The sequence below is a fragment of the Larimichthys crocea genome, chromosome IX (genome assembly GCF_000972845.2).
Source record: "Larimichthys crocea isolate SSNF chromosome IX, L_crocea_2.0, whole genome shotgun sequence".
Classification (NCBI taxonomy): domain Eukaryota; kingdom Metazoa; phylum Chordata; class Actinopteri; family Sciaenidae; genus Larimichthys; species Larimichthys crocea.
Window position 1 is genome coordinate 2,655,339 of NC_040019.1, and position 142,898 is coordinate 2,798,236.

General features: G+C 43.2%; 7 protein-coding genes across 19 annotated transcripts in view; 4 read left to right on the plus strand and 3 right to left on the minus strand.

Annotated features, from left to right (window-relative positions):
* The window catches only part of st8sia5 (ST8 alpha-N-acetyl-neuraminide alpha-2,8-sialyltransferase 5), a 15,886-nt gene extending 15,086 nt beyond the window's left edge, over positions 1-800 (plus strand). For all 4 annotated transcript variants that reach the window (XM_010737841.3, XM_010737842.3, XM_010737844.3 and 1 more), the window contains one exon: positions 1-800. This exon is cut by the window's left edge and continues 1,224 nt beyond it. The gene's annotated coding sequence lies outside the window, so the exon portion shown is untranslated.
* Positions 801-4,520: 3,720 nt separating this feature from the next.
* loxhd1a (lipoxygenase homology PLAT domains 1a) lies at positions 4,521-35,783 on the plus strand. Its single transcript, XM_019278366.2, has 41 exons — positions 4,521-5,432; positions 9,316-9,430; positions 11,150-11,230; positions 12,490-12,674; positions 14,409-14,507; positions 14,827-14,975; positions 15,059-15,182; positions 16,402-16,652; positions 16,731-16,866; positions 16,966-17,126; positions 17,228-17,314; positions 17,897-18,032; positions 18,140-18,294; positions 18,403-18,563; positions 19,796-19,872; positions 19,985-20,181; positions 20,256-20,448; positions 20,533-20,693; positions 20,770-21,103; positions 21,200-21,351; positions 22,145-22,278; positions 22,557-22,702; positions 22,788-22,892; positions 22,974-23,102; positions 23,192-23,356; positions 23,431-23,612; positions 23,721-23,837; positions 24,438-24,600; positions 24,827-24,981; positions 25,076-25,285; positions 26,056-26,179; positions 26,312-26,520; positions 26,643-26,828; positions 28,256-28,383; positions 28,484-28,601; positions 30,710-30,887; positions 33,069-33,254; positions 33,639-33,809; positions 34,346-34,472; positions 34,770-34,925; positions 35,008-35,783. The coding sequence occupies exons 1-41, from the start codon at positions 4,709-4,711 to the stop codon at positions 35,486-35,488; spliced, it is 7,248 nt and encodes a 2,415-aa protein (XP_019133911.2). The 5' UTR covers positions 4,521-4,708; the 3' UTR covers positions 35,489-35,783.
* A 2,616-nt stretch (positions 35,784-38,399) lies between these two features.
* On the minus strand, positions 38,400-51,675 carry ark2ca (arkadia (RNF111) C-terminal like ring finger ubiquitin ligase 2Ca). Of its 2 annotated transcripts, none has more exons than XM_019278434.2 (8): positions 51,111-51,675; positions 43,921-44,221; positions 43,704-43,832; positions 43,436-43,565; positions 42,861-42,965; positions 42,489-42,581; positions 42,279-42,379; positions 38,400-41,326 (listed from the first exon to the last, which is right to left on the minus strand). In XM_019278434.2, exons 1-8 carry the CDS (start codon positions 51,169-51,171, stop codon positions 41,209-41,211), a joined length of 1,038 nt encoding a protein of 345 aa, XP_019133979.1. In that variant the 5' UTR covers positions 51,172-51,675; the 3' UTR covers positions 38,400-41,208. The 2 variants fall into 2 exon arrangements, with proteins under 2 accessions (XP_019133979.1, XP_010736142.1); XM_010737840.3 differs by having other exon boundaries at positions 42,489-42,584; positions 51,111-51,670.
* A 3,575-nt stretch (positions 51,676-55,250) lies between these two features.
* Positions 55,251-65,481, minus strand: ark2n (arkadia (rnf111) N-terminal like PKA signaling regulator 2n). 4 transcript variants are annotated; one of them, XM_010737837.3, is made up of 5 exons: positions 65,199-65,473; positions 63,648-64,556; positions 58,717-58,887; positions 58,118-58,232; positions 55,251-58,021 (listed from the first exon to the last, which is right to left on the minus strand). In XM_010737837.3, exons 2-5 carry the CDS (start codon positions 64,489-64,491, stop codon positions 57,832-57,834), a joined length of 1,320 nt encoding a protein of 439 aa, XP_010736139.2. In that variant the 5' UTR covers positions 64,492-64,556; positions 65,199-65,473; the 3' UTR covers positions 55,251-57,831. The 4 variants fall into 4 exon arrangements, with proteins under 4 accessions (XP_010736139.2, XP_010736138.2, XP_010736141.2 ...); XM_010737836.3 differs by having other exon boundaries at positions 63,648-64,559; XM_010737839.3 differs by lacking the exon at positions 58,717-58,887 and having other exon boundaries at positions 63,648-64,559; positions 65,199-65,468.
* Positions 65,482-67,329: 1,848 nt separating this feature from the next.
* dnlz (DNL-type zinc finger) lies at positions 67,330-69,022 on the plus strand. The gene is made up of 2 exons (XM_027282225.1): positions 67,330-67,502; positions 68,882-69,022. The coding sequence occupies exons 1-2, from the start codon at positions 67,330-67,332 to the stop codon at positions 68,991-68,993; spliced, it is 285 nt and encodes a 94-aa protein (XP_027138026.1). The 3' UTR covers positions 68,994-69,022.
* uck1 (uridine-cytidine kinase 1) lies at positions 68,882-72,752 on the plus strand. 2 transcript variants are annotated; one of them, XM_027281988.1, is made up of 7 exons: positions 68,882-69,001; positions 69,781-69,940; positions 71,213-71,309; positions 71,401-71,543; positions 71,629-71,723; positions 71,794-71,842; positions 71,921-72,752. In XM_027281988.1, the coding sequence occupies exons 2-7, from the start codon at positions 69,802-69,804 to the stop codon at positions 72,106-72,108; spliced, it is 711 nt and encodes a 236-aa protein (XP_027137789.1). In that variant the 5' UTR covers positions 68,882-69,001; positions 69,781-69,801; the 3' UTR covers positions 72,109-72,752. The 2 variants fall into 2 exon arrangements, with proteins under 2 accessions (XP_027137789.1, XP_019133907.1); XM_019278362.2 differs by lacking the exon at positions 68,882-69,001 and adding an exon at positions 69,240-69,443.
* Positions 72,753-73,426: 674 nt separating this feature from the next.
* rapgef1b (Rap guanine nucleotide exchange factor (GEF) 1b) lies at positions 73,427-113,907 on the minus strand. 5 transcript variants are annotated; one of them, XM_019278405.2, is made up of 26 exons: positions 113,532-113,907; positions 92,705-92,850; positions 91,935-92,113; positions 90,221-90,377; positions 90,039-90,130; positions 89,799-89,954; positions 88,488-88,602; positions 88,181-88,367; positions 86,832-87,356; positions 85,798-86,000; positions 83,215-83,376; positions 81,289-81,435; positions 80,723-80,815; positions 79,769-79,854; positions 79,127-79,232; positions 78,364-78,439; positions 78,030-78,114; positions 76,937-77,029; positions 76,656-76,841; positions 76,475-76,559; positions 76,302-76,396; positions 76,140-76,218; positions 75,960-76,061; positions 75,775-75,872; positions 75,001-75,129; positions 73,427-74,747 (listed from the first exon to the last, which is right to left on the minus strand). In XM_019278405.2, the coding sequence occupies exons 1-26, from the start codon at positions 113,557-113,559 to the stop codon at positions 74,597-74,599; spliced, it is 3,561 nt and encodes a 1,186-aa protein (XP_019133950.2). In that variant the 5' UTR covers positions 113,560-113,907; the 3' UTR covers positions 73,427-74,596. The 5 variants fall into 5 exon arrangements, with proteins under 5 accessions (XP_019133950.2, XP_027137785.1, XP_027137788.1 ...); XM_027281984.1 differs by lacking the exon at positions 113,532-113,907 and adding an exon at positions 109,109-109,285; XM_027281987.1 differs by lacking the exons at positions 81,289-81,435; positions 83,215-83,376; positions 113,532-113,907 and adding an exon at positions 109,109-109,263 and having other exon boundaries at positions 88,181-88,364.
* Positions 113,908-142,898: the final 28,991 nt, after the last annotated feature.

The following is a 142,898-nucleotide window of genomic DNA, read 5'->3' on the forward strand; positions in this document are numbered from 1 at the left end:
TAAATATTTTACACCACCTCAGCCAAAATTAGACTTTCAAGGCCAGTCCAATTTGTAAAGCGACAAACATACTGTAGCTCTGTTGAGCGACCCAGTCATCCATGTCTTAAGCCATGCTGCCTTATGAGATATCAAACCCCCCCCTTGAATAGGATATGCAATGCACCCCATGTGTTTTGCTTATCGACAAATACATCGACATTAACTAAATCTTAGTTTGTCTCTTGAATCAAAGGATGTTTTAAGACTCTCTGAGGTGTAAGAAATCCACGTGCAGTTACTCCCTGTAAACTCTTCATTCATAATCATGTAATGCTCTGCATGACTTTGCTCTATAACTTGGCTTTGTGTGTGCCTGCTTCAATGATCACTGAAATATGTTTACACTTCTAAGCCTCTACGGACGTTCACAGTGCTCTTCTGGAGACCTATACATACACGAACCTTTTCACAGAATGTGAATTGTATAATAGTCGATTCAGTCCTCGTTGATTAAAGATGCACGGATGAAGATGGTTGCTGCCCTTTTTTGTAAAGTGCTACAACACTTTTTATCACTACTGTATTATTTCACCTTCCCCCTTTGAACTGTGAACATTCGGTTTGCATTCATGCACCGGAAAGCTACGTGAGCTGTTTTTTTGTTTTTGTTGTTGTCATAGACCGCGAAAGGTTTTAAGAGACTGTAAATGAACATTTTGCCACTCCTCTGCTTGGAAGGACATCATCGCTATATAAGATTTTAAACATGCTCTTTTATTTCACCGTCTCTTGTGCACGAGAGATGTGAGTTCAACAAATGTTAACACCAAAAATCTTCTCTAAATTGTTGTACAGATACAACTGACTCTGAGAATGGAAAATAAAGGGAACCGGTCTGTGTAGTACTGAGTGGAGGTAATATCTATAACACAGTGCTTCTTAACTGACCCTGGATCATTCTTTATACTGGTATTGTGTTTGTAAATAAACTTGTTTGGATTTTCTCACTTTATGGATTCATTATTCTTGTGTAGTATTAGTGTGAGTCGGGCGAGGACATTGCAGTACTTGAGTGTACCCATTAATATATTACAATAATAATAATAACTTGCAGCTTGCAGCAGAGTTTACAAAGCGCTTTACAGAGCAGCTGACCCAAGAGACGGTCACACAGGTTAGGTCAAAAGTTAAAAAATGTCAAACATAGCAGTCTCATTGTGTGCTTTACATACTGACCACGGCATGCCGTGCTTGTTGACGGCCACAGACTCACACGCGATGCTAATTTAACTGTCCCATCCCAGACCAGTTAACCTGCGGTTTGTCTCCTGCAATTAGCCCGTTAAGCAAAGCTTCTGTCAACACCTTAATTATTAAAGCAGCAGCCGGTGTCGGTGTCCTCTCACTGACTGACTCAGCGAACGATGGCTGGGAGCATTGCAGATCATATCTGACTTGTGCTGTAACCGTTGAGGTCATCAAATTCCACCTCGAGGAGCACGAGGATGATGAGTTAACACCAGTGAAGGAGTTTAACTTTTATGATGATAGTTATTTTAACTGTTCTCAACCAGGCATGCTCATACCTCACGGGGGTGGAGGAGATGCTGATAGATTGTGGAGTAGCCTGAGTACTTTTGAAAAATCATTTGTTTTTATTGTGATTTGATTAGAAATATATAGAAATATATCCAAGTTGAGTCAGCGCAAAAGTTTAAAACGTGATTGAAACATGAGAGGTTGCACTAAATCTTCATTTTTGTTCCTTGGCAAGAAATGAGACAAGCAAAAGCAAATTTATTAATTTATTTCATTTAAATCTGTAATTTTATTGGGATTTTACTTTTTTTCCCCACCTCATTCAAGTTAAATACCTGTCAGATAACATAATAATAAATCTATAGAATAACAGAATATGTTTTTGTAATATTATTACCTGTAATACTGTAATTTTACCACTTTTAGTCAATTATTTACTATGTGAATCTAGCTTTAATAAAAGTTACCATCTCTAAAAAAACCCCATCAGTTATTATGATAAAAACTGTATTTTTACACGTTAACAATGCTTTATAGATCTCTTCATAATTATGCAAGATGTGTGTCAATTAGCAAACAGATCTAGAACTTTTACTTATTTTACTGTTAATTGTTACCAACTGCATCTAATTTTAGAAATGTATTTACAGCATTAAACTTCAACTTAAATATCTTTTTGAAAAAAAGGAACAAATGTTTCTTTCTTTAAAAAAAGACATTTTCTTTTATTATTAACAGTTACAGTTTTATCATAAAAATTCACAGTCTATTGTAATTTTACTGATATTTTCATGTGTTTAAAAAACAGTAAAAATCTGTAAAAATAAATATTTCCATTACATAATTTCTTTACAGTGAAGAAATGGATATAACTAATGGATAAACGGCTGAAATTTCAACTGCATCCTCTTTTTTTTTTTACAGCCTGTTCCTGTTGTATAAGATTACATTTTACAACATGAATACTATAAATGTAATAAGTTTAGAATACTGTGTCCGGGTTTTTTACGGTCACGGGAATGACTCCTGAGTGAGTGCACTGGGTCAAATGAGGTTTGACTCTCTGCTGTCATCCGTGCGTTGGGTAATCTGATGTTGAAAGATCAATATGACCAAAGTCTACCCTTCCCCCTGATGCCGACATTATCAGGTGTCAGGTGGCAGTAATAAGGCTAATGGGATGATTTGGCTCGTGGTCAAGTGCAGATGTGGATGCCAGCAAGCAAAAATTTGCATATAGTAATTTGTGCTAAGTTGAAACAGCCTTGATGAAGTCAAGTTGTTCAGACTTTTTAATGTTGCTATACAGGTGAAAATAGGACTATAATAGTCATTTTTTAAAACATAATTTGCTCATTTCAGTGAGCAGTCTTTAAGCATTTTTATGTGTTACTAAACTAAAGTGTTCTTCAGATGAATCGTGTCTATATAAAAGCATAATTGTGCAGACGAGTAAGGCCAGTACAACTCTCAATCTCACACTTGAAACAGTTATCAAATACTTAAAATCATCAGAGTGCAAATTTATTTAAATACACTTAGTTTTCCAGACAGTATTGCATTATCATTAGCTTTTTAAGTGAAGTTATAAGGCACCTTTTTCTTTAAGAGATCCCTGATTACGTGACATATTTACTGGATATTTCATATATTACTAACAGTGCAGAACAACTGATAAACTGTACAATAACTGCAGGATATTTGTGTAATTGTGAATTCATTTTTAATATTGCATCAGCAATGAGTCTTCCTAGGCTTCATTTTTTGAAAAATGAATTGCTTCCTTCTCATTGTTTATTGAGCTTTTTGGCTGATTCAACACTTTCTAATGCAGAATGAGGATATGAATGAGGGTGAAAGCTCTGTGAATACAGCTTGTTGAGTTTTTTTAATAGTTTATGTCTTAAATAATAATATAAACTTTAAAAAGAACAGTCTTCTTCACAGCAAGAATGTAATATTGAGATGTCAGCCTACTGTACTACACCTACACCGTCACATATACAATCACTGCGGCACAGGTTTTTCCACTCATTTGAGTCGGGGTGTCCACGAGTGAAACTGAGGCTATCCAGGTGGATTCATGGACTAAACTCTGATACTCTATCTGTTGTGTTCTGGGTTTGTTTAATTTCACGTACCCAGCTTCTAAATCTGTGTCAGGTTCACAAATTTAGGCAAAATAGAGAGACGAAGATTTGCTTTATGTCCAATGAAGTTTGAGAGGGAGAAGAGAAGGCATCCAAGAGACATGGAGTGAGGGAGCGCCGGCATCGATAAAGCCGCTCAATCGACGAGATAAAAACCTATTTCCTGATTGTTACACAGCGGTTATGTTTAGCATAAATAGACACAGCCCCTTTCACCTCCCCACACCATCAGAGAACCTGATCCTGGTCAGGTCAGGACCTCCAGGTTGGGAACCTAGTGATGTAAGGTTTCCCCTAGTTTCCCCCCCCCCCTAGTCTTTATGTTAAGCTAAACTGGCTGTAGCTTCATATTAACCATACATATCTTCATCTATAAATAAAATGTCTGAAAACAGTTAGGAAACAAATAAATCATTGCTGCGTGGATATTTATGCATCCATAGTAAATCTTACAGTCAATTATTCTCCAATTTTTCCCCCACTCAGGACTTGCAAATGTGATTTAAACACATTGTTATATCAGAATAAACAAAGAGGAGTTGTGAGAGGGAGTTTGTGTGTTTGTGTTTGTGTGTGTGTGTGTGTGTGTGTGTGTGTTTATCTGTCTGTCTGTCTGTGTGTGTGTGACAACAGGTAAAAGCGAGACGCCCCCGGCCCGTAAAGCGATCCTAACACCATGAATAATGGAGAGTGCCGTGGCAGAGAGGATAAGTTCTCTGTGCAAGGCTCCTTTTTCACAGGGCTTTCTCCCATGGGTCACGTGAGTGCTGAGGTGACAGTAATTTTTCATGAGTGGTGTGTGTTGGTTGTATGGCCATATATTGCCCAGGTGAGTTAGGAGATGTCCAAGCAGCCATTGCTCCCTTTTGCGTGTCCTGAGTTTGAGTATACCTGCAATCGCACGCACCCAGGCCGGCCCTGAACGTCCCGATCCCTGAACCTCCCTGCAGCCAAGGGTCAAATGAGTTGTCTTACACGATTAGAAACTCAAGGCAGCACTTACGAAACTAAAAGCCAGGGAAGTGGATGAATAAAAGATGCCATCGAAACAGAGAAAATCCACAGCTGCAGAAGAAACCGAAGAGGTCGATGACGAAGTGGAGGAAAGGGAGCCAAAGTTAAAAGAGAGGAGCAATGGAGTGACCCGTGGGGACACCACAAAAGGAGAGAAGAGTCGGAAGAAAGACGAGAGCGCTGAGAGCTCCGAGAACCAGGAGGCCCCAGAGAAAGAGAAGAAGACAAAAGAGAGGGAAAAGGTAAAAGAGAAAAAGAAGAAAAAGAAACCGGATTATGATGCCGAAACTGATGCAGTGATTGAAAATGAAGCAGAGGAGGGCGAGCAGAACAATAATGAACCCAAGACCAATTCCAAGAAGGAGAAATCAGAGAAGCTCAAAGAGGAAGTGACTGACGGAGCGAAGGAGGAGAAGAAGAAAAAGAAGAAGAAATCCTCCACAGAGAGTCCAGAGGGAGAGGAGGGGATGGGATCCAAGGATAAGTCAAAAGATGGCAAGAAGAAGAAGAAGTCTCACAATGACGATGATGAGGAGCCCCTGACCGAGGAAGAGGAGGAGGACTCAAAGAAAAAGAAAAAGAAGAAGGGGAAGAAGGGATCGGCGGACAGCGATGAAGATAAGAAGAAAAAGGGGAAAAAATCCAAAAATAAACAGATCGACTACGCAGTGATCTACCAGAAAGAGCTGCTGGAATACAACACGGACGTATCTGATGGATATGAGGATGAGTACTACAAAAAAAAAGGTAAGCGCAGACAGAGAAGCCTCACCTGTTGTATTTTAGTCTTATCTATTGGAGTGGCCCAACCGGTCAAGTCTTGAATACAGGTTTTCATCCCGTTCCCTTCAGCTCTGAGCAGGAGCACCCCCGGGGGAATCCCTCTGTGATTGTTCTTGGGTGAAAGCTCAGTTATGTTCCACATGAATGGAGCCAAACAGAAGCTCTGGGGCAGACAGGTGCTGGGTGCCGTCCCAGTCTCAGGGACTGGGAGAACCACCAGGGCCAGCGGCAGGGCCCCGAGCCAGAAGTGTCTTTTGTGGTTAGGCGGATGAGTTCGACTGTCGTCCAATAAAAGACAGAAATTTGGTTGTATGAGTTGGATAAATGGATACTGGCGTCACTCGTAGCTTTCCGACGAGCCATTTTGAAGCTGAAAATGTTTGGCCACCGCCATTTTGGCAGTCCTGCCTCTTCCCAGCTAATCTAAAAATCAGCAGACGTAGATCATTGGCAGACCTGAGGCAGACCGAATGACAGCTGGGTTCTCAAGCAAGCCACCTGTAATGGCATCTGTCAATGAAAGCAGCCATGCTGTTAGTTATGTGCAACTTTAAGTGAGTGCTATGAAAATTAGTACAGTTGTCATGAGACCAAAACAGTTTTTGTACCAGCATGTAAACATATTTCCGGTGTGAAGTTGGAGATTGACTCGTTCTGTAGCCAGCCTCAAGTGGACGTTTGAGGAGCTGCAGTTTTTGGCACTTGTGCATTGGTTTTATTTCACAGCCATGAAGGCTGACGCTTTTTTTTGCAACCGAAAACCTTGGCTAAAAGCTACTAAACAAACCTTTGAGTTCATTATTTTGTTCCACTACTGTCCCCAAGGTCAAGAACGAATCTCCGTTCACAAACCGTGCCCATTAACAAGTTTGTGTCTCCAAGAAATGATGCTACTTGAATTACATTCTCCGACGTATATGGAAAAAGTCACAAAATGTTCACTGTTAAACCGATTTTATTTAATCAAATTTGATCTATTTTTCTGATAAAATCCACTCATAGCAACTAAGACATGATATTAGGTTTTTTTTAATGGTTGTGTTTTGTTACAGTTACAGTTATGGGAGAGATCATTGTCTAATATTAAAAAAGTCAAGACTGGTTGACCAAAAACCACAATCTTTCCTTTGTCTTAATCAAAGTGCTTTTGTTGTCTGCAACCCAACCACAAACTGGACTCAGAAACAAATGAATATATACAGTATAAATGCAATTTGTAGGAGACAGGGTTGCCCTTGAGGAACACGTGAAAACATCTCAAAGTGCTGAAAATGTGACATAAACTGACTGATTACCTTTAGCTCCTGATCTCACTGAGTTCATTATTCAGTATCATTAACAGTGATACACGTCTGTGTGCATGTCTTTTTACCTTTACCTCGCTCTCTCTGACACTCCGAGGAGTTTATCATGGCTCAGTTTTACCAGGTCATTGTCTATCTGATTTTATCAGGCGTCTCTCTTTCTCTGCAATCCGGTTTTAATAGCTCTGCTCACTGTTAATTACGTATCCATGTCCCTCCCGGATCGACTTTGGTTTAAATTGCTCTTTACCAGGTCTCTGCCTCTTCTTTCCTCCTCCCCCTGGTTGTCTGCCTTCTGCCTCTGCTTCCTCTGCCCGTCACATTCATTGACTTCCTCTGCTCTCTGTTTCTTTATGCATTCATTGATGGCATTTAAAAGTATATATACACAGTATATTTACCCCTTCAGTTCACCCTAATTTTTTTATAATATTCATCTACAGAGAACCGAGCCTACCAGTCCAGATCTCCTCAGACTGGACACCACTTTATCCTCCAGTCCGGAGTACTGTACCCTCCAGTTGATGTTACATAACCGCAGGAGAGAGGAGTATACAGTAATACAGCAGGACTATAGAGTTACCACTGCATAGGCCAAGCTATTGAGTCACAGGCAACAGCCAATCGCCGACTAATCCCCTGCTGAAGATTTAATGTTGTTACTGTAACTCAAACTTAAACAGGTTTGCAGGTGTGACTTTTAAAGACCACTCCAACAACAACAACAAAAAAAACAGAGCAGATACAGATTCCTGTTTTGATGAGCCATTATCATCTTATGATTCACACCTGTGACTCACACACGTTGAATAGATGTTTAGAAGTAAAGAATAGCCTCAAACAAAGGGTTATATCACTGGCACCGAGGTCGTACCATCGATCGTATAAATATGGATGTCCATGACGTCACCAACAGGTTTCTAAAGAGCTGTAGTGAAGTGTGTGAGTGTGTGGTGGCTCTGGCCGCCACCTCCAGGCTAATCTAAGAATGAGCAAAGACGTTGAGTGTGGGTATATGCTTAGGTGGGCTGAATGAAGCCTGGTTGCCCAAACAATGGCACCTGCCTGTCAATCAAAGTGGCCACGCTCTTAATTCTGCATAACTTTAAGCCTTAATATAATCCGAACAGGTGAGTTGTATAAAAATTTACCCTCAGTACAGTTGGCATGAACGGGGAAATTAGCTACACAGACCAAAACTGTTTTTTGTACCAGGCTGTAAACGTGTTTATTTCATTTTAATATGGAGACTTATGTCCTGTAGCCAACCTCAAGTGGACGTTTGAGGAAACTGCAGCTTTTTGACACTTCTGTGTTGTACTGCAGACTACATGAGCAAAATACTAACTCTAATACTAGATGTTAAGCAAGTGACAAACTGAACGTTGAACCTGAAAAGTCCAGTAGTCTCATAGTTCATCCTGAAATGGACATGAATGTCTGTACCAAATTTCATGGCAGTCAATCCAATAAGTGCTAAGACATGTCACTGAATGTCATGGTGGCACAAGAGGAAAAAGTCAGGGAGTCACCAAAGTCAGTAATCCTCTGTGCACCATCAATGATTTTACCAAATGTTACCCCCATATTCGGACACAGATTGGAAATGACATGTGGAAATAAGACATTTATTGACTGGTTGCATTACACAGGTGTGTATTTTCGGCGAGGGCGGAGACACACGGCACGCGTGGCCGGTCGGCCTTGTGGTCTGCTCGTTATCCACCTGCACACACAAGCGTGGCGATTATTGAAAACAAACGGTAAAAGCGTTGTGCTAATTGAGCAAGTGTTTATGGTTTGTTATTATTTATGTAAATATGCAAAAACACCTATTAATGGTTTGACCTAATTAGTCATGTGATTAGGAAACGATGTATAAAAGGGAGTCAGAATTGTTTGTTGGTGAGTTGCAGAGTATTGGAAAGAGATTGGAGGGTGTTTGATTGGATTGGAAATATTATTTTTGTATGTGAAGAGTCATTTTCAGTTGACCCCAAATTTCACAGCACTCCATCCAATAGTCAGGTATTTCAGTTTGGACTAACAGACCAATAGGAATCCCTATAGTCATGCATGGCCCAAAAATGTAAACAGACAGTGATCTGATGTGCACTCTTCTCTCTCCCCCTCCCCCACACAAACACCTTAAATGACACAAACTGAGGCAGATTTCAGAGTCTGCTGACTCCTCGTCCCGTTTACCTTCCCATCAGCTCGGCGGCTTTGTCAAACAAAGGGACACATTTGTGAAATGTGAGAGAGGCTTGGCTCGGCGTATCACACCAGACATGGATTCTCTGCAGATTCGCCGCATTGAATTCCCTGGCAACCGTGCATGGAAGGAAACATAATGCCGCCTCATGTTTATAGATTATTGGACACTGTCTGAGGATGTGACTTTGTGTTTGTCCTTTTGCTCAAGTTTTTGCTCTTTAAATTATTAAGACCTCATGCTCTCAATATTTCAGCATTGTGATGTTAATTAAACCCCCGAGCAACGCTGCACACATCTTTCCTCTTCTGTCTCCTCTCTCTTTCAGTGTATGAAGTGGTCACTATCACCGGTGAAGTAAAGGGAGCCGGCACAGATGCTAATGTGTTTGTTACCCTTTTTGGAGAGTTGGGCGTCACGCCTAAGGTTCACCTGGCGAGCAAGTGAGTTTAAAAGAGTTTATGTTGATGTAATTGAATCAAATTTGATAAATATGTCGTCTATTAATCTCTAAATTAAGTCTCACTCTGCTCTCATTTGTTTGCACTTACTATATCAGGTTTAATGTTTAATTGCACCTTTGAATCAGCTTCAGTCAGTTTCACACTTTTTCATTGTCAGCTGTTAACTTTTAATCTGTTCTATTCCTCTCTGACCCTTCAGCACAGAAAAGAGGTATTTTCTAATCAGTCTCCTAAAGGATGGCTATGAATCTGTCCTTGTGTTGGGTTGTATTGTGCCTATAACACTGTATGAGAGATCCTTCCTGCTCAACATGAACCTGAAATCAATTTGCAAACTATTCCAACTTTAATCAGAGACGCAGCAGACACGTTCATCACAAAGGTTTAGTTGTGGCGCAGGAATCTCTCTCCTATACAGTCGTATAAAGTTTCGGACACAGAATATCTGGAGTAAGGAGGAACTATGTGACATGGCCGGTCTTCTTTTCCATTCAGAGGCAAATGAAAGAAGACCACGATGTCATTTCTGCGGATGATCAAATGACTCTCAGGGGATCTTATCAGCAGCAGGCTTCCTTTATCTCTGCACACATTGATTGACAGATAGGATTACCTGTGCAGTGTATAGGATATACCAACTTATTGTAAGCCACACGAGACCATGTTACCCACACCTTGTGGTGGTCTCATTCATCCAACCTCAGACGGCATCAACATGCTATGTATTCAGTATCTCCATGCTGTGTGGCTGTAGTGATGCCCAGCTGATGAAATACTATACATGGCCGTTGATGAGTCGCTTTTGTTGTATATAATAAACATAATGCATAGTAAGGAGTTTCACCTTACTCCAATATATAAGTAGGTCCTTCCTGTATTATGTAATGATCAATTAAATCTTGAAAGCATGATACAGGCAAGGAAGAGCTGCCATGTGTCCAAGAATATTTGCCCGGTCGAGGCAGATTGAAAAAAATGTGCAACTTTTTGGAAATTCACTGTGATTGTAACAAATTTAAATTGCATGAATTCCAAAGTGTGCATTGGGTTTGCTTTGTCACGTAATCAATGTCTCCCCCGTCATTCTCTTACAGGTGTTTTTTTTTTTTTTTGTTACACCGAGACAGGGAACAAACAAGCGCCTGTATTCATCTGTGCTGGAGCGCATTTCGTCCTTGGCAGTTGTTTTACAGCATATGACACCGTGCACCTTAATTATGGGAGCCTTGGCATTGTCCGTGGGTTGAATATTGTAGGGAGAGAGGAGAACAGATGGAGATGTGGGTCAGAGACAAAGGCGGGCATTCTCTGTTAATGAAAAAGAGGGTGTCTGATTCGCTGTGGTTGGCATGAGGGGCTCCTCTGAGCTCACAGGCCCGGTTTGTCGTCTCTGTGAGGGGTAGAAGTGCGCGAAGAGGAGGAGGAGGAGGAAGAAGCGTTGAAGTGGCCAAACCTCAGGAGGTCTAAGATTATATCACTGCCACAAGACCACCAGGGTACCATAAGCCGGATCAGTCAAGAGATGCAATTTACTGTTCCAGAGTTCACTTCAGTTGTCTGTCTGCGTTTCTTCAACCCCCATGTAATCTCCCTCTATCTGACAGAGCATCTTTTCTCTCTCATACACACACACAAACACACACACAAACACGCTCAATTGATCTTTTCTGACATTTGCCATGTTTCCTCAATTTGCAGAAGCCGAACTGCATTTGAGAAGAATAAAACCGATGTTTTCCGCATCAAAACGTACAACGTGGGGCCTCTGAAGAAGATCAGGTACCGTGCCAACAAATCTAATGCGACAGCGCTGACTGTGTAATATCTTGCATATGAATTTATATGATATAATGCCTCTTTTGGCGTTTGCACGGCTGCAGCTACAGATCACTGACAACATCACAGTTCATAGTTAAGCATACCTCTCGCAGGATAACAGCGGCTTACAGAGGAGATCGCACAGGAACATTTCTCACTTATTTAAGCCCCATCTGTTGTTGGAGTTAGAGTCTTACTCCAGAGGAGGATGAGTTACATCACAGAGACAGGCGATGAACAGTAAATGGAGGCAGCAGGATACATTTAAAAGTCAGCGAGTTGCTGCAACTATTCTGCAGTAATCCTAAAACAAAATAAGTTTATAGGAACCTGTAGCACTTTATATGCTGATCCGTCCACATTTGACATAAACTGAGCGATTGAGCACCACAGGTGTCTGGGTTATTGTGTGAGAGCAGGCGAGCAGCTGTTGTGCTACAGTTTTGGAGCAAAGGTGACTGTTTTTACAGCTGTTTTGAGATTTCATCGGCGTGTCGCCTGATCAGCTTAGTTTTTCTTCAAATTCAAACCAGAACTGATGCATAGATTGTTCAGATTCTGGAGATGAAATGCGTATAATTATAGTTTGCACTGCATTTCTTCAGGTAGTCCTGGATCACAAGATGGTTTAAATCCTGCAGGGGACCCCTGAATGTCAGTCTCCATCTCTTTCTCCCGATTAAGGCATTAAATTCCCCCTAAAGGGATGCCAGTAGCTCACCTGGTAGACTGTTCACCCCATGTACCAGGGCTAAGTCCTTACTGCAGCAGCCCAGGTTTATTTCCAACCTGCGGCCCTTTGCTGCATGCCTCTCCTCTTTCCTGTCTATCTACGGCTGTAGGTGCAAAAGCCCCAAAATATAACCTGATTGTGTATTGAAAGAGACAATATTTACTGTCTACTGATGTCCTGGTGGCCTATAAACAGGTTTGAATCTAGCCTGGGAGCCTTTGTTTCCCCTCGACTGTCGGTAGTGACTCTTTAAAAGTTGTTCAATCCACACACGTCTGAAGAGTTTACTTGGACGCAGCTTACAGCTATATTTCATTGTGTTATTCTATCACATCCTCTCTGAACCGTCTGAATCTTTCCATTGTTTTTTGGTATTTTTCCACTGCAGAACACACAGTGACATAGGTGCATGAGATGTGGCAAGCTGACTTGTAATTACCTGCAGGGTGAATTCATCTCACACACTATGACGGGTTTGACTCCGCAGGATCGAGCACGACAACACAGGCATGAACCCCGGGTGGTACTTGGACCGGGTTGTGGTGACCGACATGTACCGTCCCCATCTGCGCTACTATTTCGCCTGCAACAACTGGCTGAGTCGGGAGGTGGGTGACAAGCTGTTTGTCCGGGACCTGCTGGCCAGCAAGAACCCCTTGGATGTCCCAAAATGTAAGTCACTCGAGGACAAAGCACAGAACGCAAAACAGACACAAAGGTTCATAAGGTTGAAAGGAAAATAACAATCGACAGCTCAAAACTATTCAGACAGCCCAAGAGCATTTATGTCCACGTTGAATAAGTTGAGCCAAGCAGCAAGCTATATTTTTTAAGAAACTTGACAGTGTTAGTACCATATGTCTGGAGAGTTGTACACAAAATGAATATTCATAGTTCCCACAGCATTAGCTCCAGTAGTCCTCGGCTGTTTCATAATTCAGCCTGTGAAAACAAGACACACACTTTAGGAGAAACTCTAGTAGTCTAAAGGTTAAAGGTGCTGACTTTGGACCACGAGATCCCTGTTTAAATCCTGCAGCAGACCCTTGTTCCTGACCTTCCTGTCATTTATCTACAGTTGACTTGGTTGTAAAGACCGCTCACGACTAATCAGACAGTTCAAGAGCTCTAATAGATAGATAGAGTTGCGGGAGTATCCGACTGAATATGCTCTCCTGCTTGAAGGGGATGTTAACTATTGTCAGCCTGAGTTAGTTTATGGAGCATCCTTTTCTCAACAACCAGCTCCAGGGCCTCCAGAGCAGTCCCCAGCACAGAGCCACCCTTCTTGATCAGTTTAAGTTTTTTAATGTCGCTGGCTTTGATGCTGCCGCCCCAAGAGATATCTGCAATTGCATTTGCACTTACCAACCGGTGGAACATGTGCAACATCCTTATGCTAGTGTTACAGATAGGGATGGGAATTGATAAGATTTTTACGATTCTGTTTCCATTATCGATTCTGCTTAACGATTCGATTCTTTATCGATTCTCATTTGGGAAAAAAAAGGTCAAAACAGTTTGATCAGCATCAGCTTTGTTTAGAACCGAGTGGGTGCCATTGTTTACTACTGATTGCACTGCACGTGCAAAACATTGCGACCGCAAATGTGAAGCTACATAAAACATTTATAGCTAGAAATGTAGGAAAATTCGAGGCGGTCGCAGTGATAACACTGTTGAAGCTGTCAGATATATAGTTTTGGCGTGACACGCAAATATGCAGCAGAAACTCCCATCCTCAGCCTCATATACTCCCATAAAGCGCCTGAAAGAGCACTGACCTCAGCTGACTTGGCAGACAGTCCAAGAGCCTGAATATTTATGTCACTGATCACTAAAGTTAGATAGGTGCAGTTTTGTTAATTGCTAATTTAAAAATGTATGTCCGCACAGAATAAGTTTAATGGCTATAATTCTTTGGACGCTTGACAGTGTTGCTGCCATGTGCCTGGCTGGCTGTACACAAAGGTGTCTGATCGCCTACAGATCTTCCTACTGTGACAGCTTGTAACTGAATTCCATCAGAGTGTAATCCTCAGGTGAAGCAGCCCAGGTGTCATCTATTGCAATGTGATCTAACATCTTAATACCTGCAGTCAATCAAGCAGAGAAGAGCGGAGCTGCAAGGGAGTGGTCAGAGCAACACACACACACACACACACACACACACACACACACACACACACACACACACATACACACACACACACACAGTGTTATGAATATTTAACTTGGAAACCATCTCAATGTGGATTAACGAGGAACCTCCACATAATTCTGATTCATCTAATTCATCTGAGCAGAAATTTAGTCATAATTAATCGACATTTACTACACTGTTAATCGTTCTGCCGTATTGTTTATTGATTCTGTATTCTTGATTTTTTTGTTTTTGTTTTGCAGATAATAAATACATTGTGACCGTTTACACCCCCGACGTAAAGGGATGTGGGACTGATGCTGACGTCTTCCTGAACATCTTTGGAGAATACGGTGACTCGGGTAGGGCCGCAACTAGTTCTATTTTTCATTACTGATTTTTCTCTATCACTTGTCTATGAATTGATTAACCACTTATTCTACAATATCTCAGATAATATTGAAAAATCTTTATTTTGTCAGAGAAAGAGAGAAGTGGTCAGTCCTCACATTTGTGAAGCTTCTGTTGATCAAATAATGAATTGTCAACTAATAATTTCAATGCTAGATATTGATGACTCTTATTTACAAGCAACAGCCATATGACAAACACTCCTGTATATTTATTGCTACTGTAGCGACTGCAGCTATGTCCTCACTGTGATTTCAATTCTTATGAAAGCGGAGAGACGACTGGATAGTGACAAAGACAACTTCGAACGTAACTCAGCAGACAAGTTCACGGTAGATGCTCCAAACCTGGGAAGTCTGAAAAAAATCACCATCGGCCACAACAACAAAGGCTCATCAGCTGGATGGCTTCTAGACAAGGCATGTATGAGCTACACGTGCATGTATAATATCTACAGATGTGCACACATGTAACATAAAAAACACTCACTGTGTCTCTCCAGGTTACAATCGAAGACATAGGAAATAAAGAAATGTATGAGTTTCCAGTTAATCGCTGGTTGTCCATGGATGAGTCTGATGGGAAAATACAGAGAGATGTGTTGGTTGGATCGGTGCAGCCAATGGGTGAGAACAAAACAAACCACCATGTTGTGATATTTTAATATATGTGAGGAAATATAATGTAAAATTAGTCTGCACATATTGTACAAATAGTGTTGGTTACAGGTCTAAGATATCTTTACAAAATTCAACATTTAGGAGGGCACGTCATGTCACTAACTTTGTATTCATAGCTAGGCAGGCAGCCTAACATTAGCACTGATTTCCAGTAGACCTTTGGCTCATGTTATGCTGTGTTTGTTACATTATACAACCCTTTTTTTTTCCAAAAATGATGTGCAAAATACTGAAACCTCATATAAATAAGAACCACCACTTTGGATGGACATGATCTCCAGGGGCTCAGACGGCACTCAAGTTGAAACTCCACCATGCAAAGAGGAAACAGTATTTAAGCCAGGATCAGAAATGCTGCCTCCTCCCAAGCTCATTTAAGATGGACTGAGGCAAAGTAGAAAACCGTCCTGCGGTCTGACGAGTCACATTTTAAAATTCTGTTTGGAAATCATGGACAGGAGAGGGAACATCAGTGCACAGTCCAAAAGCTAACTCCTGCGATGGTATGGGGGTGCATTAGTGCACATGGCACATTTGTAAAGGCACTATTAATACTGAATGATATTTCTATTTGGAGCTGCCAAGTAGACAACATCTTTTCCTGAGACGGCCTTGCTTTTTTCAGCAGGATGATGTCTAACCGCATTCTGAACATAATCCAACAGCATGGCTGCGTAGTAAACGACCTGTCTACAGACCTACAGACTTGTTATCGATTGAAAATGTTTGGTGCATTACATAAGGTAAAATACGACAAAGGAGACCTCAAACTGCTGAGCAGCCGAAATCCTACATCAAGCAGGAATAAGAAAACATTCCACTTTCAAGAGCGTTGTTAAGAGAAGAGGTGATGCAGCAGAGTGATAGACATGACCCGACCCAAGTTTCTTTTTATACTTTGCACAGTGCACCAACAAACAGGGTGGTGCAAAGACAGGAGTCTAACTACCGTTAGCTGTCTCTGCTTTGTGGTACCAGTTGTGGTGATGATAAATAACAAGGAGTAATGTACAGAGTTCTCAAATCACAGCTAACAGTGTCGAACCCCAGCTCGTGTTCTGCCTCTGTGGCCACTGGAAGTTGTATGTTGTACAGTGCAAATACAAACAGCCAATTTGGACAGGCAATAATCACTGTCTCATTCATTCCTTCTTCATCTACTTAGGAGTCATATACCATATACGAGTGATGACTGGAGATATCAGGGGTGCAGGCACCGACTCTAAGATCCACCTGGTCATGCACGGCTCCAAGGGTATAAAGAACAGTGGCAAACTCTTCCTGGAGGGTGGTCTTTTCGAGCGCGCTCTCATCGACATTTTCAGCGTGGAGATCTTTGAACTGATCGGCCCGATCAGCAGGGTCACCATCGGGCACGACAACGCTGCCGTTGGCGCCGGATGGTACTGTGAGAAGGTACTACACTTTGTGTTTGTAGTAGCAGAGTGATTCTCAAAGTGTCATTCACCCACCGAGCACTTATTTCCCATCTAGGTGGTGATATACTGTCCGTTCACGGGCCTTGAGCAGACATTTCCGTGCGGTAGGTGGCTGGATGAGGATGAAGGGGATGGACTGATTGAGAGGGAGATGTGCGAGATGGTGTCTCTCAGGCAGATGAGGACGAAGAGTGGGTGACTTTGTTCAACTCTGGACAATGAAAGAAAAGCAAATGACATTTTAAAAACTAGACTACTTTATCATCAAATCTACTCTTCTTCCACTCTAGAGTACCCATGGTCCCTGTGGATTTGGACATCAGATGTGAAGGGAGCGGGGACAGATGCTCAGGTATTTGTGCAGGTCTACGGAGAGAAGGCCGTGTCCGATGAGTTCAAATTGGAAAACAAGTCTGATAGTTTTGAACAGGCCCAGCTTGATAAATTCCTGGTAAGCCTCTACCATTTGCTAAACTGAGCACATGACACTTTCCATCGAGGTTCTCACACTGATCCATGCTGTTATTTTGCATTTTTTTGGGATCACTGTAGATTGAAATGCCAGACATAGGACGGGTGCGGAAACTACGCATCTGGCATGAGAAGAGAAATCCATTTTCTGGCTGGCATTTGGGGAGGGTGAGATCCATTGCTCTGTCCAGTGGTGTAAACTTGAATTTAATATTTTGCACCTCTTGAATAATAAATGCCAAGCATGAGGTGGTAGGTGCATGGAGTTTATGGACTTTCTTCATGTGTACCTTTGATTTTGTGCAGCAGTGCAAAATGCAAAAGGCCCAGTGGAGAAGAATATAGATCAGTGGATGTCCACCAGTGATGTCACTGGTCTCATAGCTCTGAAACAGCTGTGCCAATCACAAGTTCGGCTCAGCAAGCGGAAAACAGAACCTCAGGAAATGTCTGGAGCATCCTGAACACACATCACCACAAAGCTGCACCAAATCTTGCACCTGATGAAGAGAGTCTATGTATAAATGAGGCTACAATCCAAAAAAACAAGCATTTTATTATCATCTTTCAGAAAAACCCTGGCATTTCCTTTGGTGCATGCTAAACAAAGTAATAACCCAGTCTATCTGACTGTGAAATGTGTGTTAATGTCACTGCTGCAGTCTTCGTTTTTCTGAATGTTAGATCATGAACCGGAGATGTAGATGAAGACGTGCATGTCATGACACATTAGACATGAACTTTCTGCAGGTCACTTTGCTTAAGACCCTGACCATGGAGAAATATTCTTTCCAATGTGGCCGCTGGCTGGACGTCAATGAAGATGACAACGAGATCATCAGAGAGCTTCCGGCTACCGGAGCACTCATCGATGAGCCGCTTCCCCGTAAGAAACACACTGAAGACATGCAAACTTGCAAACTCAGTTGTTCCTAAATACATCCATGTTTGCACGTAAAGCAGCTTTACAGAATATGTGTTCCCTTTTTTTAGTGATAAAGTATCTTGCCACCATCTGCACCGGGGAGGTCAGCGGCAGTGGCACCGACGCCACCGTCTTCCTCAATATAATCGGTGACCTGGGTGACACAGGGAACCGTGACATGATTATCAGCAGAAACAATGTCAACAAATTTGAAAGTGGCAACGTGAGTTCATCTTTAACGCTCAATAAACGCTGAAAATCAATAATAAATGTTGTTTGGGAAATGCACCGCGATCACCTTTAACCAGTTTTGTCTTTCGTCGTCCTTCAGCACGATGAGTTTATCATCGAGGCTGTGACCGTCGGCAAGGTACAAAGAGTGCGCGTCGGCCATGATGGCCGCGGTGGAGGCTGCGGTTGGTACCTTGACAAGGTGATGGTCAGGGAGGAGGGCCAGCCGGAGAGTATGGCCATCGTGTTCCCCTGTGACAGGCAAGGCAATAACACTGAACACGATCAAGATCGATTCCATATCAATCTTTTCATCCAAATCTTTGCAAGAAGGCATGTCCTAAAATGTCAGATTATTTAGTTAAAGGATAAAAAGTTTGTTTGTTTTATGCTGTAATAGTTACATATCATTTTCTTCTTAATTCTTTAGCCTATAATCCACCAAAACACCAACCGGCTGGACAAAATTGTCCAAGCAGCCGTAAAAGCCTTCTAAATTGGCCACGCTTAAATTCACTAGTTCTCCGGTGGCATGTGTTTAAGTAGTTAGGCAAGCTGATAGATAAGTTTCCACTACAAATAGGCACTAAATGAACACAGGCCAGCCAACTCTCTCCTCCAGTAATTGGAGATGGAGACAAACCGCAAGGCTGAGGTGCAAAGTTACGCCTGGAAAGAGGCTCTGCCTGTCCGTCTGCCTTTGGTTCAGTGCAGAATAATGTTGTTTTACTGTTTTTCATTGCCTGTACTGGTTGTGATCTGACTTATTATTATTATATTCTTTTTTTCAGATTAATTGCAATAATTTTGAGGCTAACGATGATCTAATTTCTGAAATATTATCTACAGAGACTCATAATTTCCTCATTTATACACTGTATGAATCAATATGAATTTAATGTATTCATTAAATCATTAATTGAAGATATACTGCACTATATAAAGATATGAAAACTGAGGATTGTGTGTAAAATATAGTGGTACTATACCAGCATGGTTGATAGCATTTTCACAGACTGCAGTGCTATGAGATTATGAGTGGTGAGGTCTGATGGCGGATGGTAAAAAAAGTCTTGAGTCTGGTGGTGCGTGCAGCCATGTAATGTCTGCCAGAAGGTAACAAGAAGAACAGTGTGTGAGCTGGTGGCTGGGATGACGCCGTGTGCCTTCACAGGCACCGCTGTTGAAAGATGTCCGAGTTTGTTGCCAGTGATCCTTCAGATGTTTAGTGATTTCAAATGGGAACTCATATATTTTATAAAAACATGGCAAACGTACAGTAATTATTACAAATTCATAGCTCCAGTTAATGTATTTTAATGTTTGGGTCTTACTTTTTCTCCCCTATTCCTCGTGTGACCCAAAGATTTTCCATGTTTTGACTTTTTTGTCGAACATAGTTTCTTGAATTTGAAATCTTATTTCCACATGTGTACATTTTCAGGTTTTTAGGGAGGGTTGATCTCTTTCAGCCTGTATGTGTTTTTCTTCAGGTGGTTGGATCGTAACGAGGACGATGGACAGATTTCCCGCGAGTTGGTTCCAGATGGAGACGGCCTGCGTCTCTATAGTGAGTGCCTAAAGAACATTTGAAACTAAGCAAACACACACACACACAAAAGAAAAGATGATACATCTTTTAATGGTTGTATAAATTACATTTATGTACTGTCCATCCTCAGATGTCAGCTACCATATCGCAATAGTGACGGGCAACATTAATGGAGCCAGCTCAGACTCCAGGGTGTTTGTCAAGCTGTATGGGGAGAAGTGTGATACTACCAAGACGACACTGGCAGTGTCCGAGAATGACCTCAGGGACTACTTTGAGACTGGACGCACAGACATCTTCATCTTAGACACCTTTGACGTTGGAAAGGCAAGCTCTTCAGACACGTGTCACAGATAATTTATCTTTTAGACTTTATCTTCTTATTTCCTTTGTGCTTACAGATCAACCGCCTCCTGATCGGTCACCATAACGAGGGCCTGCGGGCTAGATGGTTTCTGGACAGTGTGCGGATCTCTGTACCGGTTCATGGGCTAGAGTACATGTTCCCAAGCCACCGCTGGCTCAGCCAATACGACTCTGATGGGAGGGTGGAGGCTGAGATCTATCCCAGTGAGATCTTGGAAATCGAAAAATGTAAATAGCAATAACATTTTAAAAAAGTAGTGTAGAGTCATTTTAAAAACGGTAACAGTGATTGGGATGCCTCTTCTCTAACAGTGATCAACTATGAAGTAGCAGTGGTGACAGGGAACGTTCTGACAGGTGGCACCGATGCAAATGTCTTCTGTCAGATGTACGGAGATGAAGGGAAAACTGAAGTCCTCCAACTTGTGACTCGTTCCGACAACTATGAACGTGGCACCACTGAGATCATCAGGGTCTGTATGAAGCCTTATGTAAGAGATTTAACTCCCTGGCCACCTTTTGACCTCTTGTTTTATACCTGCAACCCAGATCGAGGCTCATGACGTTGGTAAGATCTACAAGATACGTATCTTCCACGACGGGAGGGGTGTCGGAAGCGGCTGGTTCCTGGAGACGGTGAGCATCAAGCGGCTGAAGATGACTTTGGTGAAAACTGAGGTGAAGAAGGAGGAGAAGGAGACCAAGAAAGACAAGAAGAAGGACAAGAAAAAGAAGAAGAAAGAAGAGGAGGTGGAGATAATTGAAGAGCTGAAGGAACTGGTGGTGACATATACTTTTCCTTGTAACCGCTGGCTGGCCAGGGATGAGGGGGATGGAGAGATTGTGGTGGAGCTGCTGACTGAGGGGGAGGAAGAGCTGGAGAGTAAGCAGAGCATGAACGCAACACGTGTGTTTTAATTATGACATTTTAAATGAAACTTCCTGTCTCATGCACTTCCTCTCTGTGTTCTCCTCTCAGTGAACACCTATGAGGTCCATGTGTTCACCGGGACTATGTTCGGGGCGGGGACTGATGCCAACGTTTACGTCAACATCTATGGAGAGATCGGAGACACGGGGGAGCGACGGCTCAGGAAGTCGAACAACCTGAACAAATTTGAGAAAGGCAAAGTAAGCTCATGTCTACTTGTGCTCATTTTTTATGTGATCATCTCAACATTTCTGTTTTAAAAGAATAGTCATGACTTTTTGGGGAAATGCGCTTACACACTTTTTTCACAGAGGGTTTGATGAGAAGCTTCATATCACTTTCATGTACAGTTGTCATGAACGAGGAAATTAGAGACCAAAACAGTTTTTTGTACCAGGCTGTAAACATGTTTATTTCTGCTGTGAAGTTGGACATTTGAACATGGGGACTTATGGAGCCAGCCTCAATTAGACGTTTGAGGAACTGCAGTTTTTGGCAATCCTGCATTGACTTCACTTTCCAGTCATGGGGATTATGCTTAGTCCTACTTTTGATACAGTTTTGATTGGTGACGTGGAACCCCGATATTTAATATTTATTTATTCATGGAGCTCTCTAGTAGTTGTACACCTTTGGCATTGAGTAAACTACGGTCAAATGAAACTATGAAACACATTACAGCATCTTCTCATCAAAAGCCTGCACGAGAAGTGGAATTAGGTTCCAGGTCTCTACAGAGGCGTCTTTCTTCCACTGTTCATAATGTATTGCGGATGTATTTGTTCGACCTGCTGTGTTGTACATGGTCACGATTGTTATCTCTGATACCGTTTCCTCGATAAGCCTCTTTTGTTGGACTAATGTTTGATCTAAAGAGATTTGCGGGTTAAATACAGACCAAATAAATAGGTAATGAGGTTCTCATGGACTGCTAACCCTAGACCTGTGACATTTCTTGACCCTTTGTCGCTGGCTTGTTCACGTGTGACACAGGAGGACGTTTTCACCATCTCGGCGGTCGACCTGGGGACCTTGAAGAAACTGAGGATCCGACATGACAACAGCCAGGCCGGCGCCGGCTGGTTTTTAGACAGAGTGGAAATTATAGACAACAAAGATGACACCACGTAAGAGCAGAGCACAGTAACTGCACTGTGTACACAAATGATTTGAATAAATTGACTTATTTATATAGACACCAAGTCAATACAACAGGATTCACACAACATCATCATCCTGCGTAGGAGACAGCACTCTCAGCACATAAAATGTTTGTAGAGCTCCACTGTGTGGTGTGAAATGGTACTCTTGTCTGTGGAGATTTAGAAAGAAGCTAAACAAACATGCTCACATATCAGTACGCTGCATAAAATATAAGATATAAGATATATACATTATGTTTTAGGTACTTTTTCCCTTGTAAACGTTGGCTGGCTGTCGATGAGGATGATAGACAGCTTGCCAGGGAGCTGGTTCCTGTGGACGAGGCCTTCATGAGGAAAGAGGACGATGACGAAGACTCTGAAACCACACTTGGACTGGAACAAAAATGTTAGAGCACAACACAACACTGCCAAATAATCAAAGTGACCTCTGATTGATAATAATAATGTTTAATTTATTCTGTTTATTGCAGCCATGTCAACAACATACAACGTTAGGATAAGAACCGGTGACAAAGAGTATGCAGGAACTGATGCTAATGTCTTTATGACGCTGTTCGGCACCAAGGATGACACAGGTAACACTTCAAACCTCACTTATATCTGCGTGCATGTGTACTTAAATCATTAAACGACTCTGTGATGTTGCATATCTGCAGGGAAAATTAGCCTGAAGGGTTCGAAGACTCATAAGAATAAGTTTGAGCAGGGTATGATCGATGAGTTCACGGTGGAAGCTGTGGACATTGGACCACTGAGGAAAGTGCGCATCGGTCACGACAACCATGGTACAGTAGGACATGCCTCCTGCAGAGTGAATGATGCAAAATGAGTCACAACACATGTGTGATCACGACAATTTGTGTCAATGTTTCAGGTGGAGCATCAGGCTGGTTCGTTGACTGGGTGGAGATTGATGCTCCGTCTCTTGGACAGAAGCTGCGCTTCCCCTGCGGTCGCTGGTTGGATAAAGGAGAGGATGACGGAGCCATCGTCCGAGACCTTTTCGCTAATCCTCTTCAGACGGAGCTGTACACACCATGTAAATCATACTGCATGACAGTCAACGCCGCACTTATTTGTCATGTGTTCCTCATGATTTCTTTTGTTTTTCAGTTGTTCCCTATGAGATTAAAATCTTCACGAGCGACCTGTTTGGAGCTGGCACAGATGCAGATGTCTTCATCACCCTGTACGGGCGAGATGCAGTGTGCACCCAGCAGAAGTTTCTGTGTTTCAACAAGAGGGAGAGGAGGATGTACTTTGAGAGAGGAGCTGAAGACATGTTTATCGTGGAGGTACAATAACACATTTTTGACTCATAATAAGCAGAATAAATACATTGTTGTGTATTGCAGCAGTGTATTTCTGCGTACATTGTTAATTTAGCGATGCTTTCTGTGCAGCTAGAAGATGTGGGTGATGTAATGGAGAAGATCCGTATCGGCCATGACAACCGTGGGGTCAACCCAGGCTGGCACCTGGACAGAGTGGAGATCAGACGCCTGCTCGGGAAGGGAAAGGTACTGCCTGCAGGGGTGGAGGAGAATTACTCAGATAATTGACTCAAGTGGCAATACTGCAAAATAAAAACACTCAGTAAAAGTACTTGCAATTCCTCCCCAAGTAAGCGTGTAGTAGCATTTTATGATTGTAGTAGATCAAGGTGGAATTAACTAACTTTATATACTGCTGGGTGCTTTAATCTATAACAATACATCACATTTTACAAGATATATATTTTGTATGCAGAAATCTTAATCTGTTAAGTAACTAGAAAATACAGTACACAGTAGAATCATCTCTGCGTTGTAGTGGAGTAAAAGTACAAGTACCTCAAAATTGTACTGGACAGGTGATTTGTTAAACCAGCACTACTTTTACCTTAATGTGAAATAATCATCTCAAATATCTGATGTAGAGTACTTTCAGTGTATTTGTCTTTACTCCTTGTAACACATGACGCACTATTTTTGGTCAGTAGGTGGAGATGTTCTCTTCACAGATAGATGAGGGCAATCCAGCATTGTCACACACTGAGCCCAGACTCAGACAAGACACTGTGTTCAATGATTTTCCTCTAAGGCGCACCTCCCTCCCTCTCATTCTCTTTTTCTCCGTAGGGTTCAGAGACTACCATCTTCCCATGTGAGCGCTGGCTCGCCAAGTCGGAGGATGATGGAGAAACAGTGAGAGAGCTGGTACCCTCTGACATTATCACTGAGAAACTTTCACGAGACGGAAACCTGAAAGTGACTGAAATCGAAGTGGAAGATGCCCTGGAGAGTATGTTAGACACACAGACAAACAACACATTTATACTCACAGACATGCAGGATTTGTCTTCCCTCACCTTTCTGCAAATTAGTTTAGAAACCAGAGTCCCCGAGTCTCTGTTATAACAGAGGCATCAAACAGCGATGGAAAATTGCTTTCTTTTCACTCTGTGTACTGCAATTTGCGTCAAACCGATTCCCTGTGTGCTTGTCTGTGATCATCCTCCCTTCTACAGCTCACACATACCAAGTGTCAGTGATGACAGGCGACGTGTACGGAGCTGGCACCGACGCCAACGTCTTCCTCACAATTTACGGGGACCAGGGGGACACTGGAGAGAGGAAACTGAGCAAGTCTGAGACGAACAGCAACAAATTTGAACGGGGATCTGTAAGATCTGTATTTTTCACTTTGGCAAACCGAATCATACAAAAAAAAAAAAGTACAAACTACATAACCAATGGTGACATTTTATTTCCCCCAGGTGGATAAATTCACTTTAGAGGCGGTTGACCTCGGAATAGTTTTCAAGATTAAAATTCGCCATGATAACAGTATGATAAGTCCTGACTGGTACTTGGACCAGGTGGAGGTGTATGACGAGGATACGGAGGAGGTCTTTCTCTTCTTATGTGAACGTTGGCTGTCCAGGAAGAAGGAGGACCAGCGCATTGAGAGAGTCTTCTATGTCAAGGTAGAATGAAAGACATCTGTCCATCTTAAAACACAGTAGAATAAAGGAGAATAAAATATAAAATGCAACCACTTAAAGGTCAGTTCACTCTTATGGTCTTAGATTTTCTGTTTGCATCCCAAAAACAATGAAGGAGAATATAAAAATTATATTTAAACATGTCACAGCCACACTAGCAGCTCTATGACGATGCACTAAAGCCGATAATGTTTATCATGTTACTTCAGTGTTCTAACATTTGTTAATTACAGCTAGTATTAGCTGTGGCTGAAAGAAAAGTCATTAGTTTTGCAGGTCACAAACCAATGTGTTGAATAAATGAAAACATTTTGATGTGCCGGTGGCACAAGATGAGAAAATCAGAGGAGTCATTAAAATTTATCCTCCGGGCACCGTGAGTATATCTGTGCTAAATCTGCATCCGCTGTTCAATGAAAAACATCAGTCCAAAAATCTTTTTTTTTCAGGAGGATTTTAGAAACTAGCCTAGAAAATAAACCTTAAACACTGTAATGAGACAAACCAGAAATTAAAATCTTAAAAATACATGCTGTCTGCATGTATATGTAGTCAGTGTTTACACCAGAAAAAGAAGGGGACCATGGATTGATCTCTGGGGAACACCGACCATGCTTCAGACCTTGAGGCTCAGACATTCAGTGAACAGTTTAAGCTCGTATATCCAACATAGATATTGCATGTTTTCTTTAGATCTTAGCGTGTATCTGTGATGGTGTTTGTCTACATGTGTGTGTGTTGCGTTCTTTCAGGGTTATGAAGGAGTTCGAGAGGGCCTAAACAGTAAAAAGAACTCGGCCCTGACGGTGAAGAGCGTCGACAGTAACATGAACAAGAAGAGCAAAAAGAAGGAGGAAGAAGAAACCGAGCTGCCGAGTAAGAAAAGTCAAGAATCTCTATGATTCATCCTCTGCTCTGTGAATGTTTGTCATTAATATTCTAACACATGCGTCTTTACATAATCTGGTGCTCTCATGAATGAATAAGTGTTGTGCTCTTCCTGTGCAGTCATACCATACCATATCACCATCTGCACCGGACTGGAGCGCGATGCTAGCACTACCAGCAGGGCTTATGTGATCATAATCGGGGCCGATCAAACCCAGACAGAGAGGTTGTGGCTGGACCTGCCGGACGAGACGCAGGGCTTTATGGCCGGCTCTCTTGAGAACTTTCAGTCCTACGGTGTAGACGTGGGGGAGATCAAAAAGGTCGAGGTGAGGGAGGGGAGAGGGAAGCTTTTTACAGTTTCACTGAGGATCGTGCACTCTCACACATGAACGCACAGAAAAATACACCCACGTTGCTTGAAGTGATTGTTTCTCTCCCACCCCTGCAGCTCGGCCATGATGGGGCCACTCCTGAGAGCTGCTGGCTGGTTGATGAGCTGGCTGTTGCTGTGCCAACCAAAGGGGTCAAATATACTTTCGCTTGCAAGTGCTGGCTGGCCAAAGATCGAGGAGATGGTTTGACGTCTATATTTTTAAACATACTGGATGCAGAGGCCATTTCTATTACCCAGAAGGTACGTAAACATGAACAGATCCACACAAAGCACAGTCATATGGCTGAGAACATACATCACAATTACCAATGAAATTACCACAGCAGCCAATTTCTACTGTTAAAAAAAATGTATCCAATGATACCAGAGCTCATATAAATCATGATTAAACATTAATTTTCCAATTATTACCATAAAATCTGGTAATTATCCTGATTTAAATGGGATTTGAGTTCATTAAAAGAACTTCCAACCTCTTAAAAAACATTCAGGTGTTTCAGGAAAACAGCACAAGCACCTCTAAATCCTCATCTGCTGTCAGAGAAAACATTAAATTTAAAAGATCATGACACTAGAATCTTATTTAAATGTGTTGCCACTAGAATTAAAACCATAATTCACAAGATTATTGAGATAGATGGATTTATTAAAGCTAAATTTATTGATGAAGGTATTAAAGATCTGTGATTTTTATTACAATGAACATTTCCTCATGCTTATCTTTGAGGCTGAAGTTTCTTGACACCATTAGACAGGACTATGTTTATAAATTCATACAATAATATATCAAGTAAGATAAAGCGTTAAGTAATATTATTATCAGAGGGAGTCAGACAGTGTCCCATGCCATCATGATCTATTTATGTTAGCAATAGAAATATAAAAAATGTAACCAGTAGGAGAGTTACTACATTACAATCACACTGATTTACAATTTTGGCAATGGTCCCTCCATAATCAATTTAATTTTATTTATATAGCGCCAAATTATAACAGAAGTTTTCACCTGACACTTTAAATATAGAGCAGCTCTAGACTGTATATCTATCTTTATAATATTATTTGCGGAGGCTCAAAAGTCAGAAACTTTGAGCAGAACATGTTGGGCAGCACTGAGATCTAACGAGACAAGTGCAAAGACGAGTCTGTACGAGACGAGCCCGATGCAATTAGAAGACCGTTTGTAACTTTCACTAGTGCTGTCTCTGCACTCAAAGTCCTGACTGATCCTCAGATAAACCGTTCTCACGGAAAAAGTCACGTAACATTCTCAAGTATCTTAGAGAGAAAGGAAAGGTTGGATATCAGCCTGTTATTGGCTAAAACCTCTGGATCAAGAGTGAGATTTTTAAGTAGAGGTTTGATTACAGCTTCTTTAAAGGACTGTGGTACATATCCTCATAATAATAAAGCCAGATTAATCATGAAGTGCTAACTAAAGCTTCTTTGAGCAGCCTAAAACACTTTCCAAAGACCATTTGTGATATATTTATGGCTGTTTACAGCAAACTTTCTTTAAAAATATGACTGTAGGATTATTGTTCATTACCTGCAAGATAAACTTGCATGTCTTGTGATGTTTTAGAGGTAATACTGCTTGTGCAAGATGCAGGTGCAGAACGTGAAGAAAGCATGTTGAGTAAAAACGTCAAACATTTTCACGTCAGGTTATCTACGAGGTGACCGTAGTGACAGGCGACGTGCAGAACGCGGGAACGGACACCCTGATCTACATGACTGTGTTTGGAGTCAACGGCAGCACAGAGGAGATGCTGCTGCAGAAGGATGAGGACAGGTAGCCAAACGTGAACACAGGACGCGACAATAAAAATAAACAGGCTGTTTTATTATGCTTCAGATGATAAATTCTGTGTCGTTTGTTTGGTGGATAACAGGTTTGAGCGCGGTCAGGAGGACACTTTCAACATGGAGATTGATGACATTGCCCCACTGAGGAAAATGAGGCTTCGTATTGATGGCTCGGGCAGTCGTCCTGACTGGTTTCTGGATCAGGTCAGCTCACCTTTAAAGGGGGACTCCACGGATCTTACACATAAAAGTGTGCTTAGAGTTTATGGGGAGTACTACAGCTTATATAAAAAAGTTATGGCCCCAAATGAAAAAGAAAATCTGGAGGTGTGGAGTTAGAAAGACAACCCGACCTCTGTATCCTGCTCCTCATCTCTGCCTTGCTACTACCATAAGACACTGAGTTGTTTGCTTGCATTGTAGGTATGCAGGGACAAGGAAGATATGTTATAGCTCCGGTTCTGCTGTATCCATACTGTTTTTTAACCATCCATCACGAGTCAAACAGTTTTATATGCAATGCTAGATCTGCAGAGGAGAACCAAGACAGATAGACGCATGTTTACATGCAGGAACATTTAAAAAGATTACAACAAGAGGAAAGCTTCGAACATGGTTTAATTCTCCAGAATGAGCTGATCGTGCACGATTACTTCTTCTTGTCTTGTCCAGAGCTAATTGGTTATCAAAAAGAAACTGCACATCTAATCCATGAAACATAGAACCAGAAGCATAAAAAAAGGCAGAAACAAAATCAATAGTGCAAATCAGTCACAGGTTTATGTTTTTTTTTTCTTTTTTTACCCTGACGCTGTATGATGTAGGTCACAGGATCATCAATCTATTGTATCACACAGACAAATAAACACACACATCTATCCCTGCCTGCAGGAGAACGGTCAATGATTCACCCACCCACAAAGACACAGACGCAGCACGGCCCCAGAGTTCCTGGAGTGAGCATATTGACCCATTTTGTTCCCCGTGCTGTTGTTTATGGCATCGCGGACACACACATTTGCACAAACACACATTAATGAGCGCTGTGCGTTTCTGTATTCAGCAGAGAGAGGCGGCATTTCATTTAAAATTTCCTCTGTGTGCGCACTGGTGTGTGTGTGTGTGTGTGTGTGTCCAAAATATCAAACATTTTTTAATGCATAATCCAGAAATATAATCGACTGCATTAATATACATAGTTTCCCAAAATGGTTCAGTACTTTTTCTTTTTGACTGACCCCTGCGAGGACGGCATCACTGCTCACCTCCAAAATTCAGTCTGATGTCTCAGGCCAATTGCTTTGATGAAATAGAACACATTTCCTATGCAAATGTCTTCTCTGGTAAAGGCACCATGCCTGCAGAGTAGCAGAGCAGTCAGGAACAATACCAAGCCCTGTCCGTCCGTGCCTGGGACTCAGCGGCTGCGAACATCTCCTTGATTTGACCCTGCACAGAGCCTTGTGTGTTCAGCATCACAAGCAGATGTGCTGCCTTTATGGATTGCTGGGTCTGTGTATAGAAATGGGCACAACAGTGTGCCGGGCGAACTGCCAGCATAGTAATCTGACCAAATAAATATGCAGAGTGGAGTGTGGCTGACTGAGCTGAGTCTTTGCCTAGTAATGAAATGTTTCCCAGTACTACTGATCAGACATCTTGAAGAAGCAGAGTACACAGCACACTAAAGTCCATAACATAATTCATAATATTATTCATATATTCATCTTGCTTTTGTGCACGCTAACCTGTGGTTCAAACTTAAATATCTCAACAACTGTTTGCTGGATTGACATGGAACCATACATTCGTGGTCCCCAGAGGTGGAATCATACTGACTTTGGTGATCCACTGACTTCCTTTTAGTGACATCTGTGGATACAGACATTCAATCCCTCATCAGGATGATTTGTAATACCTTTGTTGATCTCTCAAGGGTCTTTAACTCTAGCATCATCAGGTTAAATATCTGCAAAACTAATATTTTCATCTGTCCCAGGCGTACTTTAGTGCATGTGAACATTTGCAAATTGCCACTAAAACAGATAAACGTATTAGTTTTCAAGGTGTTTGATGAAAATGTTCACATGATAACACACTAAACACACTTGCACTGGCTAGATTTTGTTGACATAACTTAAATATCTCATAAAAACTTTATGTGCCATACTTTTTTTATTACACTCTAATTCTCAGGTGATTTTTTGTGCTTTGACTGTGACACTGGATCGTAAAAATCAATGTCAGGATTCTGAATGACATTTAAAATAGGTGTGGTATTATATTTGAACAACAAACTCTGTGCCATCCAGGTTATCTTGCGTAACCTGGCCACAGAGGAGGTGTCTGTGTTCACCTACGAGGACTGGCTGTCCAAGACACTTGGACCCAAGGGAAGCATGATCTGCGAGATGGCTGCTATGGTAGACGAGGAGTTGATGGTGGAGCCCACCACCTATATCATCCAGGTCAAGACCGGTGACCATGCAGGTAAGTGATAATGCAGCTACAAGTTGTATATGTCAGTGCTTACACCAGAAAAAGAAGGGGGCCGAGGATTGATCTCTGGGGAACACCTAATGTGTTTCCATTTGGATCAGACCTTGAGGCACAGGAATTCAACAGATGAGGGCATTTCAGATCCATGTTGTAGTCATACCAACATGATCCATCCATCCTTTCATCTCGGGGTCAGCATCAGGTCCAGGGACAGAGCTCAGACATCCTCTTTTATCAGTAACATCCTCCAGCTCTTCCTGGGGGATCCCAAAGAACTCAAAGGTCAAGATGAGAGACTTCATCTGTCAAGTGTGACCCGTGTTCACCTTGCCATCACCTCACTGTTGCCTGCACCGGAGGGTAACATGTTCAAATAGCAAAGTTCAAAGTAGATGATGTCAGATCAGTGAACTCCTCACTCTGTGGCGCCGAATTAATACTACAACCTTGCACCTCTCGAAGGATTCATAATAGATTTATATCTGTAATCTTTCACATCACTATCCAAAGCTCAAGGCTGAGTTAGACGGATATGATATAAATGATGTTTCCTCATCCTCATTCGATGTGTCCTTGTTCAGAGATTTGTGTTTTTCCAGGAGGAGTGAAGAAAATTCATGTTCTGAGTCTTTTTAATTTGGCAATATATTTCTTATAATGTTAAATTAAACGATTCTCTAAGGCTACTATTACTATTAAGATGATACAAGTCCTTTTAGATAATTTACGAACAATGTAGAATAATAATCAGGAGGTGCACTCTGGTTATACATCCTACCTCTTAAGGCAAGATTGATCAGTGACAATGCTTTCCATAGACCTGAACTACACGCTCACGACACATAACTATGAGTTACACCAGAGGGACAGAAACAGCGATCAAGATCTGAACTATTAAAGGAGCAGTGTGTAGGATTTAGTGGCATCTAGTGGTGTAGTTGCTAATTGTAACCCCTTCGTGCCACGTGAAACTGTGGAAACATGGCATCTGTATGATGGCACTGACATTATTTCCAATGTGATTATTGTTACTTTTAAAATGCATTACGATGCACAGATTTATTTTCTGAACCCCCTCTGGCCAGTCTCATGACGTCAATGTTTTTTTTTTAAAATATCCTGGTTTGACTCCGACATTAAAATGAAAGAAATCCACTTCTCCTGTCCTCTTTTTTTTCTTCATGCAGTATTTTCTGTAGCTCAGTAGTGTTGCTGATCAATACGATAGCATGGTGAGAAGTCTGAGCCGACTTCAAAGGACCGTTCTCTGCCCTTGGCAGTTACTGGAAACTAAGATGTAGCCCTGCACCACCACTGAGGCTCTGGGAGGAATAATGAGCCTGGCTGATAGAGACACACACACACACACATGCAGACAACATTGCATATGCATTGCGGTGCATAAGGAAATTGTCCCCTTTGGGATTATTGTGGGGGTGATTTGGATGTATGTGTGAAGAGGCACTGAGTGTCACGTATGTACGTGTGCATATAGCATATAGGTATGTGAGAAGAAAAGAATCACTTAACAGCAGATGCAATTCTTAAAGCAGCTTCAGAAATATTGAAATTTCCAATTTTATTTATTGCTCATTAGAACTACAGAGGTGTTAATTAAAATATTGGATTTCCAGCATTGTGCACAGACGTGTAAACTAGGACAAAAATTCTGCAGTGGACTGAGTGAGGTTTGTGCTCACCATGAACTAATACACATTGTGTCTAACCCACTGTAATGAAATAATAAAGGATAGCGGGATTATAGATGAGCTGTCTGGGTCGGAGAACGTGTCTCATTTTATTCTAAGCATGGCGGGGTCGGTTGTTGTTGCCGATCAAGTTTCCTCGGGGCTTTGCGATCTCAGTATTTATTACAACAAATAATTCAACAAATGCCTGCAAAAGATGAGATGCACCGCAGTTTAAGAGCTCTGCAACAAAGTGGAAGCGCTTTTAAATTTTTAATCACAAAACTCTTCACAGATGTCAGCTGTAGTTAATATTTGTATGAGCTTCGTTCTGTTGAGTCAGAACAAGTTTACCAGATACGATTTGTCATTGAAATGATAGTTTGAATCAAACTACACCAATTTAATTATAACTGATTTCTTTGGTGGACATTGTACTAACTTAGAGCTACGTTACAGGGGTGACTCTCTCCTGTCTCCTCAGGGGCAGGCACTGATGCCAACGTGTGGATCATCATATTCGGAGAGAACGGCGACTCTGGGACGCTGGCGTTGAAAGAGTCCACCAAGTCCAACAAGTTTGAGCGCAAGCAGATGGACACGTTCCGGTTCACGGACATCCTCAGCCTGGGAGATCTCTCCAAAGTACGGGTCTGGCACGACAACACAGGTCAGACATGCAGATACGCGGTCACTCTGCATGATTAAATCTGCACCTTCTGTCTTGTTAACTTGCAAAAATTATGTTTAGTTCACACAACGTGAGAGAAATCTGGCCACTGATCCGTTAGTCAGACATCACAGGAGATGTCTGAGTCATCACTTGTCTGATTTTGTTGAAACCTGGACAGCTGACGTCTTAATGGAGCTGCTGTCCAACACTAACAACCACTACATCACTGTCTGACTTTGAGGAAATCTGAAGAGCTGATGCAGTTTTTTTTTTTATTCATTCACCGTCCTGAAAGATTGCTACATCACTCTCAGGTTTATCATTCTTGACAGCATTTTTACTCACTGTCTTGTTTGTTTCCTGATCCTGCATTGCACCCAGGTCCTGCTCCAGGATGGCATTTGGAGTATATTGATGTGAAGGATGAGCTCTTGGACAAACCATTTCGTTTCCCATGTGATCGCTGGCTTGCCAAGAACGCTGATGACGGACAAATAATGATTGAACTGCCATGTTCTAACAACGCCTTCTTAGACCTCGACGAGAAGACGAGTAAGGCCTGAACATAAAACGCGTTGAGGTTTCAGTCCTGTTGGTTTAGCTACGGCTGTGGTTACTGTGGCAACAGCGAGTGTAGGTGCATTGTTTTGAAAGAGAAGTCTGAATGAATGATCCTGGTCACTGCTAACGTTGGTGTTTCCTGTTGTTTCTTCACAGTAAAAGCCACCCTGTTTTTTTTGTCATGCTTTTAATGTGAAGCAGCAACAGTCAGATGGTCTGTTTGCATTAGCTGTGACTTACTTCACGGGGTAAAGGCTGACATCATTGCTGGATTACGTACCGCAACGTCTCCAGAATGGCGGACCCCGCCACTCACAATATAAACTACCACGTGGAGAGATAGTTACTGAAAATTAGACAATAAATTTCATCAAAATTGGGATTGATTTCATGAAAATCTTCAAGATTAAAGCTTTGAATGATCTAATATATGTTCCTGCTAAAGCACCTTTACGTTGATTGTACATTCTGAGGACAGCTGAGACGGTTTACTTACTTAGTGTCCGTGTTTTCTCTCTCTTTTAAAGAGTACGAAATTTGTATCACAACTGGAGAAGCTGAAACCAAAGAAAATGCCTGGATTGTACTTGAGGGGAGGAAGGGTCGATCAAAGGAATTTGTAATGGAGAACTCAAAGAAGAAGAGGTTCTTGCGGTAGGTACTTGCTGCCAGATTAACTCAACGAGCTGCATCTTGTTTGCATGAAAAAGCTTAAAGGAAATGTGCTCTCTCTCTCTCTTATTCTCCCTTTACACTTATTATGATAATCCTACCAGCACCAAGCACTTGAGACCAGACTAGCAATGCAGTCCACTATCATGACATTACACCATCCTGTAGAAAATTCATTCTGACACAGAACAAATTAGCAGTGGCATGAATTTAAAGTATGTGGGCCAATTGAAGATAATAGCCACTCACTCCATCTGGCTTATTTCTCTCGCTTTTTAGGGGAAATGTGGACAGGTTCGAGTTTTCGTCCAAGAACCTCGGTGATATCGCTGGTATCTGCCTGGGCCACACACCCAAGGATGGAAAGAAAGTAAAGGGGGAGGTTTTATGGCATGTGGAGGAGGTCGTCATCACTGAAAAGGAACTGGAAAACAAGTAAGATATTGGTTACTGCTCAGTGGATCTACACCCATCCACACTCCATGGTAACAAATTATATTGTTCCCTCCACCTGCAGGTACATCTTCATTTGCAACGCCCACATCCCTCTCTCTCCAAAGAGGGACGATTACTTGACCTTCGAGTGCACAAAGACCATCGAGAGCTTTGTCAGTAAAGCTCGAAGCCTGGTGCCCATCAAGTACGAGATCATCGTCATCACGGGCGATCAGAAAGGAGCGGGTACAGATGCCAATGTCTTCATCACTGTCTACGGCACCAATGGAGAGTCAGGCCGTCGGCAGCTGCGGCAGAGTTTTCGTAACCTCTTCGAGCGCGACCAGACGGACCGTTTTATGCTGGAAATGCTGGACATGGGAGAGCTGCACAAAATCCGGATGGAGCACGACAACTCCGGTCTGAGCCCCGGCTGGCTGCTGGATCGCGTGGAAGTCACTAACACATCCAATGGTGTCACCACCGTCTTCATCTGTGGGAAGTGGCTGGACAAGAACAAGGCTGACGGGCAGATCGCCAGGGTCATCTACACGAAATATTAGAAAAAGTATTATTTATAAAAACAGCAGCGTAATGACCAAAGAGATTCTGCTCTGGCAAGTTTTATATCTCAGGAACTGAGACAGATTTTTACATTCATAGTTGTTTTTTTATGATATTATAGTTCAATATTTAATACTACCTGAGAATATGGCCTGCAATGAAATACTGTGACAATATGTTCTTAGGTCAGAAGACTGAATGTGCCATTCTTTATAAATTTCATATGTCAGTGATGGTATGCTCAGTTGCTTTGTTATAACGGAGGTTTTGTAAAAGATTAAACTCTTTTGTGATACTGGATTTACAGCCATCAACCTGTCTGACTTACAAAGAACAGCTCTACAAAGTGTCTGAGCATCATTTAACTCATTGTTCTCTTTATTTCACAGCAGTTTACAGTAACAAACGCTCCGATGAACCCGTTCTACACTACCTGCTCAATGCCAAACAGCAAACACACACAATAAGCAACTAGCTGGTGACAAAAGTGGAGCACCTAGCAGCTAAAAAGACAAATGTTACCGCTCAAAAACAGTTAAATACAGAGTCAGGTGGCAAGAAAAACAACTCGGAATTAATGAAATGGTGCTCTGTGTCTGTTGGGTGTGGAAAAAGGCAACTCTATGTGTTTAGCCTTTTAGATTATATGTACTATAAAGTCTATAACACAACAGTTAGTTCCGGCCAAGTGATTTGAGTGAGTCGGTCATCATCACTGGGACTTTTAACTTCATGTATCACTCCGCTTCACAGCTCTGCCGTTCATACATTTTATTTTAGTTATTTTCATTTGTTGTCTCGAGATCCTGAGTTATTTATGTAATTATTCCGAAATAACAAAATGTTGCTATCCCGAGATAATGGGATCATTTTCATGAGGTAACTCGAGAGACAATATAAACAAATGAAAGTAACTTGTAATCACGAGAACACTGAGGAGATACAGTGTATGAAAGCATGACCGCTTAGGGCGTCTATAGTTATCTATCTTAAATTTAGAATAGACAGCAAAGACAATTTAAGGATTTTTCCACAAAAACCATTCAACTGGTCGTCAGAAGAAGATGAAGGGGAGGAAAGAAGCCTGGATACTTCAGCACAAACCTCCAGGTGAGCCCATACTGTATGAGGCAAACAATGCAGGCTTTGAACTGCTTTCAAACTTGGTGAAATCTAAAAAATATTGACGTCCACTGGGCTTTGGTAACATGATCTAAGCGAGGAAGCTACTGTGTGTTGCAGTCTCAGTCCAATTGGGGAACTGTTTGAGTTGGTGGAGCCAAAAAAAAAAATCATAAAGATAAATCAAAAGTCAAGATTCTGAAGGTTCAAGTTGAGTTTGTAAATCTGTGAAAGGTCTCAGGTCATCTTTCTTTGAGAAGAATTAAGTCTGGGGCAACTGGATTCGGTTGTAGTAGTTTTAACGCCCCGGATTTAACTCTTCTCAATGAATTAATACATAATGTATCTTCAATGGTATCAATGTTTCCACCTGATGTAAACATAAAACATAAAGAAAGCTGAATTTTCTTTTATTTTACCCAATAACAGCTTCTTTAAGAGTCAGATTGTAACAACATTTTATCATCTGATATCATTTTAAATTGGAATTTAAGACATGAAAACACCTGCTTGTCCATTTTACTCAATTTATTACAAAAAGAGCACATACAAAAGGATAATATACAAGCCATGAAATAAAATTAAAATTAAAAAAACAGAACAGTTTGGGTTTAGCAATGCAACTTTTGAAATCATTATCATTATTATTATTAGTAATAATAAATAAAAGTACAAAATTCCACCACATGTGAATCTAACATTTACCCATAATATTCTCATCCATTTCTTCATCAACACACTCATCACCATTAATGCGCTATTGCTTTAATATTAATGATAAATAGTTCTATTTTCAGATAAAATATCCTATATTGAAAAACATTGCGCAGTCACAGCTAAACAGCAGATTTTCATACAAGGATGGCGGCAGCCCTTTCACTGGCACTTTTTGGGATATTTTCTCTTCAGCTTTGTTTTTCAGTTTCAAACGGCAACAAAATTCATACGTTTTTTTTTCTTTTTCTGTTATATTCTTTGTATATATATCACCATATACTATTAAACCATCGAGACTATATTGAAACCTGAGAAAACATGCATTTTTAGAAAAGGTTGTGCTTTAAAATCCTTGCCTTCCTTTTTAGACTGTGAAAGGAAACAGGAGGATAGAGTCTGAGAGGAGAGATGGACGGTGAAATCAAACAAAGAAAGCAGGAGATAGACGGTGGAGAGAACGGAGAAATGAAAATCAGGAAGAGTTTGTGTGAGTGTTTGCAAAGCCCACAGTGAAACATGCCTCTTTATAGAACTATTTCCACGACGTGCAATGCTCCAGCACGACAAGCCGACAGCTATTTTTGGACCGTTTGACATGAATTTTTTCGAGGATAAATGGCTTTTGTCGACACCCGTCAAATGTTGTCTCAGCTCCTTCGTGACTCATTCTTTTAATTAATTATTATGCAACCAATAAGGCATGGTGGCTTCATGGACTTGATTGTTATTAATGGTTTCAGTTAGTATGGAAATATCTCCTAACACTTAAAGCGAGGCACTTGTTATGCTTAAAATCTACAAACTATATTCTGGAAAAAACAACTGAAGAGAAACACCGGAGAGAAAGAGAGAAGATGAAAATTAAAAGATAGACACAAAGAGTTAAAGAGAAGGAAACATGCTTCACAGATGATCATTATTAAGACCCATAGTGCATTGTGAGAAGCAGAGCATACAAAATAAAAAGCCAGAGTTCTTACTGATAATATTAAATCTAAAACTAACTTTTTTTGCCAGTGAGAGGGTTCCCATATTTAAACAAGTGAGTGCAAAAAAAAAATAAAAATAAAACACAAACTAAAACCAAATTCACTTCATTGCAGTTTGTCCACTACATCACAGCATGGGGGATCAGAGAAATTGCATTGAATGGAATGTAACCAAGATCCACAGCACCACATGAGAGAGAAAGAGACTGAGAAAGAGAAAGAGAGAGACAGACAGAAAAAGACAGAGACAGACAGAGAGAAAGTAAGACAGAAAAAGACAGAGAGACAGACGGAGAGAAAGTAAGACAGAAAAAGACAGAGACAGACAGAGAGACAGACGGAGAGCGGGCTCAGTAGCTCAGCCTTGGACAGTAAACATCGCACAGCCAGCTTGTGGAGATCAAACAGCAGGGCTCGTATTTTTTTTTGTTTTTTTTTTGTTTAACTTTAGTGTTCCAAAAAAAATACAACTGCATGCAAAGCATTCCCATTTAAAACAATGCAAAAATGAGGTAATAGTTTTTTTTTCATAGCATTTTTGTGTTATTTCTAAATAAATAAATTATGATTCAGTCACCCACCCCAAAAAAAAAACAACAAAAACAAAAAAAAACTATATAAAATTAAATACATACCCACAATATCTACAGTTAGTAATAAATTATGATTGTTAAATACTTAAGGCATCTCAACTGACAACACCCTGTGTAAACTATGAAAACTTCATCACAGATGACTCCACTACAGGAGGAGGCAGTGTCAACACTGGCAGTGCACATAAGACGAGAGAGCGAGAGAGAGAGAGAGAAGTAATCCTTGTTAATTGATCCTCGGCCCCACTGAAAGACTAAAGAGTCTCCGGGCTTATCCTTTATTATCACAGTGCATAGGACAGTGACGGTCCTAAAGGCATCCTCTGTAACCCGGTGGAAACTGAAAGTTGACACAAACTGGTCATGTAGCGAGTGAGGAGGAGGAGGAGGAGGAGGAGGGTCGACTGGTTTTAACAGCCCGGACGTCTCTTCCTGCTGTGGTGCCATCTCACGTCTGTGTGCACTGCGAGAGGGAGGCTGCCTCCGTGGCATCACGTTCTACATGTTTCTAGCAATACAGCATAGCAACCAGCATAGCAACCACGAGGGGAGGTCTGTCACATGAATACACAAGATCAATACGCAAGCTCCTCTCTTCTTCTCTGCCGAAAACACTGCATGAATCTATACCTAAATATAAACCGACGCAAATGCAATACCGAGGAAAAAAACCTTTTTTTGTTGCTATAACTATTGTCACATGTGCTTGTTCTTTAGGCAATAAGGTAAACATCAAAAAGAGGATCCCGTCGTTGCCGCCAAAAAGGAGGACAGGGATGAACACACGCTACACGTCAGGGGGAGCAGCCGCTGACACCGTGCTCTTTTTTTTTGTTGTTTGTTTGTTAGTGTTGAGAAGATAGTCACAGCTCAGATTAACTACGTCATGCAAAGCCATCCCTGTACCTCTTTAAAATTGAAGAAACGCTACCGAAGCTAACAGCCCAAGTCAACGATGAAACATGCATTTTTAAATTTTTTTTTCCAGTACACGCTGTTCTGCCACTGGCCCACCGGCGCCAGATGTAGATACAGGTACAAGGGCAGCTAAATCTTCCTCCCACTTCTCACGCTCTGCGGCTAGTTTCCTTTTTTTTTCATCATCCCTTTTTGTTTTTGTTGTTTTTGTTTTGGCTTCGTGTTGGATTCGCACTCCAATGGCCATGCTATTAACCTACAGCGAGTTAACATCTACGCGTGGCCCTTGAAAAAACCCTTGAAACACGCTCACATTTGCACTTTCTGAACAGATTTGTTAGACACATTCTTTAAGTCACACACAGCAGGGCAGAGCACGCACACACACACACACACGCACACACACTCCCAAACACACACACACATACATACATGTGAGCCTGCACGTCAGGCTCAAGCTACACCGTGACAAAATGCATTTTGGTATAAACACTTTCTACCTATTTTGAAAAATTTAAACACACGACGACTCGATCGCTGGGCTCGGTTTTCCGCTGCGGCGAAAGAGACCTACTCACGTAACACCATCTCACATGACACCAACCCAAAGGTAAATGTACAACTGTATTGCAAAATGTCAAAGCTGCATGATAGGATTAAAACACTCTAGCTAGCTGGCGCCTGATCCCCCCTCTGCAAAAAGAAGGCGACGGCACACCAGATATCACTTGGTTGGTTACTGCTACTCTACTACGACCACAAATGATCTTTAGGTAAACATGGCATCAGAGCATTTAGTTTCTGTTAAGTTTTTCTTGTGTGGCAGAATATTCACTTTGATTGAAGTGTGTTTGAAAAGAGAGAAATATATATATATATATATATATATGTATTTATATATATAGAAAGAGAGAGAGAAAAAGAGAGAAAGTAGCCAGCTCAGTGTGGGGTTATGTGTTTTCCACTTTCAGGACATTAAGTCATGGCTTTGAGGACATGCTACACAGCCCGGGGCTACCTACAGTACAACACCACAACAGCAACAACACCCCACTTACGACCAGCAAGCTACAAGTAAACCCTGTGTACATGAGTATGTGTTTGTGTCTGCGTGTCTTTTGCCTCCAGAGGGATGTGCTTCTATATAAAGAGAGTCCCTTGCAGCCTCTCGTGCAGTTAGTTATCCTGGCTTGGCTCAGTAAAGCGTGAGTCAGAAGGGTGGTGATGTCACATGAAGTCTGGAGACATTTGGCAAAGCACCCAACAGTGGGGAGGGATGGGGAGAGAGTGCCGGCAAGCCGGGGGTGGAAGAAAGCAGGAACCACACGAGGGTGATTGACAGGGAGGGCGGAGGAGTGAGGAGGGGGGGTTAAAATCTCATCAGCTGTCAGGGTTCAGCTGTGTTTCGATGTCAACCCGACAGATTGGACACTTCCTGCTGGTGGCCAGCCATTGGTCCACGCAGCCCTGGTGGAAGAGGTGCATGCAGGGCAATCTCCTGGAGGACAGAGAGACAAAGAGAGACACCGGGTCAGCGTTTGATTCACACAGTTATGTGCACACGGAGAACTCCTGAAACCAGCGGGGATTTAATTTTGTTCAGTCAGGCATGCGGAGACGACTTCTGTTGAGTCATCAGTCCCGCATGTCTCTCAGACAGCTGAGACTTCATACGCTGTAAGCCGACCCTCTCACCCCGGGGAACAGTTCTTCACCCCTGAATTTATCACCCCCCTCCCCGACTTAAATGCATGCGCATGTGAACACGTGCGAGTCATTGCTTAAGAGGTCCAACATTTGGTGTTCTGGCAGAGAGCTGAAAGAGAAGATGGACACCGCTCGCAGCTGTCTGTTCAATAGGAAGCCACAGCCACCCAGCTGGGTAGCCTAGCTTAGCACAGAGACTGCAAACAGGTGGAAACAGCTAGCCTGGCTCGTGTCAGACAGTAAGAAAATCGGCCTACTGATTGTCTTATCTATTGCTGTGTCAGCTGTTTGAGGATGAATCACACAGATTAAAGCTGGACGTGGTCTGATGTGGAGCGACACTATGTCTAATGCGAGCAAGAAGGAGAATTCGGCTATTAGTTAATGGTTTGTGATATGTTTAGTGTTTGCTGACAAATTAAGTTAACAATGGATGGTTCGCTGGGTTAGCTTAGCTTAGCACAAACACTGGAAACAGAGGGAAACAGCTAGCCTCATCCAAAACATTGCAAAATCAACCTATCAGCTTACACAATGATTTCCCCTGAACTGAATGAAACATGTCCAATCATTTGTAATTTAAACCTCCAAAGCTCTGTGGTTACCTCACAGACATTACAGTGGTGTTAATCTTCTCATTCCTCCTCCCAAACTGGTCGAACTTTTGTTTTAATCTCCTTTAAAAGGTGATGTTTTCTTAAAAAAAGAAGTAAGATTTCTAGGGGCTACGGATCATTTCTGACCTGACGTCCTCTCCGTCCTCCAGCATGGACAAACAGATGGTGCACTTCTCGTCCACATCTGTTTCCTCCTCCTCCCCAATCTTCAGCTGCAGGGGCTTTCTCTGTTTAGCAGATCAGATTACAGAGAGACAAAAGATAGGGTCAAAAAAAAAAAGCTCAATGTGAATAGATTCAATACTCTGTGTGTGTGTGTGTGTGATTACGCCCTACCTTCTTGTATTTGTGTGGAAAGGTAAATCTCTCTATGGTTGTCTGAACAGCTCCTCTGCTGACACTCCCCAACCGGTCTTCCAGCTGTAACAGCTCCTGGCGAAAAATTAGGCATACAATTGAGGATACTGCACAGTAGAATAAAAAAATAAATAATAAAAACAGTAATAGAACAGATACTAAATGGACCTTGAGGTTAGATTATGTTTCCGAGGCCATGAATGAACGTTAAAGCTCAAATTTTAAGCCCTTATGGCGTGAGATTGAGCAGTGTATATAAAGTTCTAATACGCTAAATAAAAATGCAGACAAGGCGACCCGGTGACACCAAGTTTAACACGTCTCACCGGGCTGTGTTTGAAATGTATTTACCTCGTAACTTTCTCGCACAGCTGTGGCGTGCCGTGAAGGATTCAGACTTTGCAGTGCCAACAGGTGCAGCTGGGGGTAGGGGTAGTTTCTGATTTCATGCACAACCTAGCGAAAGAGAAGTCCTCATTATATTACAAAAATGCCTAATGCTAAAGTTTTTCTCGATTTTTAGAAACAAAAAAAAGTGTGAATATTGTTTCCAGTTGCAAAAACATACTGCAAAAATGAAAACACAGTGTCCCTGTGCGGTCTCCAACCAGCTGTCAGTGGTTGTACTTGTATTGTAGGTAATGTAGATGCCAAGTTTTTGTCCATAGAATAAAAAATCTCTCTGATTCTGCTACATCGATTTTCACCATTTTTCTCAATGGAGTGCAATATTCGATCTGTAGTACTCATTTGATGTTTTGATCATTGCATTTGCAGCTTTACAACGCAACAAATCAATGGAGGAAAATTCAGAGGCCTTGTTCTTCTGTGCTGTCTTTTGTTTTGCAATAATAATAATAATAATAATACAAAAAGACAGGACAGATTAGGACCACTGTCAGGAACACTTATTATGATCGACATACCACTTGTGCAGAAGATGTGTTCCTGGGGAAGTGGTGCATTCGAGGGGAGGCCAGGTAATGCTGATAGTGCTGCGGAAGCTGCTGGAGCTGATACTGGTGATGAGGGAGGCCGGCGTCGACACTGAGATCCCTGCAGGCAGACAGACAGGCGACTAAATCAACATCATCACACATGCTAGGCCAATGTGACAGACAGACAGATGGGCGCGGAGATGGAGATCGTTTCTCGACTCCACGGGACTGGCGTTTATCTCAAATCCTGACTCACCAGTCGGTGCCTTCGGCCAGGTACCGCTGCTGCTGCTGTGTCATTGGCTGGGGAACATGGAGTGGAGGGGAGTACTCATAGCCTGAACGCAGTCGGTGAGGGTTCAGGGGAATACGCTCCTGGGTTCTTCTGCAAATAAGATAAAGATAAGGTGTTTGACTCTGTTTGCGGATTGTGTGTGTGTCTGTCTGTATTCGCAGGCAGGCAGTGGTTCTACCTGGAGTGCGGGAGAATCCTGCGGTGCTGCGCTTCAAGAAGCTGCTGCTGGATGAGGTATTGCTGGTGTAAGGCCTGAGGTAGGAATGGAGGCCCCGGCACATCCTGGAACTGTGGGGGGGCAGGCAGGGCAGTGAGGGGCGGATGGTGTGCTGGGGGCAGGTGGGTGGCCAGGCCGGTCTGAGGCGGCTGGCTGGCGTGTCCTAGAGGGAACTCTGCTGAGATGGGCGCCTGGGGAGCGCCCAGGTGAAAGTGTCGGCAGGAGGTAGCATGGCTGTGTTGATGCCTGGTGAAGTGTGCTCCTATGGGGGTGGGGGGGGGGGGGGATCAGAACGGAGCCACATAAGTAATTACTTTCATTCAAACAGACACCACAGAGAGACAAAACCAGTGAAGTGACACAAAGACAAGCACACAAAAAACATTTAACCAATCACACAGAGAGAACATAAAAATAACAGAGACCCGACGCAGGAAGAGACAAGACAGACAAAACAGCAGATGGAGGACATGGGACATTTAGACCCTTTGTTGAACACCATCTCATCCCACACACAGATTGCACCCAATGGCCTTCCTCTCCACTTGCCATAGTATAGCCAGCAGGATGGATCTTCACTAACAGCCTGGTGCGTTTCCAAGACGATCTACAGCACAGAGGGTTGTCTGTGGTCCACTGATGTCCACTGATAGTCAATTCTAATAGATTCAGTCTCTAGATCATGTCTTCTGTTCGACTGTAGACTCCCGATTAAAACCGAAATATCATTCGCCTCCGTTTCTACCTCCCCCCCTTAATAGCAGAGGTGGAGAAGACTTGAGATTGTGTGGGAGTCCCACTGAATCACCTCGGGATCAAGTTGCACACAAAACAATCAATACAAATTACTCTGAGCTCAGGGAAAAGAGGGCTGGAAGGAGGGTGAGGTGGGGACAAACAGTTACTACCTCAGCTTCCCATTAAAGCTTTCTAGCTTTCTGGAACGGGGCGCAGACAGCAGAGTCTGGAGGATGGACTGTGCACTGTGTGTAATGAGTATTGTGCCTTTAAAATGGTCCCATCTTCTTGTTGTACCAGCTGTTTCAACACCAACATTAAGTGACAATGTATGTCTCATATGAGGTGGGGGGGAGAGAGGCCCGTGGTATATTTGGCAATTGCTGACTAATCTAATTAACAGTGGATAGTTCACTGAGTCGAGGTCTAATTCACAAGTTTTCAAGTCTTAGCAGCCCTTACACACATGTGCATCTATATATGTATGTCATTTATTTAAAGGAGTATTGACATTTTGAAAACATGCTTTCTCTTTCTGAGAGTTGATATGATTGATACCACTCCTCTATCTGTCCATTATATGGCTGCAGCCAGTTAGCTTAGCTCGCATCATAGAAACCATGAAAATATGTCAAATTAGCCGTAATAAAAGGAATAAAGCTCATTTATTAACATTAAACATGGTGTCGTATTGTAAAAAACAACGTTTTATGGCATCATGTGATGCATTTCTTTGTTTTTGTGTTGATTAAAACTTATAGATTTAATGTTAATGTTAATTTGTGAGCTTTAGAGACACATTTTGTTACTTTTGGACAGCAATGATATACTGATAATCTATTATCTGTTCAACAAATATAAAGCTGCATCCAGCTTTTGCATGGCTGTGTCCAAACATAACAAAAAGACTGTTGCTTCAGCATTAATGCTCAATAATTAACATGTTTATCTTGTATTTTAATTCATATAAAAATACTATTTGGCCTGACACAGAAATCTACCGCAAAGCCAAATGTTCATTAGTGAGCTTTAGGGCTTTAGCTGCTAGATGTCGCCTTATATTTAATGAACAGATATGACATTAGAAAGCAAATAAAACACATTTCCTCAAACTGTTCCTTTAATTGTAGCTAATTTGACATATTTCCATGGTCGTTGCACGTAGCCTCGGGACATTGGGAGCCAGTGAACCTTGCGAGCCGGCAGCAAACTGAAAAACAACATTTGGCTGAGGAAGTAGAGCAGAAATGTCAGCGTGGTGGTTTGGATTGGTTAAAGGTGGTTCGTCACTTTTGTGTAACGCCTGTGACCCGGTAAGACCGAACTCCATGCGAAGGCTTCTTGTAAATATCAAACGATTTGTCCGTGGGCTCCTTCGCGGCATGAACCGCTGACATTAATATTTGACATATTGCAGTGCTGCCAGCAGTAACAGCCCTGATGTTATTATTGTTATATCTTCTGCTTCGACATTGACTTAGAGACATAAAATGCCTGATTGGTGCAGAACAGACCCCCACCCATCCACACCCACATACAAATCCACCTCTCCTCACCCCCCTCTCCCGGAGCTGCTGCACAGGCAGCCCCTCCCCCACGGTGTGGCTGCGGCATGGTGTCCCTGTGTGAGTGACAGCCCGGTAAGCCCTGCCCAGCCGCGACTGCAGCAAGCGAGTCTGACATCGAACCTGTCTCACCCATCCTCCCCCCCTCCTCCTGCTACCATCACTGCAGCTTTACAATCACACCTCCTCTCTCTAACGTAATCCTGTCTGCCTGCCTAGTGCGGTGGTCTTCCATCATGTGACATTGTGAAGCCGTTTGTGTGTGTGCGCGCACCAAAAACCATTCAACACACCAGCTGATATCGCTGATTAGCACTCTCACAATCACAGCGAGGGACTAATGAGTGAAATCAGCCTCTGTGTGGTAAATTCTGGGGCTGAAAAGCCGCATACAAATGACTGTACATGGCACATGACTGCACACCCCCTCGCTGACCTTGATGCGATACATCGGTCAAATCGGGACAGGATGGGGTGCTGGGTGGAATACAAAACATCTGATATTAAATGTGGTCTGTACCAGTGCACCTACTGTGTGAGAGAACATATGCATTACAGCTGCCGGGGTTATTTAAAAGTCTGTTGCTGTAGTCGGTGGAGAGAAAGTTGCCCGGCGCACACGCTGTGCGTCTCAGACACACCTTGTGTCTGCACATAAATAACTCTCCAACTATTTCAGACATTGTGAACAGATGTAAGGCTGGAATGTAACAGCAACGCACCTTTAAATCTCATTAAATTGTTGAATTTCTATTCAAAAATAATAAATACCCGAAGCAGAGTTGTGACCACTTTAAGCCACTTATTTTTGTGCTCATGCACGAGGCGTTAATGTTTAAATGTGAGAGCGACTCTTAACCCAAGATGACACGAGATCTGATACAGTCAGAACTCTTGTAAGACGACATCAAGCACAATATCGCTATTATTTATTAACTCTAAGCCCTGTGCGAACTTGTAATGTGAGCTGAATCGGGTTTAGTTATGCTGCTGTCACAAGCTACAAAGGCACGACTGGGAATTAAGGAGTTTATCTGTATAAATACGTCAAGGTCTGTTCTGCTAATTAACAAGAAAAAAAGAAATGAAAGAGGCTGATAGTTTGCATTGAACAGAGACATTGATATAACACTTCACAGATAAAAGTAACTGCCATGTGGTGATTGAACCGAATTGATTTCTCATTATGCTACACAATTTGGAGACTCTTAAAGGAAATAGTACGGCATTCAGAGTTAGATGAGAGGGTTGATACCGCTGGTTAGCGTAGCTTAGCACAAACAGTGGAAACAAGGGGAAACAGCTAGCCTGGCTTTGTCCACAGCACCTCTAAAGCTCACTAATACACACTTCACTTGTCCTTCGTGGAATCCATTTAAAGGTTTTAGTGTTAAATTGACACACGGCCGACGAATATAACCCTACAAATTACGCAAACAAGATCTAAAATACTAATTAGAGCGCTTCAGAGGTGCCAGTAGGCTTTGTTATTGTTGGACAGATCGAGGCTAGCCAGTCTTTAAACACGAGTCGTATCGACTCATCGCATGCTCCACCAGTAACGATGTGGATTGTCTTTTTGTGTTTACATACTAAGAAGTTAACCCCTACTAAGAGTTATCGTATGCACCACCACTTGTTCTCAAACTGTGCTTCGAGTACCACTCATGGTACGCAAGCTGCCTTGAGTGGTACTACTTTTACTACTACTCTAGAAATATTTAATACCATCAATACTGAATGAAAATACTTGATAACTGTTTATGCAGGTAGCACGCATAGATCCGCGGGCTAAAATGTGACGGGGAGACAGTAAGCAGAGGTCAAACCAACGGTTCCAACTCTGCAAACGTGGCTCCAACGTGGGAACTAAAAGTGCAGATCAGGTAGAAGTCGCTCCATTCAGGATTCAAATCATTTTACGTCTGTTATACTGGCTGTACTTGAAGAGCCAAATATTATCTAAGGGCGGTACATGGTGTAAAAAGTTTGAGAAGCATTGGTAAAACACCACGAGACGATTCATTTGACATACCATTCAGTTTCATATCTCTGGCTTTGTTAGGACAAGCTGCAAATCAAGTGCTTTATGGCAGTATTGGACTTTTATATGATTTTTGCATGAATGTATTGAGATAACTTGATTTGGTTTAATTTGCTGGATTAACACCCCCCAAAAAAACAACGTGGAGGTTTTATCCACAGAGAAATGTCACCACACCGTATATATAGATATTAAAAAACACAAAATGACATATCGCCCAAGGTTGTTCCATCACCAATGAACACCAATGAGTGGATGTGTTTTTGTTCTATAAACAACAGTGTGTATGGATTAGGAGGGAATGACAGTGTGTCACATTAAATATCAATGCCGGTGTGTTTCCTGAATAAACATGCTTTTTCTTTTTCTCTTTGAATGATTATTAAAATTTAGTTGCCCCTACTCCAAAGTAAGCAGAGCATCAACTTGAAGAAACTCTGTCAAAGACAGCTGAGAAATGAGAGCACATAAAGAGTGAGGAGGAGGAGGAGGAGGAGGGGGGGGAGACCGTCTCAGAGACAGCACAGTGTGGAGGGAGGAGGGGAGGAAACACATGGAAATCAGCAAAAAGCACACTGAAGGTTAGAAAGAAAACTACAGTCTTTATTGGAAAATATTAGTATGTGTGGCACTGTGTGATAATAGTAATAATAAGAGTAATATCTCCTACATAACCATAATAATACCATGCAAATAAAGACCAAAGGCAAGGCCCGACCATGCTCTCTGTAGGGTTAACAGAACAGAAGCAGCATCCAATGAGTAGATGTGTATGCTTACAGCACATTTCAGTATAGCAGGGACATCTCTACACAAAGTTTACATTGGAATCTGCTGTTCAATGTGGAAAAACAAAAAGTATAAAATGACCATGCATTAGGATCTAATACAAGAACATAAGGTAGAAAAAACCACAACCAAAGAATAAAAAGACATTTTCATTCTAAAAAGGAGATCTACAGCAGTGCAGGATATACACATCCCTGTAAAATGGATAGCATTCTGGAGGAAAGACTTGAGAAAGAGGGGGGCATGATTATTATTTGTTCAAATGGCAAGATGAGTTAAGACCTGCCAATTTATGAGCTAACAAAAGGCTTCCTTCACACGTGGATAGGATTATGACCGGCCACTTTGGACACGCCGCTATAAAAAGGAGGTGCAGTGGACCATAACATCATTTTTTTTAGTGCTCGAGCCAATTGAGTGAATGAATCGGTCAAAGTGATTTAGAGAAGGTGATCATACAAGATGACAAAAGCTGGTACAATGCACCTTTTTAAAAAAAATAAAAATAAATCAAAGAGTTCGATCAAGCCTGGCCGTGATCGAATCAAATCGGATTGGATCAGATCGGGAGGAGGGGAGGATCAAAATGTATCCACTTTACAGAAATTTACAGCAGAATGTAGTCTATCCACACTGAATGGGAGAATCACAATGACAAGTCTGTAGTAAAAAAATCTAAATGCTACAATGGGTTATTCACTGAAGAGCAACATGACAGGTTTTTTTTTTTTTTTAAATAAAGACAAACTGTTTTTTTCTACAAGAAAAAAAAAAGGTGTTATTTCTTTAGTCTGTTACACAGAAGGATACGGTATGAGTGGGAACTCGGTTTGTTTAATGCCAATGTCGTCTTCAGATGGAAAGAGGAAATGAGGAAGAAGGGGTTCACAATACAGCTAGATGCAGAGAACAGGCAGAGGCTACGGCAGACAGCAGCAGATGATCGTTAGCTACACAATGGAGGGGGACAAAGGTCTGAGAAATGCGGAATGTAGAGCCAGCCTCGATACTATGGAACAGGAAAAAAGAACACAAATAAAAGCACAATGAAATCATTGGTGCTACTGCATGTAGTTTGTTTGCTTTAACAATGCACGTCAAAGTATTACCACTACTATTATTATTACATAATCAACACAGATAGCCTACTACTGCAATGGAGGGTGATGTTATTGTTATTATTTATTATTATTTATTATTATTGTCCAGATTTTTTCCACTGCTGGAGCACCTGCAGCGCAGGGGGAGGGAGGAGGATTCTTTTATTTTGAAGGTTTTACAGCATAAAAATAAATAAATAAATAAAAATAATGCCACCATTTTATAGCCCCTTTTATTTTGAAGACCATTACACTACCTGCTCTTATTTTTGTTTTTTTTTTAAATGGATGAAGCTTTTTTTAATTTTTTTTTTTTTAATTAAATTAAATTAAAACAGACACGATGCCAGTTGCCAACACATCTCAACGTTTTGATTCAAATACAGCTTCAGATTTTTTCAAATCCAAACAGATATATATGTTTATATATAAACATGTTTTGGTATTATTCAGTTAAAAATGGTAGCTTGGCGGTGACACGCACGTAAACACGGCGCAGTTAAAACAGAGATTAGCCGTTGAGGGTATAATATATATATAAATATATTATTTATATATAAATATATATAGAAAAACGGCTGCCATTTGACAGCTGCAGTCGTTTGGTTGCGGTTAACAGACGCTGAGACGTCCTAACGGACAATAAACGGCTCTTTTTTTAAAAAAAAATCGGGAGTTTAAACGTCAAACGGTTTTTTAACGGTCAAATTCAAAAATCGGCCGACGCTACAAGGTAGCATGACAGCTAACGTTGCTCGCAGGTGTCAGCTCTGTTTACACAAACGTAAAGGACGTTTTGTTTTGTTTTAAAACCAAGAAAATAAAAAGAAATAAAGCAAGAAAAGGAGGAAAAACGCCGAAGAGATTTGTTAGGGTTAGGATAAAAGAGATATATATATATAAAGCTAGTCATACCTCTATTTCTAACTGAGCCGAAGACGGGGAGAACCAGATATCCAACATGTACTAACACCATCCTGGGTCCTTCTTCTTTGTTGTGTGGGTAGCCAGTGAGACAGATGGTCCATGGAAATGATCCCCCCCCTCCGGTCCACGGCACATTCAAACGGACAGGCTGCGCTGTGAGCACACACACACCCGACTAACCAATCGCCGGACCCCTCCGAACAGGACCCTCCGGCTTTGGCACCCGGCTCTACCAATGAGGGCGAACGCCGGGGCGGGGGATGTCTGTGTTTTGGAACAGCCCGCCCACCACCTCCATGGCTGAGTCCACCACCACCTCCACCACCAGCACCACCTCCATGGCTGAGTCCACCTCCACCACCAGCACCACCTCCACCACCAGCACCACCTCCACCAGCAGCCCAGATAAGGTGCTTAGTTAGTTAGTGTGGTGCTGGTTTCTTATCAGGGACCCTCAAATAGACATCCATCTGTTTTCATCTCAGAGCTCACATGTACTCTTTAAATGTAACTAAATATTACCCAGTAATCTATCTATTGTCCTCAATATTCTTTCTCCATCACCTCCCTTAATATGTTATATTATTTATTTTAGTCTATTATTAATTTATTTCCTTCCTCTTCACCATTCAATTAATTTTCTCATATGTATTTTTACTTATTTTCTTACTTTATTCCAGTTATTTATATGTCATTGTTATTATTTACTTTCATTTTATTAAATTTTACGTTATTTTATTTTATTTTTTTCTCCTCTCTCTCCCACACTAGTTTTGGGAGAAGTTGTTTTTCTGGTTTACCTGTAGTATAACTCTATACCTTGTATTGATAACTGTGAAATGCTGATCTCCAATAAAAAAAAATATATATATATAAAAAAAATCTCATCCACTACATGTCAGGAGGGGAATGTAAACATCCATTAACCAGCCACATAAGCTTGATTTTACGTACATAAGTGTGGTCAAATTTGCATAATATGATGTATTATTTAAAGATTTAAGATGCATGCGTACCTAAACAGGTGTTCTGTGGCTTATGAGACCTGTTCACACTGGACTGCGGAAGCAACAATGATTTGAATGTTTATTTCTTTTTTAAATTAACTTTTTCTTGCATTTTTAGTGAAAATAAAAGAAGGAACTGTTAAGCAGGTGTTCTTCAGGGGATTACATGCTGGTTTAGTTAATTATAAGGGGGGATGCTCCTTTTTCTGCTCTGTTGCATTTGGTTTACATTGTGCTGAAAGTCCAACTGTGTGACTATAGCAGAAATAACATTTAATATTCATGCTTTAAGCACCTGGATCATGAAGTCAGCCATGGTGAACGCCATGTTTCTACAGTAGCCCAGAACAGACAAATTAAACACAGCTTAGTTTCTCCTTTGTGCTGGGAAGCAGTGGGTGAGGGACAAGGGTTGAAATCAGCAACTACGCTGCTAGATGCCACTAAAATGTACACTGCTGCTCCTTTAAAAATCAGTTTATCTATTACTGCATCCTTAGATTGGACCTGTGCAAAGCTATTCTTTATTTATTTTAGATTTGCATGAGGTCACCAATCTCATATTTAGCCTACAGTGTAAACAGGGCTCTAATCAGCAACATTTCATAACACCTTTGCTGGTTGCTTCTCACCAAGTTCTAGCTGGAACAGATGATCCACTGAGTCACAAAGGGGGGAAGATGAAATTATATTTTAATACATGGTGGTGGAAAGTCACTAGGAAGATTTACTCAAGTACTTAAGTACAACTTTGAGGTACTATTACCACTCTACTACATTTACTTACCAGCCATAGTCACCCTGATTTTACATACAAAACACACTATAAATGTATGCAATTTGATGCATTGTTTAGGATTAATATGCCGCATACCAACACGGGCGTTCAATCATTGCGTCTGATGAGACTGGTTCAAATTTGAGTATATTAACAATCCACTAATGGATGAATATTCAGCTCTATAAAAAGGGGCCATTCTGCACAATGAGTACTTTTACTTTAAGTACATTTTGCTGGTAACACCTCTGTACTTTTACTCAGGTGGGATTACTAAAAAACAAGTGAAGGAGAACCACAGATATTGTCTTTTTGTAATTCCATGAAAACCTTCTGCCTACATTACCCACAGTGCAACTTGACGGCTCCCAGTTTGGCCAGAGAATCAGGTGTGTTGTGGTAGTGGTGGCTAATGTAGCCTTGAGTAATTATCCTCAAGGAGCACGATGCAAAGGTCTGGTAAACTTACTTCTTTCTAACTCCATACGTTTTATTTATTTATTTATTTGTAGTCTTTGCTGCCGACTCAAGTGACATCACTTGAGGCAATTGTTGTCTGGAGTCACAAAAGACTTTAAACAACATATTTCACATATGCAGTAGCATATAAGACCTGTGAACAGACTTTAATGTGTAAAATTGATGCAGTTTAAGTAAAAAAAATCAGTGTACTTCTGTCACCACAGTTTAAAACAATTGCCTTGTTCACAGACGCCTATCCTAATTAGATTACTCCTCACAGCTCACGCTCGGTGAGAAGTAACCAACAAACACAGAAGCCACCGGGGAGATGTATCTGAATAATCTGCTACAGATCATTAAGTAGTATTTAAACTCTCATCATAAAACCTCTCCTTATGTTGAACCATTTTCCTGTAGAGCAGATATGCTGAAAACTGTCTGCGTCCTGAAAACCTCTCTGCCTTTAAGTGTTAAGCCTGAAGGTTGGAGGAACAGATGGGCCTGGGGAGGCTGAGGGGGTCACCAAACTCTTAGTCCCATATGTCCTCGTCTTGCAGTTCCCACCATCTAATGCTTTAAGCCTGCGGTGCCACACAAAGAGCCTTTCACAGTGCTTTACTATCAGTGTAGGTCAAACTACTGCGATCAGTTCCCTTTATTCACAAATAACAGAGCTTTGATGTTTAAAACGATCACCTTACATTCCAAAAACCTAAAATACCTGATAATTTTTGATAGATTTTCTTTAAAATGTCATTTCTTCCCTCACGTTTGCTTTGAATTTGATACTTTCAGAGCTGCAACCAACTGGATTATCAACTTTCCAGAGCCCAAAGTGACATCTTTAAATGTCTTTTTTTGTTCCAAAACCCAAAGATATTAACTTTATAATAACATATGACAAAGAAAAGCAGTAAATCCTCACATTCAAGAAGCTTGAACCAGAGAAACTCTGCTTTATCACACTATTTCTGCTTGAAAAATGATGAATCGATTCATAAAAGAGAACAGCTGAAATTGTACGCATGTTTTCTGGTTACTTGAAGGAGTCGCATGTATTATTTTTGTTGGTGTAGAGTCATCTGGTACAGTGACCAGGAGTAGTCATTAAAAAAACCTAGCCAACGCGGGATCTAAACGCCGCAACACTAAAAAAGACATCTGCAAGAGGAAGGATACTTATTTCTGGCTTTCTGAGTGTGAGCCAGCACGCTCGCTGCTCTGTGAGGCCACCACTGCCCTGTAAAAAAAGATTTGCATACAGCTGATGTTCTGCCCCGAGGGTGAAAAGAGCTGGCTAAAGGGCTTTGGGTTTTTTAGGAGAAGGGCCCCGCAGTCTGAATTGCTCCACTCCCTCATTGTCCTCTTCATGTGAACTCCATATGTCCCCCTAGCGGCAGGTGTCGCGGTATGACCTCTGACCCCGCATGCCATTTCTGTGGGTGAGGGTGAAGTCGCATTGTTCACAGCGAGGCATTTGTCTAGACTGTTTGGTCCCAGGATGACGTCTCATTAAGTGTTGTACCTACCTACGCAAATCTTGAACATAGTAATCAGTGTGCTGCCATTATTACATTTAAATCTGAGGGGATAACTTTTTTTTGTTTGCTACAGTTGTAATTAAAAGATGTCAGGAAAAAAAACATCCAACAAATGTCTCCACTTCACAGACTTCAGTCCCAATTAAGACGACTTTTGACAGGGAGACACGGATTCATCAGACTTATAAAATAAAAGATAAATCCACACCAGCTCAATTTTCCTTCCCTAAGCTTTACACTTGACATCCGTACAGTCACAGCACACAGCACTACACAGCCTACTCGGTAAAATGAACCACCGTTTTCTCGAGACGAGACAATAAATTACCGTACAAGAGGGTCATTAAATAATGCTCTATTTATTTAGTCTTTAAAATAGTTTCTTTTTGTTCTACATACATAATTTTTAAGGAAGTCAAGGACTTGCAGAAGCAAGAAAATAAACACCTTTTTTTTTTGTTAACTTAAAATACTGACAGTAAAATAAAACAAAAACAAAAATAATAACAGAAGAGCAGAAGGCTAAATTACTGGTAATGAGGATAATATCTGACTTGAGGTTAAAGGATTTGACCAAAACATGCTATGTGTGCAACCATAGTCGAGCATCGCTGGCCTAATTTTCTACCAAACCTCTAACCGCTAAAGTCTTACTAACATTTCATAATAATCTAAAAGGAACAGATTTTTTGCAAAAAGCAGAAGTGGTCTGGTAAAAAGAACGGTCATTACAGTGGTAGCTGCATATATATAGTGGAAAGAACTGGCCAAAAGGAAAAAATAAAATCACATTACACTAAAGTGTATCTTGAGTTTCGAAACAGAATTCATGTCACCTCATTTCACAACAGATGTCTTCCAAATGAAAAGATTTAGCCTTACAGAGGAAAGTAAATTTCAAAAGTCGGGAAAGAAAGCAAACTGAAAACATAAAAATTCCATTTAGACTTTGGTTTGAGTTCCTCATATTTAGGATTTTTTCCCTTTCCCCTTCTGTGACCAGCAGAAGTAAAATAATTTGACTCTACAATTCTCTCAAGCTTCACTTGTAGGGGGTTATTCAATATGCAACGAAAAGTGTTAAAACAAGTTGTCTGGTTGGATCAGAAATAAAGAAAATGACCAGCGTGGCTGCAATACTGCATGGAGACAGAGATAAGACCACAGGGGGGAGAGAGGGGGAAGAGAGAGAGAGCAAGCAGGCCCCTGAGCATCAGGGTTTATGTGTGTGTGCTAAATTCACATCTATTATTAAAATATTTATTGTCGAGATAGCAAAAATCCACTGCTTTGTAAGGTAAAAGAATAAGCTTTGATTCTAAAAAGAAAATAGTGCACATTTCAAGGCATTCAGGCCAAACTTTGCTTTGCAGTATTCAATGGAAAACACATTTCCACAGTTGTTATAAAGGGGTCCCCAGAGGTTTGTTTTTTAAAGGTGTTTGCATCCGCTCGGGATAAAGTGTGCAAACCATAAGTCAGCACTGCAGGGTCATACATTCACTGATAACTTTGACTCTTGTGGCTTCTCATGACATAAGATACGATGCTTCTATAGCCGATACACCGACACTACGTAAAAGAGGCGCTGCGGTGGAACGGAGTAGTATCTTGTAGTGTGTCTGTAACAAGTGTGTTGGTATTTTTTTCACCCCCTCATTAGTTCAACCAGTGGTTTTCTGTTAAAACAAAGTCAAATTTTTGTAATATAATATTGTAGCAACATAAACAAAAACCTGTGAATCTAAATTTAAAAAGACATTTTGGGAAATCAGCTTTCTGGTGAAGTAAGCAGCGGGTTAGCTTAGAACAAATACTGGAGACTCGCCCTGGCCCAACTATTTCTTGGCTTTGTGTAGTCGCAAAGAAACCCGCGGAGACTCGAGAAGTCACTGTGTCCGGCCAAGAAATAGTCCGGCACATAACCTGCCCCAAAAACAATGAATTGTTGTTTTTACACTCTGGATTAAACAAAACGAGATGTTAATTAGTGAGCCTACGATGTGCTGGTAGGTGGATTTTTGTAACTTTCGGAACAGCGCCAGGCTAGCAGTTTCCCTCCGTTTCCAGTCTTTGTGCTAAGCTAAGCTAACCGGCAGCTGGATGTAGATTTTAACGGAAAGCGAATTGCCCAAAAACGTCGACCCTCCCCGACAGCACCAGAGCATAGGAAGAACCTACGCCAGACAGAATATAGCAAAGCAATCAATGCAGACTGGATTAACCGTGACACCAGTGGTGAGACTTTTTTGAAAAACAAAACTGACCCTAGACGGGTACAAAGCAAACTTTGCCATCATCGACCTATGGTCTACTGCACAACAGGAAGTGCACCAGCTGCCGTTTTCTTTTTATGTTTTCGTCTTGAGCGCAGATAAAAATGCCGAATCAAGTCTGAAAATATGCCGTTCATAGTCTGTAGTGAAGCAGGTCAACAGCCACGTCATGATACCGACCCGCTCTCAAGCAGCAACTTGGAAGTTTTACACTATACAGCCTTTGCAAGCACACAACACAAAATGACTACCTACATCCGTTATCGAGGGGTAACTGAGGTATTAAATGACAGTAGGATATTGCTATTATTAACAGATAAAATCACTCTTAACGTACATTTCCACCTGCACTTGAAGTGCTGTGCCATTTTATTACAACTAAATTCAGAGCCGACAAGCCAAGATCAGGGAATCACGTCAGTAGAATGGCTTTGATACACATGATTGTTTAACAGTAAAGTTAAAAACAAAAACAGTGCCCTGGAGCGAGGAGGAAGGAGGAGTCCAACGAGAGCGGTAACAGGTGAGGCCGAGACTATAAAGGAAGGATTTCAGTTGTAACATGGAGGCAAGGCGAGAGGGGGATGGAGGAGGAGGAGGAGGAGTGAGAGGAAGAAACAAGGAGTCTTCAGTGTACGAGTTGTTTTAAAGTAGGTATTTGTGTCCGGCGTCCTCGTCCAGTGTGAGGTCCACCACTTCGGGAGGGGACACCCAGTTGGGCTGAGGGGAAACAGTAGTCCAGAGCTGGGGTTGATTTGTGCTGTTTAACTGCTCCACTGAGTTCTCCTTCCAGGAGGACAGACTCTTTATCACCCCGCCGCACGGGTGAGCGCATCTGGATTCAGACACACAAAGACATTTAAAATATGTAACAATGCACAGCGTCTGTATAAAGCCCCCCCCCCTCACCCCTCCACTGAAAAGTCTTTACCGTGCTTTCTCTTGCACCCCGACTATTTCCACCTCGCTGTCGGAGGAGGCGATGTTAATCTGGCCCTTGTTGCGTTGAGAACTTTCCTTGTGCGACAGGTCTGCCTCCACGTGGCCTGAAACAAATAAAAAAAAAAAAGAAAAAGAAAAGAGGAACAGAGTCACGCATTGTGAAGGAGGACCGGAGCGGTTGTAGCTTCAGGCCTTTGCTGACACACAGTCTGCATCGGCTTTGACACAAGACAAGAAACAAAAACAATGACTGACTTGGATAGCAGGGACTGAGACATTGAGAGACAGAACATAAACTGTGGACTTTATATTCATGTTTTCCGTCTAGTCACTTTGCATAAAAAAAAAAAAAAAAGGGCAATTCTTTTTGGTCCTGAAGCAAAAAGGCGGAAAGAAGTTTAGAGCACCAAATGCAAGCCAGTGGTGTGTGGGATGAAGGCAGTAGTACTTGCTGAGATTAGTAAAAACCGTTTTCCCCCACATAGCACGTTGCTTTACTGATGACACCCATGCCTCTAAAAGTCCTGTCTTCTATGAGAGGAGTTGTAAAAGTATCAGTTTTTTGGATTTACCGGGTTTGTAACTGACCTGAGATCGAGCTCAGAGCTCTTATACACCCAGAGTGAGTTGCCATATCCTGGCCTCTGTGTGTTTTTAGCTCATGCTTTATCACCGTGGGCCGGACTGTCTCCACACTCATACTCTCCTGGTTAGAATCAGTGTCTGAAATATCATAGTGACCCACTACCGGAGGCCCGTCTGCAGAAAACAAAGAAAACACTTCATTATTCAAATCATGCCTGTGTGTGTAGTAAGGAGTGGACACTGCTGCTGACTGCAGAATCTACAACACACACACAAGGAAACACCCCTTACTTCCCTCGAGATGAAGAAGTACGACATGTGTTTGGCTCGCTCCGTCTGACGCTGTAAATCATGAGAACTTTCTATGCCGGTGTTTTGCGAGTTGGTTGTGTTTTTGCAAGTCTTGGATAATAAAACCTTTCGCAGCAGAGGTTTCTTTTTTTTTTTCTCTCCATTTATTGCTTTTTAAAATAACAGCCATTCACATAAAAACTACACTAGAATACAGTCATTACAAAAAACACTTCAAAATGATCTTACTCGGTGAAAATGAAATGTAGTGGGATAATAATAATAAAAAAAATAATAAAAAGCCAAACAACAGAAGAATAATTCTGGAAGAGCGGGAATATGTATCTTTGTTCTACCCTGTAAAAGGAGTCCCTGGGAAGGAGAGAGAGAGAGACAGAGAGAGACACATACACACAGCTATCCAGACAAGTCTGTGGGTGTGTGTGAGTGGGGTTTGTCTGGACAGCATGTACTATGAGAGAACGCTGCCTATGAATAGCTGATTGGGGCTGAAATAGGCAGGTACCAGGGTTACCGGAGGAACCGAGGAACTCGCCGATGCAAAAAGGCCGTGTATTTAAAAAGATAGAAAAAAGGACTAATGTAAACCAGGAGAGTCTCTTTGGTAAACAATGGACTGTCCTTTTTAGTTAGTGTTTGTTTCACTGACGCACACGGCGTGTGGCTGTATGCGGACGAGGCTCCCTTTACCGTGTGGACAAAAACTGTTGATTTAAAAAAAAAAAATTTCAGTTGTTTTGACAAATGCAGGACAGCAGTTGTTGGATCCATTAAAAAAAAAATTATAATTATGCACCATGAAAACAAAAAAAAAACATCAATATTCACACAATTTAAAAACAAAACAAACAAAAAAAAACCTTCAGGCCAAAAAGAGAAAACAACTAAATAGATAAAAATGTTCCGTCGGTCACCATTTATCAGCATAAAGCAAAGCTACACCTTGCACACATGCTGCTGATGAAAACTAATTTTGGCCTTGCACATTCTATATACTAATATAAATCACATGCAAACAGGTGGGAGGGTGGAGGACGATGCTTCCAGCTTTCAGTCATAGGGCGACATATACACATACAGAAAAATGTAACACTTCTTTTTTTTCCACTTTTTCTTTTTCTTTTTTTTAAAAACATCCTAACTATAAATATGATTAGGCCGAAGATTTCTTCTTGTGATGGTTAGACAGTGTTAGCAGTGTTAAGAACTGTGACACTACGCTTGTCTACGTCAGTAAAAGAGGAGCGGAGGAGTTGTTTCCCCACCCGCCGCCTCCAAGACCACAGGATCTGAACCAGAGAAGGCCACGTGATCGCTCGGATCGGTCAGTATTTTTATTTTTTTTTCATTTTTTAAATTCTTATTATTTAGGAAATCAGTAAACATTGCCATGCACCGTACCGCAGCTGTACTGCTGCTTGTACGTGTGTGTTAGTTTGATGCCTGGGATTATTTTTTTTTTCTCAGTTTAAAGTCAAGCTGCAGAACACACGGTGCCTTGTGGAGGGAGACACACACACGCACACACACAGGCCAAGCTGGCAGACCAGTGCAAATAAAGAAAGATTAAACGTATCATAAGAGTGAAAGGTTTGAGGGCTCTTGACGTCGCAGGCTGATAGCCACGGCACAAAAGCCTTTATCGGATGTCCATAATCTATATAGGCTACTAAAAATAAAAACACCGGGAGTCGATCGTCCCTCACTAGTTTCTTGTTGCTGCTCGGAGGCAGCAATAGCAGCGAATGTAACAGAAAGGCAACAAAAAAAATAAATGTAAACTAATCTAAGTATGTAATGTCGGTTAGTATATGGTGTTTATATTTATAGGCAAATCTGTGTTTAAATGTGTCGATGTTAGTAAAGCTATGCCACCAAAATAAAAAGGTTTTTGTTTCTTTCCTGAACCGTTCACAAAGTAAAGTGCAAAGAGTTCAGGAGAGAGAAGTGTCATGTCGAGTGTGTTGGAGTTGATTCTCTAAAAAGAAGTCGTACTATGATGATCGATCTATCGTTTCCCCAGAAAAACAGAATGACAAGGCACATGCTATTTAAGCAGCAGCACCTCGACTGGCGCTGTCATGACGGCTGCCCGGGTGCTGGAACGCACAGTCTGTATAAGAATGACATAATCGGCTACTCTCTGTGTATGTGGTATATGTATGTGTGTATGTGTGTGTGTACAGCTAGTCGACAAAAAAACAAACAAGCCATACATTAAGCAAATACAATAAAAGAGCCCTGACTCGACAGTCTATTGAGATGTGCCCCCCCCCCCCGTGTCCGTGTCCCAGATGCTGCAGAAATCAAAACAGGTGAGTTGAATTATTCAGAATGTCAAATCTCACAGTGATTCAGTGCCAGCAGACGCGCCGGGGCCCTCGGGAAGGGGAGAGAGGGGGGGTCTGCGCGGAGAGAGAGAGAGTCAAGTTCACAATGACCAGCTCGGGGCCCAGCTGCTGTTGACGGTGTCTGTTCACATCGCTTTACCTATTAATACCCACTGCCATGCTTTTCTGCATCAACTACTTCTACACTTGTATGAAACAGCGAGGTGTGAAGCAGAGGTGTAATCTAAACATTCAAGAGACCAGGGTCTGGAACACCTAGATTTCCATTCTGAGTGACCACTTCAGGTAGGATGTTGTTGTTTATGGGGTTGGGGGTGAGACTGTTGTTCTCTCGTGCCAGCATGTAGGCGGCCATAGTCTCTGCAGACTCTGACGACGGCAAATAGGAACTGGGCGGGGACGGGCGTCCCCCCTGGGAGGGGTGCTGCTGCCCCTCTAGGGCGTCACTTGAGCGTTTGGACGAGTCGTTGTCCGAGTCGAGGTGTGCGAGCTTTTCCATCCAGATGCGGAAGCGCTCCTCGGTCTGGCGCTGCATCACGGCAAAGCGCGTCATGGCCTCCTCCAGGACGCTGCCGATGCCGTTCCTGTCCCACGTGCTGCTGTCCAGCAGCCCATGAATCTGGGCGCCCACTCTGGATCTCTCCGACGCACGTCTGAAGCCAGCTTTAAAGACATTGAGGCCAAGCCATAAGAAAATACAGTAGCACTTTCATGCTTCGGAGGTGGACTTTTGTATTTTAAAAAAGAGAAAATGAGTTTTTTTTTTTTTTTTTTGGTTTACGTGCAGATCGAACTCTTTCATGCTGATGGACTACATCATGCAGTTGTAGCACTCAAATCTGTGTGCGGGATGTAAAAATGGTTGAAAACATTTCATGTACTACGGCTCCCTAAAGTACGTAAGATAACTGGATGTCTCTGCCGACTGATTCAGTGACTGTGGTTTTGGAAAAAAGTGTCAACTGAAGAGCCTCGATCTGAGGCTAATTCAATATAAACCTACGATGAAGGGCCACAGATATGTTAGGACTAAAATCGCCTTTGTAAAAACATGTGGTGGGGTTAGTATCAGCCAGAACAGGCGCGGTGTAACGTAATCTCTCTATAGTACGTGGACAAAAAGACGACTAGATAAACTGGTTCCACTCTGGTAAACACATTAAACATTACCTGGACACACCACAAACTAAATCCTGAATTTCATAGAAAAGAAAACAAACTGTCAACTAAACAAACCAAAACAGGTTTTATTCTAAGAAATGCAGCTGAAAGAATCAGACTAAAGTAAACAAACTTCTCCAGCGGCAACAGCAGCAGCGGCAGCAGCAGCAAGCAATGGCAACACCACCCTGCTTAGCAGCTACTCATGGAGAACTCGACTCACCCCGAGAGATTTCTACAATCATCAGGAAGCATTAGATTGACTATGGGAACATTTAGTCACTTCTGTGCTTGGGTTTTTAGTCTACAGCCATCCTCTGTGAGAGCCGCATAGGCGGTAATATCTTCTCGTCGATGACACAAGAGCTATCTGACTCATCAAAAGTGCTACAGAACCTGTTATAGAGAGACGAGAACCACCTTTGCGTTTTCTAAAAAAGCTCCCGTCGCCTCCTGTGTAGGCAGAGTGAGAGAAAGCTAAGGGATACTCAGAAGCCGACAGGCGGAGAGAGGAGGAGGAGTGAGTCTTGCCACTCAGACTAGCGCACTGAGATCTTACACCATTGTCTATTTACAGCAAAAAAAAGCCCCGAGGATATAAACGGCTCCACTTGTTGAATCGCAAGAACTCACAATATAGGTTAACACAACGGCGTTTCATGGGTTTGGAGGATGTCCACTAAGACTTCCACGGCATGCAGACGATGAGACAACGTTCAGACAGAAACAGACATTGTATGGCTACAGGTGGAGCGGGCGTGGGCCCCTTCTAAAAAAGACGTACACGCTAAGTATCTACAGACAGGGTGAATGGAGACAGGTGATGAGTGAGGAAACAACCAACGAAAAGGAAAGAAAAGTGATTGATACAAACACAAACAAAGCAGTGCCTGTGCTGATCTCAGATTACAGATGATTTGTTCTCACTAAAATGTGTCAAAGGGAGTTTGAGCTGCCTGGATATTTAAAGTCATGCAGGCAGCCTCTTTGTTAAAGCTGTGTCATCTTTGTTTTTCTATCGCTATGTGAGCTGGTGTTTTTAACTCGTATTTAAGTGTTACCCTGGGCACTGACTGTGTTGTAGACATGTGTAAAGTGAACACTGGTTACCTGAAATATCTGTCTTGATTGTCTTGCTACCTCCCGAAGTGTCATCGTCCTCGTCCTCGGAGGAGCTGGTGCTCGAGTCACACGTGAGCTCGCTGTCGCTCGTACTGCTGTCCTGCAGCAGGTTATATTTCTTCCGTGCTGCCGCCTCTCGCTTTTGTCTCAGCAAACGCATTCGCTCCTTGTGTTTCTGGCTCCGGTGACCTTTCACTTTTGCCAGCTTTCCGTTGGTTTGCTTTTCCTGCCCTCCCGCTGCAACCATCGCGGGCTGGCAGCGGTTTTTCTTCGCGGCCATCGCGTTCGGAGGCATCTCGCTCTCCGAGCGTGACCGCCGTGACTTCCTCCCTCCCGCTGCCGTGGCAGATGTCTGCTTCCCCGCCGCCTGCCCCGGATCGTTTGAAGCTTCCATGCCGCACTCCTCTTCTCCTCCTCCTCCTCCTCCTACGCGAGGAGCAGCACCTTCGTCCCCTGAGGAGAGTGTGTCTGAGTCGGCGAGGTGGCCGCTTGATGAGGGGGAGAGCATGCAGGGGTTTGAGGAGTCGCTCTCATAGACGTGACGAGACGCGGGCTTGTCGCTCCCCGTGGAGGCGTGCTGGGACTCCGGCGAGTCTCGGCGGAGCTCCTTCATCAAGCACGGCATGGAGAGGAGACTCTGCTCGCCCTCCGTGTTCAAGGGGCTGTCTCCTTCCTTTTCCCTCGGCGGCGAGCTGGTACTGGTGGTGGTCTCCGTCTTCAGCTCCTGCTCTCCCTGAAATGAAGTCGTGGCTGATTGCGCTTCGTCAAGGCACTCTAGGGGGCACTCGGCGTCTACGAATTCTTCTGCCTTCTCTGAATCAGCCATCTTCATGCTATATGAGCCCAGAGCCCAAAGGTCCAACGGACATGGACCAATGTGCCTGGACAGGAGCTCACCTGCTGGGAGAAGAACACAGTGTGAATGTGGGGCGATATGTGCATCTTATGTCACAATATTAAATACAGTGGATATATGTAGATCTGCAGCTTTTAACCTTTGCAAACGCTGATTTTTAAACTAAATTTGCATTTTAACTGTGTCAAAATGTTGCGCACTGTCCTCCCAAATGAGCTCATTAAACTCCAATGCAACAATTTGTGCGTTCAACACTGGCTTTACCTTGTGACTTGTGCATTTAATTCTACTTTTAAAGCCTCAAACAGCTTCAGAATAATCAAATGAATCGTCCTCGGTTGTGTCACACTGACTGTTTTGATTTTTTTGGGTTTTTATCGACGACTTGTTGGGGGTTGGAGTTGTTAGCCGTCGCTGCTAACGCAGGCTCGGGTCCAGCTACTTTTTTTTAGCTGCGTAGTGAAGCTAAACTCGGGTCATCACCTCACACACACACCGCTCGCACAAACTTGGAGCCCGAGACGAGTCATGGGGAGAAATGTTCAGGTTGCAAAAGGAAAAGGAAGGGGACAGCTGCGACCTGTTTAAAGATATAAATGGACGCGGCGTCCAGCCCAGCCCGGACCGGGTAATGTCAGCGGCTAACGGCCGAGCTTAGCTCCTGAGAATCGGCTGTAACTCACCGCGGCGTCGGTTATATTCTTCTTTCCCCCGGTGTCAGACTTTTCCACATCTTCGGTAATTTGTAGCCTCTCAAATTTAGACTTTGCTTCTTTTTTTTTTGTTTGTTTTGTTTTATTACAACTCGGAAGATTTTTAAATATTTTTTTGGCGCAGTGTGTCTCGAGCGCTCCGCTTGTAGCCGTTAGCCGTTAGCTCGGATGTTTATTTTAAAATGTCTCCATCAGTTCGTCCTCAGAAAAAAGAGCCACACACACATGCGCCACATCCGGTCTCTGCTGCGCGGCCGAGCGCCCCCCAGCGGGCCGAAGGGTGATATGACAGGACGGAGAGGCACGCTACCACCTACCGACCCGGAGGACCAAGCGGCCGCTGGCCAGTGATAAAAGCATTTATTCAATTTTTTAAATCTTTTTTTATTTCTTTTTTTAATTTGTATTTTTTTTTTTACTTTTTTAATTCATATTCTTTTTTTCTTTTTTCTTTATTTATTTAGATTTTTTTTAAAAATTATTATTATTTTTTTTTAATTTTTTTATTTTATTTATTTTATTTATTTATTTATTTTTATTTCATTTTTGTTCTTTGAAAAACTGTAATTTTATTTAGTTTTTTTCTTTTTGTTTGTTTATTGATTTATATATTTAGAGTTTTTAATAATTATTATAAATGATGTCTTCACAACGCGACAATTAAAATAATACTTTTTTAAAATTATTATTTTATGATTTTTTTTTTTTCTTTTTTTCTTTTTTTCTTTTTGTTCTTTAAAGAAATATTATATTTTAGTTTTTTTTTTCTTTTTGTTTGTTACTTTATTTAGATTTTTTAATTATTCTTTTTTTTATTTAATTTTATTTATTTACTCTTATTTATTTTGTCCTTAATATAGAAGCTATATGACATGTGACGTCATTGTGACCATGTGCAATAGTTTTATTTTGAAACTACAGACAGAAATGATGTCTCACAACGCGACAACCCACACGCTGATGAAGGCGCGTGAGGACGTAAACAGTCTCAGCTTTCAGACTCTTCCTCGTGTCGCTCTTCGGCATGTCGCTCTTCCAGATGTTTCTCCGTCCTACGATCATCCGGCTCTGAGCGGGAGATGCTGCCGCGCCTCAGCCGGCTGTCTCGGTGTTAATCGCGGCCGATCTGGACTCTCCTGTCGGTCACTGCCGATCGCAGCCAGGACGCGTCACGTGTTGTTACCTTCGGACAGGTTGTGAAGCTCGTGTCAACACTTTATTCACACAGAGGATTCACAACTTCAGCGAGTGTCAGCAGTGACGCTGTCGGAAGATCGAGACGAAACATTACAGCTGGTTTACACGTGCAAGGTAACCCATCAATAAGCTCCAATGATTAATCGATTAATCGCAAGGAAAAATGTCCAATTTCTGCTTCTTTATTTGAATATTACTAGTTCTTAGTTCTCTGTGACAGTATCCTGAATGTCTTTGAGTTGTGGACAAAACAAGATTTTTAGCGTTTTCACCATTTTATATCCAAAATAAAACAGATATTGATTATCAGATTAGATTAGATTCAACTTTATTGTCGTTGCACAAAGTAACTAAATACTTAGACAACGAAATGCAGTTTAGCATCGAACCAGAAGTCCAGAGTGTGTACAGATGAACAGAATAATATATAAGATATATATATATATATATATAAATATATATATATATATATACAAATTTTATAGAATATACAGTATTAGCAGCATGGACAAGTTGAGATGAATATACCAACATATATATTATTTATGTATATATACAGTTTGGTCGTAGCAGAACTTTTGTAGGTATTTAATTTGCACATAAATAAAACGTAAAACTACCATTACATGTTGGGAATGTCTTCACGTTTCTTTGAGTGGCTTTTTGTTGTTGTTGACTGCCACTACAAATTCTATTCTGCTGACCTTTCAGTCACTAAAACTCAGCCTCAGCTCTGTCTTTAATAGTTGCTTTCCTTATCGTCGTTGTATAACTAAAAGAAGTCGTGGGGTTGGATAGTATAAACTTTTTTTCAGCTGCTAAAGAAGTCAGAAAAAGTTTGAGAACCGCTGGATTAAGCCATAATAAAATAAAATCATTAGTTATAGCTTGATCTATCCGAGTCATGTCTAACATGAAGGCTGTGTCGTTTGTGCAGGTTTGCTCCACCAGGTCCACGGAGAAGATCTCCAAGCAGGCTTATCACAAAGGTGTTGTCATAGTGACGTGTCGAGGATGTAACAATCACCACATCATCGCTGATAACCTCAACTGGTTCTCTGACCTAGATGGGAAGAGGTTGGTGATTCATAACATCTAAACCAGTGTGGTCGCACTGTTTTTCCTCTTTATGCTCATACTTTACATGTAACAGCTCAAACCATCCAGCCAGTGCCGCGTGATTAGAGACCGGCTGATACTGGAACTTTTGATGCTGATACTAATGATTTTTTAACAAAAACACACGGCAGATATTTGGTAAGCATCCATTTAACTGAAGAAGTAGTACGACTAAGATATGTGGCACATTTACAGCTGTAAATAAACTTTTAGTGCGCTCTGGTGGACAGATTCTGTAAATGCAACCGCTTCTTTAAATGACCTCAAACATCTGACAACATCTTGTTATTGTTTTATTCGCCAGGTGTGTGAACACACACAAGGAATTTACACACTGTTACTTATTGGTATAACAATATATCTGTAAACAGGCTGATATATTGGCTCAACTATAAGCGCAGCAACATCTATTTAAAAGACGAGACGAGAATTAAAGTGCAACATATATTCGATTAGAAGATGGATAGATAGATGGATAGATGGATGAGTTTATTAATCCCCGAAGGGAAATTAGGTCCTCATAGCAGTCCGATATATTTGAATACAATAAAAATACAATAGGAAAATAAAATAAAAAATACTGCGGTAGAAAAAATCAAAATAAAAACAGATAAATGGGTAGATCATGTTCAGAGGCAAGATGATGGTATTACTACTGATGATATGATGGTAATGTTATTGTTAATAACAGTATATAATAATAATAATATTGATACACATAGAAATGTGTCATATATTTAGCATGTGCAATGTGCATACACACATAACTGCAATATAAAACAAAAATAATAATAATGCAGTTATGCACAGTTGTGTGATTTCCTGATTTCTTACTTATTTGCATATTTATGACACATAAATGTTTAAGATCATCAAATAAATGTTAATATTAGACAAAGATAACCCAAGTAAACAGAAAATGCAGTTTTTAAATGATGATTTTTATTTATTAAGAGAAAAAAGTTATCCAAACCTACCTGGCCCTGTGTGAAAAAGTAATTGCCCCACTAATTAAACTAATAAAACTAATAGCCAGACCTGTTGAATCCAGAAATCACTTCACTTGAGAGATCTCAAACAGCAACACACCACGCTGTGATCTCAAAGAGTTCAACAAAAGATGAAAAAACTAAATCAGTGACAACTGTCAAAGAGTTACAGAGCTATTTCTAAAGCTTTGGGACTCGAGCCATACAGGTAGGACGTGAAACAGGATGCAAGTTAATGGATAAATACAAATAGAAGTGCTCTAAGGTGAACAAACTGTTATTAACATCTTTTGATTGACTAATAAGTTCACGTACAGTTTATTATTTCTGTGTCTCTTCACACTTCAGGAACATTGAGGAAATCCTCGCTGCCAAAGGAGAGAGCGTGAAGAGGATTGAAGGAAGCGCTGCTCTGCAGATCATGATGGACGAAGACGCAGAGAAACCAGACAAACAATAAAGCTAGAGGTGTTTTTATAATGTGTGTGTTGTACAAATATTTATTTTTATAACAATAAATAGTGTATTCGTCATGTGTTCTGAGTGAGTAGTGATCTAATTCCAGCTGTTTTCTAACATTAACATTGCTTATGAGTCGTATTTAAATATTTAAAGCAGCGCAGCTCAAAATGCTGATTTAATCTTATTTTATGCAAATTTCTTAATTAAATTTCGCGCCAAACTGATCCCGCTGTTGACACTCGGAGATCGCGCCGACTCTCGCGAGAGCTTCGCGCGCTGTGTTTAGCAGCTGATAGCTTTTAGCGCCACAGCCGCAGATCCGTTTCCCCGCGGATCTTCCTCTCTTATTCGGACCGCCATGGCTGCTCTCGGAGCCCCGGACGAGGCGGAGAGGCCCCGACACGGCCCGTTCCTCATCGGGGTGAGCGGAGGAACCGCCAGCGGGAAGGTGAGCGCTTCATTTCGGCTTCTTCCGTTAGCTTCCTCCCGCCGGAGGAGCTTAGCTCCGCGTGCTAGCAGCGGCTGTCAGTCATTACATCTTTATTACATCACACAGAGTTAATTAGAGTTAATTAGACTCGTGCTCTGTTAATTTTACCGCCAACTCTTCTTTTTATGGCGCTAAACCCGCAGCTAACTATCCTAAATGTGTCAGATCAGCTGATCGGCTGACAGACACCACAGAAGGTCAAAACTTCACTCGTGTCTCCATGACAACACCACAAAACGCGCTAATTAAACCTGATAAATCATTAATAATAATGTTAATATTTTTCTTGCTGCAGTCAACAGTTTGCGCCAAGATCATGGAGCTGCTGGGTCAGAACAAGGTGGACCACCGCCAGAGGAAGGTGGCGATCATCAGCCAGGACAGTTTCTACAGAGTCCTGACTCCAGACCAGAAGGCCAAAGCTCTGAAGGGCCAGTACAACTTTGATCATCCAGGTAACACACACACACACACACACACACACACACACACACCCCTACCTCCCTACAGCTAACACACAAAAGTTAGTTTGTTCCAAGGCCCCCCCCAAAAATAGGTAAACAAACCAAGTAAAAGATTACCATCATCATTGAGTATATATATTTCAAATATAATAATGGAATTAATTATCTCTTTGTTTTTATGTGTTTTGGGCAGTAAAAGTTAAATAAAAAAAAAAAATGGCCTTTAGCACATTTTTATGGTGGCTTTTAATCTGGCATCAAATAGTGAACTGCAAATAATAATTAAATAAAAAACAATTAAATTAAAAATAATTAAATAAAATATTAAATTAATTAATAATAAAATATTAAATTAATTCAGTAATTAGTAATTAAATAAACAATAAATAATTATTAAATAATACTTAAATACATACAAATTAAATAATAATAAATAATTATTAAATAATACTTAAATAATTAAATAAAATATTAAAGTAATTAAATCAATAATAATAAATAATTATTAAAGAATACCTAAACAATTAAATAAAATATTAAATTAATTAAAGAATTATAAATTAAATAACAAATAATTCTTAAATAATTAAATAAAATATTAAATTAATTAAATAAATAATAATAGATAATTATTAAATAATACTTTAATAATTTCTCCCTAGGATTATTAAAGTATTTCTGATTCTGACTGGATGTATGCAGACTTGCATGCATGTACAAATCACCAGCAGTAAATGTTGTGCTAGTACTAGTATTGAACTACAAGACGCAAAACAGTTGCAAGCCTTTAATTAGAGTTATGTGAAGCTTTTGATGGGATCGTTAGGTCCTAGAGATTTGGTGACAACAGCTGCACAGAGAGGGGCCAAAATTCCTGGCGGCGCCCCAGTGTGCAACCGGAGGAAACTTCCACATGCAGACTGAAGGAATCAGGGATTGAACCGCGATCATCTGATCACGCTGATTAGTGGACCACCCGCTCTGAACAACACCTAACCAAAAGTATTAGGTTAGGTGTTATTAAAAGAAAGGCAGAAGGCGTGTGTGTTTTATTTAAAGGAAGGTCCCTGAAGGGTGCACTGATGTGTTTACCCACCTGTAATGTCCGGCCAGCAGCAGTGTTTCATATACAAACTGTATTTTTAGAGAGGAGCCTGAAACTTTGGTCGAGAAATTTCAGCTTCAAAGATAAATGACATCAACAGGGAAGTTTAAAAAACTTTAACATGCTCTGCATTGACGATCTGTTTAATAATCTCGCAGAGGCGTTCGACAACGAGTTAATGTACAAAACCTTGAAGGACATCGTGGAGGGACGCGTGGTGGAAGTGCCGACGTACGACTTCGTCACTCATTCCAGGTAGGACGAAACATTTCACGTCTTTTCCATCTGATATTTTTATTTAATATCATCACTCTGTGATTAAAAACATCTGCGTGCGTGTTCTCAGGTTGGACGAGAGGATCACGGTCTACCCAGCGGACGTCGTCCTCTTCGAGGGCATCCTGGTCTTCTACCCGCAGAAAGTTCGCGACATGTTTCACATGAAGCTCTTCGTGGACACGGATTCAGACGTCAGGCTGTCTCGCAGAGGTACCGACGTCTCCCACGTACTGTAACGATAATTCCACGCGGTGCCGCAGCGCATCGATAAGTCTGACGTGATTTTTCTCCGTAGTTCTGCGAGACATGAACCGAGGGAGAGACCTGGAGCAGATCCTCACTCAGTACACGACGTTTGTCAAGCCTGCTTTTGAAGAGTTTTGTTTGCCTGTAAGTGTCATCGGCTCATCCTCTACAACGCTCCTGTTAAAAGTTTATTAAAGATGTGTGTCTCTCTTAGACAAAGAAGTACGTAGACGTCATCATTCCAAGAGGAGTCGACAACATGGGTGAGTGTTTTTAAAGTTGTTTTTCTGCGAGTCTCTCCAGTACGAACGCTTCACAAATCTTCCCGTCTCTCACCCCAGTGGCCATCAACCTCATCGTCCAGCACATCCAAGACATCCTGAACGGCGACATCTGCAAGTGGCAGCGCAGCTCCATGAACGGTCGGACCTTAAAGCGGGCCATTTCCGAGCAGAGCGAGCTGCAGAACGGATCCGCCAACCCTCCGGGAAAGAGGGTCCTGCTGGAGCCGAGCTGTCGGCCTCACTGAGACTCTGTGTGTGTGTGTGTGTGTGTGCGGGAGGACAAGCACGTTCCAGACTGTACAAGCTTTTTAATTTTTATTTTTTTTGGGATTGCTGCTACTGATTTGTGCCGGACGGGTCAGCAACTGTGATGCCGATCTCACCCTCTCTGCAGCATTTTAAAAAATAAGATAATCAATCACACAGTGCTGCAACCTCTCCGTCATTTTACAGTAATCACTGTAGTACACCAACATACTGATTTATGTAACAGTCTTCCATGATAGGGTTTGATTTTTTTTTCAGTGTTGACTGTGGTTAGACGGCCTGTTACCGACACGGAGGGTGTTTTTAAATGGTCGTTTCCTTCAGGCTTTTTTGCACTTTGGTCTATTTATATCCGCTTCTTTGTCGCTTAAATTGAGATTATTATATTTAAATTATATTAATACTCATCAGTTTTTTTTAAATGTCTCGTTGCTTTTTATCTCGTACTAACTTATTTAATTCAGCCCGAGTGGGCTGCGTGGTTTGGTAGTGTCACACCTTGATCGAGTGCTTCCTTTTTTGAGTATCTCCAGCTGAATACATGCCTTATTATTTTTTTTAATTTAAGTTTATTTTCCACTGACCATTCTGTACAACAATAAATTGAAATTCTATTACAAGGTTTTAAAGCGTTATTTGAACCTCGACATCTTTTTAGCTCAGTCGGTAGAGCGTCCCGTGTACGAAGGCTCGGTCCTTCCAGGGTTCGAATCCGACCTGCGGCTCCTTGCTGCATGTCGTTCCCCGTCACTCTTCAGCTGTCTCTGTCAAATAAAGCTTGAAATCAACAGCACTGGTAACCACCAAAATCATTTTTTATGTTTCTGTAATGGTTAATATACCAGTATCTAACCAAAATGATATTTTTAAATGCTAAAATGTAATTATTGTTATCCAGGAATCTTCAAATTTACATCAAAAATATTAAAGAACATTATTATTTCTTGATTTAAGATGTCAAATTGTAGTTCTTTACCTGCATTCCTGAACAGAAGAATTAGTTTTAGTGGCGCTTGATTCACGTCTGACTTCTCAGAGAAGTCCAGTGAGCTCAGGAGGTCGAGCGGGTCCATCCACTCATCAGATGATCGGTGGTTCAAGTCTGCATGTCGAAGTGTCCTTCCTGCTGTGGGTGACTAAATCTTACTTCCACTTCTATAAATCAGCAACTTGGAAACACTTGACCGTGCTGAAAGGCCTCTTGTCTCGGTCTGGTTCTGGTTCGGGGACAAGGTGGAGTGTTAAAGTGATGATGAGCAAAGAGAAATTGAATATTTTTGATTGATCGCTGACACAGTGCGTATAGAAACAGAGCTGTTTGTTTTATTGGAGTTTGATAGCACAGTGTGATGTGTTGGTTTTTGACCATTATCCCAAACAAAAACAAAAAAAAAAAAGAGGAATCAGAATGATTTTTACTACAGCACATTTTTGGAATGACAAACACACAAAAAGTCACAGAGGACTTTTTTTCTTTTTTTTTCCAGTCGCACGCAAACAATCATTCACACACACCGACATGACTGTGGAGGGGACGGGGACGTGATTGTGACTGCCCGATGGTTCTCTACACCTGAACACGGCACACGATGATTTCAGTATGACATACATAGATCACAGCATCTTTAGTAATTTTATCTTTTTTGTCGTTGTTTTTGCTTTGCTTTTTTTTAGTGCACATAATACGTATGGCACTTTTTTGGGGGGGGGGAGAAGCTAAGCTCTTCTCATAAGCATTAAACATCCTTTTTAAGAACAAAAGGAGCAACTGTATATAATACATTTCATAACCATACATGATTCTTACACAAAATGTTTCAAAACAAAACTCTCAGTCTCTTTTTTTAAACGGTCATCCTCTCTTCAAGTCCAGATCCACCCCCTCCGTCACGCTCCCCACCTCCCTCCTCGATCGGCGAGCCTGCGCGTTGACGTCACAGTTCAAGGGCGAGGCGGCTCCTCTCGTTTGAGGTTCCACGTACTCGAGGGAGGGGGGGGACTTCGTGAGGGTTTCGCTAGAAGATGACCAACGAAATGGCACATACATAAAAGAGGAAGAGGAAGGAGCAACTCGGGAGAGTAATGGACCATTCAGCTTAATCTCACGCACACGCAACAAGCTCCACTCTAAAACAGAGAGCCCAGGGAGCAGACTTTGGTTATTTTCCCGTAGCGTCCTCCCTGTCCGCTCTGTGTGACTCCTCACCCCTCCTTGGCACCGGGCTTCCTCCCCCATTTCATCTCTCTCTGTCCCCCATCTAAACGCCAGAGCCACAGTAATCCCAATTATAATCTCCCAGAGCAGCGGAGCTCTTTGTAAACCTCGGCCACGCTTCAGTCGTCTGTAGTTTGTCCCGTCAGCTCCAGCGGATAGCTTCCATGTGTCTTTCTTTCAGTCTGTAGTAAAGTGGAGTTAGTGTCATGAAGCACAGTTGGAGGTCAGTCTCAGGAAGGGGCCCACGGGGCCTAGGTCTTCTCTTCGCGGTCCGTCTTGCGCCTGACGATGTTCCTGGGTTTGATCTTCAGCGACAGCTCCCACAGGGCCTCCTCCGCCAGGTGGTCGCTGAAGTCGTTGAAGAACGAGACGATGTCTTCGTTGCGCTTCAGATCGTAATGCCTGCGACGAGAGGAGGAGGTCGAGGTTTGATTAATGCAGCGATTCATTAGTGGGAAAAACAAAAACAAAACAACAGCCGGTGCGAGGACAGCAGCGATGTTTTATGACATTCAAATAAAAAAACAAAGCGTCGTATTTCCTGCCGGTGGCAAACAAACGATGACATTTATTACCGTAACTGATGTTCACAAAGCTTTCTAATAATATAATCAGGATTACGCGCGTCCTTTCATCGTGCTAGAAATTCACTTACACTTGCTGGAAGCGCCGCATGCTGTCCAGGATGTTGAACTGCTGCCAGCGTTTGGAGAAGTTGACCTTCCCGTCGATGAGGTCGGGGTTCCCCAGGTGGACGAAGGTCAAGTCCTGGAGGATGAGACCCCTGGAAGGGAGAAGGAGGGAGGAGAGGAGGAGTCGTGTCAAGTCATGGCTCTCGGCTCAAAACTGAATTTGATGATCTCTTAACTTTATTAAAGATTTGGACGGAACATTTCTGCATCTGTTCTGGGATTTAAGTCGCTGATTCACAAAAATCTGTTTTAGAAATGGAAGCTGACATTAACCCATGCTTTTATTTATTAAATGATAAACCTGAATTTCAATTAGCCAAAAAAAAAAAAAAGCAGAATACTAATTACTATAACTTACTTTGCCAAGAAATGTACATTATTATTTGGGATAAATGAAAGCTGCTCCTCGACCAATCAGCAGATTTTTTATCTTACAGGAGAGAAAATCTTCAAAGAAACTCCTTATAATCCTCACATGATTAAAAAATGTTCACTGACATCCAAATTATTGATATTTTAGAGCTTGGCTGACTTCATAGCTTCATTTGCGAGTACCTGAAGACGTGTTTTGGTCTTCCATCGTTCTCAAACTCAAGGTAACTGTCGTCATATTTTCGAGTTACCCTTTTTTAAAAAATGTATTTATCTTTTATTCAGACTTGATTGTTTTTTCTTGTCCGAGTGTAAAGGGACAGGTGTACACATCTTTCCTTGTGTGTAAACTTTCATTCACTTACAAGTACGGGATGCACGGCGGCTCCACTTCAGCCAGAGCAGCTCTGTACGCTCTGAAGGACGAGGAACTGTCAATCAACGTGCAATATTCCTCCAATCCCTGAGAGAGAAGTGCGATACGAGACATGAGTGATGAACATGATCGTTATACTCCTCTATATATAATGAACAGGAGTAGATCTCCCACCTCTGAGGTCTGTTTCTGCCACTCCAGTCTCCTGATGGGGGCAGAGTCCAGGGCGGACAGTATTGCCAGGTAGGAGTTGAAATTATTCAACTTCCGTAAGTGCTGCAATGGCAAATGTGAGTGTTAGAGCGTTTAACAACGAGGACATGAAATGGTTTTTATATTCAAGCTCTGACTGACCTTCATTATCTTGATGAACTTGAGAAGCAGCTTCTCTCGGTCTTGGGCTTTCTCTTGTTGGATTATCAAAGAGCGGACCCTGTGGTGACAACGTTTATGAGGGTTAGATGGTGTAAGAGGGAAGCTCATGACGGAGGTAAGTTTGTGGGTTTTTGCTCGTACCAATAGCTCATGTTGTTAAAGTGCTCTGTGAACTGAGTCAGGTTCGGACTCTTCTCCTCGTTCTGCTCCTTCGCCCAAAGCAGCACCTCGGGAATCTAAAGAGGAAGAGGAGTTAGGGTTAGATTGACTGTGGAGCTCCGTGTCCAAACATAATCGTCGCGTCAACACTGTACCTCAATTTTATAGAAGAGTTCAGCATCGAGAAGAGTGAGCTGGTCGGCAATCTCATGACTGCGGAAGTCGTGTAGAGTTCCAGGCCTGTGAGGACAAACAAACACCATCAGTCTTCAACTTTAAGCTGCGTGCAGAGTCAGGGCTCAAACTGAGCGGGAAGGACTCTAACTCCCACGGTACCTTGCAGAGACCCCTCGGGCAGCGAGCGGCTTGAGGGAGTTAGTGTAGCGCAGCAGCTTCTTCTGCTCCACCTTGTCCAGGATGTTTTTGCGGAGCACGCGGGCGAGGCTGAGCTCGCCGTTGCACACCAGCGTGAACACCAGGTCCATCAGCTGTTTCAAGATGTCTTCCGTCAGCTCCACCAGGCTGGAAGAGAGAGAAAGAGGAAGAAGGGAATGATGACGAGGAAAGATTCATTTTCTTTCCACATGTTTAAGACGAAAACGTCGAGTCCTACTCACCAAAGCTCGTCCACCACGCGGACCAGCACGAAGAACGTGTTCTTGCTGACCCGCTTCTTGAAAGTGTCCGGACTGTGGCAAAACCTAGTGTATGTGCTCTGTGGTCAAGGACAACGAGTGTACTGCGCGTGGATTACAAAATAAAACAACATATTTAAACTCATAGTTTACTCTCTTGAACGCTCCTTTAAAATACAGTGCATCCTTTCACAATAAAAGCTCACTGGTTCTTAAACTGTGGTGGTAAATGACCCCCCTCTAGTGGTACGTGGAGGTGAAGTATATTCTAACAATAAAATCAATTACCGGTAATTAAAAAAATATATACTATTAAAATGCTACAAAATTTTTAATGAAAACTGTGGAATGTAATTGTAATAAGTTTAAGTTTTATTTTATTTCACTAGAAGCTGCTGTGTAGTCACGTTCATGCACATGTCGCATGCGTACATTAGGAACTAAAAAGTGACAGCAAGATAATAAAGCAAGGTAAAAATTTATGGAGCAAAATCGTGGCTGCAAACAGAGAGTATTAGGAAATTAAAAGTGAATCCAGCACATTACTCTCACATGTAAACTCTCTGCAGCTAATAGTGATACATGGAGAGGTTGATATTTTGTGAGATGCTGTGTTTAGTTAAAGCAACAATAAAGTTATGGGGGCATAAAATAAAATAAACACTGTCATGGCACAGAAACTGTGCTTTCCTTTTTAGCAATCTGATTTGATCTCAGCCTCACTGCATGCAAACACACGTCATCACAGAGCAATCGATGAGTCCACAGCCATGGCGGCTGCTCTGCGATGCTGAACTCTTGGTGCCAACATGCTCGCTGTTGTTATTCTTAAGCATGTAGATGGTAAAGTGGAATGGACAGAGGGTAAAGTTCATGATATCACAGAAAGCTCCGACATTTTCATCCGTAATTTAGACTGAATGCATCAGTTATTCTGAATGTCTGAAAGTGAAAGAGGCTGAATGAGCACAAACGAGATAAAGAAGACCTTCCTTGATATTAAAGAAGAAAATAACCTTCTGCCCGACAGAACAACTCGATCTCACGACACGTCGAGTGATTTGAAAAAGGATATCTGTAGTGTAGCTTCTTAATGAGGTCCTCGGGGGTTATAAAAGTCCTATACGTTGTCAGAAAGGCTTCACAGTACAAAACAAGATCTGTGGAGAGAAAAGCAGCGTGTGTGAAGATGAAGTGCGGCTAAAGTTCCCTTTTAACTAACCAACTCTTCAAATCACACTAACAAACTAACGAATAAAACATTAATCAGTCTTTGAATATAAAATGATTGCAGTTCTTTCAAGCTGGCAAAACAAAGCTGTTCCAGTGACCCCGAAGCCCAGTAACATACTGCACTGCATATAAACACACACACACACACACGAGTCTTAACGTCTTCTGTACTGTACCTTTGCGGTCTGTTTCTGTAGCGTGGACTAATAGAATATCTCCTGATCCAGCACGAACGTCTGGGCCGTCATCGTTCTGGGGGAAATTAGGGAGAGAGCGAGCGCAAAGGATTATTAGACGAAATGAACGACAGAAAGGCAGAAAGGCGGAGAGGAGTGGAGGAGACAGTGGTGAGAGTTGATGTGGGGTGATGCCGTCTAGCCCAAAATGTAGCCTGCACCTTCCCTTTCCTCCCTCTCTCCCTCTCTCTCTGAAAGGCCCCCACCTCTCCCTGTCCTGCACCAGCTCCTCTGATGACGAAGAAAAAGTCAGACCCTGTGTGTGATAAAATCACCACCACTGCAATATGTCTTCTGTAAACAGCTCGACATGTCATCACGGGCTGTGAATCTTCCTCTCTTCCCACTTGTGATCTCTCCCCATCCCCTTTCCTGTAAATCACTGCTGTCACATTGCCCCTAACCTTGCAGAGTGGCGAGCAGCATTTCCACACATCTGTCTATCAGACTGCACCACACAGGACAAAGGAGGAGGAGGAGGAGGAGGCGTGGGAGGAGGGCGGTTTCTCAATTTCAGCCCTGCAGTATCGGAGTGTTGACTCCAGAGGGCAGCGATGGCTATCGGTGTTGGATCTCAGGATCTGATTTCACATCTGAGCGACTCACGGTGACCTTTAGCCCGCGCTGGACTAACAGGATAAAATGTGCTTTGTATGCCGGTGCTGCACCGCTCTGTCCGAGTGCACGATGGATGTTATCTCACCTCTTGCTTTAGTGTTATCCTGCTCATGATCTCCTTGTGGTCTACGAGGGAGAGCTCGTCCACGTCTTCCTCGTCGCTCCCGGCCGACTCTGTCGACTTCTGCCTCCTGCAACAACACAAAACGGTCATCAGCACAGAAAAACCAACGACCATAGCTGAGTCCCAAAGATTAACAGGCGACTATTTTAAACATCAATTCATAGTTTTAGTCATTTCTCAAGATAAACTGGGAGAATTGTGACAGTTTCAGCTTCTCAGATGTGATAATATCTGAGTTTTTCTGGTCATATATGATAGTAAATTTGTGATAATATCTGAGTTTTTCTGGTCATATATGATAGTAAATTTTAATATTTTTGAGTTTTGGGCTGTAGGTTGTATAAAACAAACTATGTAAACGTATTATCTTGGACTCTAGAAGATAAAAGTGCAGGGTTTTCATAAATTTCCAACGATTTTACAGTAAAAAATGGCAGCAGATTATTCGATAAAACAATTGTGACTAATTCTAATCAGGTTCTAAGTATGTACTGTATTCACTATATACAGACTAATGCACTATAAAGATTAATAGTCATGACTTTAGTCTTTAGGCTTTAAAAACTCGTCTGTCTTATACGATGCGGACATGACGACCCGTACCTTTCCTTGTCCATCGCCTCTTTGCTGTTGCTGGATGGCATCTGAGGGGCAGGGTCTTGAAGTACATCGTCAGCTGTGATCGTTTCCTAATCAACGGAGGGAAAAAGCGATAATCAACACCTGCGCTGTAGATGACATGGAACGTCATCGATGAACGGTTCCATGCAGTGACAGGGAGGGCGATGGAGGTCGTATGAAGCACCGGGTGCATGCTACACACTTGGGTTATGGCTTTGTACGAACGTCTGGATCACTGTGTGTGTACGAAGGATTGTTATCCTGATTAGTGCTGACTTGGATTAGAGTTTCGAGATGATGGATGACCCGACAGAAAGACACCAGGAGAGAGGAGAGAAGCCACACACACTGAAACTTCACCAAACTACGAACACACTCGCACATCTCGTCTCTTTGACTCTCGCTCTGACAGTTAACACACGACCCAAACTGGCCCAAGAGAATACAAACAGAACCACACACACACACACGTGTACGGTTCACACATGCACAAGTGTACATAAGCTGTTATGGGGGGGGATGTTATTGGAAAATTGAAAACCAGTGAACCGTAGAGAATCCAACCACATGTCAGGTGTTAGACTGGAACAAGGTTAAATGCTCGTTACAGTTGAAGCGCAGCAGACGGCGGTCATCTGAAGCCAAGGCGGTCAGAACAACACACAGATAGATAGGATGGATGGACATCACTCTCCACAGACACCAACCACAGCACAGGAGTCCCTTTTGCAGGCGAACCCGAGGGACCTGAAGTCATGCTCGCTCAGGTTTGGCTCCGTTCACATTCCATTCCAGCGCCAATCGCTTCAAGAGATGAATCAATAAGATATCTGCCAGTCAAACGGGGCGTCCTCGCTTCGAATCGATTCATATCCTGAAGCGATGGGACGTGTGAATGGAATTGACCTTTCACCCCGTGGCGGTCAGCTTACTTACTCTGAGGGAGAGAGGCAGCTCCCCATTGGCCTGGCTGGACGAGTACAAGTTCACGTACTCCCCCTCCCCGCCCTCGTCATTCGCGCTCTCGCTCTACGGGAAGGGAAGAGAGGAGGGACACAAACCCAGGCGTGAGGGGGGGGAGCCGAGAGAGGGCGGCACAGAGTGTGTGTGTGTGTGTGTGTGTGTGAATGTGAAAAGAGGCAGCAGCTCGCTAGCCGAAAGGTTTTTGGTGTTGTGCAGAGAGAGGGGGGGGGGGGGGAGCGGTGTGTCGTCATGGCACCAGGTGGCGCTGGAGTGCGTGGAGTGTGAAGGTAGAGTAGTATTTACTGGCGAAAAGAACATGCAGTGCAACATGCTCTACTGGGATTCTTTTAAGACCGGTAATCAGACAGCAGACAGTTTGTGGGCAGTGATCATGACAACAAGATGCCACCGAGTGAATGAGTCACTATATTATCATCTGAACGCCGGACTGCTGCCAGGAGGAGGAGGAGGAGGAGGAGGAGGGGGTCACATGATTAATATTAAATATCCTGCTTTGTCCTATCCTTTGTAAAGCTCACCGCTGAGGTGTGGAGAGAGTCAGTGAGAGAAGACTCAGAAGGAAGACAGACAGCCACAGAGCCCATTGAGCCAGCCAGGGAACCGTTGGGCCCGCCCCCGCTGCCATCAAGTATGGTGGCATTGGTCAAGGCAACCTGGTCCAAGCTCTGCGATTGGTGGAAAGAAACGAAAGCAGGGAAAAGAAGAAGAATAGAAGGAAAAAAAAAATAGAAGAAATAAATAAAGACTCAGAGAGAAGTGTGAAGACAGAGCAGGTAGAAAAAGAAGCTGAACAATAGAAGAAAGGGAAGGAGGAGGAGGAGGAGGAGGAAAAAAAGGGTTCACCTCATTCTCCAACACCTCCATTAAAGCCTGGACTATGAGAGTGATGTGCCTGAACATGAAGCACACACACACACACACACACACCAACACACAAACACCCAATAAACTGGAACCCGTGGCGACAGAAATAGCTCCACAGACGTCGACAGCAACAAGGAAACATGGAGATAAACTGGCATCAATGCAGAGTATGTATATGTGTTTGAACAAGAGTCGTCTTAACAATGTGTGCGTGTGTGTGTGTGTGTGTGTGTGTGTGTGTGGCCAGCTGAGGATATGCCTGTCTGTAGGGGAGGTAGTGGTAACCTGTTGTGACACGTTGCACATATCAGCCTTGTTTCAGCATACTAGCATAAGTGCGGCGCATACACGGATCACTGATACACCACACACACACACACACACACACACACACACACACACACACACACAGCTCGGCTGACACATACACGCAAAATATGCATGCACGTGTTCATGCATGATCAGCTGGAAATCCGAGAAACCCTCGTCCTCCGCTATTCCTTAAAGGGTTGGGATATCCTGGCGGGGCTAACAGCAACAACACACACACACACACACACCCAGTGGCCCAATGAGTTGAGGAATGCAAACATTCCACAGAAAACAGACAAACGGGAGGTGTGGAGGTTGTGTGTACGTGTGTGTGTGTGTGTGTGTATTTTGGGGGGCAGGGGGGTTGAGGAGGTTACGGCAAGGGCGAAAAAAGGTGAAGAGGGGAGACGGTGGGGATTGCAACATCGAAAAAAAAGACGAGGAGGAGAGAGGAAGGAAGGAAGAGGAGCAAAAAAACAGGAGGAATGTGTTTTCCATCAGGTCCATCTGGTGCTGCATTCCACTGGAGATATCCTGAGGGAGATCCACGATGTATCTCAGGGTGCCTCGCACACCATGAGGTCATCACGGGTCAACCCCTCCCAAAAAGAAAAAAAGAAATACTAACAAAAGCCACTGTAGCACACAGCCAAGTCCGCTGCGGGGTCAGGGCCTGACTGAGTGGAATATAGTATCGATTAACCGCGAGTTAATTCATTAACGGGAACCTGTTGATGCTTGAAACGTTCCAGTTGGACCAACAAAGGGATATTTTGTTACGTCTGATCTCCAACAAAAGGGGCTGACTGTCTCTTGTGATGTTTGGATGAGCTGTTGCGGACACGAAAAGACGGGAAAGGGGTCGATCGGTTACCCGTCACGTGGAGGAAAACACATCAGCGGGACACGCAAGCACACAAACTTTGCAGCACGGAGCCACGGCGACACTCAAAGCACAACAACAGCGTATCTAAAGCCTCACCACAAAATTCACACTGTCAAAATGAACACACACACACGCACACACACACACACGGATGGATGGATGGGTGGATGAGTGAAAATCAAAGACCACACAGCAACTAAAGCGCTGACCCCTGAGGGTCGCCTCATCTGAGGTAGAACATATGGAGCACACACACAGGTCAAGCCACCCTTAAACCCGTCCAGGACCACACAGCACCCACACCGGCGTGGAGAAATGGAAGTGGAGGGATGGTGGTGGTGGTGGGCGGGGTTTAAGCACGAGGGGGAGGGGGTGAACTCACCGTGGGTGTGGTCAAGGACGCTTGTCCAATCAGGTAGGAGTTAGAAACGGACATGCTGAGGCCCAGCCCAGAGCCCGCCTCCTCCATGGCCGCCACAGACGGCTGGAGGTGGCAGGAGAGAGAGGAGGAGGAGGAGGAAGAGGGGGAGGAAGAGTGGGAGGCCTGAGACGGAAACAAAAGAGGAAGGAAAAAAAAAGGTAGAAAAGAAAGGCAGAAAAGAGAAGGGAGTGAGAGAAATCGGGGGGGGTTAGGAAAGAGGAAAGGGAGTGTTTAAGGGAGGAAAGAGAAGAGAAAAAAAAGGGGACAGTTGATTACACTAGTAAGCAAGACTGAATTAGAGCAGATTTAATCAAAGTTCAGCAGCAGAATAGTGAAGTCAAAGTGGTGAAAGCTGAGGAGGATTCTGGTGGTTCAGCTTACAGTCTGTGGACAGAAATACTGAACAGACTACCTCTGTTTTCTGTGTTCTTCCTAGAAAGCCCTAATTACTACAAGGTCATGTGACGCGTACAGGTTACACACATAAACACACACACGCATAAACTCTTCTTTAAATGTCCCGAACTCTCAGTGCTTTGCAGAAACCAGGCCAACTCATGACGCGTTCTAAATCCACACAGCAGCCAGCTGAAATGACTTCTTTTTTTTTTTTTGCAAAGCCGTGTAAAGTCGCCAAAGCGTGTAAGCCTGGAAACACGGGTTTACGGAGAGAGGAGGCAAACAGGCTTATTCCGCCGGGCCACGAGCTCATCAAGTCCAAAAAAACATGAGGCCAGATTAGGCCCTGCGGCAGGGAGCAGGGAGATGAGTGCAGTTCGACTGTACGCTCACACAAAAGGACGATAAAAATAAAAAAGCTGGGCCTCTGAATACACAGTTGCGGTGGCAGAGAGAGGACAATGGATAAAGAGAACGGAGAAAGGCTCTGTGAGGTGGCCCGGGTAGACTGCCGCTCAGCCACAAAGTCTATTTTCTTTACTGGGCTATGATACTGTACTTCTTAGCTTTACCCCAGAGACGACTGTTCTCTGTTTACTGTCCAAGAATGTACCGTCCTCATTACTTCAAAGCTTTCGGCCGATCCGCAAATCAATTTGTCACCTCCTAATATGCATGGCACGCGTTAGTAAGGGAGAAATGGGTAAGTGTGTTTCTTTATGAGAACAGCGTGTCTCGCGTGTGACAATCTGGCACTGAGCGCGCGGTGTCAGGAGGGTTTCGTATTGTCATTCTGGTATATTTGAACCAGGTGTTCTTTCCTTTCTTGTCCGTCCGTTAGCCGTTCCAGGGTGCTACTTTCTGTGTTTACATTCGACAGAGACGAACATTTTAAATGATTCATGTAAAAATGATGTTTGGAAATCTCTTGCAACTCGTCCCAAATGTACATTCTTCTGCAAGAAGTCTCGTTTCCACTGTTTTCCCCAAAACGTAGCACGACCCCTCGAGTCACAACAGCCACATTTATGGGAAATATGGAGGTGGAAATATACCAGAAATCTTCCTTTAAAAAAACACAAGTTACATTAAAGGCTTAAAACTTAAATGTTCACGACTAGATAGATTATAGATTTATTGATCCCGGAGGAAATTCACGATAAGCAATCGAGCTCTAAAGCGTCAGCTAATCTGCTTTTGGATTGAAGGTTCTGCGGTTGGATTTGTCAGGGAAAACTGTTTTTGACTGTCGAACTCAAAATCAGTAAAAGTGAAAGCAAAACACAGAAATCCCCTCCCCACACACCCACATCCTGAAACACCTTTTGTTATTCCTCATTTGCTGATTTGTGATTGATGCACAAAGGAAGTCTAACTGAGCCATAAAAAAAGAAACCAATATATAATGTTGTGTCGGACCCCGACACTCACACCGTTCATCATTTTTCAAACTCACATGCTTCATCACGGTGTGCCCTATCGCGTCTCATTGTCTCCCCGCTCGCTTACTCAGACGGGCGTCTCAATTAACCCAGACACCGAACCAGACTAAGATAAGTGGACTGGATCTGATAAAGGCCGGTCTTATCTTCCACTAACAACCAAACACCTCCGTCTGCACACAGACTGTCTGCTTCGGAGACAAAAAAAAAACAAAAAACGTTGAGTAGGGGTGGAGATAGAGAGAGAGAGAGAGAGTAAGGAGGAGGGAGGGAAGAGGTGAGAGAGATAACAAGATAGGAGGAGACTCGCGAGAAAATTGATGAGGATTACCGCTGGAATGTACTTTAGCCCCAGAATGCGATCTGCATTCTTTCCTTCCCATCCAGCATGAAGACATCGGGATGAGCACAGAGCTCTGATGCTGAAGGTTGTTTATATTGTTCACCTGTGGCAGTTAACAGCGTCACACTCTTTACTACGTGATTCTCGCTATAACCTCATGAATTAATAGTGTTATCAGTAAAGGCTCCACGGGCTCAAAGTTTGGGTCTAAGTTTGTGGAAGATGAGCTGAACAAGTCCAGGAATTTAAATTACAGCTTTGCTTACACACTCCAAATTAGTTAACCCAACTATTTCTTGCAAAAAAAAGACATTTCAGCAGTATTAAAGCGTTGTTTGGTTCTCGTCAGAGCTCTCTTACCAGTTGCCTTTGTTTCGGGGGCAACGCCGGAGGCTGCAGCGGCTCGTGGACCGAGTCGGTGCTGCTGAAGGAGTCGTTGATGCCGTAGACCTCCTGGAAGCGCTTGTTGCGCTGCTCGTAGATGCTCTCGCTCTGCGGCATTTGGTAGAACACGGAGGGCTGCGGCTCGGAGTAGTCTTCGACAAACTGCATGTACTGGAGGACTGAAGGAGGGAGACGGACATTAGAGTTAAGACTTCTCATCAATGAGGCAATCCATGATGTAGTTATTGCAGTTATTATTGTAGTTACTGCAACAACAAAGCACGATCCTACGCTCCCCACGATGCAACCGGAAACACCTTTCATCAGGCCCTCTGTGTCTGGTGTTAATTTAGTACGTGTGAAACAAGACTTTCTGCTAAAAAAAAAATTCCCAAGCCTGATATGAGATCAACCCGATGACACCGTCATGACATCATTTCCTCAGAATTGACCAAAGAGCCACAAAAGAGGAACAGAACTATATTTACAGTGTGAGTAGCATTAACCAGAAAAACCACTGAAGTGAACTTCTGTGAAAATGATGTCTCTTTACTTACCACATGAAGTCATACATGCGTGTAGTCACACATAAAGTGTTAACAGACAGAGGAGTGACATAATACAGTAGCCTGGGAGGAAGTGATGTAGCAGGTGTGTCAGGAAATGACCAAATGTTGCCCTCTGTGCCCCAGGAGCCGGAGCCATTGTAGCACATCCTGGTATTCACTTCCTGCCTGCATTCACAGTGGAAGATTTCCTTGACATGAGCTGTGTCTCAATGAACCGATGACGAAGTGCAGCCGGTGTCGCGCTGTCCCTTCCTAAATCAACCTCGTCCCTTCCTTTATTCGTCCCTACATTAGACTCTTTGTCCCCTCCTTTTCCTCTGCGCCCTCCACTCGGTCATCTTGTTTAGAGGTCTTTCTTCCTCCCCGCCTTCATCACTCCCTAATTATGTCCCCCCCACCCATCCACCCCATCCCCTCCCTTTCCCCCCCCCGCTCACTTACTGTGTCTGCTTTTCTTCTCTGGTAGTGGCGGTGGGCTGGCGGGGACATCCGCATTCTCGCTGGCGATGTACTGAGCGACGAAAACGCCCCCGTTTGTCTGAGGCATGGGCGAGATGGGCGTGAAAAGGGGGAAGGGCGGCGTGGGGTGCCTCTCCTCTTCTGACAAGTTGTCATATTGGGAGGGGTAGCGCTCGTACAGCACCCTGGACCCTACGTCGGGGAAGGGCGACGTCTGGGTGCTGCGTCGCTTCTTCTGGGGCAGGGCCGGGGGCGCGCTGATGCGCAACGAATGTAAGGGATTGGGGTGATTAGGCTGCGGGGTCCAGTATTCAGGCGGCTGCTGGGGCGGAGGGGCACTGAAGCGGGGATGCGAGGGATGCTGTCCGGGGACTGGGGAAGAGGACTCGCTGTGAGACTCAGGCAGAGGGCTCAGGCACCCTCCTACCGGTATCGGGGGTAGATTATCTCCAACTGACAAGTCCTGGTGGAGGAAGTCATAATCCGGGTCGTAATTCTCTGTGTTGTCTGAAAAGGAAAAGAAAAAGTTCAGATTCAATACCACGTTTAAAGTAACACACTACACTACATTAGCTGGAGATAACTAATTCTGTTATGGTTACAGCATATAGGGAAACTTTTTGTGTGTTGTGTGGTCAGTGTACTGTTTTGCAACCTGGCGCCTGCGTGCGGTCTGAGAGTGAAAAGAAACATCGCTCTGTGAAGCCACTCTACGACCGCAAATGGGCCGTGAGTTTTTGTAGTTCGACGAGATCAGCAGAGCGATGACTCGTCTCTGGAGAGACGGCTGATCGCGTTAGAGGCAGGAAAGTCTCTTTAATGGTTGCACGAGGGGATCTTTAGTATTTGTGGACGTAAGCAGGACTTTCAATGCGTCAGATACATTTAATTATTTATGTCATGAACATTAATTAGGCTATTAATAAAAGGATGCAGTGTGGCAAGTTTTTCAGCCGACAAAAGCTGGTTACAGTTCAGAATTTTCAGTGTTCCAGTGTTTAAAACTGAGCGGGCATCTAGCGGTGACTGAATACCTCTAACCTCACCCTCTTATTTCAAGCATAAAGGACAAACAGCTGTGGAAAACTTGTGCTCATCCTATGTAGAGCCAGTGTTCGGTTTGTGATTTAACGTGCACGGAAGAGGAACTACTCCCATTGTACATGTAAAGGTCATTCAAAGGTAACATAAACATAAACAATTCATATTGCCAGATGATGAAAACATAGTTATGAATATTTTATTCCATCTGTGTGAGTAGATCTCCTTTAATGTGACACATGGACCTTTAATATTGGTCATTTCCCTTCAGATCGTCTCTGCAGTCTTACCGAGCGTCTCACAGCTGGTGTTACGAGAACACTGTCCACTGTCCTGCTCCATGGAGGAGAGCTGCTCGTCGGACTTGCTAAGCTTCCCCATGCTGCTGCACGGAGACAGGCGGGGAGAGTCGCCCCCGTAGGACTGGCTCCCGCCGGAGAAACGCCTCTGGAGGAACTCCTGCTCGTAGTCCTGCTGCTGCACAGACACAGAGACGGACTGTTTGCACTCCTTTTTTTCCCTTAATGGTTAGTTTATTTCCTGTATGTTATGCTGATGAGGTTGCCCCCCACCTAGTAATGGACCACAATCCCTCACCTGTTTGTGGACGCTGCAGGGCAAGCTGGAGCCACGGCTCATTGGGGCGACCACTGCGACCCGTGTAGGCGAAGGTGCTGACTGACGCTTCTTTGGGGGAAGTGCTGGTGGAGGGCTATCGACATGAACAGAGACAGCAGAGTAAAATAACAGCAGCGCCTGGAGGCAAAGTCAACATGGACAATAAGGCAAGCACGCAAAACACAGCTTTCTCAGACATGTATGCACACACAAATCCATGTATGAATACATGAACACACACATCACTGAGGGTGTTTCATGTTAGCTTCTCTCAGCTATGACATGAAGCAGTCCTGCTTGTCAATCCTAGTTTTCTTTCAGCGAGTTAATACCAGGTCAAAATGGGGACGAAGTGTGGAACAGAAGGCGCCATGATATGGAGGGCCAGCGGAAAAAGACACTGCACGGGGTCAGTCACACACTCTCATGCACTGGACGGCCTTCTGATTGGATGGCGAACTCTTCAGGGGATCGTCCAGGACACAAAAACAAAACAGTGGGAGTGATGCAACCATGCAAGTCAAGAAACACTTTCATCCAATCCAGAAGCTTTATGAGGGTTGGGGAGGGGTCTGGGGTAGGATGTTATAATGGAGACAGATGATCCTATGGGCTAACATACTTCTCCTTCTGAGAGGGTCTCCTTTGGCCAGCGTCAGCACTCAACTGTGCTCTGTTCCCAGAATCCAAAAGGGAAACCAAAGATGAAACACATTGAGAGAGACAGCAGAAAGAGTAAGACAGGAGGAGACAGAGCAACAAACCAAACCAAAGTGTACTCTATTGAAAGCCGAAGGTGTGAAAGCAATTAAAGATTTTAAAGAGCGTTTGGATCGATGCTTCTGCGGCTGGACTGCGTGGGAAAAGACTTTTTTTGGGGGGGGGATTTTCAAGAATCAGTGAAATTGAAAGCAAAATACAGAACTCCCCCTCACATGCCCACATCCTAAAAAGCCTTTTGTCTTAATTCCTCATTTTGTTATTTGTGAAACATGACACAAATGTTTAAAAATAATTTAGAAGCCACTTCTGCTTTTGTCACAATCATTCAAGAGGTCACGATATTTCTTTTGCGGTCACGTCATCGCCCCCGGCTTCATCTGTGCTCGTCTTTGGGTGGAGACAAAACAGAAACAAAAAAAAGGAAACAAACTCATATTCGGTCTCGCAAAGATGAGAGGACACCTCTATGACTACAGGACTTCCATGAATGGTGAAGTACCGGCACTTCCCCAGCTTCAGTGAAGGACTATTGTTTGAGAAATGAAGTCATGTGCGTGCCGTCCTCACCTGAGCTCCACCATTTTAGCTTCAGGAAGGGGGGGTTTGGGAGGGGCTACATCCTCATCTGGTATGTCGGAGGCAGCCTCCGCGGGAGTAGCTGCCGGAGCAGTCTTACTCGAGACCTCCTGCTCCCGATCTATCAAGGGCATCTCCGATGACATGCTGCTAACACAGATAAAAGCTGTTTGAGTGAATGAACTCCTCTGAGCCGTCTGAATGAGTGTGTTTGTATTCTGGAGGGCGCACCTCTCCGCCGTGGTAGTAGCAGGTGGCGCCGGTTTGTTAGGGGTGGTGGGTGACGGTTGCTCCTGTTTCTCTATGGTCAGCTTCACCAGTTCCTGTTTGGAGAGAGACAACACAGCTGGTGTTAGCGGGCACAGCGGGAGGACGTAGCAAAGACACATTTCCACTACGACAAAGGGGCGTACCTTTACTCCGTCCAGCACTGCTTTGATGACACTGGTGACAGACGCCACGTTTTCCTTGTCCTCCAAGTCGATGCCATCCAGCATCACCTGGTCGGCCCAACGGATAAGGTTGGCAAGACTCTGGTACACGCGGTTATGGCACGAAGACAGCGCCGAACTGTTGAAAAGGCGTGAGAATGGGGTTGAGGTGATGGTAGGAGGAGAAGGCAACATTGGAACGGGGGGAAGTCAAGAGGATTTAAGGGAAAAGGAAATGAAAGAAGAAGAAAAGGAGATGAAATAGAAAGCAGAGGGGCAGAAAGGGAAACATGAGAGAGGGATGTGAAATCATTTTACACTGATACAGATACACTTCCATCTATCAAACTACATATTTAAGGGGGTATTTGTTGAGGAAGTAAGATTTTGGGAATAAGCTGGCTAGTGCAGACAGAAGAATGTGTAACCACACGGCTGAAGCGGGGTGTTGTTTCTGCCTGCAGTGAATGGTGCGTTCAGGCCCGACACTAAGGTGTGGCACGGGCCTGTGCTGACACGCTGAGGCCGATTCACAGTGCGGGGAATATCCATCCACTGTGTCTGCACAGCTTTAGGGGCCCTACGGTGAGAGGGAGACGACTGTAGCTACAGGGGTTAGTGGAAGGATTTGAGGGATGGTGGAGCAGTAGGACGGGTGGAGAGGTTTGACCTAGAAAGATTACACAGGCTAAGGGGTGGAGGGTTATATTAAAACTAAGTAGGAATAGTAGCTGTTAGTATGAGGCGATATCATAACACAAACCTTTTGGCAAATCAGCACTTTAATCAACTTAAGGTGTGTGCCAAGACGGAGCAGGTAGGAGTTACACCCACTGCTGACCTACTTATCTGACCACATATCTGTGTTTGTCACACAATGGTAACTTGATGTCGAGCAGCTTATTTGCCAAAAGAAAAACAAATCTCTACTGTGATCTATTTGGGGTTTGATTCTATCAGACTGAGGTCAAATCCCCGGAGATGGCTGCACCTCAATCCATCAATCGCTTCTAAACACAGAGATACAAAATCTGTCACCTCTGACCTCCATACCTTCATCTGTACCGATGTATGAGGAGGAAGAGGGGGGGGCACAAAGACAAAGACAGAGAAGTTCGAACATGTCTCGACAATCCAAGGTTCACAAAAATGGTTTTGTTTTCACCCAGAGGTGACTCATTCTATTAATTAATATGTCCGAAAACTGAAATTAATCCGACTTCCTCCGAAAGGTCTGATCATAACATCAACAGCGAGTGACGCATGAATGCAGTTTTAAAGGCTTTGGGCATCACGCACAGGAAGCCTCGAGGTAAGGGATGTTGTCTCTCACAACATGTTATAATCTTCACGAGCTGCTCGGTGAGCGGCAGTCTGCATCGCTCAGGTTCGAACACGTCCTGCGTGCATACCAGCTGCATTATAAGTTACGTCAAGAGGCAGGAATGAGCCGACGGACGGGCGCGTGGTGAACTATTACATCTATGGTGGGGAAAAAGGAGAAGCAAAGGGCAGCAATCAGAGAGGAAGTCTTTACTGTAATGACCGTTTTGGTGAATAAAAAGTCTGAAAAGGTTCCAGTCCAGGGACTTAAAAGTATTTTAGAAGCCTCGAAAGACATACACAGATGTTTCAGCTGCTAGAAATCATAGAAATCGAGAATTTAAATGCGTTTTAATGACAGGATTTCACTCACCTGTGTTGTATCCGAGCCTCTACCTGAACCAGAGGCAGGATGGCTTCGAGCACCTTGCTGGCCGAGCCGGGCAGCATCTCCAGCACCTTCTTCTCCACCACCATTTTGTCCACGATTGTCTTGAAGTAACGCAGGGCGCTGACCACCTCCTTCTCGTGCTCCTCCAGCCGACTCACCTTCTAAAAAAAAAAACACACAAAAAAAACAGAGCAGCACCTTAGAGTCGTACCTAAACTGCAATTCATGAAATCACAAAAAAAAAAGCCCATTTAGCATTTGGACCGTCGCAACAGGACGACAGTCTGAGCTCTCTGTGCTTCTATTATTCCCTGCGATTCATTTTAGAGCTCTATCTATCAAGCAAAGTGGCTTGGAGCCATCTCTGTAGTACGGCGACTGGCTCTTTCAGCTTCTTTTCACAGCGGGCTGCTGGGGAATATACTCATTACACCGAAAGCCTTGAGAGGGGAGCGGAGGAGTTCATTCAGGAAGTGGCCCAGTTCCATTCACGTCTTTATAGGTTTAGACACCTGCTGTAGTGTAGCCAGCCGCCACAGCAACTGGGAAGCTGTGGGAACCAGCGGGGGGAACTCTCACACACACACACAGACACACACACAGACACAATGGAGTGCGGGAACCCAAAATACAAGACAGGAAGACAATCGTCTCGCAAATAGGCAAACAAAAACACACAGAAGAGGTGGGAAAGAGGTGGATTTCCCACAATACACACATATATTCTCAGGCGCACACACACACACACACACCTTGTTTGCAGGTTTCTCTGTACTCTTGGCTGCTGGCTCGGGCTGCAGTTGCTTGCCCTTCTTGGATGGAGTCCTCTTGATCTTGGGAGAGTGGAACTTGTCCATCAGTTTCATGGTGAAGGAGGACAGATGGGACCGTTGCGAGTCTGTGGACAGAGGAGAAAAACAGAGAGTAGTTGAGTGGTCAAGCCGAGTCGAGGAGGAGGAGGAGGAGAGGTGGGGTGGAATAGAAATTAGATAGAAACAGATGGCACAAGCACACTGAAGTGTCACTATCACCCGATGCCACTCATCTGAGTTGAAGGGCTCAACGCCGGCAAAGATACAGGATTTTGTGGGCGGTGCTTAAAAAGGTGGCTCGATGACACGCTGAGGCCACCCTGAGCCATACCCCTAGCAGAGAGACAGAGATAGAGGGACGGGCCTCTTCCAGCGGCCCATTATGTGCACAGATGTGTGAGCGCACACAAGAGCAGGGTTAGAATAAAATACTCTAGTTAGTGCTCGGATGAAAATGGAAATAATTTAGAGATGCTTCATAATAGCAGAGTAATTTCAGCAGAATACCACTTGTTCACTGTAGAGAGCGCTGATTGTATCTGAGGAGAGGAGAGTAATCCCAGCTCACTCACTCAGTCGCTCACTCAGTCTCCTTTCACCTATCTCCCCCACACATCTCCACACCAAACTGAATCAGGAGATAAATACAAATAACAAGAGCGTGAGTCGACAGGAAGCGCTGGGTTTTATCAGCCACAAAATTACACTTCTATCTGCCGCAATCACCCCTCAGCTCGATGACGGCGGGATCTGACATTCCACGACCATCAGCATAAAAAAAAACAAAAAAAACAAAACAAAACACAGCGACTGACAGCAGAGGCGAGCCTTTTCTGAAAAACTGGACATCCAGCCGGGGGCGGCGCTTTCATCTGCAATCGATCCACATGCCTCGCACATACCCGCCCCTACTGTTCTCTTTCTCTCAGGCCCTAATCCTCCATCATCCCCTTCTACTCCGAGCGAAAGCCAAAGTTTGCTGAGGCAGACGAGGACGTCGACCTCGTTAAAAATGTTGACGAGAACGCTTCCAAGTGGAGCTTCCTGCCGATACGAGGCATGCATGACCCCCTCGGGCTCTTGTTTTACACGGCATCTTATCTCCGGTGTTGAATCAACACTGGCTGTTTTAGAGATTACTAATGAGGCATGGCTGATTCGTTAAAAATGAGTAACTGTGACAACTGTGTCACCTTTAACCTGCATTTGAACCTCGCTCCTGACATCCAAACAGCTTTTTCTACGTAAATAAACCCACTTTGTTAAAATACAACACAACTCTAACACAAAGTATGAGTTTTATTCACTCATCGCACCACAAGGAGTTCTGCCTTTCTGTTAAGAGTAAAGAGACGAAACATCAGCAAGTCAGCAGGGGCAGGATTGAGGAAGGAATCGTCTGAGTTTATCAGAGTCAGACTAGTGACTTGCTCATTTCAACGGCTGTCTGGATCAATACTGTGTAGCATAGCCACAGGGGATGCTGTGCTGCTTCAGTGTAACTAGAGTCTAAATAGCACAGGTAAAGCTGGCAGTGTGTGTGTGTGTGTGTTTTGTTTTTTTTTTGCACCCCGAGGCTGAACATGCCTCTTTTAGCCAGGGTGTTATCCCTGGCACGGTTTCACTTTGTGGGATTTTGATTGCGCAGCATTCTCCTTTTGACTTTAGTCTCACAAAAATCTGTCTGACCTCGTTTCCCCCCCGTATTCCTTGGAAAACATCTAACATTACAATACTGGACCATCTCTCTCTCTCATGCAATCCTCCCCACCTTGAACAGGCCCAAAAGGACTATGTGCGAGTTTACAGCTGCGGAGCACAGAGTTGAGAAGCAGTGACATCAGCACAATGAGTCACCGTCCGCGATCGATACAGACGGTCCCCCTCCAGACACCATCGCAGCTCCCCGCGGCTCAGCTGTTTATCATGCACACTGGGGGCTGGTTCTCCGTCTCCTCCTACTCCCTATTCAGCTCTCCGCAACCCTCCCTACCCCACCTCCACCCCTGTTCCCGTTCCCCCTAGAGTTCGCTGGAAGTCTGGCTCAGCATGGAAATGACATCATGAGGAGAAAGAAAATGAACAGGGTGAAAGAGAGAGTACAGTGAACACAAGTGCTCTGTTATAGTCATGCACAGGCTCTCGGGCGTCCAACTCCTCCACCCCGAGACGGGCCATCCGTCCCTCTCGCTCTCCCCCAGCTGCCGGCCTGCTGCCGTCCAGAGTTATGAGGCGGTGATGTCATCGGTTGTAATGTCTCTTAGACTGAATCTTACTAGTCATGGACTCAGAAACCTCATAGTGAAAACATTTTATGTTTTTCAGCCTTCCTGTCTGTGTGCTCTCACACACACACACCTGCAAAACATTTCACACACAATTTCAATTGTTCTTTATGGCCGGCATTTAGATTTTTTACGACTCCTTTTTTTTTAGAGATGCGGCGGACAGAGAAGGGCTGGAAACCAGATCGTTCGCGACACTCTGTTTTTACTTGTTGGTTCCCGGCTCCCTTTAAAAAACACAGTGAAACGCAGCAGCAGGGGCAGCCTGATAAACAGTAAAGTGTGGTTACACTTCCATAAAGGGCGAGGTTTCTCTCCTCTGTTGTAAACTGCAACAGTCCCACAGAGATCTACACACACACACACACACACACACACACACACACACTCCCCTGAGCCTCACCGTGTCGCACTACAACGTCACGATCGCTCACAGATTACAGCGTGAGGAGTTCACCGATTAAGCAATTAAGGTTCCCCTGAACATCACGGTGAGAATACATTAAGTTATGTTATTCTTTCTTACTCTGCGTGTTTCTTTAAGTTGACACAAAGGATGCGTGGCGAAGAAAATGAATCAGGGAATCCCTAAAAATCAGAAAAAGAATAAACAGTGAAGGATTTAGAAAGTAAATATGTTTCTTGAAGGATTTAAATCCCGGCCTCGGGGAACGTTTAAAGCACTCCAGTCTAAATGACTCTTGCACAAAGCCTCACACACACACTTACACAATCCTGTGGCAGAGCAGAGTCCCCGGACGCCTTCGTCCAGTCGCTGGATACTCTCAAAGCTTGATTACACAATGAGCAAATACAAACGCACACACCAGAGGTGTGCCTTTAGCAAAAAAACACACTGATAAATGTACGCAACACACATGTTAACTGATGGCCCTCATAGACTTTATATATCATACAGATGCTGGTACATCTGGCATCTTTCATTAAAACTCAACGAGTCTGACAACAAACAGACACCAGCTCCGTCATAATTCTAAATCAGCATGAAAATCAACAGATTTCTCTGAATATCTGCTCTCTAGCTGCAAAATGTACCGTAAATATGATGGCATGGCAAATATGATCACCTTGAGATCTACCAGAGACATCCTTGGCGGTTTTTGAAGAAATGCCTTTGAATAAACTACGTTTTTATCAGTGTAAACAGTGTTTTTCTTTATTTGTGGGATAGCCACTCTTCTGTCTGTATATTCCAGCGGGAAATCACCGGGATCCCAGTTGCTACAACACAACTGATGATCGCTGACACGTGAGCTTGTCCAGATCTGACAGGTCGGCCGATTGATCTGGCTCTTGTTCAGTACAGGTGTGATCTATACTAGGACAGCTGGTCGCCCCCCTGTATCCTTTCTGGTTGAAAGGATACAGGGGAGGCTGTGCTTAAGGTTACGCCCACAGCTGTCACCTCCTGCTGAACTCGCCCTCAGCGAGTCGGTGCTCAATGAAAGTGCGCGGGCGAGCGAGCCCTGCGTATGTGGACTTGTTGAGCCGGCTAAAAAGACTGGAACAAGAGTCAGAAAGGTCAGCGTGCCAGCTGTTCAAGAAAGGGAGAAGACAAGGAGACAATCTGATCTCAAGGTGCGTGTGCAGCTTCAGTAAACAGGACAGGGCGTTCACACGAGTCGGCCTGTCCTAAAGGAAACTTTGTAATCTGCTCCTGCTCTCTACACACATGTAGGTGCACACACACCCTACATGTTACATGTACAGCTGAGGCTAATGGGAAAGGCATTAGGTGATATTGTGGAGTTGGTGACCAGGCGTCAGCCATGTCGATAAAAATATAAAAATATAGATTTGGTTACAGCAAGAAAGCGTCACAATACATACAGTACACTACACACACGACAACAGGATACTATGCTTGTTCCAGAAGCATTGAAACTAACTAACAAGCGTCTCTTTTCAGTCAAGTCAGTCTTTTCAATAGATAGATGTAAATGTACGAGGTTTCAAGAAATTGCTATTTTAGGTAAGGTAAGTAAAATAACTTCTAACCCCAAAACCTCACCGGGCACGTCTCTGTTTCGCCGCGGCCGCTGTGCTGTTTCGGTCTGTCCTCCACGTGACTTCAAACCTCACTGAGAGAGTTTGAGAAGTGTTTTGCCCGCTAGACTATGTTTACTTGCTCAGATTTGGTTGTTTTCCCTCACATTTGAAATATGTTAATATGCTACGTAGCTAAATTATTTCCCTTTGGCTGTTTTTACTTCATTTTATTTTGAAAATTCGACTGGATCCTCTATGTATATTCTGTGGCTGCCTTCCTGCCCTGTGTGGGGTTTGAAACATTGACTATAACGGCCGTGCACAGCTCTGAAATGCATCCGTGCCCGGTGGAGTTTAGGAGTAATGGAGGTGCGACTGTAATAATGAATTTGCCAGAACATAAATTGTGATTACTCTTAGAGAAAATGAGCAGCGAGTGAAGATGACGAGAAATTCAGATGAAAGTTTAAAAAAATGAACTGATACATCAGGCGTGGAGCCAGTTGACTGGACAGAACAAATTTCCCTACGGTCATCGATAAAAGATGACAAAAGTTCATTTTGCCGTCTTCACTCAGACGGTAAAAACGATTCTATTATTATAAAAGCTTGATGGACTCGGATTAATTCCATCTATTCTTTAAGAGTTGGCTATAAACACACTTTAAAAACACTGAATTCATTGTTGACACACGTAAGCAGAACTCATAAAAAAATGGAGACGCCCCACCCTGGGTTGCACGTAATAGACAGTGCGTTGTTTATGAGCAACTTTGCCTGCAACGGGGGGGAACTTATTTGTCTATAAAAACGGCAACATAGTGAGCGACTTAGTGTCTGCTACACTGTAAAACAAAAAACCGCAGAGGATCACGTCTCCGCGGGCGAGACCTGCTGCAGAGCGAGAGAGCGTGGAATGCAGGCCTGAGGCACGTGAGATGAACGGCGGTGGAGGAAAAAAAAAAAATGGAGAGGAAAGAGAGGAAAGTTCAACAGGAAATAGTTAAGTGCTTAGTGAATTATTTATTCTCTCCATTGTAGTGGTCGGCTTCCTGCTGGTTGTGTTCAAATTTCAATAGGAATCCTCTTTATGTCTTTGGTTATCAACAAGCAGCACTGTAGGATCCAGCAGACTTCATGTGGGGGTAGTTTAAGGATGACAGTGAAGGGAACATGGCCCTGGTTAATGGCTGATTTGAGAAGTAATGGAGGAAGAAGTCCAGTGGTGGCTTTTACAGTTTTCCAGCTGTGCTGTTTGAGTATGCCGTTCGCCAACGAGGCGCAGGAAAGACGTGAGAGCATCCAGTCCACTTACAGAGTAAAGTAAATGAGATACAGCGGACGCTAAGTGCTCGGCCCACTTACCATCTATTGTATTTCACTTTACAAAAAGAGTAAATGAGACACAGAAGATGGTTTCGATGTGGACAATCGAATTATCAATGCAAACTGACACATCCAAATACTGGATTTCGACAGCCACTCACTTCCCAACGACTTCTGAAGTTCTAAAACAAACAAAGGGTGTCATCAAGGATTGCAGAGTGTGAAGCGGCCGGGATGAGAGTCAGTATCTCCAAGTCTGAGGCCGTGGTTCTCTGCTCCCTCTGGGATGGGAGCGAGTTGCTGCCCCAAGTGAAGATAGAAAGTCTAGAAAGTATCTCAGGGTCTTGCTCACGAGTGATGGGAAAATGGAGCGTGAGATGGAGCAGTGGGTGTCTGCAGTACTGAGGACGTTGTAGCGGGAAAGCTCACGATTTTCCAGCCCATCTACATTCCATCCCTCACCTACGGTCATGAGCTTTGGGTAGTGACCGAAAGAATAAGATCGGCCAAAATGAGCTTCCTCTGTAGAGCCGCTGCTCCTTTGCATCAGAAGGTTCAGGCACAAGATTAGGATGCCCCCCCAGGGCGGCTTCCTTTGGAGGTATTCTGGGAGGAGAGCCCGACCCAGGCAGACCTAGGACGTGCTGGAGGGACAACATAGCCCCATCTAGCCTGGGAAGACTTTGCTGGGGAGCAAGCGCCCTGCTAGACCTGCTGCCACCGCAATCCGACCCCGGATACGTAGAAGAAAATAGATGGATGCACGCTCTTCCAGGTGAGCAACAAGAGCGCTCCTCAAGATAATTTTGATCTAAATGAAGTAACAGCTCACTCTAAAAGCATTTCAAAGCTTTTCAAAATAAGACACCCAAATGTGTTCCAAACATTTTGATACCGATATTTAAAATCTTGTTTGTGAGAAAACACAGCACGCCTTTTGTTTGTGAGAAAAACATCTGTCGCTTCAATAAAAAAAAATCCACCTCTGCCAATATTTTACGCTATTAATAACCCACACAAACATCAATGACTAGCAAAGCAGCCCCACAAACCATGGGTCAATGCCCAGGAGCAAATATCAATGTGGCGATGGGTTTGCATGGGAACAGGCTTGCGTGGACGACCATGGCTAACAGAGCGTGGCCACACAACACATGGCGATCTATAACGACGGATCCATAGAACAAAAGAGTGTACAGGATCTATAGCTGCTTCTCAGTGAGGTCACCCGTGTTCAACCTGTGTGCATCAGTAAACAAAACTCTTTTTTTTTTTTTTATCTCTCTCTTGCAGGTGTCAGCGCCATCTGCTCTCAAATCTAAACCACAGAAGTGACACAGTAGACCGGGTGTCGTGATGATTGAGAATACATCTATACTGGGAAACTCCTGCTCTGTGAGCAACACATCGTTTACCCCTATGAGTCACAAGATAGCACTTAGAGATAAACAGAATATCAAAAATACCCTCAGTCACTTTCACACTGTTTTGTCACTGCTTTACCCAGGAAAGGGGGAGAAGAAGACTCGACATGCAAATGTAAATTAATTCCCGACTGATCAAACGCTCTCACGCAAGTCCCCCCGCTCGACGCACAACTACAAAGAGAACCGAAACCAGACTTATCCGTGGGGATGAATATATGTTGCATTAAACTATAATAAGCAACACGCAACGTGTAGAGGCACATAACAACAAAATCCAGCCTAATCTCCAGGCGGCACACCTTGCATTCTTCGGTGTATTTATTTGTACGCCGTTCATGTTACTCATGACAACACATCTCGAGCAGCTAGAGCCGAGAGTTTAACGGGGACAAACCCCATCATTCATTTACACCAAAGACAAACGTTTTATTTCACGCTTGTGTCCGCGTTTTCCGCCTCGGTTTACATGTCGATGAAGTAGTGTGTATTTTCACGGCGCTTTGTGAGACTGACACGTCCCATCTGAAGACGCTCCATCTATCATCTGAATCCTCATGTCATGTAGGGCAATAAAACCCCGAGCGCGAGTCGCACGGTTATAGAGCAGCAGAAAAACACGGCGAAGGGAAACAAACACAATGTCATATAGTCATAACACGACCTAAAATATACTACGAGGCTTCTGCTCAAGGCCGCTGAGGTCAGAACAGACTATTCGCAGTTCCATAATTACACAGCTCGCAGATGAGATTGTGGCGGGGGATGTGTAGAAACTTGGGGGTGGTGGGTCACTATGAAGTGCTTGTTGTTGACTCTGAAACTTCGAGTTGTCTAAATGACATCTCACGCACTTTCACTTTGACTTTCGAAAGTTTTTGTAGCAGGAGGAATGAGTTCTGTCGACGAAGGAGAAACCACGGCGTCCATGATTTTTTTTGTTGTTGTTGTTATATACAGTGTTTTTTATTTTATTTAACCTTTAGATTAAAAAACTCTTTTTGCAAGGGAGTCCCGGCTGAGTCAGCAGCACAAACTAAGAACAAGATACACAGACAATATTACGTAATGTAGCAGTCTAGAAAAATAATAAAAGTACAGCACAAGCCATGAATTCAACAACTTTATATGGTCTATTTAATGATTTATAGACCTCATGCTGCATGTTTAAAATGAAACAAAACAAGCCTGAGAGATTGTTTTTTGCTACTGTTTTGTTGGATAATTTCAGCAAATTTAAGAAAGATATCCACTATGAACTTCCAAATAAAATGACAGTAAGTTAATAGGACCCGTTTTATAAGTGTTACAGTAATAAAGGCTGAAAGAAGTCCCTTAATAACATGATAATTAAATAATATTTGCTGCTTTAATAATGCAAACAGCAGGCCTTTCATTCAAGGAAACCCCCTTGCATATATTTAATTAATCAACCACAAGCTAATGGTGAGCCGTGCCAATATGTCGTTTGCAAAAAGGGAAGGGGGGGTGTTCTTCCAGCACGCAGTAAAACATCGGACAGGTTAACTGCTGAGGACAGAAATAAACAGTAAATCCAGGCGGGGACTTTTCTGCAACACCACACAAGAGGAAGCTGACTTCACCTGCTCTATTCCAAGCTCACAGAGCGGAGGTCTGTCTCAGGAGGTCATTTGAAATATTATCACAGTATTAATCCAAAGTGAGCCATGAGCTGTGAACTGTTCCGGTCGAGCGGTGAATTATTGATGAGAAATTTCTTGAGGAAAAGTGAAATTTTTCTCTGGAAATAAAAAGCCATCAGATCAGCAAAGGTTCAATCTAACGCAGGGCTCTAAGATGTAGGCCAGTAGTAGCCCCTGAAGGTGGAGCTTTGGAAGAGGCTGGGACCATTAGGCCTGTGTATTGTGTGGTAGCATAAACATTTACAAGTCTCGAGCTTCAATGCGTCCTCTGTTTGACTATGGAGCCGACAAAACTCCTTCTTCTGAGGCTGACAGCATCTTTTACTCTCCTCTGCTGCTGCTGCTGGTTCACTCTTACTGGTACCACTGCTTAAAGTCAGCCCACGCATTTCCTGCTTTCTAGTTAGTGTGTGATGACGGTAAAGTATTGTTTGTCCACATTTGTGGGTTTGAGAGCAAAAAGAAATGTTTATCCAAATAAACTGTTGAGATTTGTTGGTGGTTCGGTTTCCATATTAGTTCTCACACCATGCTGGTTTCGTTATCATTCATCCAATCGCCACATTTCACACTCGAGCACTGACTGTGGGCTGTGACTGACCTTTAAGTTACTCAGACCATCCTCACGCTGTGTGGTTTCAATATGGGGTTGAGGTCTTATGGTGGGCTTCAGGACGAGCTAATGGAACCAGTTAATAGGAGCGGCGGTTCAGTGGGGTCGTATTGAAAAGCTACAGAGGGAGGTCACTCGATTGTCCCACGTACAAGAGACGCGCGCATACAAACAATGCGCGACCCCAGACAGAAACAAACGAGCGCACAAAGAGTCCCTCGAAACTATTCAACCACAAGCTAAAAAAGCCTGCAGAGTGGACGCCACGGGGCTGGTCTTCAACAACATCGACGACAAACAGAACACGGTCCACGGCACACGAGAAGAACGGCTTTCGATGACCTAATTGTAAAATAAAAAAAATAGAAAGCGGCACGCATTACATGGCACGCTGACAAAAGGAGCGAGTAAATAACAAAGTGAGGCAGGAAAAAGGTTCAGAGGTGAGCTCGTAACACATTACAGCAGAAAGATTCAAACAAACAATGGACTTGAGAGTTTCTACTCCATACTGTCAAATAATCTTCTGTTCTTATGCTGTAATTTAGTTATAAATGTCCCTTGTCGTCATCGGGATGACGATAAAACACAAACTGTTAAGACTGGAGCAGACCAGCGCATCATACGCCCGATGCAGAGGTGTGGCAGTCTAAAAAATAATGTTCTTTTTCGTTCGTGTTCACAGCAGTGATTCTCAAACCTCCAAAAATATTCATCTCTCCAAGCATCACTATTTTGACAGGCCAAGTTTATTCTTAAAAAGAGGATTATTTATTGTTGACTGTTCATTTTGAGGTTCTCCTGATCATAATTCCTAATATTTCCTCTTTGGAGTTTTTTTTTTTTCCCCAACTAGTCGATCTACATAATAATTATCTGGGTGTTTCTCAAATATTTGCTAGTTCCAGCTTCTCAACAGTGATGATTTGTTACTTTTTGTTGCGTTATGTGACAATAAACGGCATATCTTTAGACTGTGTGTTCTTCAAAACATGTCAACTGATAATTTTTCCACCATTCTTCAGACCAAACTTATTAAATGAATTGAGAACATAATCAGTAGGTTAATCAATGATGAAAATAATTGTTGGCGGTAGCTGTAACTCTGATATTGATTGTTGGTCCTCTCGCTCGGGCACAGCAGAGATCCAGAGTGCTGACAGCTGATGTGACAGGAGGAACGAGCGAGATTACAGACGGTGACACACATTTTACGCCGTTATATTGGAACGCAGGGTAAAGCGCATGTGAGGTAGAAGGGTTTGAAAGCGGGAAACGCATACACCATCCTGGGTACCCCTCCTGTTCCTTCCCCCCTGACGCCGAGGCCACTGGCACAATTTCCTGTCCCTTGTCTCCCTCGTTGAGAGCCGCTCCCTCTTTTTCTTGCACAGACTTCACGTGTCGCGATCGGTGGCCTGGACTCAGAACCTACTGCCTCTACATCTGCCTTGTATAACAACTTACCTCACCCCAAACACGCGAGGCCTAATAGCACAGTGCACATACACACACACACCCAGACAAAGACAAAGAAGCTCACTGCGACACGCGAGCTGGCCCGATCCTTCAAGTGACCTTCTGCGGGGACGGCGGTTTGTAGCGTTTTCTAGCATTTACGCAGTGTTTCTGCAGACTGAGAGGAGACCGACAGGCAAGGTTCACCTTGGGTGAAACCAGTAGACTAAAGAACCACAAAGAGCTATAAATATCCAGCCTGTCAGTATCTGTAGCATCAAGCGGCACCAGAACAGAGACACTGCGACAGCGTAAAAAACCCTGTGATCTACTGAGATGGATTCAGAGTTCTCGGTGAACGGCAGCTTGTTTGGCGAGAGAGCAAGAGGCAAACAGGCACTATAAAAGCACTTGAGATAGGAGACTGATCCTACACATAGACAAACGGCCACAAGAGAACCAATCACTTCACTGCCTGAGTGCAAGACAGAGACAGATACAGAGAGACAGAGAAGCATAAGCGACGGCGTTCTTGTGAGTAAATGGCCTCAAGCTGCGAGGAGTGGTACCACTCTCCCCGCGCTGTAGCGCCGTACAAAGCCGATGTTGTCTGCACAAGCGGGAGGGGGGAAGCTGCTCGTCATCCTCTCGACACCGCGCACACACACACACACACACACACAGCATCGGACGAGACTGACAGACAGATGCCAAATAACACGTCTCGTCTTACAGTTCAAACGCGCTGTGGCGAAGCAGACTTTCTTTTGTGTTCGGATTGTTTCACGGCTTCTTAAAAATAGTCTTTGGATGACAGATGTGTCCGCCACAAAAGAACAAGGCTCGCCCTCGAACAGCCACTTATAATTAAGCTTTGGTTGTTTAAACTATGTCATCGATGAATAATCCAACACACGCTAAAATAACTTCACTGTTTTCTTTTCTTTTTTTTGAGATCCGTGTAAATTACCGTGTGCGCAAACACAACAATAAGCATGCGTCTCTCTGTTATTTCATGCGAATGCGTGCGAGTGCTTCACATTGTCCCGTTTGGGGATTTAAAAAGTGTGTGTAGTCGTGCGAAAGGCATTGATCTTTCGCTTCTGAGATGAGTCAGTTGCGGTGTTGAAAAGGGGTCACACAGAAAGCAGCTTTGAGATTGTCAATGTCTCTGGCGGTTTGACATCTTTCCACATGAAACAGCGTGTCGAGGCAGGACATAACATTTAGGAGGGACTTGATTTGAGAGTTTAAAAAAAAGGAAGGCAGGACGAAAACCACGAGAGATCAGGACCTGATAACAAGTCTAAACCTTTAAAGCTTAAATGTCTGAAAAATAGACAGAAATATTACAAAATAGAGCGACCTTACTGTGGAAAAAATGAATGAAATAGTTGGTTTTCTACACTGCATATCATCTTCCAGTCATTTTATTGATCGTCCGATGTTTCGTCCTCTGGACTTCCTCTGAATGCGGGCACACTGCAGCAGACACGGCGAATAAAAAGACCCAACAAAATGAGCTTTTTAATCGCAGCTGCACGAAGTCTACATGAAAAGACTCTGACACGTGTGTGTTTACATGTATACTCTTTAAACACATCTGGTTCTATAAAATCATCCATGTGGCCTCACTTCTATGTTTTACTGGAGAGAAGAGTCAGATTGTGCTGGATGTGACTGAAAAACAGTGATGCGTCTCTCGGCCACAGGTGGAAACATTAAGAACAAGTCTATAAAGAAAGCTCTTTGATGATGAGGTCATGCTCCATCTGAAAGAGAACTCTTAGAAATTTCATTTTCACACTGTGGAAGCAAGCTGGGGTTAAAATCGGATATGTTCTGAAAGATAATCAGGAAGTCTTTGCTGGAACTTGATCGAAATTGTGATTTCAGACAACACGATCACATGATTGCCAAAGCCGCGTTCTTCTGCAGTGCTCCTGACTGACCCGGGATCTGTGTTGTGTCAACAGTTTTACACATAGCCTGCATGCCGTCTCCCTACCATCCTGCCAACCAATCAGAAGCGGCATCATGCTGCCCATGGACAGTATAACCTGCTCCACCTGGCTTCAGCTGGACCAGAAGCAGAGTTAGGGGATTTAATCCCCAAGAAAAACAGGAGTATTTCAAGGTTTGAGGCTGCAAACGTGCACCAGAAACAGGTACCGTGCAGAACCGGTCACGCTGAAGTTCCACCATCCGGTGGAAACAGAACCGATTTATACCGGCACTTGAAAAATCACCACAGGCATCTGCATGACGAAGAAGTCCAGTCCAGGGTTTCTTTATAAATACATTTGAAATCAATTCTTAACATTCTTGCATTAGAGTAATGGCATTTAATGTTTAAATGGTATGATGTCATTTTATGTCACGTTTGTAAATGTGTGCATTCTGAGTATTGCACTGAAGCTTGATTTTAAAAAAATCGTGAATCAAATCAAAATATCTGCCAGAAAAAAAAAGAAATCGCAATTAGATCTTTTCTGATTCCTGTTCAGCCCTAATCCTTTCCTCACTTAATTGGGAAGAGATCACCCGCAATCTTCACAGTTTTTCTTTGACTTTTCGTGAGGTAGCTTCTGCTTGTTTTTGTTTTGTCCAACTTGTTTTTGCATATTTTTTTCCAGTTTGTCTGTATTAAATACTGTCAGAACGCTTGCTTGTGCAAATCAAACGCCCTATTGTCTGAATGAGGGAGTGCCAAAAACTGCAGTTCCTCAAACGTCCACTTGAGGCTGGTTACAGAACGAGTCAGTCTCCTTAAGCCCCCATGTTAAACATGTTTACAGCCTGGTACAAAAAACTGTTTTGGTCTCTGTAGCTAATTTCCCCGTTCGTGACAACTGTACTGAGGGTGAATTTATATACAGCTCACCTGTTCACATTATATTAAGGCTTAAAGTTATGCAGGATTAACAGCGTGGACACTTGGGTGCAGTTACAGATGGCTTGTTCAGGCACCAAGGCGTCATTCAGCGCACCTCAGGTCAACTAATGAATCACGTCATTAAATGCCTCTTCAAAACCCTTCGAGTGACGTCACGAATACGCTGTCTATCCTTCAGTCAGTGGTTGCCTCACAACTACAATAATAAAAATATTAAGAGAATAATGAAGCACAAGACGATAGGTTTTGATCATCGATTGCAGGAGCCAACGTACACACTTTGACTCTAGCTAAGCTCATAAATCCACGGCGCTGCATGTTTTATTGCTGTTTGAAAAACATATGCTCTCATTCAGGTTGTATGACGAGGAACATCCAGGAGGAAGTGGGTCAGCGGAGGCAGACAAAGTCCAAACCCCCTGAACACAGGGCTGCAGGCCGCGTCGCAGTCACTGATTAAATAAACATTGCGCGTGTCTGCATGAAAGTATGTCATAAACTGTTTGGGTAAAAGATATCGAAAAAGATATCAAACCCAGTGATTCAGAACTTATGCACCCAGACAAAACACACACACCCACATCTGCCTTGACAACAACGGTGACTTGTTTGCAAGCAATGTCAACTTCTCTCTCCATTCCTGATTTAGACTGCCATCGGAAACTGGCAGCAACTGTGGGACATCCCCTTCATTGTATGCCAGCTCCCTGACCCGGCCATGCCACCCTGGGGTCTGAATGATTTGACACTCAACACAAGCGTGCGCACACGCACACACACACAGGCACGACTTGACACAAAACCCTTTTTCAAGTCCTCCACATTTTCCCGCAGCCATTCAGATTGTTGTTCTCAGTCGCACCAAGGCCACACACTATTTCTGACTCTCTCTCCCCGCTGCTCACTTTACTTTACTTTTTTTACACACAGACTGGCATTTCTTTTCTCCGTTCTTAGCGGTGGCCGTTTACTGTATCGAATATATGCACGGGCAGTCTGTGAGCGCATTAAATACTCATGTAATACACTGGGCTTCTTCAGTCCGATCGACATGCCTTCACAGGCCACGTATAATGGCAACACTGTGAGGACAGAATGTGTCACTCTGGTTTAAAATGGTATCTATAACTTCTAAAAAAAAATTGTTATAGATAGAAATGTTCAGCACGTAAATAAATAAACCTCAGTGAGATAAAACACGAACCTCATTGAAATCTCACACTGCAAAACAAGAAGTGAAACGAGCGGCTTTCAGTCGTAGTTCTCAGCTCGACTAGTTTTAGTTGAAGCGTCGAATCAGAGTTTACTTCACACCTGAACACCAGATGCATCCAACATCGGTAGATTAGATTTAGATTTATTTAACTAATGTATGAGAATTAATACAAGCTGTGGAGACGTCTAAGCAGTGTGTGTAATGATTAAGAGATGCTGGAGGAGGTGTAATCGGACACAGCTGGTGTCAGCTGGTTGGATGATGCTTACATGAGCTGGGAAAGTGAAATTATCTTCTTGATGAACCTGCAGTGAAGCCAGCTCACCATTTACCATAGCTCTTTGCCTGAACTGAGACCTCCTCATCAGTACCACTGTGCAGTTTGTCCAATCGCTCACTCCACCCCGTCCCCCACTGAGGCCGATCACAGCTATGGCGACCAGGGCGGATCGTGATACACACACCCGTACTTATACTCGAGCCTTATTGCTTATCGCCAGGCTAAAAATGCACAGATTTATTAGGCCGCGCACCGCAGACTGTGTGTTTTCAAAACAAGGTATTACGGCGCTGTGCAATTACACAACGATGGGCTCAACTACCTTAATTATGGAGCCTCCGTGTGCCACCGGCTCACCGGGGTGGATCTGTTCACACCAGCTTAACGGGTAGAAGAAGCACAAACTCACTACAGACGTTAATAAATCAAACGGCATTAACCTCCACATGTGGGTCAACAAACGGGCTAAGCTGCCACGGTGAAGCAAGGTTGGATTTGTAACCAATACCTTATTTTTGTATTGTGTAACTGGATTAAGGCCACAGCACAGAGGCACACTGGCATGACCTCACCTGATGAGGCCAGATTTAACAGTTTCTGTCTCCGAACTGTGGAGGTGATAACGCAGCCGAGAGGCAACCAGAAAAAAAAGCGGCGGAAAAGGCCGTGGCCCTGCAAGAGCAGCCTCCTCGGGCTGGGTCCACCCAAGGCTCGAGCAGAGCAAATGAGCACCTTCCATAAAGCCACACGACACAAAAAGCACAGAGAGGAATGTCCCCTCTGCATTTCACTCTGCCAGCGAGCCTATTTTACATTAAAGCTCCAAAAAAAACTGGCGACAGCAAGCCCTAAACAAAGAAGTACACTTCCCTAAAAAAAAAAAAAATGCAAGTATGCATTTATTCCACCAAAAAACTGTTGAATAAATGCATTGTGTGCATGAAACAGCTACTCTTGTAACTGTGTGAGTCGAACTGAACCTTGCGCTTGGTCATTTTTTTGCCGTGAATAGACTCTGTGTTCCCCTGTTCATTTACATTTCAACTAAACCCGGCTCTTCTGACGTGTGTCGCGTCTTCGTTGTTAATATTATCATTCAAATATCGTTCCAATATCGCAGTCAACAGAGCTCCAAGAAAACAGCCGTGATCTCACAGAGAGAGTGTCTTTACCTGTGTCCTCATCTAGATCCCCCTGTAGAGAGGAGTCCGTGTCCTCTGAGGAGGCCTGGCTCCTCCAGGTTATGTTGCCCATCCAAGAGGCCTTAGTCCACACGGCAGCCGGTCCAGGAGTTGTACTGACTGTTCTTGTAATACTGATGACTTGTTGGGTCAGCCTAGCATTTTCACAGCTCGATTGCGCAGCTGAGAGTTAGTCACAAACTAACAGGTCCGCATGATCATTCTCTCTTGAGTCAGCCGTCGCTACACAGCACTCGAGGGGGAAAGATCCACAAATAGCTCTCAGGAAAAGACAAAAAAAAAAGTGATGTGCTTTTGCTGAGTCGATTGTTTATTAAACGATTCTGCTTGTGAACAAGGCTAGAATTGCATAATCCTGGATAGAGTGAGTCTGACGGTGTCATCAGTGGTCCTGGAGAGGGTCCAACCCACGGTTATCTGGAATGGGGATGCACTGAGCGGGCCACCTGCGGGAACAAATGACCTGCTCTCTGGCATGTAGGCCAACACGCAGCGGCAGAGAAGTCAAGCAAAGCATCATCTTTGAGAGAGAGGCGTCTGAAGCGCGGATGGAAGCAGAGAGAGGACGGATACGACCTGCGAATGGAATTCGTGAGATCTCCCGAAAAAACAGTCTTAACCTCCGTCGCCGCCTTTGGCTCCTTGGAAGACGCTGAACGCGGAAACGGCCTTGAGGATATTCATGTTACAAAGATCTGATTGCCTTCGCAGACGCGGCCTTCCACTGCTCATCAATAGCGTCGGTCCTCCGGTCATTACCCAACGTGTAATCCATCCATTTCCCTCCTAGAATCGCTCTTTCTCCGTGCAAAGGGACTCGATTCCCATCAATGTGCTACCTTTCTCCACCCATCTCTCGAAGCTCTATTCCCTCCCCTCTTCTTTTTTTGCTTTCCCATACACACACACACAAAAAACTAATTACAACACAGCTAAACCTATATGGGAACAGCAAGCCTCTCATTCTGCGGGAGAAGGGAGGGTAAAATGCTTTCTGCCATCGAAACCTCAAAATTGCAGCATGTCAAACCGAGGCCCATAGATTGCCTTGTGCAACACTTGGATCACTCATCGGGCGACGTGCGTAAACCTAATCACCCGGGGAACCCTGTTGTAATCATGACTACTTCAGCTCTTGCTCAGAGTTTTGGTGAGTAAGGCATGCAAGGCTTGCTATTTCCGTACGCCTAGACAAGGAGAGGATATTTTAAGTCTTAAGTGATGCAGTAACCACTTAGCAAACACAAAGCCATCGAAATGACTTACACTCCGGTGTTAAACTGTAGGAATGCCCGAGAGTCAACTCTTTGCATTACAGCTAAACCCCGTCAAAGGCAAATACGTGGATACACACTCGCAGTGCAGAGAGAGGGGGGCTGGGAAACTAAAATAAGGAACTGATAGAGGAGTTCACTGAGGCCGGCTACTACCATTGACTGTCCACTGAGAAAACAGGCTAATTATAAAACACTGCACATTCCCACAACAACACCAAATGTGTTGTGTCACAATCCCAGTCTCGATGGGAAAAATAAAAATTTCGCAACGGCAAAAAAAAAAGAAGCCCCAATTAAAGTTTCTTTCACTCGTCTACTTGTGCGTTTCTACTTGTTGCGAAGTTCTATAGGAAAACAGCACTCGAAGACATATTTTCTTTGATGGGAATGTAACAGTTAAAAGCAATACAAGCATCCTACTGTACTAAATGGCTGCAAATGTCCATGAATAAGCACAAACACATGGTTTTAAAAATGTGTTCTCAACACGGCATGGGAAAAGGCAGCAGATATTCCAGCTGTGACGCTTCTACTCATCTTTGGAAATCAAATCAAACTGATTTCATAAGTCTGGAAAAAAAAAAATCAGCATGGCGCGCATATTCTAGTTTTATTTGTAGGAATGAAGATTTCATAAGGGTGACACCCTTCTCTCAGCCAAAGAAAGCCACAGCATCCAACTGTGTTTTTCTTACTGGAATGTTCCTCCTGAAAAACTGGACGCAGGGTTTTTTGTTCTGCAACGTGAAGCCGAAAGGTGTTCACTTTTCTTCAATTCTTTGTCATATATCGAAAGAAATCCGACCGCGTCAACAATGACGAAGCCCGTTTTCAAGGGCGTTGCGTTCGAGAGTATCGCTGCCAACTGTGATCACTGCAACAGTGGAATCATTCCAGGGTGTCTAATTGGACAATTCAATGCATCACAATGGGGAACATACACAACTAAACATACAACGAGCAATTTTGCTCGTACAAGTACAAAAAAGCCTGTGGGTCACACAGAGTATAGTTTGAACTTGGACTCTGAGTCTGGGAGAGAAAATATGCTAAATCAGAGTATATACACTCAATATAAGCCCACCCTAATGATTTAATATCACTCGTATGTAGCTGCTTTTGCACTGTCCACTTAAACAAGTCGTAAAAAACGTACACTCCCACATTTTCAGTCCCCTCCGCCCAGCTCGTTTTCTCTGAGGTAAGCATTGGGGATGAGTTTGGCTTGTCTGCCGCTGTTTGGCTTTTGGGCAACACCATCACAGACGCTGAATCTGTTTATGGATTACAGTGTGGGGCCTGCCTGAGCGATGAGGTCATGTGGGTGCGTATGCAGAGAGAGAGAACGGTGGGGTGTTCAGTGTTGAAACAGAACCACCCCTAGGGTTAGGTGACATCCTAACTAAAGCTGGATGCAGAGGCAAACAGGTAACAGTGTCTAACCCCGCCCTTAAATAAGGGGGGACAAGTCTGTGACAGCAGTAACCATGGTGATCAGGAAGTATGCTGTGACTCTGGATGAAACGCTGGCCGCGAATCTCCTCCTGGAGCTTGCATGTGCATCGATAGTCCTGCTTTGTCTGCGTGCCACGGCGACCAACTTCATCCATGTGCAGGAATCACAAATTTACAGGCGTTTTCTCCAACTATCTCCAGTTAGTTCATCTCCTACTGTCAAAGTCTGACAGACACAGACACCGAAGCTATGCCTGCTGCACAGTTTGTCCCCCCCGTCCTTGGGTTCATATTTGGGATCGATGGGTGCAGCATGTGGAAGAGAGAGCAGAGACAAGCGGGACAACAAGTGACAACGGATGCATGGGAGAAGTGATGGATCGGGGGGTACACAGTGACTTAAACTTAACACTGAACCATAATAATATTTTTTTTTTTTAAAGAACTACACACTGCCTGTGAGTTTTCATCTCGCTGTGACCATATGTAGTCATCTGTCTGCAAGACACGAAAGGAATCGGAAACTTTTACGCCTATGAAGAATGACTGAGCTAGTGGTGGATGACACTCCCTCCCCGCCTGTTTTACTGGGAAGCTGTGTGTGTCAGTGTGTGTGTGTGTGTGTCCATTTACTGCAGGACAGGACTGTATGTGGAGCGAGGCAGGGAGACAGCTGGTGGAGTGGGATGCAAGTGTAGCTGTAGGGTATAAAGTTTCCCCCCCTCTCTTACCAATGGCATACCCTAAGAAGACCACCCTCTCTGCTTATGTGTGTGTGTGTGTGTCTTTAAAAACACACAAAGCAATGACAAAATGAACACAAAGCTAAAAAAAAATATGCCACGTGCACAACGTCTAAAAAAAACCCAACACAACACAAACACACACTTGCTCTCTCTCGTCTTTTTTTTTTTTTTTTTTTTTTTTTTGGGGCGTGAACGCATCACAACTACTCCCGTAACACAAGGTAGCCACTTAGCCGCCGTTAGCTCGGGAAAAGCTAACGTTTAGCTTTCAGCCGTTACAATCCCAACGGTCAACGGTTGAAGCATAAAGGAGGGAGAGAAGGAGAGAAGGGGGGAGCAAAAACAACTAATTAGCTTATTTATTTAATTAATTAAGTCTCTTTTGAGTGGGAAGCAGTGATTTGTCCGTCCCCCCTCTTCTCCTTATGTCTCTCTTTATGTTAGCGATGCTTCCAACACAATCAACCCCTAAAAAAAACGACCGTTTACGACCGTTGGTCCTGAGAGTGAACGTTAAACGCCGGTTTAACTACCATGTTAAACCCGTATGCTGTCGGGAGGATGATATCACATTAAAAATAATAATAAAAAATGCTATTATAGTAACAGTTATTCACATACTAGTCTAGTTTAACCATTGTCCAACACCGAGCGTGAGGCTGGAATAGTAACCGTAAAAAAAAGGGGGGCTAAATCCGAGCTAGCCGCTAAGGCTGACGCTTTATTTATTGAGAAAAGAACAACCCATAAAGGCCTTAAAATTAAAGCTAAATATATTAAAACGTATGTTTTAGTCCACACACATTAAATAGACCCCCCTTCTCTCTGTATGTGTGTGTGAGGAATACCGTTATGCCGAGGTAGGGGAGCAGTGTGTTGGTGTGTGTGAGTGAGTCTAGCCGGGGCAGGACTTACCTTGCTTGCTCTCTATTTTTCCCGACATTTTCGTAGCCAGCAGCAGCAGCAGCAGCAGCAGCAGCAGCAGCAGCAGCTGTGATCCCACTCGCAGTTCAACCAACAACAACAAAAAAAAAAAAAACTAAAACGTTAAGCTAACCCCACAAGACGAGCCTCGCCGAAGCGTCTCCTCCTCGGATTATTCCCTCATTTTCGACACGCTGTTGTGTCCATGAGATGTTTCCGCCGGCGTTAGTGTCATATATTCATAGGTTACACACATTGGTACGGTCGAAAACTGTCTCACTCCGTCTCCGGGTAATTTTCACTGGATATACACACACACACACTCACACCACCACCACCTCCACCTCCTCCACACACACACACACACACATACACGTTAATGTGTTGAACTCGGGCACAGAAAGCCCTCGTCCAGTATAACAGCGCCCCCTTGCGTGAGGAATTACACACATCAATCTGTCAACAAGAGGATGGGCGTGTTTCCATTTCGATTCAAAGAAGTTGTCTTGTTTCCACAGTTTGCATATTATTATTATAGTATATACCCCAGATAGCAAAAATCTTTTTGGCTTCGCTTTGGCCCAAATCTGGCTTGTCATTTTGGCAAGGTTATGAGTGAAATGAACCACATTAGGAAAGCCAAAATCATACCAAAAGGGAAGCCAAAATTCACCCAAAACAAATTGTGGACTTCCAAAATATAGCCATAAATGCCCCAAATCAGCTGTTCCCTATCGCGCCCAAACATGCCTTAACTCAGCCATATATTACTGGCGCCTTCTTATCTATTATGGATAACCCTAATCATACCACAGTTAAGCCAAAAGGCTCTCTTAATGCCAAAAAATGCCAAATGTATGCCATAATACAGCCAAAATATTTGCTATCTGGGTATAGTATAGTCAAGTCCAGTAGCCATCGAACTGGCTTGTGCAATATCATAAGCGTAATCTTCCACACATGCATACTGCACTTTACACAATCAGTATCTATTCTCTGTACAGTCTCTCAAAGACTAAATTAAATAAAGGTTTTAGGTTTACATACTGCATATCTCACTGTGACTTGTTTTTTTTAATTTACTGTTACTGGTTCTATTTAACTGTTATTTATTTCAAAGACTAAATTCTTTATAAGGTTTTAGATTTACATACTGCATATCTCACTGTGACTTGGTTTTTATTTTACTGTTACTGGTTTTATTTAACTGTTATTTATACATGTGTATATAGTGTTAAAATAGGATATCGTTAAAGTTTTGTTTTCTTGCTGTTGTTTTCTTACTATCTCACTTACCGTTTGGGAGCTGCGGTAACAAAAACAATGTCCCTGCGGGGATTAATAAAGTATTTCTGATTCTGATTCTGATTATAGAAGAAGTTTGGAACATCAACTCACTGCCACAATTCAAGTCTGCACTTAAAACCCACCTTCTTCATCTGATTCAATTGCACTGTCCTATTTTTAACCTGTTTTTAATGTTGTATTCTTGTAATTTGTTATTCTTTAAAGGTTCTTTTTGTTATTTGCTGTCTTACCGTCATTTATTGTAAGGTGTCCTTGCGTGACAGAAAGGCGCCTATGAAATAAAATGTATATAAATCATCCACCCATCATGCATGCATGCACACTATGGAGAGTCACTGATCTTTAAAACTGAGCACAGACAATGAAATCATGTAGAAATACTCTGTTACAAGTAACAGTATTAGCATCAACATGTAATTAATGTACTGAAAGCAGTACTAGTAGCATTATTATAGCTCTTTTTTAATTACTAATATACTGCTAGGTAGTTTGTGAATTCCCCTCTGGGATCATTCAAGTAGATTAGATTAAATCGTATTGTTTGGCTGACAGCTGATGGGAAAAAGATGGAGGTATGGTTCTAGTAGAGAGAGTCCTCTGTAACGCCTCCCAGAGAGAAGCAGGGCAACCTGGGTGAGAGGTGCCCCTTGACAATGCTGGTGGTCCCTGGAAGTGGTGAACTGGTGATGCACTGGGCAGTTTTTACCACCCCCTGAAAGTGCTCTGCAGCCGAAGATAGGACAGTTGCAGTACCAGACTATAATGCAGTTGTTAAGAGTGCTGTTTGATGGTGCAGCGGTGGAAGTTCACCAGAATCTGAGGAGACAGATGGATCTTCTTGGGTCTCCTCAAAATGAAGAGATGCTGAGCCAGCTGGGATAAACCCTGGAGAGGTCACCAGTGTATCGCAGGGCTGCCACATAGAGACAAACAACCGTTCATGCTCAATTTCACACCCATGGGCAATTTATAGTCAGCAATTAACCTATTAACTGCATGTCTTTGGACTGTGGGAGGAAGCTGGATTACCTCGAGAACATGCAAACTCCACACCAGACCCCCAGCTAGGGTAGAAAACAGGAACCGTCTTCCTGTAACTGGAGACTTATTAAATGTATTTCATTTCCACACATGCAAAAATATTCTATCCATCTCCATCTATCTATGTTAACATTTAACATCGATGTAAACCAATTCATACACTGGTGTTTTTCAGTAACAGATGGATGAAAAACCCAAAGAAGAAATCACTGTATGACAACTTGAATGAGTGTTATATGACCTTGTTAAAAGCTGCAGTCAGAGTCATCGCACAATCATTTCTGACCTCTTCATCGATTTCAGCGTCACAAGGATAATGAAATGACAGAGTCTGTTGACTTCAAAAACTAAACTGTACCAGCCAGCCAAACAAAGAGGACTGACTCTAAAAAAAACAGATTAAGCTTCACCTATAACTTAAAAGATTCTTTAGGCTACATTGTCTATTAATGTGTGTTAATTTCAGTATATTAATGTATCTCTGTGTGTGTCATCATGAAATAAAGTGCATTATCCTTCATTATCTCAGTACAGTTTGCTGTTTTCAAGCTTCAGTCATATTTTTTGTTGATATCTGTTGTTCAGATATTTAATCTTTCTTAAAAACACAACTTGATCTAACTGAGACTACCTGATTAAATAAAGGTGTCAGCATCACGTCATAACTCAGGTTGATAATGTTAGATGAGGACTGTAAGTCACGTGTATCTGACCAAACATATATAGAGAGCAAGTCAACCACACGTTGATGTCTTTGCTATATCAAACTGTATTTTCTGGTTGTAACCTTTGTACCGGTATACAACATTTTTCTAATAAAACTCTTCCTTACTGCACAAAAGTTTCTTTCCTCAGAAAATGTCCTGGCACACTCAGCAGCTTCTTCCTGAAATGTAATTACACTACTACATCTTCTTTCTATATATATATAGTTTTTGGTCAATGTAGTTTTTCTTAAGGCCGGTCCAGCCTGCAGGCCCTTTAAGGCTAGTCTGCCTTTGTGTATGTGTATTCCTCTCTTACGTAAGATTAAGGTGTTTCACTGCTTACACTGATAAGACAGCGTGAGAATTTCAGACATTTCAGATCTTAATCTTCAGTATGCGCCGGGTTTCCCTCAGGAAAGTGTTTAGATCTCGGCTGGCATCTCGTCTTGTGATCAGTTTTAGTTAGTTTATGTCTGTCAAATAGCACACGTTCAAATAAAATAAAGTGTTTTAATCTTTACAATGTTAGCAGAGGTAGTCTTTCTCTCCTCTGCTATAAAACACTACCGGAAACACTGATGTTTGCCTTGTGAATCACCACAGCCCATATCAGTTATAGTATCAGCTCCGGCTGTTATATTTTAAAGCAGAACTCGGTGTATTCACTTCAGTTTTCCTCACCTGATCTTAACCAAAACAGGTCGGCAAATTAAACAAACTGGTTTACAGTTGGTGCTTAGGTGTGTAACCTGTGATTGAAAAGGTTAGCTGCAAATATTGACCTTTTAATAAAAGATAATCTTGTCTGGAAACATTATTGATAATTCTTAATTTGTGCTTACAAAGTATTTCAAGCCATATGAAGCTTCAGTGGAAGCACGGAGCCCCCTGTTGGGCATACCGAGACCTTCACTCAATGCATAGGATACAGCTGTTTTTCTCTTCTTCCCTACAGTGTGTACTCATGACAGGAAGAATAAAAGTCATGAAGCAGAGGAGAGGAAGTGGGATGACTTCTGATTTAACCCTAATACCAGCAAACTGCTGACTACGCCCTTTACCTATTTAGTGCCGCACATTATCCATTAAGGAGCAACCATCTAGATTACGTCTCTGGCATATCAAGACGCAGCGAGCACGACCTGTCATCTTTGGCATGAATAATTGATCTGACTGAAATGATCCACATTCTCTGAGTGATCTGGGTCAGCTCGCACGCTCGCGATGCACTCATGAACAAGCACGTATTTAAAAAAATAATAATAATACTGACATAAGGAGTTCATTACATATTGTTAGAGACTTGGAGCTTTTGTGCAGCTTAGCTCATCATCAACTGCATTTAATCAGTTCTCAAACCGAAGCCTCCAGAGTCAAGGGTTCATATTTACACTGCCTGTCATTATGGCTGCTCCCTTGTGCTCTTGCTTGCACAGCAGAAACCACACCCATAGAACAAGTGCGAAGTGCTTTCTGCATGTGTGTGTGTGTATGAGTGCACTAGTGGGAATGTGTGGGCGTGTGTGTGGCGAAGGGGAAGGAGTGGAATACCTTCCCTGAGGCTACGATAAAGTCACACAGGAAAGACAATGAACTCCCTGAAGCTGTGGCAGACTTGTCAGGACAGGATAGGCCTCGTGGCGCAATCAGAGTGGGCCTGTCTCAGATTTGTCTTGACTGGCTACATTCAGTGTGTCAGCAGTGTAACCTGAAGCAGCCTAGCAGTTGTCTAACTGTCATTTATACAGTTGGACTTCAAAATATCGGCTTCACAAGGCGATGGGAACCTCTGTGTCACCTTTATAAGCATGTGAGGCGGAAATAAACTCAAGTTAGGCGTCTGCCTTGTGTGACAGCGCTCAGACTGGAATGTGATTGACGTCCATCAGTTTTTTACGCAAGTCTTATGTAGTCATTCAGGTCACGCAGATGTCATGCTCATGCAATGTAGCTCTTTGCTGCTATCTATTGGCTGCAAGGCCCGGTGCAAACCAAAGTGCTGCGGTTACACTCTGCGCCACAGAGTGGTGCTCACGAACTACTCATGGTTCCTGAGTGGCTGCAGCTCAGCTTGACGCACCCCCGAGGTGGTTTATTTGTAGCAACCTATGAGCAGGTAGAGAGAGAGAGAGAGAGAGAGAGAGAAAGAGTGCTGATGAGATGTAATTTGAGAGGGATTAGGCTAATGTAACAGAACCTGGCATCACAGAGATGAAAGTGCTGTTTTCTTGATGATATTCACTGGAACGATGAAGCAGGAATCTAGATCAGAGTATGACAGAAGCGACAAGGAAAGTGAAAAACAAACACATTTGACGAAACACTGTCACATACTTCAAACTCCTGCTTAAAATAATGATTCGAAATTGGAGCAGATTAGAGAAACAAGCATCGATCGATCAACACACAGCTCAAATATTCAGGATCGAAATGTTTAACGAATGTGGGAAGGTTCATACTGGTTCACAATGGGAAGTTTCACACTGGGTTTAGGGTCCGATCGGGTCTGCAGTGGGCTGGAGGACGGTTCACGGTAGACAGGGCAAAGAAAAGGAGAAGAGAGACAGTTTTGTTAGCAGAGAGTTGTCAGTGGGAGCCACAGAGAGGAACGGTGTTTGATCTCGGCGGTGGTGGGCGTGTGATGCAGAGCTCAAACACAGTTTAAGGCTCTGTTAACCTTGGCCAGCGGTCAGGCCCCTCCGTCTGTCTCACATCTGAGAGTTGGGGAAAGAGGGAGGGGATCAGAGAGGCTTAAACAACTGAATACATTTAACTAAGAAAAAAAAAAAACCCACCTCCACACCAACCAGGGTCCTTTCGCTTTGGTCCCTTTGTTAACATACAACACAGTGATTTTTCAAGCGAGCTTTTCATGGTGGAATTAAGATGGACGGCTAGAAAGGGGGCTTCGCACATGTGAGTGAAGATTGAAGATGGACGAAGAGGACGAAGATGTCTAGGTCATAACCTGCTCAATACTGCATGAGAGCAGAGCACTCTGTCACTGCCACAAACAAACACGCGGAGACACATGTCGACAAGGTCGGGGAAAATTAGATGGAGGGGTCGCTGACAGGAACTATGGCGGAGCAAACAGACGCTCCTTCCAATGCACACATGAAATAAAAAATGCATATCAACACAAATTGTCAACCAAGTTCTTGCACAGTTAACTTTATATAGGACACACACACACACACACATACTGTAACTGTGTGCAGACATTTGTGGATGCATACACACTTTAACACAGAGGAATTATTTATGTGCTGAGACAGGCATTGTTGCGCTGCTCTTTGGAGCGCTACAGGGCTGTGGCCCGGCTTTTGGAAAGCACAGCTGCTTGCCTTTTCAACGCTCCGTCCTATCACCATGACAGTGAAGGTCTCACTCCCTAAACTCTCACCCCCCTTCTCTCTCTCTCTCTTCTTTTTTTTTTGCTTCCACCCGGCCCACACTTCATTTCAAATGGCAGGGTCAGCCCGGCCTTGGTGGTTGGACCCTCCACTCCACTTGTGCCGGTCTTTCCACTGTGTGCGCCTGATTGACATTTAACTCTGAGGCCAGGGTAAAGAGGACCAGAGAGCATGAAATGAGACTGGCCGCAGGGGGGGTGCACAGCGACACTCCCTATCTCGCACCTCCACCTCCATTAGCCTGCCGGAGTCCCTGGGGTCCGTGAGGCGCCCTCAGCCAGAGAGGTGAGCTCACGGCTCTTGGTGTAAAAGCACAAAGCATGGGAGTGTATAGGCCAACCTTGTGATGTAGTGACACAGAGAACAATTACCCTTCTTTAGATTATCATCTTAGCAGTAAGCCTCAGCTTCCTTTTCACCTTCTACTTTCCACCTTTAGAGGGCTAAAATGTCAGCATCCATCCGCTCCTTTATGCTGCCCAGCAGGTCTGAGGCATTTAATGGGCTTCAGTGACACTAAACTATTTTTTCTTATTGCACACACTGTGTCTAATATCACTCTTATGTTTACCCTTCTTTAAGTACCTCCCCATGCTTCAGATTTAATGTTTAGTGCCATCTAAATTTGATCACACACCTTTTTTGTGTGCGTGTTTTAAATCCCGCTCTTTGAAATCCGTCCTCCGGGTTACTGCCTCTTCACACCACTCAGTGCACTACTTCTGTATGTAATACTGGTCAGTGGCACTGGTAGGTGTTATCAGTGGACGTGGCAGCTGACCAGGATGTATCACTGTCTATTCACACGAGTCCAGCCCAGTTTCCACAGGAGCATGTTATTATGAACTAGGTGCGGAGTGAGACAGTCTGGTCCGTGGGTGTCACACTTAAGTTCATGCCAGATCTGAGGTGAGGAGGTTACTGTACTGCCGGCCTGAAAAAGTCCTGCAACATGGCTCAGCTTCTCAGCCATCCACTTACAATCCACACAAGGGCCATTTAACAGGATCAGTGATTAAGGCTGTGAGTAATTGAATTAAGGTTGTGCGGCCCCGAAGCTAAAGCTGCCTAACGGAGACTTGGATGAGGAAGTTTGTGGGTAGGGTAAGAAGAGGTGAAACGAGCCCACACGTTATTTAACCCATAACTAATGACTACAGATTTGCGTCATTAATTAAACAGTCACACACCATAAAGTGACAGAAACTTTTTGAAAAAAGTCAAATTTGATGTACTGACTTTGTCTGTGTGTATGTACAGCATGTGTGTGATAGTCCAGAGAGTGTAGAGCTACAATAAAAAAAACAACTTTCCATCCTTCGCTTGCAACTTTTTGCCATAATCCTTGAGCCACGACACAGTTGCAGCCCACCACCCACCTTGCAGAGTTTGCCCCCACGCTTGATCTTGCACAGACTGACCCACTCACTGAGCTTCCTGCTGTCGTCACCCTTTATCGGGTTGATCTGATGCTCAGTGTCACTGACACTTATCCAGGGCCTTGGCAGCCCCATGGATACCACGGGCAAGGCCATCCTGGAACGAGCGCAGTTTCGAGCACTTCAGGGAGAGCGGCACTGACATTTATGGCACCTCGATCAGCAGCGCCTTTCCTCGGACATTGTTGATTTACGACAGACTTTTTCTTTGCATTATGTGGAGCCCAGACTTTCACATAAAGCTGTGTCCCAAATTGTAACTAATATGTGGTACGTTCACGCTGGAAAAGTGACAAAATTATACTAAAAGATGATCAGTATGCATGCTGAATCCACTTGAATTTTGAGTACCGTGCTCACAGCTGGAAACTCATAGATTCCAGATGGTTGTGAGATAGCACCATGATTATTAAATATAGTATTAAAAGTTAGAAAATATGGCCATTTTGCTTACTCTTTGTTGTTACTCAATGTTTGATTGGTGTTTGCTGGTGCAGGTTTTGTGTCACTGTTAGCACAAAACAGCATACATTTCTGAAAGTGCCGAAACTGTGCACCGTGAAGTTCGGTACATGGTGAAAATAGTGTTAAAATACAGTGTGGAAGTGGGACACAGTTTAAGTCAGGTCTAATCGCTCGCACTTCCTCGAAAAAATACATTTTGACAGGCCATTATTAATGTAGAACTGCCCTACTTACCTACACACACATGCCAACACACACTCATGCATGCGGCCCGTTGCTTGCAGTGAAGCACTCTTAACATTTAATCTATTTATTTTGACACAAGTTTCGTTTTTTTATGGATAAACAAAGGGAGTGCTGACTCATTGTTTCTCTCCAGGCTAGTAATAATGGGGTGCATCCTATACCAGCACGCACTCCGCAGAAGGCAGGGAAAGCCCTGGACATGTTGCCAGTCTATCACAGAGCTAACACAGATTGACAGACAAACACACACACATACACACACACACACACACACTCCCATTCATTCCTTCATTCCTGTGGGAAATTTACAATCTCTAATCCACCTGATTGTTTGTGGGCTACGAGAAGAGGCTCAGGTATGTAGAAGAAACCCATCTGTACCGTCGTAGAGCAAACAGAACCTGTGATCTTCAAGCTGCTGAGTGTCACGCTCTGTCATTGATTTCTGGAGGTTGTATCACCTTTTCACCTGACCTGCTTTAACTTAATCCAACCCTGTCAATCTGAGTATTAATATATAAGTAATATGTCTATTTTTATGTGTGTCACCCGTTAAAGACATGTTGACATGAGATTTATTTTTAATTAGGTAAACTGGACATCACAGTTTTTACATTGGGAGTCCCCATGTCTGTGTGGATTCTCTCCGGATACTCGGGCTTCCTCTCACAGTCCAAAAACATTCAGGTTAATCTGTGACTCTAAACCGTCCGTGGGTGTGAATGTGAGTGTGAATGGTTATTTTGCTACGTGTGTCAAGCCTGTGATGAACTGGCGACTTGTCCAGGGTGTACCCCGCCCTCTCGCCCAGTGCCAGCTGGGATAGGCTCCAGTCCCCTGCAACCCTGATGAGGATAAGCTGGTACAAAAAATGGATGGATGGATTATTTGTACTGTATTAGTATTACTCTTTCATTTTCTACTCTGACTTTGTCTTTATTCTATGTACAATAGGTATATTTTATTTATGTGTGTACAGTATATTCTGTATACCAAGCATCTTGGGGACAAAATCTGCAGCTATGGGGCGGTCGGTAGCGTAGTGGGTTAAGCGGCCGCCCCGTGTGTGGAGGCTATAGTCCTCGCTGCAGCTGGCCCCGGTTCGAATCCCACATCGGACGGCTAATTTACTGCGTGTCACTCCCCCTCTCTCTGCTTCCTGTCTATCTTCAGCTGTCCTATCAATAAAGGCATAAAAGGCCAAAAAAATAATCTTAAAAAAAAAAAATTCTGCAGCTACATCGAGATGCTTACAGCTCATTGTTGTGGTTCACTCTCATCGCTCTCATAAACCTCATTTCCAGCTGCAGCAGGTAGCTGTTTCCAGTGAAAAAGCTCAGATAAACCCACTGTGCGCCACCTGCCCAGCACCAAACTGTCGCTGTTAGCCTCCTCCTTCGCAGTGTTTTTCCAGTCGTTTTCCCCTTCCTGTGTATTTCTGTCTGTCTTGTCTGTCTCCATTTGTGTCTCACTAGATGTGGCCTCCAATCACCCCATTCACGATCAACTACCGCAATATAAAAGTCCGACTCTCCTACCCAGACTCTGTCACCATAGTGGTAACAAGCAATACGGACAACTTTATTTCTTTAAACTTTGCTCTTCTGTGATTTTCTTTCTCAACTATTGCACTCTTGGACTCCTGCCACCACCAGCCCTGCACTGCCCCACACACACCCTCCCTCTGGATCACCTATTCTCTCCCTACATCCTCCTTTGTGTTCACAATAAACTGATTCAGTCTTGGTTTGTGTTTGCATCTTGTCTCCTACCTGTGAATCATGCAGAGTAACACAAACGGTGTCAAAGTGAATTTATGGATCATTTAGCTTCTAAAGAGCCAGAGATTTAACTCAAGTGGAGCTAAAAGGAGCGTGAATGAATAAAAGTAAATGCTCTCTGGATTTGTAAATAAGCAACATGTTAATCAGTTTTAAAAAGTGATTGGATTGAATGCGTCTGCCTTGTCTTTACAGCTTGTTCCGCTGCCATAAAGTGGTCATAAAATCGATTAATACTGCGTTTAGGAAGTATATAAACTGTGTTAAGATTGGTGGGGTTCTTAAAGGTAGTTTCTACATGCAAAATCGTGAATACTATCATGATAATAAGTGCCAGCGTGCATCAAAAGAAGATATACCTGTCAGCTTTTCTCATCCTAAAAACATACTGTACATATATTTATATTGTTTATATTTATAAAACATCAAGACAAATTCCTTGTATGTGAAAACCTACTTGGCAATAAACCTGATTCTGACATATACGTTACTTAAACGTACTGTATAGTAATTCTATGAGGCTTGAATGTGTGTGTGGCAAGAAACAAAAGGAGACACAAAGAGAGAACACCCCGCTCATTATCTCCCTCCCAGTCAGTCAACAAACACTAAACACAGAGGCAAAGAGGAAAAAGGCAACTATAACAGACAAGAAGACGAGAAGCAGCAGTTCTGGCAGAGCTGTGCTGACAACTTTCCAGGAGCTGATTTAGCGAAGGAAGCTACATCTGTTGAGCTCCGACGACAGCCATTGGGATGTCTGGGCTGCTTTAGCTCTGATGTGCTGCAATCAACTTCTTTATGTAGACGGAGTAACCTAGTTTGCTCTGCACGCTGCGAAAGATAGCAACCTGGAACCCCCGGAGCCCCTCGGCTCATGCATTGTGACGGATATTAGTGTCTGTTTAATTGGCGAAAAAAAAAAATACAAATCCTGCATTGAAACAAACCCGCTCTCCCGCAGCAAATCACATAGACATATATTCCCTCTCTCTTCTCTCTCCCACTCAGTCTCTCTGAAGTATAAATCAGTAGTTAGAGCGTTGCTTTTTAAAGAAGCCAGGTAACACGTGAAGGCAGAAAACACCAAGACAAGCCTTCAAAGGCAGAAATGTTTGGACAGCTTGTGAGAGCAAAAAACGCTTGCTCCAGGGAGCTGGGTCACTGCACTGTTCTGGTATGTTTATAACACGAATGAGGGGACAGGTACGATAGGAAAGCCTGTATGTGGAGTGCAGGGGTGTCATGTATAATGTATTATATATGTGCTCCCGTTAGACTCTTGCTTTGTGCATTTTCTCACACCTCTACTCTTGTCCTGTGTGATATGGACTCTATAAGCCGGAGAAATAGGAAGGTTTTAAGGGTTATAAATACTGCATGTTCCCTGGCCGGTGCGTCAAGGGAAAACAGAGTTGCACTTAGTGACTGAAAATCTACAGCTCACCTGTCTTCATATTGTTTGCCTTGGATGTTCAATGTCATCGTTAAACAACTACGAGAGCAGACGGACAGATTGCCTTCTCATCACCTGCTCTGAGCCGTCTGAGGTCAGTCATTGATGTACGTGTGTGTTTAAGCCCACGTATGCTTGCAGGTGTGTTTGTCTGTAGACTACAAAAGCAAGGCAGAAAGGGGGGTTGAGACAGGAAGTGTATTGTTAGTCCTGTCCTCTTCATCCTCAACGGATCAAGTTCCCATCTGGCATCTCGTCTGAGGTCGAGGGAACTGGCGTCCACAAACGTGCTCCAGGTGGAAAAGCAGACAGGAAACACTGTCTGCATTAAAAGGAACTTTTTTCACATTTTTTGCATCAAATTGAGGTTATTATATCAAAAAACAGCTGTATAAAGTCTTATGTGGCTCTGCAGGAGGAAATGACTCTGATGAAGGTTATATTAACTGGTATTTGTAGAGACGGGAACACAAAATCAAATCTCAGCCTAGCTCTGTGTTTCAATTTCTGTGCTTCACTACTCACACTTGCTATTTTGGGTACATAAGTGCATTCATACTGTGAAACATGGCAAAATGCAGTGTAGTGAGAGTACCTGGATGGTGCACTCACAAGGTCAAGGTCACCACTTTTACTACGTCGCGGATGTTTGCGTAAAAGGTGGCCGAGGAAGCTTCTGGAGCTGAAGTGTATGTGTTTTATGTTTCAATTTTCAGTCAAATGTTTGCAGTTTTTGGCACTTCTGCGCTGGCTTCACTTCATGGCCATGGAGTCTGCTGCTTAGTTAAAACCTTGCACTTCAATTAATGGATGATAATAATAAAAAGGTGATAGGGGACAGGATAATAAATAAGTTCTTGCCCAAGGCATAGCCAAAACACAACAAGTGTCGGACAGAATGTGAAAACAGCTGCGTGCCTGATAGAATAACTTTATGGACTTCCAACCTTAACCCTAAAACCAAAGCTAGAATACATATTTTTCCTTGCAGTGTCACCATGAGACAGATTTACATAACTTAATGAATATATACAAACATACATACCGTCCTCAAACCCTTTCATCAGTCCTGCAGGGCTGCTGTGTAGCAGTGGAGGTTTAACAGCAGGGTATAACAACACACCAACACGCTGATGCTCACTTCTTGAACAATAATTATTACCCGAGTGAGCGAGACCTCTCAGAAAGCCAATGAACTGTAGGGTGCAAAAGTGAACTCACATCCATCCCATGCTGTGTGTTATGTTCTCTCAGTGTGCTTTCCATATGTACTTCCACACTATGATAAGATAAGACTCCAGAGGGGAAATTCAGCGTTACAGCAGCAGAGCAAAGACAAATAATTACAGATAAATAGAGATGGTAAAAACAAATATAGTACAGAGAGGACAGGAGAACAAGCATTGTGGTAACACCGCTTCTGTACGCCACTCGACTCGAATGTCATTAGCCAGTTACTGTTATGAAATTTTCTATCCTTAGGTTACACAAGGTCACTTGTGGGTCTTGAGGGCAGTATTAGTTGTTTGGCTTTGGTTGAGAACAGTAGGTGCCAGTCTATCTCAACACTGTTGTGGCCAGGGTCGGAGAGACCTATTCTCCTAGACATAATAGATAGCTTGCCGTTGACGTTCCAATCTGCATCCATCTGTGTCTCCAGACTAGAATATGTTGACAATAACACCTCCATGGGTAAAGACATTCTCTTTGACTTATTTTGGGCGTGTAGTATTTGTGGTGTTATCTTTGGGGTTTAAAGTCGATCCACCAGGATGAGTTGGGCAGAATGTGAGACCGACTCAGGCACTTCTGATGAACTTTGAGAATGTCTCTAATTCTCCTTGGCCAAGCGTCAATAAATAATACAGCATAAGACATTAGAGGCTCCTGAACACTTTCTTCCTTCCTGACCTCACCATTGACCTTTGACTTCAGCAGTTACCAGTCAGGTTCTTCCACTGTTTATTCCATTTTATCCAGAACTACCTCTGCCTGCTTGGTGGATTTGGCTACCAGTTGCTTCCTTGCCAAGTCTTAAATCTGAGATCATCCGAAATATCTCCAGAGCGTCTGCCCTGTGAAGCCCCAGCAGGTTCCAGGACTTCCATCCATTCGCTTGGGTCTCAAAATATGAGGGTCTTTTTTCCATCCTCTCATCCCAGGGCACTGTAAGCTGCTTCTTAAGATCGGCTTGCATCTCCCAGTTGCTTGCCGTGTTCCAGGACGCCTTTGTGCTAAAAACTGCAGTTCCTCAAACGTCCACTTGAGGCTGGCTCCAGAAGTGAGTCAGTCTCCATAAGTCCCCATGTTCAAATGCCCAACCTCACAGCAGAAATAAACACGTTTACAGCCTGATACAAAAAACAGTTTTGGTCTTTATAGCTAATTTCCCCGTTCATGACAACTGTACTGAGGGTGAATTTTTTTTATAGAACTAAGCTGTTCAAATTATATTACAGCTTAAGGTTAGGCATAATTAACAGCATGGATGCTTTGATTGGCAGATAGGTCCATAACAGATGGCTTGTTTGAGCACCCAGGCATATTCTGGCCCGTCTCAGGTCCAGTGATGATCTACGTCTTTGCTGATTTTTAGATTGAGTGTACATGTAAATCGTCCAAACCTTTGTTGGTACTGTATGGTAAGAAAACCCAAGGGACAAATTGACAGCAACAATATAAATATGCCACAACTTTGCAATGACAACATCTGATAATATCTGGACCTGTATCACAGCATGTCAATGTTCTTTTAACTCGATAACACTTTATAAAAAATTAGCACAGCCTCAACATTTTAGTCTAACGTGGACAAGGTTAAAGCTGCTTGTTTCGCCAACTTGTGAATAAGCTTTTCATGTGCGGGCCAGCATTTTGTTGGAAACAGGCTTTCGGTTCAGAGAGAACTCTTAGTGCATGGCCGCTGATGGATGTCACCAAAATGGCAGGATTACAGAGGAAAGTTGGTGGTGCGATCTGGATGCAGATCACCTCCAGTGAGAGCCAAAGTAGCTATATGAGTGATAAATAGATGGAAATAGCCCACAGTGTCCAGTTCACAGGCTGGCTGCCCCACTCTTTGATCTCTGGTCCTAATGAGGTTTCAGAACAGAGCCAGAGATGAGAAGACAGGCTTTTTCAAAAGGACCCTTGATTCTGGGGGAGACCTGGGGTAAGAAGAGCTATAAGCAGGCCTAGGATGTTGCCTCAACTAACATTAGTATTCCCTTAAGTATTCCTAGCTACATTAATAAAACCTGCCCACCCAACTCTCCAGAGCAAGGTCACTTTCATCATTATGCGCTAAGTTATTGCCTACAGAGGGCTTACAGGGATTGGAACCATACATTTGTTTATGATACAAAATGCCTTTTCTCTTGTAAACAGATAGCTTAATAATGTCAATAATTCCCTTTGTAGAGATGGCAGGCTCCTCCGCCCACCCCTGGGTGAATCTAGTAGTTGAATTTGTTGCGAAGGATTAAGTACTAAACCACCGGTGGGCTGAGACATTGCCAGGGGAAAAATATTTGTTAAACTGCAAAGTGCTTGTGTACAGCACATTCAGTTAAAAGCAAAATCCCTCTGTGAGAATATGCAGCTGGATATGCAATCAAAAAGAATATTTAATGTCTTCCCCCTCGTTCAAATTCAGCATGCGGTGCACTCTGGAATGCTCATGCTCTCCTTTACTGGTGACAGGCATATATTAGCTCTCTACATATTCTCACATCACTCGCATACGACGGATACCTTTGCACATCATTATAGACCACATGCCGGACATTCCTGCGACGAGGCTGAGCTCAGTGCTAACAATGCTGAATGATGGGCTAATCACAGGCAGGGCTATTTATGGACAAATAAATGAATTAAAAGTCGACGATTGAAGTTCTTGGTTAAAGTAGAGGCAGACTCCTTTTTATTGATGATGAAAAACTTTAGAGATCCAGTCATCTTTCTACGTGGGACTCATTGGAAGTGCTTAATGATACCCAAGCCCTCTCTCAAAGGCTACAGAAGCAGCAGGACATCAAAGAGTGTTTGACAGACAGACAGTTTCTGAGTTGCATGTTAAAAGCCCATTCCTCTTTAAAATGAAAATAAAAATGAAACACAGCCACACACACACACACACATCACTGCTACATGAAAATATCCCATCATCCTCCTCATCTCTCACCGGTGAAATACTACATCCACCTGAAGACATACACGTTTTCTACACCCATCTTTCTTCAAATCTTTTTTATTTCATTTTTTTCTTCTTCCATACTCTTCAAACGGCTTGTGCGCAGGCATAGCCGGGCATGTTTTTTGCATCATTAGAGCTGGTGGGCGTATTTGAAGACAGACTAATGACAGCTTGGCTTTCCGGCTCAAACGAGAGCCATTGCTCATTTACCCGAATAGATATACGGATAGATAGGTGGGGGGGTTTGTAATGATGTAGCCTCATCAAATAGTCTCCAACACAAAGGCAAATGACATGACATAAGACTTGAGCCATTTGAATTACAATCACGGGTTTGGTATGTGACAACTGTTAGGCATGTTAATGTGTATTTTTCAGAACAGTGAATCAATTGGACATCACTGTGTACATGCCGCTGTCTCGTAGGATGAATGGTGGGAATGATCAAGAGGAGCAATGAAATAGAATGAGGAGCGTTGTACGCCGCGATGTGATAAATTCACTGGCATCCGTGATTCACAATGGACGGGCCTCAGAGATATGCCGTCCTCCAAAGGCTTGAGATTTCTGGCATGGTCCTTTGCGATCTATCTTTCTCTCCATTTATCTCTCCCCAATCTGCCTCCCTATCTGCCTCTGTTCTCCATCCAAATTTCGATACAGTTCGCACACCAACGCAAACTCACTAACACACTCCATGAGAGCATCGATGTGGACTTCAGCCAGAAAATCAACACTTCGTTCTTTCTTTCTTTCTTTCTTTCTTTCTTTCTTTCTTTCTTTCTTTCTTTCTTTCTTGCTGCGCTTGCCCACTGCTCACCTCTTTACCGCATCCTCCCCTTTGTAGCCCTCGGATCACAAGGTCCCCAAATAAAGCGTCCGTCTGTTAACTGTTTGGAAGTGTCTGCACTGACCTGCTCTGTTATAGAGTATTAACAACCAAATGCAGTAGCCCTATTTTCCTGGGCCAGCTCCTCCTGTTGAAATTACAACTTGTTGACACTTCATAAGGTCCCCCTAAACCCAGCGTCTGCGGCAGCCCAGGGCGATACAGATTAGACCGTAATATGGATTGATCCCCGCTCCCTCTCCCTCCCTCCCACCTCTCATCTTCACACGTACTAGATGTGTGGGTGTGCGTATGTGTGCACACATACACCGTGTGCTGTAGAATTTGTGTACAATTTGTGAGCGGACCCCGCATCCACCAAACACACAGCTTGTTCCCGCACCCTCCCCAACCTTCTTTTTTTAGTTTACCCCCCCTACTCCCTCCCTCCCATCCTCTCTCCTTTTTTTTATTTTATTTTTTTTTATTTTGGGTCTTTCTGTGAGATTAATTCCTCTCTTCCCATCTTTGGGCTGTCAGCTCAGGGTATGGAGTCATTTTTTAAAGGCCGCTGTTCCCGAGGACGGGAGACTGATTGAGTTGTGGCCTTTTTCTGAGTGGGTAAAGAACAGGATTAATGCGTAACTCCTGAAACAAACACATTGCAAAGAAGAAAAAAAAGAAGAGAAAAAAAAAGGTGAGAAAATGTCCTATGGGGGAGAGTTAAATAATGAAAGTTTATGAACAAGAGCATTATGTACCGTATTATAAATTCTTCATGAAAGACACGTGTGATCTGTTCAGTTCAAGTGCATGAGAAGAAACGTTTTTGACAGCAGTGTAGGCGTTATACAACATGATCATTACAATGTTTTTATGCGTAAGTCCAATAGCTTCACATTTGTTAGACACATCAGACTTTTCTCTTCTAACACAGGTCAAATTTTAACTGAGTCATGGATGACATTAACTTAAACTGTTGGCTGTAAAAATCAATTTGCCGAGTAGAAGAAATGAGAAATCTGCTTTTGTCTAGCTCACACTGAAATCAAGGACAGATTGGACAGAAAACGTGGGTTCGTTGAAACAGGGATGTGGTTCATTAGATCATCTGAAGCAAGAATGAAGACTGACAGGTTGCATTTGGTGCGTTGCTCTGCAAAATCAGAACAGATTACATTAAATATTCAATGATGAAGGTAAATCATCTCTCAGGGTGCTTTCATTTCGGCTGCAGTAACGCAATGACCTACGGCAAGGAATGTGAGCGGGGATCCAACTTTTGGAAGAACGCAGTCCAACATCATGCTGCGGAAATGTCTCTGTATCTGAGGCTATCCAGGTGGATTCATGGACTAAACTCTGATACTCTACCTGGTCTACCCAGCTTCTCAATGTCTCGCAATTTATGCTGTATAATAGTGACACAAAGAAGGTTTGTGTCCAATAGTTTGAGAGAGAGAGAGAAAGAGCGAGCGTTGATCGAGAGACGTAGACAGTGAATGAGAGTGAGGGAGCGCTGGCATTAATATAGCCGGTTAATCAGCCAAATAAAAACAGTTATTTTCCTGATTGTGTCACAGCTGTTATGTCCAGCGCATAATATTTTACATGTGCGCGTTCAAATCATGACGTCACCGTCTTTTACACTGCATACCATTAAGTTATTTTTCTCATTCAGAAACCCAACAATGCACCGGCTGCTCTGCCGTCTGACGGAAAGTAAATTTGCATTCACCAAGGGGTTCCTGAGAACCAATGTTCTCAACAAAGGGAGTGAATCAGAGGTTGGGCATGCACTTTCTCATGAACTCCTCCCAACAGTCTCTCACCGCTCCCTCTGCTCCTCTCCTCTATCCTCCTCTATCCTTCCCGTGGCCACTCAGAGCTGAATAGCTGATTAAGCACACATTGATTAGCGCAGACTCATTAGCATCCTGTTTGCGTGGACCCCCCCCACCCCCCCCCCCCCCCCCCCACCCCCATTTCCAAGTGCACACACACACACTCAAGCGAAAACACTCTCTGCCGTTTTCACTGAGCCCCCTTGCTGCTCTGACTCAAATGGATTAACAAGCACAATATTTCTGCCAGGGACAGGAAATCACTGAACACTTGTCAGGAAGCCTGCGATCGATGGAATTCACATCATTGACCCCCTCTCACCGCATGCGCCCCCTAACCCCCCCGTGTCCCCGACCTTTCCACGCAACCCACAGCAACTCCTTCCCCGGGCCGAGAGCCTGCGCCAGCATCCTCTCACTGATTTTATATTAGCATTTCTTTACATATCCAATCAGGCGGATGTCAAAGCTTCCAACACACACAGACACGCTCGCATGAACACCTGCACACATTTGCGCATACACATGCATGCCAAAAAATGATCTCACTCTTTCTCTGAAGCTAAACTCTAGTTTTCTTCTTCTTCTTCTTCTTCCAGTCTTCTCATTTTCTCATTTTTCTCATACCCTGCAGAGTTTAAGGCATCGCTGCCAGCCTTCGCTAAAGCACCATAGGGTGTCTCCAAGGTTAACTTAATACATTACAAGCAGTAAAGCACAGAGCACAGAGGCTGCGTGTGTGGCGATTAAGCATAGCAATTTTCTGCATGTTTGCCTTATTATTTTTTTGTGTTTACACAAAAAAAAATGTTTAAAAAACTGTTGGTGAAAAGCAACTTGCTCCCGAAAGGCACGCATATTCAGTTTCTGTGGATGATGTAAGATGAAAATATCTTTACTGGAACTGAATCAATATATACTAAAATATGTGTGTTCGAGTAGCCGTCCAATTATGACACAGTTTTGTTAAAATAAAGGACAGAGAAAATAAACGTGTTGCTGATTTCTCCATCTGCCATCTGTTGCTGGAAGATTCACACAGAGAGAGAGACTGAGAGAGAGAGAGAGAGAAGAGGAGGGGATGGCTGCTTTGACTATTGAGCTCAATGCATTTTGCACCTGTTTTTGATTGTGCAAATCTCAATTGGATTCTGAGTGAATAGCCACATTTCATTTTCAAGTTTTCAAGTTTTTGGTTTAATTCTAAACTATGATGTACGACCTGGTGTGCTGCGAGTCCAGGAGAAGAAAGACTCTTACCTTGGGCCTTACAAATGATACTAAAAGATACAAAACAGCAACAATAAAGCGACATGATTCCAATGTGCTCGTTAAAAAAATTAATAAAAAGGTGGCACTTTTTTTTCTTCTTCTTCTCCGTATTGGCTTAAGAAGCGACGCTCTGCGCTGTGTAAGCTCTCGCCCTTTCATGGAGGTTTCTTTTCTGGCTGCTGTGAGCTTTCTGGAGTGTGACAAATAACCCAGCAGGCCTGGAGCCCACAGCTCAGTAAGCATTCCAACAATGCCATATTACTACATTAATATTTAAGATCTAATGTTTCCCTAACTGGCATTCAGACAGCTGGCTAAGAGCCTCGCTCTAAAAGCATGTCAAGCCCGGCGCTCGGTGGAATCTCATGTATGTTGTTGGTGCGTTAAATGTTTTGTAAAGAAAGGACTTAATTATGGAGGGATTTTAATGACTTTTAAAGTATTTCCTTTTCTAAATACCACGGTTTATATGCATGAAGCTAGTTAATGATTGTACTGACGCACACACAGAACTAAAAGGTTCTTTTAAACTTGCTTAAAATCTGTTGCTACACATGTTCATTTATTGTGAATAAATGTATTATTTATCAAGAATAAGGCATGATGTCTGGTCTGCTTATGCAACACTGTGTAACTTTTTAGTAAAAGAAATACCTTAAAGGACCAGTGTCAAGGATTAAGTGGCTTCAAATTGTGTAGTTACTGATTGTAACCCCATCAGCTCCCACTACGGTGGCCATGAAATGCTCTTTCTGGAGCCAGTGTTTAGTTTGTCTTGTACCCTAGATACATGGTGGACGTGGAAGAGGACCCACGGTGTCTGTAGATATAAAAGACTTATACACATATTATATTCACTTTTCATATTATGTACATAAATAGAACCTTCTAAATCTAACACGCCGCACCTTTAATCTTCCTTTTTTACAAATGAAAAGTTGAACTTCTAAGCAACATACCACATCTTTATGTTCTGATATCTTATCTTATATTTGCATAACAGCCGTGGGTGGAAACACAAACTAATCTGCATTCCCTTTTGCTGATTTTCTGGAAATATGGTTAAAAATTTGCTCTACAGTTGGATGGGAACATAGCTATACGCATACCGTACATTTCAAAAGGCTTTATCACAAAAGTAAAACAACAAGAAGAGAAATGCCAGAATCACAAGAAATGATTTCAGTCAAGTCACCCAATGACGATGATGATCAAAGTAACCCTGAGTAATGAAGATAAATGTGGCATTATCCTGTAGGTGATTGTGACTCTGGTGGTTACTTTTTAGCAAAACCTAGATAGTCTAACTTTAATGTCTTTGTCTTAAGGAGAAAAGAGACAAGGGATTAGACAGGTAAAGTAGATTTGGGCCTGAATAAAGATGGTAAGGTGGCTTAGAAGGAGTTCACGTGTGGCGTCCCTTCTGGATGAGAACTTAAACACAGGTTTTTAAATCAGTTTCACCTTGTTTCTTTGTCTTTCTGTTTGCAGCTACATCTTTTCCTACCAGCTGCTCCAGTTTCCTCCAGAGTTCAAGCCACATGGACTCCAAACTGCCCGCAGTGTGTGAACACGATCGTAAATGACTGTGTGTTTTTGTTGATCCTGTTCAGGCGCGTTTCCCTGCTGCTAACACAGTGAAATCTGGAACAAGAGGAAGACAATCAACAAATGACTCACCGCTTCCAACATCACGGTGCACTTCTCATCTCAGAGTGGCGGATAATAACTTCTAAAATAACGTTTGATGATGAAGAAAAACATCTTGTACTCTGGCTCCATCTGACCTTGACTCGCTAAACAGCCTTTTGACCATGACTCTGATGTCACCTTCCCATCCAAGTCATTATCGCTCTGCGTGTTGCATGTGTGTTAGCACATTTATTACCAGACTGATTATGAAAACATTTATGATTTGAGAAAAAAAAATCCTCCGGAGACATGCATCAGTCACAGAAACACATCATCATCATCATCATCATCATCTCGCATACATTACAGACCTCATGGCAACATGTTTTTTTCCGCTGTTTACAACCTCGTTTCCCTTCTGGCTTCTGTCGCCCAGTCTGTGGATCTACCTGCTCCTCCCGCTGCCATGATACAGGTAACAACAGAGCAATTACATCCCCGGTGCCAGGATTACTTTACAGCAGAGGTTGTGGCCATCGACAAGTATGTGTGGGAGTAGTCATATTATGTAGGATTACACAAACGGTCGAGCGGGAGAGCTTAAGTGTTTCAGTAAGAGATACGGCGAGTGTCACATGAAACAGGGGCAGAAGCTGGCGTGATCTAATCATAAAAACCTGGAGGCTAATTTTGTGAGATGGGGAGGAGGAATATTGGGGGAAGAGCTGCTGGTGCACTGTAACTGAACCCAAAAGCTGCAGATTAGCAGGGGGCAGTCTCTGACGTATGTGTGTGTATGCGAACGCCTGTGTATATTTTTGTGTGCGTGCATGTGTGTACAGGAACGTTTGCCATAGCTGTGATGGAAGGAACAGATGGGCGGGGGAAGTGGACTCCTGTGCCTGAGGACTACTGTGGCGCTTAGGATCAGAGTGCCGCCTACGTTCCACCCTGGGCCCCAGTTACCCACTACAGCACATGGAGCCCGTCCAGCACCAGCCCATCATGGACCAGCCCCCCGCGCCATCTGTCTCCTAGGACAGACAACCCCCCCCCTCTCCTTTTCCTCCTCCTTCTCAGCGCTGTGTCCTCGCCAGCCCCGCTCCTCCACCACGCCACCTCCATCCAGAAACCAAAGAAAACAGGCCCAACAGTTACACGGGCATTACGTGTTGCTTTTTGGAGCTCTGGGAAGACAGAAGGAATTTGGAGAGATGAGTCAAGGAGGCGATAGAGAGCCAAACGCATTTAAAGCCATACATCAAGAAGACGGAGCGATGATTTATTTCTGACAAACCTGCCTCGACACAATTCGCTCTGGATAATTTGGTCAGCATTACAGCATCTTTTCTGTGGAGTTTGCAGGTGGCTACAGAGGAGGAGAAAGAATTTTAAACAAGTTAACATCATTTGTGACAAACCACTTTTCATGCTCGATAACCGCAGGTTATTACGAAATCAAATTACGTAATATGGATAATTTCATTCCAGATTTTTGTCCGACACACCTCACTGTTACGTTGCCTCTTGATGTCACCTCAGCACCATCTGTTAATATGAAATGAACCTGATGAATTTATTCAGTATCATGGGTGTCATACAAAGTCAAGCCAGCTTTTTTAAGATATTTTTTTGGCCTTCTATGCCTTTAATGATAGGACAGCTGAAGATAGACAGGAGGCAGAGAGGAGCCGTCCGATGCGGGATTCGAACCGGGGCCAGCTGCAGCAAGGACTATAGCCTCCACACACGGGGCGGCCGCTTAACCCACTACGCTACCGACCGCCCCTGTTGGTTGATTTTTAACCAATGTGAACATTAAAGTCCGTGTAAAGGCAATTCTGAGATTTGAGACTTTCAAAATACATTAAACATGTTGGAAAATAGTTGCTGAAAACATATGAAAAGACTTTTTATATATTACTAAAATGTTAGAGGTTAAAACAGTTTTTCACCAGTTTTCAGTCCAGGATTTTGTGGGCGGTCCTTAAAAGGTGGCTCGATGACACGCTGAGGCCACCCTGATCGTACCCCTGCACCCCTAGCAGATGGAGATGAATTCATCTCCAGGACACGCCCACACAGTCCTGGAGCTGAGAATTCATTTGTACCTGATTTTGACACCTAATTTTATGAACTTGTCGATATTTGTAATAATTCACATTTGGCTGGGAAACATTTTCTTCTTTAGTCTGACAAACTCAGAACACACATTTATTCTGACTCTACACAGGCACAGAAGGAGACAAACAGAAATGACAGAGAAAAAGAGTTTGCGCGAATCGACCAGCAGTTCTGGTGAAACACTGCGGCTGCTCTTCACGGGAGGTTATGAAGTAAACCCAATTAATTGCCACGTCTATTTGTACTTTTTCTACCTCTCGTTTTTATGTTTGTCATCGTTTGTGTCTTTGGTAGAAGAACTTTCAGACAGTGTAACCTAATTTGACACGACTTGAGCGAACCCAGAGGGTAAAAAAAAAAAAAAAAGAGAGAATATATATTTAGCTTTGTGTTTTTTTTTCTCAGATATTTTGGTTTGAAGTATGAAAAAACGCTTCCCTTTGTGCGTTACATTTGACTCCTCACTCATTTTATGCTAATATTAGGGTGCAGATCAGTGCAGCTCGTGGCAAAGAGCGTTTAGCATCTGGTTTAGCTGCATTGATGCAGCCAGTTAAAACCTCTGGCCCATCTTAATCACCTGTCAGCTCTGTCAGTCGACCCCCAGCCCTCTAACTGAGGGGGAGTGTCTGATGTCTCGTAATGCCCTGCCTCTCTGGTGTCTGCGGAGATAATGAGACAATACCGTACTGAAGCTATGACTCCACGCTGGGTGGGGAAGGTTGGTTGGGGTGCAGTAAGGACCGATAATGAGGGACAAACTCTTGCAGGCACGTGGGGGTAGTGGCGGTGGGTGGATGGTGTTTGGAGGCAACCGCAGCAGGAGGTTCAACATGAGCCGGGAGGGAGGTGGAGGAAGAGGAGCAGTGGAGAAAGAGGGGAACAAAGACCGGCAACAAAACGCTGTGGACGAGTAAAAGAAAAAAAAAGAAAAAACACAACTCACAGCAGATTAATGAAGACACTGAACAGCTGGACATCTGGTATATACAGTGTGTGTGTGTGTGTGTCTCAGACTTACTCTTCTACAAAGGATTGACAGAGTGAAAGAAACCTCAAACTCTGGAACCCACTAACAACTCTACGGTCGCGTCTGCTAATTTATTTGAAGGGAGTAAACCCCGGCTCATTAAGTGGAAGGAAAAACATTGACATAAACACTCTTCAGGCTCTTCACCCTCCTCCTGTAATGACATGACTATTATGATGGTAAGGGGGTGTTAATTTAGCCCAAGACAAACAAAGCTTCTCTAACTACCCCCTCTGTGTTATATTAATATAGCTGTGAACGCTTTCCCCTTAGGAGTCACCGACTGAGCTCTGCACTTCCCCCCCTTCTGCCTGTACCGAATCTCCCACACACTGCCTTCATTTAAGCCTCTCCGCTGGTGTAATTTCTTGAACCTGCCTCCTCGTTTCCCCATCCATCCTTCCAACAGATCATATCATCTTCCTCCTGATCACAAACAGTCAGTTTCTTGTCAGTTTCAAGCTGCATCTGTGCGGAAATAAACACACACACCCACAAAGAGGCACGCAGGGCAGCAGAGTTACATTAATTCCTCGGGCCCCCCTCGGGAAAGCAGTGTATTGATTGGGGCTCGGTGTGGTTTGTCACAGGTGATCACAGTGATTGGGACACTGTTCAAGCGTGTTATCCAGCTCTGCCCTGGAGGAGAGCGGCGTAAAGACTTAAAGAGCACAAACTGACTGGCACTAATGGAGAGCACCACTCTTATTATATGAGTCACTTGTGTGCACTGTCAAGTGGAGCGAGAAAATGACTGACATGGCTGAGGAACAGCATATCAGCTGAAAGGATTTGGGCTCAGCAGGTAGATGTGCCAGTGCAGATAACAGGTGAAATCTGTGCATGACCTTGGCTTGAAGGTAAAAAAAAAAAAAAGTCTTTTGTCTGCACAGTAATAGAGGGTTTGCTTCCCCTCAGTGCTCACCTACATCCCGCGACCCCGCCCGAGCCTTCCTGACATCCTTAACCCTCGAGTCGTGAGACCTTCAGGTGTGAATCCTGCTGGACTAACACCCATGACACTCCCTGTTTCTCTACCTCTCTTTCTTTCAGGCGCACACTCACAAAATAAATCCATTCCATGTCCATTCGCACCTCTTTCAGTGCATGTTCTTGCTCACATGTCACCCCTCAAGACCCCTGCCTCACCTCCCTCAACAGGACCACACTGTACTTGTAGTTCTGAACGTTTGCATGCATTTTAGTTTAAATCCTTTTACCTGATTTCAAAGCATTTCGTAACACACTGATCTCTCTTACCTGCATTTAATTTCACTACCCTCAAGCAGAGACTTAAAACCATGTTTCAAAGACTCTTCCTCTTCTCTTACATCCAAAATTTGAGCTGTCAAATTGGAGCTAATGTATAAAATGAGCAAATTTTACATTACTCTGAGGACACTGAGGTCATGTCATCTATATTTCTCCTGGGAATTTTGAGTTTTCAGCATCCTAAGGGGAGAGTTACATTTTATAGTTTTGCAATATCCCATGGTGGGTGTTTACAGCCTTATTCCAGTATCTTTAGACACAATATAGTTAAATTTGACATTGGGCGGGGGACTTGTACTCATGACATCAGTAAATCTTAAGTCCTGGCCTCCACCCTGCATTTTATGTATTTCTTCAGGTTGCTTTTTAAAAAGCCCTGAAATGAATAGAAACCAGTGTCTGCTGCAAACACATAAAACTTCAATTAACTGCAATTAAAGGTCCAGTGTGTCTGATTTATTTACAGAATAGGACAGAAATCAAATATAATATACGTTTTCATTAGTGTATAATTACCTGGAACTTTTTTTGTCACCTTATAATGAGCTTTATTTATCTACAGGGGGAGCAGGTCCTCTTCCAGTCCACCATGTCGCACCCTCATGTTTCTACAGTAGCCCAGAACGGACAAACTGGCTCAAGATCAGCATTTTGCGATCTTCACAGACACTGTAGTTTCTACACGTTTGGAAGGGGAGGGTGATATGCAGGGTATTCAGTTGGTTGCAAACAGCAACCTCACAGGTAGATGCCGCTATATTCTACACACCATACCTTTAAATAAATTGTACCAACCAGGTTTCCAACCCGAGGTACTTGTACTTCTGCAGTTGCCAGAGAGTATGTGAAAAGACTGTAGAGTAGTTCACATAATTCATTAACTTAATCAGGAGTAACACCTGAACACTACTTGTTGCAACGTGTGTGAAGAGTTCAAAGTAACGGACAGATGGTCGAGATGACCAGCTTGACCAAACCAACTAAACTCCAACAGTAACAGCATTGATAATTAATAGTGTTTATTAATATACAGTTTAAAACCAGTTATTAAACACATTTGGAACATGATGGGTGGTGCCTGTGTTGGTAGGCTGCATCTAAGAAAAAAGTTGGGAACCAAATGTAGAAGAATGTTTGTCCTTTAAAGGTTTAGTGTAGGCTCAGGGGGCTCTATTTACAGAACAAGATAAGGTAAGGTAAGATACCAGCGAGTCCAAAGTGAGTTCACTCGCCACATCTCTGTGATGGTACACTCTTGATATTCCCTCTGTACAGTGGTTAGTGCCGTTAGCTCCTCCATCTGACGCTCGTCCATGAGATGGCTTTTCCTCTCCCGGAGCTTAGATCCAGCTCTACATCTCCTTCTAGTCACTTTTGCATGGTCACATCAAATTTTCTATCCTTAGGTTGCACAAGGTCAACCTAAGGCCTTGAGTTCCTTGGCAGTATTAGTTTGGCTTTGGTTGAGAACAGTAGGTGCCAGTCTATCTCAACACTGTGGTGGCCAGGGTCGAAGAGACCTGTTGCTGCCTTCCTAGACATAATAGATAGCTGCCGTTGACGTTCCAATCTGTAAAGACATTCTCTTTGACAAATTCTGGGCGTGTAGTATTTGTGGTGTTATCTTGGGGTTTAAAGTCGATCCACCAGGATGAGTTGGGGCAGAATGTGACACCGACTCAGGCACTTCTGATGAACTTTGAGAGTGTCTCTAATTTGGCCAAGCGTCGATAAATAATGCAGCATAAGACATCAGAGGCTCCTGAACACTTTCTTCCTTCCTGACCTCACCATTGACCTTTGACTTCAGCAATTTCTCCACAACACGCATAACTATGAAAATACCTGAAGCCTGAAAATAAGTCGTTATGTTTTCATTAGCCTAGAATGAGCTGTTCATACGTTGGGCCGCCATGATTCTGCAGTAACAGACACAGTTAACACTGGCCTCTCGGGTTTCCTGCAGAGAGTGAGGCAAGGCGGTTGCAATCAGCTGGATGCCACTAAATCCTACACTAAGTCTAATTTTCACCTCTCAGATCAAATAAACACCCCTCCTTTTTTTAAAACACCTCTGTTGAATCTAGAAACTTTCACTAATTTCTATCTGACACAGGATGGGAAAAAAAATCATGGCTGGTACACCGGAGGTGTTAAGTATATTTACATGCATTACTTTAAAGAGAAGGGAAAAAGAGTCTCTCCTCTGGATTAACACCTAAAAATAACTCAAGATGCTCATCAGTTGCTAGAATAGGATGAGACTGCAGATTCTTTGCCCAGTGGTCACAATTAACGCTGAACCCTCAGTATTGCCAGGCGGCCTCCGGAGATCTATTAGAATTACCATAAGCAAATTGGTCAACAACTAGACATATCCCACATGAGGGGGTTAGCAGAGTATGACCCTTCCCAGTCTCCGTGCTGACTGACACTGTTCCCTTTCGACCTTTGGCACAGTCAGCTGATCGAACACGCCACCTCAAAGCTGGAGTAAGCACTATATAGGAGCGGAGGGGGAAGAAAAAAAAAATCTGCCGTCTGCATTACATCAAACATTCATAACCTGACCTGGCACAAGAGCGGAAACTCTTAAAAACCCTTGAAACTGTACTAGAGGGTACACGTTAATGTAAGAGGAGGAGGGGGGGTGGAAAAGCGTAACAGCTTTAAAATATTAACCTCTTTATAACAGTTTGATGGCTTAATCGCCAATCAATACCATTGTTCAGTGGCAGTGGCTGGTTGGGAACAGGATGGTGGTGATGAAAAATGCATGAGGCTGGGGCTGAGGCGGGGGGCCAGAAAATTAAACCCTGCCCGCCACATTTGCTGAGTTGCAGCGGTGGAGCTGGGATAAGTTTGAGTCGGGAGGATTGTATATGTGTGTGTGTGTGTGTGTGTGTGTGCATGTAGGGGAGTGGTTTCCCTGTGGTGTGTTCTGCACCTGAGTGAAACAAATAAAAACACTCGGAGGACGGAAAACGTGACAAACACACACACAAACACACACGCCGGCGTTCTGCAGAATTGTTTTTCCTCCTGAAAAGTTTCAAAGGGAGAAGTCATTTTCGACTTTACTCCTGTTTCGTTTCAGTCATCCATCCCGTAAAAACATAAAAATACTCGGCTATCACTGGGGGATGATACAACTAGGATGAGGCTCTTCTGCTCTGTTGATGAGTAGAAAGTTGGTCACTGCACTGTAGGGCTCCCGCTGGCAAACAAATGTTAGATATGACCCTAAAATCCGGTCTATCTTTAGAGTACCCTTAATTCATATGTTGTTAGGACCAGAAGG

Excerpts from the sequence above, each read along its gene's own strand:
- loxhd1a (XM_019278366.2), top strand. The coding sequence starts at position 4,709 with ATGCCATCGAAACAGAGAAAATCCACAGCTGCAGAAGAAACCGAAGAG. Across the intron at positions 22,893-22,973 it reads CGGCACCAAGGATGACACAG|GGAAAATTAGCCTGAAGGGT; the intron begins GTAACACTTCAA and ends GCATATCTGCAG. Across the intron at positions 34,473-34,769 it reads AAGAAGAAGAGGTTCTTGCG|GGGAAATGTGGACAGGTTCG; the intron begins GTAGGTACTTGC and ends CTCGCTTTTTAG.
- ark2ca (XM_010737840.3), bottom strand. The coding sequence starts at position 51,171 with ATGGTGTTAGTACATGTTGGATATCTGGTTCTCCCCGTCTTCGGCTCA. Across the intron at positions 43,833-43,920 it reads AGGATTCTCCCGCACTCCAG|AAGAACCCAGGAGCGTATTC; the intron begins GTAGAACCACTG and ends TCTTATTTGCAG. Across the intron at positions 43,566-43,703 it reads CTGGCCGAAGGCACCGACTG|GGATCTCAGTGTCGACGCCG; the intron begins GTGAGTCAGGAT and ends GTCTGCCTGCAG.
- ark2n (XM_010737837.3), bottom strand. The coding sequence starts at position 64,491 with ATGAAGATGGCTGATTCAGAGAAGGCAGAAGAATTCGTAGACGCCGAG. Across the intron at positions 58,888-63,647 it reads AATCAAGACAGATATTTCAG|ACGGGCCTCCGGTAGTGGGT; the intron begins GTAACCAGTGTT and ends TGTTTTCTGCAG. Across the intron at positions 58,233-58,716 it reads AGCTCTGAGCTCGATCTCAG|GCCACGTGGAGGCAGACCTG; the intron begins GTCAGTTACAAA and ends TATTTGTTTCAG.
- dnlz (XM_027282225.1), top strand. The coding sequence starts at position 67,330 with ATGTCTAACATGAAGGCTGTGTCGTTTGTGCAGGTTTGCTCCACCAGG. Across the intron at positions 67,503-68,881 it reads TCTGACCTAGATGGGAAGAG|GAACATTGAGGAAATCCTCG; the intron begins GTTGGTGATTCA and ends TTCACACTTCAG.
- uck1 (XM_019278362.2), top strand. The coding sequence starts at position 69,354 with ATGGCTGCTCTCGGAGCCCCGGACGAGGCGGAGAGGCCCCGACACGGC. Across the intron at positions 69,444-69,780 it reads GAGGAACCGCCAGCGGGAAG|TCAACAGTTTGCGCCAAGAT; the intron begins GTGAGCGCTTCA and ends TTCTTGCTGCAG. Across the intron at positions 71,843-71,920 it reads AAGAGGAGTCGACAACATGG|TGGCCATCAACCTCATCGTC; the intron begins GTGAGTGTTTTT and ends CTCTCACCCCAG.
- rapgef1b (XM_027281984.1), bottom strand. The coding sequence starts at position 109,190 with ATGGGCAACATAACCTGGAGGAGCCAGGCCTCCTCAGAGGACACGGAC. Across the intron at positions 79,855-80,722 it reads AGCTGCCTCTCTCCCTCAGA|GAAACGATCACAGCTGACGA; the intron begins GTAAGTAAGCTG and ends TCCGTTGATTAG. Across the intron at positions 76,397-76,474 it reads AACTCTTCTATAAAATTGAG|ATTCCCGAGGTGCTGCTTTG; the intron begins GTACAGTGTTGA and ends CTTCCTCTTTAG.